The 144,179-nt window shown below is 44.0% G+C and overlaps 2 protein-coding genes and 2 pseudogenes across 7 annotated transcripts; 3 read left to right on the top strand and 1 right to left on the bottom strand.

Moving 5' to 3' along the window:
- Positions 1-38,182: 38,182 nt before the first annotated feature.
- On the top strand, positions 38,183-38,299 carry LOC120925372 (annotated as a pseudogene).
- A 982-nt stretch (positions 38,300-39,281) lies between these two features.
- Positions 39,282-39,364, top strand: LOC120925261 (annotated as a pseudogene).
- Positions 39,365-60,262: 20,898 nt separating this feature from the next.
- On the bottom strand, positions 60,263-99,523 carry SUGP2 (SURP and G-patch domain containing 2). Of its 2 annotated transcripts, none has more exons than XM_040320823.1 (11): positions 99,424-99,523; positions 93,734-93,864; positions 89,177-90,430; positions 82,333-82,432; positions 79,828-80,789; positions 78,532-78,643; positions 78,149-78,441; positions 76,307-76,368; positions 74,262-74,398; positions 66,992-67,122; positions 60,263-63,496 (listed from the first exon to the last, which is right to left on the bottom strand). In XM_040320823.1, exons 2-10 carry the CDS (start codon positions 93,852-93,854, stop codon positions 66,996-66,998), a joined length of 3,168 nt encoding a protein of 1,055 aa, XP_040176757.1. In that variant the 5' UTR covers positions 93,855-93,864; positions 99,424-99,523; the 3' UTR covers positions 60,263-63,496; positions 66,992-66,995. The 2 variants fall into 2 exon arrangements, with proteins under 2 accessions (XP_040176757.1, XP_040176747.1); XM_040320813.1 differs by having other exon boundaries at positions 99,342-99,506.
- Positions 98,840-131,492, top strand: ARMC6 (armadillo repeat containing 6). 5 transcript variants are annotated; one of them, XM_040320869.1, is made up of 8 exons: positions 98,840-98,921; positions 107,905-108,052; positions 116,295-116,377; positions 120,723-121,293; positions 124,521-124,666; positions 126,167-126,298; positions 130,191-130,328; positions 131,021-131,492. In XM_040320869.1, the coding sequence occupies exons 2-8, from the start codon at positions 107,932-107,934 to the stop codon at positions 131,231-131,233; spliced, it is 1,404 nt and encodes a 467-aa protein (XP_040176803.1). In that variant the 5' UTR covers positions 98,840-98,921; positions 107,905-107,931; the 3' UTR covers positions 131,234-131,492. The 5 variants fall into 5 exon arrangements, with proteins under 5 accessions (XP_040176803.1, XP_040176794.1, XP_040176776.1 ...); XM_040320860.1 differs by lacking the exon at positions 98,840-98,921 and adding an exon at positions 99,101-99,175; XM_040320842.1 differs by lacking the exon at positions 98,840-98,921 and adding an exon at positions 99,587-99,728.
- The last annotated feature ends 12,687 nt before the right edge of the window (positions 131,493-144,179 follow it).

The raw sequence follows: 144,179 nt of genomic DNA, 5'->3' as shown, positions 1-144,179 counted from the left end.
TTAGTAAATGGCCAAACGGCTGCTACTCCTGCTTTTACTCCATGAGTCATGGAGTAAAGGCTTGGTAAATCAGCCCCTATATCTCTACACATGGCTTACACTGCAACTATGTGTTGTATATAAGTCCGGCACATCGCATCGTTAGGCCACACCCTCAAATGATTTTATTGATAACGAAATGCGACAGGATTGAGCCAAGCGACTGCCAATAGTGACGTCAGTACGCAGATGGGACAGGCACTCGCAAGTGCAGTACAGAGCGAGGTAGGAGACGCCGCCTGGTAGCTCATCTCATCTGGACGTATATGGATGTCAATGTGATACATTGCCTATTGTGAATCTTAATATTCTAAGTGCATTTCTTAAATGGGGGCTTGGTTTCTTTGGAATTAAAGTTTTTTTAAATGGAATTACGCTATGCATATGATAACTTTTTGCCTTGGTATGAGAGTATCAGTGTGAGATCCAACCCCTGTGCTGCAGAGTGAGAGTGATGAGACATCCATCCACAAAGTTTTCACGAGTGGAGGTGTTGGTGGTAGATCGCCATGGAGAATGTATTAAATGGGATCTATAACCAGATGGGACTTTTTCACTCAATATTTATTGCGAGACTAATCACCTGTTTTGTCTAATACTACTGCTATTTGCACATGTTTTTTTCTATTTGATAGATTGATATATGTTTATTTTCACGTAGCGCTGCCTTTTTGGATTTGTTTTTATATGGATTTTATACCTGTTATTTAATAGGTTGAACGGTAGGAGCTTCAGCCTTAATTGGCATTCGTTTGATCAACTAGAGGTAGGTGTATTTTAGATCTCCTCTTTTTTTATTCTTTTTTCACTTTTTCCACAAGCGCTTGGATTTAGGAAGGGCCTGGGTTCCTTATTGCTTGTACAACACAACTATGTTTGTGTGCCCGGCACAGCAAAGATATTCCTCTATGAGGACTATGTGGGAGGGAAGTGCTGTTCCATTAGGCATTCTCTCCTCCCATCTGTATCCAGGATGATATCAGTGGTTGTCCTATGGATATGCTGCCGTGCCAGTGGGACATGTACGCGGCACATCACTCCGTGGCGCATGCGCGTGACGTCACAACGCATGCACCGTGTGTCTGGCAAGGCGTGTGCGTGGGACGTTGTCCGCACCTGCGCCGTGTGGAGGCTGATCCCATCTGGACGTATATGGATGTCAATGTGATATATTGCCTATTGTGAATTTTAATATTCTAAGTGCATTTCTTAAAGGGGGGGCTTGGTTTCTTTGGAATTAAAGTATTTTAAATGGAATTACGCTATGGATATGATAACAGTTTTCACGAGGTGTTGGTGGTAGATCGCCGTGGAGAATGTATTAAATGGGATGTATAACCAGATGGGACTTTTTCACTCAATATTTATTGCGAGACTAATCACCTGTTTTGTCTAATACTACTGCTATTTGCACACGTTTTTTTCTATTTGATAGATTGGTATATGTTTATTTTCACGTAGCGCTGTCTTTTTGGATTTGTTTTTATATGGATTTTATACCTGTTATTTAATAAGTTATAGAATGTACGTATGTATGGGATATATTTATGGAATTTTTATTTATTTTTACTAGTAATGGCGGCGATCAGTGACTATTGCAGTGGACAAATTGGACACTAAACGACACTAAACGACACTTTTTGGGAACCAGTGACACTAATACAGAAATCAGTGTTGAAAATATGCACTCTCACTGTACTGACACTGGCAGGGAAGGGGTCGATCAAAGGGTTAACTGTGTGCCTAATCAGCGCTCGTGTACTGTGTGGGAGATGCTTTTACTAGGGGAAGGCATTGATCCTGTGTTCCTGCTTTGTGGGAACACAGGATCAATGCCTTCCCTACTGACAGATCGGCAGGTGCCGGCAGACATTGAGTCAGCAGCACCCGCAGATCATCTCCTGCTGATTCCTTTTACAGCGGGAGCTGGTCGTCAGCGGGGTGCATGCATGCCCCAGACCCGGCAGGGCAGTATCACATACTAGGTTCGTGACCCTGCACAGCAGAGCTGCCTTGCTGCCGTATATGTATGTAATATGGTCAGCAAGCAGTTAATGAGACACAAATAAAATTGTTAGGGATGCACCGATACTGATATTGGTGGCAATACTAAGCATTTGCGTGAGTATCGGTACTTGCCCAAACACTACTGATACCAAAACCGGAGTGAATGAATGGGCGCAAAACGCACTGCAAAGAACTGTATGCGATTTTAACAGGAATGTGGTGCGAATCGCATGCAATTTCCCCCACCACTTCTCTGTGTGTGTGTGTGTGTGTGTATAAAAAGGCAAAAGCGCCATCTAGTGGGCAGTTTATTTTTTTTTTTAGAAATCACACTACATATCTTGCCACATGCAAATAATCTACATACAGTGACTTGAAAAAGTATTCATACCCCTTGAAATTTTCCACATTTTGTCATGTTACAACCAAAACCGTAAATGTATTTTATTGGGATTTTATGTGATAGACCAGGGGTGCCCAACCTTTTGAAGCATAAGGGCCACTTAAGCGACTTGCTAACCGGTCGCGGGCCACAATGAGCGGAGCAGGAAGGTGGCAGGTCTGCATCGGCTCTGCATATGCAGAGCGGACATGGACACAGCCCACTAAACCGGATTGCGGATTGGATTGGAGGTAGGACACAAGTCGGTTTACATGAGGTGAATGGAGGGTCCAATTGACAGTGTGAAAGGGGCCCAAGGCTTCTTTCACACTGATGCACTGTGGTTTACCCACGCCGCGGGTGCAACACAGTGTACATTTGGCTTTCCTGCACTTTACAATAGACTTCCATTATATTCTGTAGGTTTGGTGCACTTTCAGAAAGCTCACCAAACTTGCAGGTAATAACAGAAATCTATGGCTCAATGCAGGTACCATGCAGGTGCACTGCATCTGCAAATCAGTTTGAAAGCAGCCCACTGTGATTTCAGTAATAAACTGACCTTTAATAACAATATTCTATTCCATCCCAGAGCAGGAGGTCGCAGGCCACATCAGAGGGCTCCGCGGGCCACATGTGGCCCCCGGGCCACTGGTTGGGAACCCCTGTGATAGACCAACACAAAGTGGTACATAATTGTGAATTGGAAGGAAAATGATAAATGATTTTCAAAACGTTTTACAAATAAATATGTGAAAAGTGTGGCGCGCATTTGTATTCAGCCCCCCTGAGTCAATACTTTGTAGAACCACCTTTCGCTGCAATTACAGCTGCAAGTCTTTTTGAGGATGTCTCTACCAGCTTTGCAAATCTAGAGAGTGACATTTTTACCTATTTTTAATTCCAAAATAGTAATAATATTTTTTTATTATCATTATTAATTTGTTACGTTCCATTAGCTTAGATGCGGCATTCGTTATTTTGGACAATTCGTAACTTTGGATAAATTCGTATTCGTTACCTCCACTAACAGCCAAATTTGAAAGGAAATCCCAATACCTTTAATTTATTAGTTAGTTAATTATTATTTCTGATTTTAGAATTTTCTGATTTTTGTTCTTATTTTCGGATTTTTGTTGTTTAGAAATTTTAGAATTTTCGCTCTTATTTTTGGATTTTTATAAAAAAAATGTGTTTACATTTTTTATTTATAACAAGAAGCGGGTCCACAACAACAATACAATAAAATTAGCAGTAAATACAGGCATAAATAAGTACATGAGGGCAAACAACGTGATATAAGATATTGAGAGGAGTAGTATCTTCTGGTCCTGTGTGGGCATGAGTTGGGAAATAGAATAGGTGGTTTGAGATCTTGGCGAGGCCTGACGTTAAGTATGAACCTATAGGTTCCTAATGCGGGTTCTTGTTTCCAAAAGTTTGTTTTACATGCCTGTATGTGGTAAGCTAGGTTACCATGATCCTGCGCGCCCAGTCCTCTTTTTGTTTTTTTTAAAAAACTAAAGAAAGCATAAGGAGAAGAGAAAAAAGTTGGAGTTTGGGCAGTGCCCTAAAGTTTAGAGAAAGAAAAAGAGATCCAGAGAGAGAGAGAGAGAGAGAGAGGAGGGGGGGTGGGGGGTTTGTACGGGAGGGGAGGGGGGGGGAGCTCACGAATATGAATCCATGCATCCACATAGTGGATACAGTTTTTTTTTTTACATAGTATCTTGCAGCCATCACCTGATGTAGGGGAACTGTATGAATATGTTTCAGGGTGTCAGGTCGCTGTATCTCTTCCTCTGAGGGCTTGCAACTCCTCTGAGTCAGTAAAAATATTCCACAACTGCCAAGTTTTGGAATAAGTGTCCTGGCTTGTGAGGATGAGGTCTTCCATTTTGTTAATGTCATCTATTTTTTGGAGCCATAAGGCAATGGTCGGCGGGTGTTGTGATTTCCAGTGGAGTGGTATACAGGCTTTGGCTGAATCTAGTAGATGATGGATGACTGACTTTATGTAGATGCGTGCGGGGGTGTCATTTGCATGTAAGAGGAAGTATGCTGGGTCATCTGGGACTGTGCAGTCTGTAAATCTTTGTGTTATCCTCTGGGAAGAGTTTGTTTAGTAGAGCTGGGGTCCTATACCAACGTGTAAGGATTTTGTAGTTGGTCTCTTGGATTTTGGTGCATATGGAAGTTTTGTGTTTGAATGTAAGGATATGTTTTTTTTTCTTTGGTGGCAAAATGGCAGTTCAGGTCTCGTTCCCACTTGGCGAGGTTTGGAAGTTGATAATCCTCTACCGGTGTGATCAGCATGTTATATGTAAGGGATAGGGTATGTGGTAGTGTACCTGAGTTTGTACATAACTCTTCCAAAGTCGTGAGGGGCTAATTCGTAGCAGCGGGAGGTGGTATGGTACTAAGAAAGTGGCAGAGCTGGTGAGCTCTCAGGAAATCTAGATGGTAGCAGCCTGCAGGACAGAGAATTCCGTAATAGTTTTCCAACGTCCCGCGTCACTAAAATGGGAGGCTTGGTAAAGCCCCGATTCTCTCAGAGCACGGAACTTCGATTTTTATAAATTTAGATCATGACGAATGACCCGAAAAACAGAACGAATGAAACGAAAACAAACACATTTTTTGGCTATGCACATGTCTAAACTTAACTAGCTCTCCCAAGATAGTGGTTGAAAGGCGGTTAGAGTTCCCCCATAGATATCAATGATTGATAGGCTATAGTTCCCCTATATTAATAATGCATTATAAGGCTTGTTATCCTAAAATGTATTTAAGGCCGGGTACTCACGAGCAAACATGTACGGTGAAACCGGTCCGTCGGACCGTTTTCACCGTACATGCCTGCCAGAGGGCTTCTGTACGATGGTTGTACTAACCATCGTACAGAAGTCCGCGCGTAAACACTACGCGGGGCGTGTCCGCGTCGTCGCCTCGACGATGACGCGGCGACGTGGGCGGGCCTGCCATTTAAAGGCTTCCACGCATGCGTCGAAGTCATTCGACGCATGCGAGGGACGGCGGGCGCTCGGACATGTACGGTAGGTCTGTATTGACGACCGTACATGTCCGAGCAGGCAGGATTCCAGCGGACGGTTTTAAAACACGTCCAGGAATATTTGCCTGCTGGGAAAAGGCCCGGCGGGCAAATGTTTGCTGGAATTCGGCCCGCTCGCGCCTACACACGACCGAACATGTATGCTGAAACTGGCCCGCGGACCAGTTTCAGCATACATGTTTGGTCGTGTGTACGGGGCCTAAGATGTATCCTTGAGCTTCTAGGAAGCCAGGGACCTTGGCTATGTTATTACGTTATTATGCCAAAAGCACATCAACAATAGATAAGCTGAGCTTCTAGGAAGCCAGGGACCTTGGCTATGTTATTATGTTATTATGCCAAAAGAACATCAACAATAGATAAGCTGTAGGGCACACATTAGATTGTTATATGTATGACGCACATAACTTGTATAACCTAATAACTTAGATATGATTGGCTGGGACTAGGGCGTCCCTTTTTGTATGATTTGCTTATGTACAAGTACGCAGGAGAAATAAACTCTAGTCTTGGACATACCATAAGTGCGTGTGGATGTTTTCCTGACTAACCAATGCATTGGGGACTTTCCATACATTCAAATTGTCCTTAAGACCCTAGTTGAACCAGCAACCTTACAGATGGCGACGAGGGTGGGATAGTCGTCTCGCAGGTAGGTGAAGATCTTTAGATAGTAAGGTGCATAAACCAGACAACGGGGAACCTCAATGCACTTCCGGCGCCGGGGATCTAATATCAACTGATCCCAAGTGAAGAAAAAGATGTATCAACAAGTGAAGTGGATTCTATCAATAGTGGTAAAATTGATAAAAGGCCAAGAGCAGCTATTTAAAATGGGTAAAACCATTGACAGTATAAAAACAAAGTATCAAATAAAAAGAACTATGGTTCAAAATGATAAAAACAGCGCTGTGTAAAAGAGTGGTAAATAACCCCAAAAGAGAGGTTTCTATTGAAGATACAGGTGTGAAGTGCTGGGTGATCAAAAAAATAGGTGGAAGTGCACCCTAAACCCTATTTGAGATTCACCCGTATGATGTGAGAGTGCCCACTTCTGAAATATAGGCTTGACGCAGCCTGTAAAGGGGACGTTTTAAACTCACAAGCACTCCTTCAAATGATCTTCAAATTTCTCTGTGACGGTCAAACTTGGTGATGTTACATGTAAACAATAAGAACACTAAGATAGTGAAGTACTGCTAACATTAAACCATACACTCTTAAGGAAAAAAGTAATCCCCTATGTAAAATGCCCGTACAGGAAAATAAACAAGAATGAACAAAAAGCAAGCCTGTGTTCTCTGCTGATGTCTGCTGTAGTCTCCGTCCTATGGACACCAGGGGCCGCACGAGTGCTTCTGACGCTGGCAAACAGGTGGATGTTTTGTAGACTGCAGGGAGGCTTCCGTGTTGCGCTGTTGTAGCCACGCCCTAGAAGGTGAAGATCTTTGTAAAGATTTTATTTGCAAAGAATATTCACTCACTCTGCCAGCGATTGATCGCACTCATATTTTAATTTAAAAATGTTTTATTTTATGCTAGGTTGGCCTTCCCTGTGGTAGATGTAAGGGTTGTGTGGAATAAAGGTAAGAGATATTTTTCCCGCTTGGATGGCCGGAATAAAGGTGACAGATATTAAGACTTAGTTCAAGAGATACTGTATTTATTGGTGTATAATACTCATTTTTGTGTGCCTGTGTGTTATACGCAGGGGGCTGTGGAATGTTTTTTTTTTTTCTGAAACTTCCCTCTTAAAGTTAGGGGGCCAGATTCACAAAGGACTTACAACGGCGTATCTACTGATGCGCCGTTGTATGTCCGAATGAGCGCCGTCGTATCTATGCGCCTGATTCTTAGAATCACTTACGCCTGAATTCGGCCAAGATACGACTGACGTAAGTCTCCTACGCCGTCGTATCTTGGGTGCATATTTACGCTGGCCGCTAGGGGCGCTTCTGTATATTTCCGCGTTGAATATGCAAATGAGCTAGATACGCCGATTCACGAACGTACTTGCGCCCGGCGTATTAATATACGCTGTTTACGTAAGGCATACGACCGGCGTAACTTTACCCCTCATAAAGCAGGTGTAAGTCATGTTAACGTATGGACGTCGGAAACGTCGGAACAGCGTCGTATTTTACGTTGTTTGCGTAAGTCGTATGTGAATGGGGATGGGCGTAGGTTACGTTTACGTCGACAAAGCATTGAGCCGACGTATTAAGATACGAACGGCGCATGCGCGCGCGTGCATGCGCCGTTCGTTCGGCCCCTAATTTGCATGGGGTCACGGCTCATTGTAATACAACACGCCCACTGCCTTGATAATTTGAATTAGGCGGGCTTACGCCGGCCCATTTACGCTACGCCGCCGTAACTTAGGGCGCAAGTTCTTTCTGAATACGGTACTCGCCTCTCTAAGTTACGGCGGCGTAGCCTATATGAGATGCGCTACGCCCGCCTAAACTTGAATCTGGCCCAGGGTGTGTTTTATACCCCTGTGCATGTTCTACGCCAATAAATACAGTATATTGTCCCGCCTGGGGGGCCGGACTAGAGTAGGGAGTGAGAGCGCTATTGTTCTCCCACAAAAGGACAGATGTATGGAAACTCTAAGGCCCCATACACACGACCAAACATGTCTGCTGAAACTGGTCCGCGGGCCTGTTTCAGCAGACATGTTCGGTCGTGTGTTGGCCCGAGCGTGCAGGATTCCAGCAAACATTTGCCCGCCGGGCCTTTTCCCCAGCCAAATATTCCTGGACTTGTTTTAAAACAGTCCGCTGGAATCCTGCCCGCTCGGACATGTTCGGTCATCTGTACAGACCTACCGTACATGTCCGAGCGCCCGCCATCCCTCGCATTGGGTCGAATGACTTCGACGCATGCGTGGAAGCATTTAACTGGCAGGCCCGCCCACGTCGCCGCAGACACGCCCCGTGTATTGTTTACGCGCGGATTTCTGTACGATGGTTAGTACAGCCATCGTACAGAAAGCCCCGGGCAGACATGTACGGTGAAAACGGTCCGGCGGACCGGTTTCATCGTACATGTTTGCCCGTGTGTACACGGCCTAAGGGGTTATATAATCGCGATTTCTTTCTTGATTGCCCATTTTTATATGTTTTTAAATGTTATATGATTGAAAGTATATACATGTATATATGACATCTAAATGTGATTACTGCTTAACTGGTTTATTGTTTATAGGTTTGTATATCCCTCTAGGAGTCTAGGTCATAGGTGGCTATTAAGGGAAACTTAAATTTAAAGGTGTATACACAAAATACTCAGTTTGCTTTTGCTTATTTTTCTATCGCATAGAGGGATAAGTTAAGTATAATCTTGTATAGAGGTATAAGAATATTGTTGGTGCCTGGTAAGTGCTCAGAGTGTGAGTGGACTGTTTTGTTATTTCAGTAATCAGACATATTTTAGAAAGAATACGTTTTGTGGACAAGTATCAGTAGTCACAGGCACCTCACCCCAATGATAAGAAAAAATGAGAAGGGGGGGAAAAAAAGGGGGTAACCAAAAGGACCCCGGGGCTTTTGAACGGTGCAAATAGATAATCAGACAAAATTTGATTATAAAATTAGAAAATATAATTTATTACACAAATAATTAATATGCCATAAATACGATAAATTTGAAATACATCTCGATTAAATACGTGATATCAAGACGAAGCATTGTTTAAGTCAGCTCTACATGTTTCACTCCGACGAGTTTCTTCAGGAGCTTTCAGACATACAATGCTAAATATCAAAAGAAAAAACAAGACATATAATTAAATGACTGTTGAAAACAATCATTTATATATCAATACATTTTGGTAAATAATGTCAAAAAAGGGGGAAAAGAAAAATATTGATCATGAATGCATCAGTTATTGTAGATAATGCATGCTCAAGGATCTCAACTACATATAAACAGGGGCCAAAAGTAAAAACAATAATATTTACTTACCAAAAAGGTAAAACAGCAAAAGACAGCAGACCATACAGGAAGGAACCAGAGTCCTCAGGGAAAACAGAATAGTTCAGGAGAACCACAGCAGGATTTTAAGCCATTAATAGAATTAATCTGAAAAATCAGGAAAGCACATGTGGAAACACATATGCAAACTACTCTCAGTTGTATTATGCAACAGTGGGTAAAGAGAATATACACTCCAAAAACTTGTTATAATGAACAATATATGTAATATATATACCTGTCAATAGTAAGCAAAAATGCCTATTGTCAGTAGAAACAGTCTAATGTTTGCCATAGATATGGATTGAAAGAGGATAAAGGGGAAGGAAGACACTCTCACAGCCCCTCAAATAACCTGATCAAAAAGCGGCATCCGCTCTGTTAAGAAAAAAGGGGAGAAATAAAAAAGTATATTATAAGTAAATAGGGATAGTTCAGTGCCAAAAAATGCACAGAACAAACAAATCCCTAATGCTCACAGTGTGTAAGCACAAAGCCAAAAAGCTTGTAAGGTAAATACCTGATTAGGACAAAGTCCAAAGATGAAAAGGCAGAGCCACCTAGATAGCTGTGCATACAGCAGCCTTTCCTTGCATTAATTAGGTCTGGTCTCAGCTGGAGCACCTAACACAGCGCTTAGGCTTTAAATCTGCCACCACGGCGATGATTGACCAATCAGAGCGCCGCAGTGCAGACACATGACCTGGGCGTCAGCAGAAGGAAAATAATCCACCCAGCTGACAAGCTCAGCTGATCCCAATGTAGCCAAAAGTAATGACAGCACACATGAGACCAAGGAAAAGGTCTCTGTGGGCGGTCCAAAAATGATCGGCGCCATTTTGGAGGCTGGAAAGGTTTCCAGTACAAGATAGCTGGAAGGCAAATGGAATAGACAGCGCAGCAGCGCTGAAAAAACACACAAAACTCAAGCTGGGAATGGATGTGCTGGCGTAAATGGTCTAAAAGAAAGGGACCTGAGGGGAAACAATAATGAAAGGGGAGTGATAAACCCTCTTAACCCCTGCAGCTCCCTACGTGTCCGTATGGCTCTCCTGAATCCATCCTGCGCCCAGAGGCATAAGGGAAAAACATTCCTTGGTGTGCCGTCATTATGAATAGAAGTAATACAATGAAAATAAAAATAAATATAAATAATAAAACAGTATGATATAGTGTTACTACTTGAAAGTAGAAAAAGCAAGGTGTTTTGACATATAGTGTTCTTAATTAATATTTGTAAATAGCAATCTGTTTTATGAGATCCATGAGCAAGCAGATCCAACAATCATTAAACACAAAGTTTTATTTGGAGAGACAATCCATACATAATTGCATAAGAAGTTACAGTATGATAAACATACAGTGATTATTGCATCTGGAAATATCCTAAGTGATTTTTGGATTTCAATAAAAAGAAAAAGAAAAAGAAAAAGAAAAACAGAAAACAAAAAACAAAATAAATAAAATGAAAATAAAATAAAATAAAATAAAAATGAAAATAAAAATAAAAATAAAATAAAGAAAAAGGAATTAATTGTAATTAATAAGTAGATGAAAAATAAAAAGAAAAAGAAAATGAAATTTTATAGAAGATACATATGAGTATCAATATACAATGATGTTGATAAATATTGCTATGAAATCAGAAACATATATATATATGTGATATATGAATTATGAATTTTAACAATAATGATATAATAGAAGTGAAAATGAAAGACAGCCCTATAAGAAAGGCTTGAAGCTCAAAGCTTCATTTAACCCTGGAGCAATCAAAGCGGACAAGGAGTAAATCCACTTTACCTCCCTTTGGAGCAGTATTTTATCATAGTCGCCCCCTCTCTCACCGGGGGTGATGTATTCCAAGGCAGAGAATTTCATTTTATGACTGTTAAATTGGTGGTGAATGCCTGAGTGGCGGCTTATCGGGGTTTCCATCTTTTTCTTAGCAATCAAGGTAACATGGTCCCTGATCCTATGAAAAAATGGACGCTTGGTTTTTCCCACGTAAAAAGCCCCACATTCGCATTGCATCAAATATACTATGCCAATAGATTGGCATGTTACGGAGAAAGTTGGTTTCAATATTTGTCCATTTGGAAGATTCACGGTGGTGGAAGCGTGAATGTAGCAACAAAATGGGCATTTGTGGCATGGTCTAGAGCCCCTGGGTCCACACAGGCGTGTGTTACCTAAGGAAAAATGGCTGCGGACCAGCCGGTCCCGCAGCGATCTAGATTTCCTAAAGGTAATCTGTGGATAGTCCTGTAAATGTCTAGACACAGCTTCATCGCTGAGTAAAAGACACCAATATTTCTGAAGGATGGAACGCACCTTCTGGTGGTGGCCAGAAAAGCGTGTGATCAATCGTATGCCCGGATCGGGTTTGGAAGTTTTTTGGTCATGGAGCAAGGAACTTCTTTTGTTTTGCTTTGCCCTGAGGTATGCCTTTTTAAGGCCCTTTTTGCTATATCCTCTCTCTTGGAATCTGGTTTGCAATAACTTTGCCTCATGCTCAAAGTTAGATTCAGTACTACAATTGCGACGTAGTCGCAAATATTGTCCATAAGGAATATTAGAGATAAGAGATCTCGGATGTGAGCTAGAGGCATGCAAAAGTGCATTGCCTGCCGATGGTTTACGGAATAAGGATGTCTCAATCATTCCTACATTGTCTATTGAAATCTGAATGTCTAAAAACGTTATAGACAATTGGCTCATCTCAGAGGTAAACTTAAGATTATATTCATTGCTCTCCAAACTTTTCAAGAAGGATAAAAGATCAACCTTGGGGCCCGTCCAAATGAAAAAAACATCGTCTATAAAACGACGCCACAGGGGGATGTGCTCAAAAAATGAATGCACATCATCCGTGCGTAGCAAATTCTGCTCCCACCCCCCCAAGTACAAGTTTGCGTAGGAAGGGGCGCACTTAGTCCCCATAGCTACGCCTTGTACTTGGAGGTAGTGGGAGCCATCAAAAAGAAAAATATTATTGGATAAGATAAAGTCCAACAAATCCAAAATGAATTTATTGTATGCCGGGGAGGCTTCAGAATTTTCCAAGATGAAGCCCTCTACAACCCTCAACCCCAATGAATGGGGGATGGAGTTGTAGAGGGCCTCCACGTCCAAGGCTACCAGCCACGAATCCTTGGGGATATTAATCCCATCCAATGTTTTCAGAAGATCGGTAGTATCCTGTAAATGCGAAGCCAGATTTTCAACCCAAGGACGAAGATACTCGTCGATGAGTTGACTGGCTTTTTCAGTTAGGGATCCGTTACCCGAAACAATCGGTCTGCCCGGTGGATTAGTCGAATTTTTGTGAATTTTGGGCAACGCATACAGCGTCGGTGTCCTAGGATGCATCACATTCAAAAATTCCCATGTAGATTTCACAATGAGGCCCTGATGATAAGCTGAATTGATTAGGTTTTGGTATCGCAATATGGTATTTCTAAGATGTGTCTCACTTACTTTTTTATACCATTCTTTGTTGTTTAAGATTTTATATACCATCAATTTATAGCTTGATTTATCTTGAATGACAATATTGCCGCCTTTGTCAGAAGGCTTTATGACAATTGTGTCATTGGTCTGTAAGGAGCTGAGAGCAGATTTTTGTGTCTCCGATAAATTCGAGTGGGGCATATGGGACCAGTTTGTTCTACTGATTTCCTTTGTTACCTGATTTGTGAAAGCCCATATACTGGGGTTTCCTTGCAATGTAGGGAACATTTTGGACTTTGGTTTGTAGTCCCTAGGTTTGGAAGTTGGGACATGTGTTGTTACCAAGGCATCGGATAGAGAAGCAGGGAGGGTGGATGCATCAAGGAGAACCGCCTCCATTAGGCCGGTCTCATCGATGCCTCCCTCCTCCCAAAGTTCTGTAAGCTCCTCAAGAGCTTTGATATCTTTTAGAGTCATTTCTTCCCAGATGGGGTTTTCAAAATTGGTTGATGCAACTGACGGTTTGGGTTTGTCAAAGAGTACTTTTAACATTAATCTACGAGAAAATAAATGTATATCCTTAATTAAATCAAAGGTATCCGTATTCTGTACAGGAAGCCCCGGGGTCCTTTTGGTTACCCCCTTTTTTTCCCCCCCTTCTCATTTTTTCTTATCATTGGGGTGAGGTGCCTGTGACTACTGATACTTGTCCACAAAACGTATTCTTTCTGATTCTTGGGTGTTTATTCACCTATCACCATTGGTGGACATTTATCAAAGTCTCTATATATATAATCAAAGTATTTTTTTCTTTTGATATTGATTGGACGACGTCCATGCATGTGCTAAGTATACATTTAATGATTTATGTATGGTTTCAAAAATCTTTTTGTTTTTTTTCACTTTCTCATTCTTTCTTTTTTTTATTTTCTGTTTTGTAATTATGGCTAATTATTGTGGGGAAGCTTTTAGTGGGTTAATGACTGATATTCATAGGTCACAAAACAAAATCAGTGGGGGGTTATCGATGGACCATTTTTTTGTCAGATTACAAAGGATGCTGGAGAGAAAATCCAGACTCTTTTGGAATAAGTGGTACTTTATGAAATATATGGATGACAAAATTACCCCATGGGGTTTAAGGATTCAAATTTTTCCAACAATCTCCAATGTAGACCAAGAGTTTAAAACTGAATGGGAGACAAATCTTCAAATTTGTTCCTTTAAAATGATGACACTTCTATGTCAGAGATACACTTTGGATTTGGACTCCCTGGATAGGGAAATAGAGAAACTGCATATTGAGAACAAAAGCATCACAGATGATGAGATTTTCTCTCAAGCATACAACTGGGGCTCAGCCTCCAAGTACCGTAAACGGAAGGGGGATAAACCCAAATCCAAACGTCCTGATATTCCGAGTGATATTACTGGCTCTGACTCCTCTTTATCCTCCACTATTTCTATTTCGACAACAGATCAAATACCGAATGTGAAAACTCACGGCTTTTTCCAACCAAAATCAAACAGAGGAAACATGAGAGGTAACTCCTCGAGATCATCAACAAGGACCACGGTCAACACGCGAGCACAAGCTGCGAAAGCATCTTCAGCAAACGCATTGACTTTATCGGAACCAGCGAGTGGTATGGTCAATAATATGTTCAGTGCATTAAAAACTCCTACGGTAGGCACCTCTCAAAGCAACTCCACAGAGTTGGATTTTCGTCCTGCACGGGCTCTCACCCAGCCAGTGACGGACGACAAAAAATGACTTCTAAATCATCAGATATTGTTCAAACCACCTTGGGGGGTTTCCAAATAGTAAATTTATCCTCAACCCATCTATCCACTGAACAAATTGATGTTTTAAACCTAGGTCTGACATTTTGTCCTGTACAGAATACGGATACCTTTGATTTAATTAAGGATATACATTTATTTTCTCGTAGATTAATGTTAAAAGTACTCTTTGACAAACCCAAACCGTCAGTTGCATCAACCAATTTTGAAAACCCCATCTGGGAAGAAATGACTCTAAAAGATATCAAAGCTCTTGAGGAGCTTACAGAACTTTGGGAGGAGGGAGGCATCGATGAGACCGACCTAATGGAGGCGGTTCTCCTTGATGCATCCACCCTCCCTGCTTCTCTATCCGATGCCTTGGTAACAACACATGTCCCAACTTCCAAACCTAGGGACTACAAACCAAAGTCCAAAATGTTCCCTACATTGCAAGGAAACCCCAGTATATGGGCTTTCACAAATCAGGTAACAAAGGAAATCAGTAGAACAAACTGGTCCCATATGCCCCACTCGAATTTATCGGAGACACAAAAATCTGCTCTCAGCTCCTTACAGACCAATGACACAATTGTCATAAAGCCTTCTGACAAAGGCGGCAATATTGTCATTCAAGATAAATCAAGCTATAAATTGATGGTATATAAAATCTTAAACAACAAAGAATGGTATAAAAAAGTAAGTGAGACACATCTTAGAAATACCATATTGCGATACCAAAACCTAATCAATTCAGCTTATCATCAGGGCCTCATTGTGAAATCTACATGGGAATTTTTGAATGTGATGCATCCTAGGACACCGACGCTGTATGCGTTGCCCAAAATTCACAAAAATTCGACTAATCCACCGGGCAGACCGATTGTTTCGGGTAACGGATCCCTAACTGAAAAAGCCAGTCAACTCATCGACGAGTATCTTCGTCCTTGGGTTGAAAATCTGGCTTCGCATTTACAGGATACTACCGATCTTCTGAAAACATTGGATGGGATTAATATCCCCAAGGATTCGTGGCTGGTAGCCTTGGACGTGGAGGCCCTCTACAACTCCATCCCCCATTCATTGGGGTTGAGGGTTGTAGAGGGCTTCATCTTGGAAAATTCTGAAGCCTCCCCGGCATACAATAAATTCATTTTGGATTTGTTGGACTTTATCTTATCCAATAATATTTTTCTTTTTGATGGCTCCCACTACCTCCAAGTACAAGGCGTAGCTATGGGGACTAAGTGCGCCCCTTCCTACGCAAACTTGTACTTGGGGGGGTGGGAGCAGAATTTGCTACGCACGGATGATGTGCATTCATTTTTTGAGCACATCCCCCTGTGGCGTCGTTTTATAGACGATGTTTTTTTCATTTGGACGGGCCCCAAGGTTGATCTTTTATCCTTCTTGAAAAGTTTGGAGAGCAATGAATATAATCTTAAGTTTACCTCTGAGATGAGCCAATTGTCTATAACGTTTTTAGACATTCAGATTTCAATAGACAATGTAGGAATGATTGAGACATCCTTATTCCGTAAACCATCGGCAGGCAATGCACTTTTGCATGCCTCTAGCTCACATCCGAGATCTCTTATCTCTAATATTCCTTATGGACAATATTTGCGACTACGTCGCAATTGTAGTACTGAATCTAACTTTGAGCATGAGGCAAAGTTATTGCAAACCAGATTCCAAGAGAGAGGATATAGCAAAAAGGGCCTTAAAAAGGCATACCTCAGGGCAAAGCAAAACAAAAGAAGTTCCTTGCTCCATGACCAAAAAACTTCCAAACCCGATCCGGGCATACGATTGATCACACGCTTTTCTGGCCACCACCAGAAGGTGCGTTCCATCCTTCAGAAATATTGGTGTCTTTTACTCAGCGATGAAGCTGTGTCTAGACATTTACAGGACTATCCACAGATTACCTTTAGGAAATCTAGATCGCTGCGGGACCGGCTGGTCCGCAGCCATTTTTCCTTAGGTAACACACGCCTGTGTGGACCCAGGGGCTCTAGACCATGCCACAAATGCCCATTTTGTTGCTACATTCACGCTTCCACCACCGTGAATCTTCCGTAACATGCCAATCTATTGGCATAGTATATTTGATGCAATGCGAATGTGGGGCTTTTTACGTGGGAAAAACCAAGCGTCCATTTTTTCATAGGATCAGGGACCATGTTACCTTGATTGCTAAGAAAAAGATGGAAACCCCGATAAGCCGCCACTCAGGCATTCACCACCAATTTAACAGTCATAAAATGAAATTCTCTGCCTTGGAATACATCACCCCCGGTGAGAGAGGGGGCGACTATGATAAAATACTGCTCCAAAGGGAGGTAAAGTGGATTTACTCCTTGTCCGCTTTGATTGCTCCAGGGTTAAATGAAGCTTTGAGCTTCAAGCCTTTCTTATAGGGCTGTCTTTCATTTTCACTTCTATTATATCATTATTGTTAAAATTCATAATTCATATATCACATATATATATATGTTTCTGATTTCATAGCAATATTTATCAACATCATTGTATATTGATACTCATATGTATCTTCTATAAAATTTCATTTTCTTTTTATTTTTATTTTTCATCTACTTATTAATTACAATTAATTCCTTTTTCTTTATTTTATTTTTATTTTTATTTTCATTTTTATTTTCATTTTTATTTTATTTTATTTTATTTTCATTTTATTTATTTTGTTTTTTGTTTTCTGTTTTTCTTTTTCTTTTTCTTTTTCTTTTTATTGAAATCCAAAAATCACTTAGGATATTTCCAGATGCAATAATCACTGTATGTTTATCATACTGTAACTTCTTATGCAATTATGTATGGATTGTCTCTCCAAATAAAACTTTGTGTTTAATGATTGTTGGATCTGCTTGCTCATGGATCTCATAAAACAGATTGCTATTTACAAATATTAATTAAGAACACTATATGTCAAAACACCTTGCTTTTTCTACTTTCAAGTAGTAACACTATATCATACTGTTTTATTATTTATATTTATTTTTATTTTCATTGTATTACTTCTATTCATAATGACGGCACACCAAGGAATGTTTTTCCCTTATGCCTCTGGGCGCAGGATGGATTCAGGAGAGCCATACGGACACGTAGGGAGCTGCAGGGGTTAAGAGGGTTTATCACTCCCCTTTCATTATTGTTTCCCCTCAGGTCCCTTTCTTTTAGACCATTTACGCCAGCACATCCATTCCCAGCTTGAGTTTTGTGTGTTTTTTCAGCGCTGCTGCGCTGTCTATTCCATTTGCCTTCCAGCTATCTTGTACTGGAAACCTTTCCAGCCTCCAAAATGGCGCCGATCGTTTTTGGACCGCCCACAGAGACCTTTTCCTTGGTCTCATGTGTGCTGTCATTACTTTTGGCTACATTGGGATCAGCTGAGCTTGTCAGCTGGGTGGATTATTTTCCTTCTGCTGACGCCCAGGTCATGTGTCTGCACTGCGGCGCTCTGATTGGTCAATCATCGCCGTGGTGGCAGATTTAAAGCCTAAGCGCTGTGTTAGGTGCTCCAGCTGAGACCAGACCTAATTAATGCAAGGAAAGGCTGCTGTATGCACAGCTATCTAGGTGGCTCTGCCTTTTCATCTTTGGACTTTGTCCTAATCAGGTATTTACCTTACAAGCTTTTTGGCTTTGTGCTTACACACTGTGAGCATTAGGGATTTGTTTGTTCTGTGCATTTTTTGGCACTGAACTATCCCTATTTACTTATAATATACTTTTTTATTTCTCCCCTTTTTTCTTAACAGAGCGGATGCCGCTTTTTGATCAGGTTATTTGAGGGGCTGTGAGAGTGTCTTCCTTCCCCTTTATCCTCTTTCAATCCATATCTATGGCAAACATTAGACTGTTTCTACTGACAATAGGCATTTTTGCTTACTATTGACAGGTATATATATTACATATATTGTTCATTATAACAAGTTTTTGGAGTGTATATTCTCTTTACCCACTGTTGCATAATACAACTGAGAGTAGTTTGCATATGTGTTTCCACATGTGCTTTCCTGATTTTTCAGATTAATTCTATTAATGGCTTAAAATCCTGCTGTGGTTCTCCTGAACTATTCTGTTTTCCCTGAGGACTCTGGTTCCTTCCTGTATGGTCTGCTGTCTTTTGCTGTTTTACCTTTTTGGTAAGTAAATATTATTGTTTTTACTTTTGGCCCCTGTTTATATGTAGTTGAGATCCTTGAGCATGCATTATCTACAATAACTGATGCATTCATGATCAATATTTTTCTTTTCCCCCTTTTTTGACATTATTTACCAAAATGTATTGATATATAAATGATTGTTTTCAACAGTCATTTAATTATATGTCTTGTTTTTTCTTTTGATATTTAGCATTGTATGTCTGAAAGCTCCTGAAGAAACTCGTCGGAGTGAAACATGTAGAGCTGACTTAAACAATGCTTCGTCTTGATATCACGTATTTAATCGAGATGTATTTCAAATTTATCGTATTTATGGCATATTAATTATTTGTGTAATAAATTATATTTTCTAATTTTATAATCAAATTTTGTCTGATTATCTATTTGCACCGTTCAAAAGCCCCGGGGTCCTTTTGGTTACCCCCTTTTTTTCCCCCCCTTCTCATTTAGACATATTTTAGAGTATAAGAACATTATTAATGTCTCATAGATATTCTGAATGTGTTCTGAATGTGTTGTGGGTGTACTGTTTTGTTATTACAGAAGTCACACATATTTAATATTAAGTGTGCAGGGTGGGTATCATTCAAGGCTCAGTAAGGGTCCCTTATTTCGGGTCCAGGTATTGTGTTTTAAACGTTTTAAAATCATTTTAATTAAGTAATTAAAGATATTATAAGTAGAAATATAGGATTGGTAGAGGTTGTTTATTTAAGGAAGTAAGAACCTTCCTCCTCGCAGCCATAGCCTGCAGATAGAAAACTGGGCACGGTTCAAAAATGTATGAATACATGAAGCGGGTCTAAGACCGATCCGTTTTATGTAGGATCTGTCATTTTTGTTAGACCTCAACAGTTTAAGTAGTGGGAAGAACTATGGTTGAGAAAAAAAATAAAAAGGGTGATATTGAATTGAAGTGAATAAAGTGAGTGTTTGTGATTATGTGAGGGTACATGAAAGTCTTGTACCTCTATGAGCCAAGGTGTTCTATGAGTAAATGTGAAAAATTAGGAATGCTGATAGTTAGGGTCAATGTTAACCCCAGACCAAAAAGATGTGAACCCCGCTTTTAACAGAAGAAGTGGCCACAGTGGTAAATGGTTATTGTCATTCCATTTTGTTATCAGTGGTTAATAATTTATCGGTGTCTGGGGTCCATCGGCTAATACAAAAACAAAGCATTTGAAAAATGTTAAGTGTGAGTGAAGTTCCCCAGAAGTTCCTCAGGGTTCTCTGTGAGGAAATCACCCCTCCTTCCATACTTGTGAAGGAAAAAAGGAGTTTGGAACGAATTAAAAATATTCTGTGAGACCGGGTTGGTTGAGCAGGCTGGAATATTAAAAGGAACTTGTGCATTTTTTATTTGTATTGTTTATATTGTTCATATTGTATATGTATGTAGAGTTCTGGGTTTTTGTGAAAAGAGATAGGTTGAAAAGTGGCAGAGCACTGATTTGAACATGGGTTCAGGGTCAGAGCAGAACCTAAGAAGGATGCCAAGTTTCTGGCAAAATTTCCCTAGTACTCAGGTGCAAGCCACAACCCATATAGAATTTTTAACAATTCAACTTTAAGGACCCCAGAACGAGAAGAACAAGTGGTCCGCAGGGGGCATCTTCGGAATCAATGTGATCTTTTATGTCTGTCAGCCACTCGGGCCCCTCCGCAGCACCCCTGACGCCCCCCCCACTAGGATTCTGACCCCTCCACAGCCCTGCAGCCTGACACATGGAACGTGTCTTCAGTCACAAGCAGTTATGGCTGCCCTGGTGAATGAACATAGTCTAAGAGACAAAGTTCACCACAGTTGGTATTATAATATACCACTTCTTGTCTTACCTGCTACCAAAGGTGTTACCAAAGGCTGAACCTCCCTTCCAGAAATATGAGAGATATATCCGGGTGCCCAAGTGAAGGTATCTGAATAGTGCTGTGGTTGTAGCACCCAGATTTGGCCTCCTCGTTATGTTTGTATGCAGGGGACAATTGTAGGACTATGGCAGGTGTCCTCAACAAAAAGAACATGGTGGAGAGCTTTGCCCTGTGGGGTCTTTTTTCCAAGAGTGGTTCAGGTTCAGGGTATACCTCCTGAGCGATGGTGGTAGGGGATGTCAACATCATTTACCCTGGGCGGACCAACTATAATGTTACCTAAAATATTCACACCCATGTCTGCTCAAAGTTTGGGCGGATATGGAGTTATTCCAAAGGCTAGGATTTTAAATGCCTTTTTGGGATTAAATAGGAGAACAGGGTAAGGTAGTGTCACAGCATGACTGTATACACATTGCTCAACGGGACATTTGTCCCAGGTCATTTATGACTTCCACTGATTTTCCTGATATACACAAGGGTTTTGTAGATTCTGCTGTTTTTAGAGTACATTGCAGTGCAGAATCAGCTACTAAAGCAGCCAGCACATAGCCAAATGCCAGTACTAAACACCTAAAATAGCACTGCTAGATTATTCATTATTAGATCTCCGGACACATGAAAGATTTAAAGGTTTGGGCGGGGACTGGCTCTGAAAAGACATGAATGGACTTTTCTTCGAAGAGGGGAAGACAGGACATGATGCACCCCCGCAACTAGTGCATCTTTGTTTATGGCCCAATACCATGGGGTAGGTCATAGAGGTTGGCAGAACACATTTTTCTGAAGGATGCTTTGTTAAAAGCATATGTGTCGCGGTGCATCACATGTATCATCACATCACATCACATGCAAACATACCACACAAGGTGAAACCCCGAGCCAAGCGGCGACCGCCGGGAACGATCTGTTCCCGAGCGCCGCCGAACCAAGTCCTGTCGAGTACAGCCGAGTGCCATAGCAGCAGGTCCCGCCTTCTGGAACCTGTGATGGACGTCCCACTGCTCCAATACCGCGCCGCAGGACGTGTGACGTCCATCATAGGCGCCGCAGGCGCTCGGGCGGGCGGCTCTCCTCTCCTCTCCTCAGGCTCCTCAGCTCTCCTACCCCCTACCCTCCAGGCTCCAGTCCTCATTTCTTCTACCCGCTCCTCCACTGATTCCGGAATGACCCATTCGGGGGTCCAGCCAGTAGCCCGGGCCTCCCGACGCCCCTGCTCAATGTATAGAAGAAATCTATAAAATCACAGGTAGATTGTGCAGTTCTACTTCTTGTCTGATACTGTGCACAACATGAAAAAAGGGAACAAAGGCCAAATGCATTATCAACAGCACTTTACTAAGAATAAGAGAGTACATTTTCATAAAAGCAATGTATGTCCTCTCTTCAGACCTCTATAAAGCTGCAGTAGCTTCCTATTTTTCTAGTGAGCTTCCTTATAGGAACAAGTGGGAAACTGACTGTGATGCACAGTTTACTCCAGAAGATTGGGATATACTGTAATGCTAAGTAATGAGTTGTGAGCATTCATATGTTTACATACACAAAATGCGATAAGAGAAGCTGCAAATGTCCAGAGTCCCTTGTTTTCTTTTGATCAGCACATCCACATGTTTCCTTAGACAGCCAGTTGTGAACAATAAAATCCTCATGCTTGGAAGTAAAATTATGTTTGTTATAGCTGGAAGCAAGTGCATCTTCTGGAAGGAGCATAAAAGAATGCAAATCTTTTTAATTTTTCGATTCACATTAAAGTGGTCCTTCAGCTTCTTCACCAATATATATATATATATATATATATATATATATATATATATATATATAAATAAAATGTGTATGTATATAGGTCAGTGTATATAGGTCTGGTCACTACCGTCAGTGTATGTCAGGTAGGTCAGTGTATATAGATCAGGTCACTACCGTCAGTGTAGGTAGGTTAGTGTATGTGAGGTAGGTCAGTGTATATAGGTCAGGTCACTACCATGAGTGTAGGTAGGTCAGTGTATATAGGTCAGGTCACTACCGTCAGTGTATGCAGGTCAGTGTAGTCAGGTCAGGTCAGTGTAGTCAGGTCAGTGTATGCAGTTCAGGTCAGTGTAGTCAGGTCAGTGTATGCAGGACAGGTCAGTGTAGTCAGGTCAGTGAGGTCAGTGTAGTCAGGTCAGTGAGGTCAGTGTAGTCAGGTCAGTGAGGTCAATGTAGTCAGGTCAGTGAGGTCAGTGTAGTCAGGTCAAGTCAGTGTAGTCAGGTCAGTGTATGCAGGTCAGTGTATGCAGGACAGGTCAGTGTAGTCAGGTCAGTGAGGTCAGGTCAGGTCAGTGTAGTCTGGTCAGTGTAGTCGGGTCAGGTCAGTCAGGTCAGGTCAGGGTAGTCAGGTCATGTCAGTGTGATCAGGTCAGTCTAGTCAGGTCATGTCAGTGTGATCAAGTCAGTCTAGTCAGGTCAGTGTATGCAGGTTAGGTCAGTGTATGCAGGTCAGGTCAGGGTAGTCATGTCAGTGTGATCAGGTCAGGGTAGTCAGGTCATGTCAGTGTGATCAAGTCAGTCTAGTCAGGTCAGTGAGGACAGGTCAGTGTATGCAGGACAGGTCAGTGTATGCAGGACAGGTCAGTGTACTCAGGTCAGTGTAGTCAGGTCAGTGTATGCAGGTCAGGTCAGTGTAGTCAGGTCAGGTCAGTGTATGCAGGTCAGTGAGGTCAGGTCAGTGTAGTCAGGTCATCAGTGTAGTCAGGTCATGTCACTGTTAGTGTATGCAGGTTATGTCAGTTTGTGTACTAACACACACACTCATGTAAGTCAGGTCAGGTCAGGGTAGTCAGGTCATGTCAGTTTGATCAGGTCAGTCTAGTCAGGTTATGTCAGTGTGATCAAGTCAGTCTAGTCAGGTGAGTGTATGCAGGTCAGGTCAGTGTATGCAGGTCAGGTCAGTCAGGTCAGGGTAGTCATGTCAGTGTGATCAGGTCAGGGTAGTCAGGTCATGTCAGTGTGATCAGGTCAGTCTAGTCAGGTCAGTGAGGACAGGTCAGTGTATGCAGGACAGGTCAGTGTATGCAGGACAGGTCAGTGTAGTCAGGTCAGTGTAGTCAGGTCAGTGTATGCAGGTCAGGTCAGTGTAGTCAGGTCAGGCCAGTGTATGCAGGTCAGTGAGGTCAGGTCAGTGTAGTCAGGTCATCAGTGTAGTCAGGTCATGTCACTGTTAGTGTATGCAGGTTATGTCAGTTTGTGTACTAACACACACACTCATGTAGGTCAGGGTATGTGCATCAGGTAGGTCACCCTGCGCCACTCCACCGAACGCGCCCACACCTCCCCCCCGGTGCCGTCTTGGCGTCGGGCTGAAGCCCCTGGCCTTTTTGGCACCTAGCAACGCCCCTGGATTTCACCCACATGCCAAAGAAAGGGACAGAGCAAGAATACCTTTTGGTCATCGTGGATGCAGGGAATCATTCCTAGGTGGGATGTCCATTGCAAATAGGAAAGCCACGCAAGGAACTTTAAAAGACTGGTTAGTACACTTACCCTCGATACTATACCAAATCAGAAACACCCCTAGTTCAAGAAATGAACTTTAATGAGAAAGCCCATTCAGAAGAAGAAATGGTACAGAGAGGATAGGAACCCTAGGCAGGATCCTAACTTATATTCTTTACAGGAAAAGTACGTGAAAGATCTGGTAAGTACACTTAGTGAAAATTATGAAGCAGTGGCTGTCACCTTTCCTCCTCTTTCCACAGATCCGACCCACCGGGTCATACCGGGAGACAAAGTCCTAAAAGAACAACTCGCAGTGAGAAGACATATAGGACCCGTTTACACCAGCCCACACGAAGTAGAAAAAGGTCTCCAGAACGGCTGTACTTACTTCCCAGGGACCACAATGGATCCGTGCATCCCTGATAAAGACGACCCCCCTTTTTCCCCTTCCAACTTCAGAGGCACCAACAGAAGAGCAGAAAAGGAGGGACCAACAAGCCGCACAACTGGAGGACTTAATCCAAGGATTGGAACAGGTCACAGTGCAACTACCTTGAACATTCTCAAAGACTGGCCCCCAATTTGCTCCCCCGTTTCGTTCCCAGACCACGTCCAACTGCACATTGGCCCAAGTTGCAGAATATTTTTCTTTGTCACCGATTGTTACATGTTGTGTTCTCCCTATTGCAACCCCAGGAAAATGATATTGATTTGCGCTTTTGTTATATATCTGATTGCTATAATAACCCTTTGCGCTATTGGAAAATTGACTAAAACCCCGTGTGAAAAGGGGTGAGAGTGTCAGCATGGCGATGTTGACCATAGAGCAGAAATGGTATAATGAGTGATTGCGTAGGCTAGAGTACTTCTGATGTCTGCAATCAGCAGAATTCACTGTAAAAATGCCAGCCTACAGCAGAAATAAATCTGTTATACTGTGAAATGTTTCTATGACACATTCAAATATTATCTATGTCAAGGCAAAATCTAAAAAAAGATTGAATCCATCTCTGTAATACATGCATATTTCCCCATGTTATATCCCTTTGCACGCATTGCAGGTACAGAAAATGAACTGTTGATATGCTAGAAATAAAGTTACATAGTCAATCTGGTTAAAAAAGTCCATCCAGTTCAACCAACAAAAAAAAACAAAAAAACAACACACTTAAATATAAAATGATTGTTGACAGAAAGACTTTGATTAAAATGTTCCTGTAAAGACTGTGGGCCAGATCCAAAAACGAGTTACTCTGGCGTATCTATTGATACGCCTTGTAACTTCTAATTTGCTCCGGCGTATCTTTGTTTTGTATCCACAAAACAAGATACGCCTGAAGCTGTGCTAGATCGGACTGGCGTACATCTTAGTACGCCGTCGGATCCAAGGTGCATATTTACGCTGGCCGCTAGGTGGCGTTTCCGTAGATTTCCGCGTCGAGTATGCAAATTAGCTAGATACGGCGATCCACGAACGTACGTCCGGCCGGTGCATTTTTTTACGTCGTTTCCGTAAGGCTATTTTCGGCGTATAGTTACCCCTGCTATATGAGGCGTACTCAATGTTAAGTATGAAGTTGAAAAATAAAATACTACAGCGCTACTACAATCTAAATCACACCACACAATTAATAACCAAATGTAAGAAGCTGCAATATGTGAAATGGTGACCCAACCAAAATAAACATTGAAAAAGTAATAAAAATTGCGCTAAAAACAACTAATGATGTGATACCAATACAAATAATCAGGTGCAATCAATAATAATCAATTAATGATAATGATGTATCCACAGGGATAGATACAATTGGGCTATGACAGTGACATAGCATCAACAAAAAATGTGTGTCAAACAAAGAGTGTGTGTATCACCAACGTATAAGTGAAAACAATAATTCATTAAATTATACTTGAGTCCACATAAGAGCAATATCACAGAGAAACGCTCTCCACATTAGTATCCATGAGCATACTTGATACCACCAATGGGTTAATAGTCAATTGATCGTAGAAAAACAGCCTTAGATTGTATGAGATCAAAAAACCAACAGCCTTAGATTATGTGCGATACATCAGCTCCACCTCCGCTCCACACAGATCACGATGAGATGTGAAAAAAGGGGGAGAGAGAGAGACACACCATAGCATAATATTGTACCAACCAGGTGAATCAACAATGCTCTATCTAACGGCTGACACACTCACGGATTCCCCTCTTTAATAAAGCCGCTCAGTAACAGCGCATGAGATCCTCACTCGGGAACTCCCATGGTCTCGTCACGGCAGGCTCCTCCCCTACACGTTGCGTCACTTGCCACGTGACTTAGTCCATCGGTCTGTTTTCATCAGACAAACCGATCGTGTGTGCACGGCTTTAGTCTGCAGAGTTCAATATTGAGTTGGCCCACCCTTTGCAGCTATAACAGCTTCAACTCTTCTGGGATGGCTGTCCACAAAGTTTAGGAGTGTGTCTATGGGAATGTTTGACCATTTTTCCAGAAGCACATTTGTGAGGTCAGGCATTAATGTTGGACGAGAAGGCCTGGCTCGCAGTCTCTGCTCTTTTTCATCCCAAATGTTGGAATAGGAAGGGGACATCCCAAAATTGTTCCCACAAAGTTGGGAGCATGAAATTGTCCAAAATATATTGGTCTGCTGATGCCTTAAGAGTTTCCTTTACTGGAACAAAGGGGCCAAGTCCAACACCTGAAAAACAACCCCACACCATAATCCCCCCTCCACCAAATGATTTGAACCAGTGCACAAAACAAGGTCCATAAAAACATGGATGAGCGAGTTTGGGCTGGAGGAACTTGACTGGCCTACACAGAGTCCTAACCTCAACCCAATAAAACATCTTTTGGATGAATAACAACAATCGGGTTGAGGTCCAGACTCTGTGCAGGCCAGTTCCTTCACCCCAAACTCGCTTATACATTTTTTTATGAACCTTACTGTGTGCACTGGTTCAAACCATTTGGTGGAGGGGGAAAGGGGGAGCATAATGTTTACACTTCCGTGCTTGACTGTAGGGATAGTGTTCTTAGGTTGCATTCACACTTCAGCGTTTTGAATCACGGGCAGATTTTTCGTGGATCTGCCCGCGATTTGAAAGCGTTGATGTGTGAATGGAAAATCGCGGGTCTTGCATTTGACATACCATTCATTTGAATGACACATCAAATCATGGTGTGGATCTGCTACAATTGTCGCGTGATAAATCGCACTGCCATCGCTGCAACATGCATCGCAGGAAGCATTTCGCCCCAAAAAAGTTCAGGAACTACTTTCTGGCGACATGCGTGTTGCTGCGATTGCAGCGTGATTTATCGTAGCAGACCCGCGCCACGATTTGAGGTGAAATTCAAATGAATGGCATGTCAAATGCGAGTCCCGCGATTTGCCAATCACACATCAGCACTTTAAAATTGCGAGCAGATTTAAGGCAAATCTGCACGCGATTCAAATCGCTGGAGTGTGAATGCAGCCTTTTGTCTCGTACACACGACCATTTTTTTCGGCAGGAAAAAAACAATGTTTTTCCCGACGTGATTCCTCTCCAGCCTGACTTGCATACACACGTTCATGCAAAAAACTGTCCGACCAAAGCGCAGTGACGTACAACACATATGACGGGACTATAAAGGGGAAGTTCCTTTCAAATGGGGCCACCCTTTGGGCTGCTTTTGGGCTGCATACTTGATTCTGAGCATGCAAGTTTTTTTTCCCCTCAGAAAAAGCAAACACAAGACCGCTTTTCGTGACGAGAAAAAAAAACTGACGGGAAACACAACGAGAAAAAAGAGAGCTGGTTTCATTTTTTTTGCAGGCAGTTTTTTTGTCAAGAAAACTGCTAGGGAGCATACACACAACAGGTTTTCACGACCAATATAAAAAATGGCAGTTTTCTCGTCGTGAAAAACGGTCGTGTGTACAAGGCATGAGGGTTATAGTCAGCTCCAGACCTAGAGTGATTGATAGTTATTTTGTATTTCGTCCATGTGCAAATAATCACTCCAACAGTTGTCTCCTTCTCAACAAGCTTCTTGCTGATGGTCTTGTAGCCCATTCCAGCCTTGTGGAGGTCTACGATCTTGTCCCTGATGTCCTTTGACAGCTCTTTGGTCTTGCCCATGTTGGTGAGGTTCGAATGAAAGAAAGATTCTGAGGAAAGGTGTCTTTTATACACATAACAAGTTGTCGTTAGAAGCATCTTCTTAAATTGACAGGACTAATTTGTGTACCACATAAGCACATACTATAGCTAGTCTGTGGGAGCCAAAATGATTGTTGGTTGGTAGGGGATAAAATACTTATTTTACTCACTGAACAGAACTCAATTTATAACATTTATTTAATGTGGGGTTTTTTTTTTTCTGGATTTTTGGGTGATATTCTGTCTCTATCATTTAAAATACACCTATGATAACAATTATAGACTCTTCATTTCTTTTTAAGTGGGCAAACTTACAAAATCTGCAGGGGATCAGATAATTATTTTCCCCACTGTACATCTGAAAATCAATACTGATGTACTGATGGCCTATCTCATTTCATGAGGCCGAAAAATGCCAGGATAGTAGAATATTCTCCAAACCCTTTTTTTGGACAGTAGACAGTCCGAGATATTTAGTAAGAAGCATGGCGAGTTTTATGAAGTTGTCATTTTTTGTCAAATCTTTGGAAATAGAAGAAATTCCAAAAAAAAATCTAATTTTTTTATCATCCTTCATAAGTACAGTAAAGCGTCCTCATTTAACTGGTGTGGCAGTGTTCAGGGAAAGTGACTGGTGACAGTATCTTTTTTACTACATATTCTTTTCTTTTTTTTTCCATACAGTGATCAGAGCAATACAGTGTTAGTAACACTGTACTGCTCTGGGGAAATTATCAGGATTTTTTTTTTTTACATACTAGGATAGCTTATAACTGTGAATTTTATAGGTATAAGCAACAATTGTTCTGAATTAAAACTATTCATTCATTTTTTACCACTGCGATTAGCTGTGATTGGTCACAACTAATCACATGGTACAGATGGGCTGTGATTGACCCTGCTTGTACCATGTGATCACTGTGACCAGTCACAGAGCTCATCACAATACAGTAGTACACAATGAATGGCATGAATTTGTGTACAAGTCATTGTGTATAAGTGTGATCTGCTGGGATTAACCACAGCGATCACATGGTACCAGCAGCGGGCCGGTACAATGATTTGTCTGTGTTCAGTGGACACAGATCACTCCAAAGCATGTCCTCCCAGGAAAACAGGGCTCCCGCTCGGCCATCATATTACAATAGGCCAGGCGGGAAGGGGTTAATAACATTAATTTACAATATGGTTTGTGTAGCAATTGTATATACTAGATTTATTATTTGCTATATTTTTCCATGAAAGTAGAGTTACCCTTAAATATGTACATTGGACCTGATTTTTTCAGCTCATGGATGTATATTCATTGTGAATACAAAAAAAAAAAGGCATATGCCACCTGCCCTTGATCATATAACATTTCCTTGACAGCATACTGGATATACCCCAGCAGCAGGATCAGTACACAGAGTTAAAATGCTGAGCTTATTGCGTCCTTAAATCCAAATAGACATAAGGCGATCACCAAGAAAAACAGTGGACCCTTTTGCTTTACATACAAAGTATGAAACAGAAAGCATGAAACTGGTTTTGTAAAACCCAATTACATACAGATTTATCATTGTCCCATTAAGACCCTGTCTCCAGTATATCTGCCCTACCAGATTTGACTTAATGAATGTGGCAAAGACATTCAAAAGTCAAAATGCAAGGGGGCAGATCCACAAAGTGAGTACGCCGGCGTATCTACTGATACGCCGGCGTACTTTCAAATTTCCCGCGTCGTATCTTTGTTTTGAATCCTCAAAACAAGATACGACGGCATCTGGGTTAGATCGTACGCCTTCGGATCTAAGATGCAATTCTTTGGCGTCCGCTGGGTGGCGTTCCCATCGTTTTCCGCGTCGAGTATGCAAATTAGCTATTTCCGACGATCCGACGATCCACGAACGTACGAGAGGCCGTCGCATTCTTTTACGTCGTCTCTATTTTTTTCGGCGTATAGTTAAAGCTGCTGTTTGGTGGCGTACTCAATGTTAAGTATGGTCGTCGTTCCCACGTATCATTTAAAAAAAAAAATTTGTTTGCGTAAGTCGTCCGTGAATCGGGCTGGACGTAATTTCCGTCCACGTCAAAACAATGACGTCCTTGCGACGTCATTTAGCGCAATGCACAGCGGGAAATTTAGGGACGGCGCATGCGCAGTTCGTTCGGCACGGGGACGCGCTGTAATTTACTTTGCATTTCTTTGAATCCTCAACGAATTTGCGCCGTAAGTTACGGCGGCGTAGCGTATCTCTCGCGGCGTAAGGGCGCGGAATACAAATTCGGCGGGTAGGGGGCGTGTTTCATTTAAATGAAGCGCGTTCCCGTGCCGAACGAACTGCGCATGCGCCGTCCGTAAAAACTCCCAGGGTGCATTGCTCCAAATGACGTTGCAAGAACGTCATTGTTTTCGACGTGAACGTAAATGGCGTCCAGCCCCATTCACGGACGACTTACGCAAACGACGTAAAATTTTAAAAATTATATGTGAGAACGACGGCCATACTTAACATTGAGTACGCCACCATATAGCAGCTTTAACTATACGCCGGAAAAAGCTCAAAAAAAATGCGACGGCCGGTCGTACGTTCGTGGATCGTCGAAAATAGCTAATTTGCATACTCAACGCGGATTACGACGGGAACGCCACCTAGCGGACGCCGAAAAAAATTGCATCTTAGATCCGACGGCGTACAAATACGCCTGTCGCCTCTAGCCGAGATGCCGTCGTATCTTGTTTTGAGGATTCAAAACAAAGATACGACGCGGGGATTTTGAAATTACGCAGGCGTATCAGTAGATACGCCGGCGTAATTTCTTTGTGGATCTATCCCTGAGTCTTTACTGGTTGATCTAAAAAGAGAACATAACTCAAGGCTCAAGATGTTCCTTAATTGTTCATAATATTTATTTGAGATACCATTAGCCCCTGGGGCTTTATTTGGTTGAGTGATTTTATAGCTTTATTTATTGCATCCCAAGTGAAAGGGACATTAAGTTGGTCTAATTGTGTCTTGTATCAGTTTAGGCATTTGGATGTCCTCCAAGATTTGGTGACTGTCCTTCAATAACCGTTGTAATATATTCAAGTAATTTTTTTAGATTACACAGACTTATATTAGGCACTAAATACATCCACAATGTGCTGAGCGCTAGTGATTTTATTATTCTTATTTTCAGGACTGAGAAGTTATTGAGGAGGTTAGTTAGTCTAAAGTTTTTATTTTATCTTATTTTATTTAGAATTTTTTTGTGACAAGTAAAAAAGAAAAACACAAAAATCAAAATAAATCCATTTAACAAATAAAACATTAACATCAAGAGTACATAGTTAGTCAGGTTGAAAAAAGACACAAGTCCATCCAGTTCAACCACAAAAAATAAAAAAACAAAATAAAAAACACAGTAAAATCCTATACACCCAACTCCATACCCACAGTTGATCCAGAGGAAGGCAAAAAACCCCAGCAGAGCATGATCCAATTTGCTACAGCAGGGGAAAAAATTCCTTCCTGATCCCCCGAGAGGCAATCGGATTTACCCTGGATCAACTTTACCTACAAATCTTAGTAGTCAGTTATATTCTGTACATTTAGGAAAGAATCCAGGCCTTTCTTAAAGCAATCTACTGAGCTGGCCAGAACCACCTCTGGAGGGAGTCTGTTCCACATTTTCACAGCTCTTACTGTGAAAAAACCTTTCCGTATTTGGAGGTGAAATCTCTTTTCCTCTAGACGTAAAGAGTGCCCCCTTGTCCTCAGTACGTTCAGTTTGTTATTGTCAAGCCTTTCAAAAGATATCCCCTGATGAAGTCACGTGATGTGACGATACGCGTCGGGATTGGAGCACTGGACATTGCACATTCTGACGGTCGGCAGACAAGCCCGATGCTCGTGGATGTTTGGCACCAGTTCAGCTGTTTAAATATGAGTTGTTTACATTGTTTTTATTAATAAATCTGTTTGCAACGGGATTATGCGATGTGTCTCCTCTCTCCTCTCTACCTTACTACCACTCTTTGAGCCACCGTTTGCCGCAAGTGTGAGCCCATGAGATAAGGTGGAATAACATAAGACAAGCAGGATCTGTTACGAGCTCGGCGCTCGTGGAGATAGGCTCTGCATCCAGGGCCGTCTTTCTGAGCGGGCACCCCTGGGCACAGCCTGGGGGCCCCACGTTCATCTGGGGCCCCATCAGAGCTGGACAAGCTTTAGCCAGGGAAGTGTCGGTTGATGTGCGCTGAATGAAGTCGGCCGCTCTATAGGAGGAAAGAAGTGAGGGAGGGTGCATTTATTCCTTGCCATTCCCGGGTGTGCTGTGGATGTTCCACGAGCGGAGGAAGGTGTTTCTGGTGCTGCTGTGGAGAGCCAGTTAGCTGGTATCTTTGGCGGTGTACAGCTCCACATCACCGCCAAAGATACCAGCTAACCAAGGCTCTCCACAGCACCAGAAAGTTCAGAAGCACCTTCCGTCGCTCGCGGAACATCCGCAGCACACCCGGGAATGGCCAGGAAACCTGTAGTTCAATCCAGCTTCTCCTCTCCTCCCCTCCTTTCATGGCTGCTGAGCCGCTCCATCCTCACTGCTCAGTGTGCAGTGACAAGCGGCTCAGGAGGTGTGGTCGTCCTGGAAGGGATCTCCACGCTGCTCCGTCCTGTACCCTCCAGCATGACACACAAACATCCCTTCTCCCGTCCCTCTCTCCCTGCATGTGTGCCGCTACTTCTGTGAAGGGGATGAGGGGGCAGGAAGATTAAGCAGCCAAAGACTACAATGAGAGAAGTCACTGACTGAGAGCCCCCAGGGGCCATTCAAGTAAGTGAGCACTGTGACCAGACCCCCTACCCCCCCTCCTTCTCTCCCCCCTCCTTCTCTCCCCTCTTCCTTCTCTCTCCCCTCCTTCTCTCCCCCCTTCCTTCTCCCCCCCCCTTCTCTCCCCTCTTCCTTCCCCCCCTCCTTCTCTCCCCTCTTCCTTCTTTCCCCTCTTCCTTCTCCCCCCTTCTTTCTCTCCCCTCCTTCCCCCTGCCTTCTTCCCCCCCACCTTCTCCCCCTCTTCCTTCTCTCCCCTCTTCCTTCTCCCCCCCCTTCTTTCTCTCCCCTCCTTCTCTTCCTTCTCTCCCCCCACCTTCCTTCTCCCCCTCTTCCTTCTCTCCCCTCTTCCTTCTCTCCCCTCTCTCTCTCCCCCCACCTTCCTTCTCTTTCTCCCCCCACCTTCCTTCTCTCGCCTCTTCCTTCTCTCCCCCCTCCTTCTCTCCCCTCTTCTTTCTTTCCCCTCCTTCTCTTCCCTCTTCCTTCTCTCCCCCCACCTTCCTTCTCTCTCCCCCCCTTCTCTCCACCGCCTTCTCCCCCTCTTCCTTCTCTCCCCTCTTCCTTCTCTCTCTCCTCTCTTCCTTCTCTCTCTCTCCCCTCTTCCTTCTCTCTCTCCCCTCTTTCTGTCATTGTCATTGTATTCCTATCTAAGTCACAAGAAGGGTCACAGAATTACGCTATATACCTCCCTGTTATTTTTCTACATGTGTCTACCTGGAACTAGGTCCTCCAAGTGTACCTTCAGAAAGATTGTGCCACCTGGTGTAACTGAGGATTACTAGGCTGTTAGTACAACAGCAGTGAGGTGAGCAGATAAGAGCCACAAGAGGTGTTTCTGCACTTTGAAGTGTTTTTCATCCTTCAACACTCGGCTTTGGGATCACGATTTAGAGACTCTTATTCAAAAAAATTTCACTTATCCACTCTATTATATGCACTCCTTGTAAATGTGTATGTTTTTGGCATACTATACTACATCCTATTGTGTATAGGTATATGTACAGCAGGGCTCAAAATTTCAAGTCCTGAGCTACTAGCCAGGCCTCAAGAGTTACTCGCCACCAGTTGCCCCACCTAATTCATACACTGCCCTGCGCCTAATTGCACCCGTAAACACGCCCTGGTAGATTATCTCATGGAATGACAATGTTTTATGCAGAATCAAGTTACAAAATTAAATATTACCAACAACAACTTTAACAAAATGGGACAGGGCACAGGGGGCAGACCAGAGGGACAGGGCACTGGGGGCAGACCAGAGGGACAGGGCACTGGGGGCAGACCAGAGGGACAGGGCACTAGAACTGGGTCTCTTCCCCATTCTCTTGCTGTCTCCTCTGCAACTCCCATCCATCTTCTCTCTCTCCCATTCATCTCATCATCAGGAGCCTGTGTGTGCGGCTCCACGCTTGCATGTCCCCACTTCCCCCTTTTATTCAGGCTGGCAGAGAGGAGAGGAGCTGCAGCACAGCGGGAGGGAGTACAATCCAGCGCTGAGATCCACACAACTGCACAGCCATTGACACCATAGCACAGCGCACACTGACAGTGCACAGCACACATTGAGACCAGTCTGTTCACAGTGCTCAGGCTAAACTGTTGGAGAAGGAAACTGCACAATCTAGAAGGCTGCTGCTCTCATGTCAGGGCAACTGTCAGTGAGCGCTGCACCGGAGTGGTAATATTTGCAATCCTCCACCTCACTCATTACTTTCTGCTCTCCAGCTACATTGGTCGGGGCCCAGGGGAGGGGGGCAGGCTCAGAGAGGTCATACTGTTAGGTCCCATGGCTTAATGAGAATTGTAAGGAGAGCACCTGTGTACTGCTCTGCCTGTGCGCGGCTCAACAGACTACTTTTCCCGAGCATGCACCTTTCCTCTTCGGCCGCCAATCTCATCGGGACTCTAAGTGTAGGCACAGATTGGAGGGAGATTGGTCATGCAGCCCTGTCATCACTCGCCCCCAGCTTAAATCCACTCGCCAAATGCTAGTAGGCGAGTGGAAATGTTGAGGGCTGTGTACAGTATCCATCCACATGTTATACTGTGTTGTATGATTTATATTATTATTGATTCTGTTTCACTTATTCACTATCATTTGGATTATTGTTATTCGCTGCCATTTGGATTATTCAACGGCTATTTGAGGCAATTTTTACGTTCACATATTCAGTGTATCACCCTTTTTCCCCTTTCTTTTCATGTTTTCCATCCCTTTACCACACAGCGCAGACACTATCACCTTTTTCATTTGTTATTGTCAAGCCTTCCAAAACATATCCCGGAGAGGGAGAGATCACACCCAGGTTGCTGGCCTGATATGCAGCCGCTGGACTCTGGAGACTGGACAGCGACCAAGCAGGGACAGCTGAGTAATCAAACAAGTATGGAAGAGCTGGAGCATGCCTCACACACCCCTGATCACATCAGAGCTAAAGTGATTGTAAGCTCTTATCCAAACCCCCCCCACCCCCACCCCCACCCCCAAAAATGACATCCCAAATGTGGCCAGGGGGTCACCTTTACTTAAAGCGGAAGTTCCATTTTTGGGTGGAACTCCGCTTTAAAGGGGTTGTAAAGGTTCATTTTTTATTTTCTAAATACAGTAGGTTCTTTTAAGCTAGTGCATTGTTGGTTTACTTACCTTTTCCTTCAATTTTCCCTTCTAAATGTTTTTTTTTTTTTTGTCTGAATTTCTCACTTCCTGTTCCTCCTCAGTAAGCTGTTCTGGCTGACTAAACACCGCTCGGATGATGGTGTGAAGTTTACTGAGGAGAAACAGGAAGTGAGAAATTCAGACAAAGAAAATAAACATTTAGAAGGCAAATCGAAGGAAAAGGTAAGTGAACCAACAATGCACTAGCTCAGGGATATGCAATTAGTGGACCTCCAGCTGTTGCCAAACTACAAGTCCCATGAGGCATAGCGAGACTCTGACAGCATCAAGCATGACACCCAGAGGCAGAGGCATGATGGGACTTGTAGTTTGGCAACAGCTGGAGGTCCGTTAATTGCATATCCCTGCACTAGCTTAAAGGAACCTATTTAGAAAATAAAAAACTAACCTTTACAACCCCTTTAAGCACTTAGGTGTTAATTTCCTTGGCCAGAATGATAATTTATTTTTAGCTATTGAAATTAATTAATGCTTAAGCGCACCTAGCATTAACATGGATTTAGAAGCACTTTTTATACCTAAACTCTGCTGGTCCTGGATGCATCTGCGGTGTGGTTTTTGCTGCCTCTGAACACTGTTAAAAGTGGTGGTAAACCCACAATAATAAAAAGTTATTTCCGGGTGTCGCGGGCTCCGGTGCTGTGATTGTCCGAAGCCACAATGATATTGCTCCCGCGTATGCGCACGGGAGCAGTCGGTAACGGCACACAAGTTGAAGCAACGGCACGAACGCGCCATTGCTTTAGTGCGCATGTGCCCATGACGTCGGCACATGCTGATACAGGGGATATTTCCTAGACCATTTAGGACACATCCGGGGCAGCTACAGTTAAGCCTTATTATAGGATTACCTGTAGCAAAAAGTGGTCTGTAAGGGCTCTTTCACACAGGCGGCCCGTTGAGGTCCGCCTGCCAGTGTTTTAGGCGGACCTGAACGGGCGCTCCGTGCTCCTCTATGGAGCCGCGGATGTCAGCGATGACATGCCTGCTGACATCTGAACCGCTCCGATCCGCCAAAGTGTGACGGAGGAAAAACCTACTTTTCCATCCGTCTGGCGGATCGGGTGAACACGGACAGTTGGTCCGTGTTCATCCGATCTCCCCATAGGGGAGAGCGGAGAAAAGACAGGGCGGTCCCTGCACAGTGTGCGGGGACCGCCCTGTCATCCGCCGGCTCAGCGGGGATCAACGGAGCAAGCAGAGGTTCACGGGGCGGATCATTACTGATCCGCCCCATGTAAAAGGGGCCTAAGGGTTTTCAATCACTTTAAAGCCTATGGACACATATGCAAACATACAGAAAAGTTTAGAGGTAGGAAAGGGAGGGGAAAAACGCCTGATGCCCCTAGAACAGGGATATGCAATTAGCGGACCTCCAGCTGTTGGAAACTACAAGTCTCATCATGCCCCCTTGTGGCTGTCAGTCTCACTATGTCTCGTGGGACTTGTAGTTCTGCAACAGCTGGAGGTCTGCTAATTGCATATCCCTGCCCCAGAAGCAGCTGCAAAACATTCAGTGAAGTGACTGGCCTTTTGGCGATACAGAAATTAAACAAAACCTCCTACATAAGTTGTACCTGTTTTTTCCAAGTCATCTTCCAGGACGGCTTACAGAGACATAGGCTCCTCCCACCTATCACAGGAAACACATAATCCAGATCATAAAAAGCACTGCACCTGCTGCATTAGCTTCTCAGTATTTGTGTTTCCTCCGGCCAGACAGGAACTTATTTTTCTGGCCTTCGTGCTAGAGGGCAGGGACCTCCCGACGTCCATACCCAGTTCAACAGAGTTAGTTCTCCTGGGGTATAAGTCAGTTTGGGCCACCCAGAGACCTGAAGGAAGTGATCTGGGGTGAAAATAAGGGACCCCGTCTCCCGATTTATGGCTGTATCCTCAGTGAGGTTACCTGTGAGGAGTGGAGGAGGTGATCCAGTGGGTCCATCCGGAATGGCACAGCAGGGGGTTCTCCTAGTGGAGCCGTAGGCTGCCGCATGGTCAGAGTGCCTTTTTTTCTGCCGTTTCAAGAGATCCCCCATGTTACAGGGCTTCTCTATCCCCATGTGGACTGTGTTGGGGGCGCAGAGTGATGAGGTAGCTTCTAGCTCCAAGTCAGACGGCGGCTATTTTGGTACACCCAGACGCCAGGAAGTGAAGCCCTAGCAAGCGTATCCGAAGGATAAACAGGCGTGCTGTGCCAGAGGGCGGCGTTGAATCCAAAGCGCCGCCCCGGATTCTCCACACCTCCTTAAATATGGGCCTGAATAAGAGATGGCGCCGAATGCTTCCAAGCACATGGAGATACAGGGTGCTTGCTTCGGCAGCACATATACTAAAATTGGAACCATACAGAGTTTGCATGACCCCTGCGCAAGGATGACACGCAAATTCGTGAAGTGAAGTTCGTGAAGTGTTTCACATTTTTTATCCATAGAAGCAGGTCTGGAGGCGCCATCGGTTGATGCAGGCCCTAAGTTAAGAAAATAGGGGGCTCCTTCCCTTTTCTTATTTCCCTGTGGTGGGGTCACATGGGTCATTATGTTTTTTCCAGAGCCAGTTTATTGTGTATGCTTAGGGTGGACAGGTGTCACGCATACTAGCATAGGCTCCGGTGGTGGGTACTTTTAAAAAATTCTTAGATTAGAATGTTGTTATTCACAGGGTGTTTTTGTTAATGGCTGTTTACTTCAGTGGAAGTAATGTGCTGGCGCTTGGCATTTAACTCATTACCGGACAAAGCCCACGAGCTCAGAGATAACAAAACAGAGACACCCAGAAAAAGGTGCCCGATGTGCACCAAGAAAATGCCTTACGGTGGAAGAAAAGTGCATGTCACACTGCTTGACCTTTCAGGGCTACAGAGAGATGGTGGAAGCCATTTTTTTCCAGCACTGGTAAGTCACCGGGAAGGAGTATGTAAGCAGGAAAGCAGGTCTGGGACACCTGCAGACTCTGGCCCTAAGGTAAGAAAGAAGCAATGGGGGTTTCCTCTTTTCTTGCTCCCTGGTGAAGGGGGCACAGAGGGTTTTGAGATTATTCTCTGTACTATCCACAGACCGACAGGCTGGTCTGGGGAGTCTGGCTGTGTGTGTATCCCCAATTTTTTCCCTACTAGTGGGGGGCTTCATTTGGGTCTCCCTATGTGGATCGGTGCTGGTCAGAGGGTGATCATCTACACCAGGGATATGCAATTAGCGGACCTCCAGATGTTGCAAAACTACAAATCCCATCATGCCTCTGCCTCTGGGTGTCATGCTCGTGGCTGTCAGAGCCTTGCTATGCCTCATGGGATTTGTAGTTCTGCAACAGCTGGATGTCCGCTAATTGCATATCTCCGATCTACACCTTATCTCTCTTGGTAAAAGGCTCATTCCGCCTTGTGCCCTCTCCCTCTAGGACAGAGGATGGGAGCTTCTCTGCCTTTTGGCTAAGATCAAGTGTAGTATCTGTTTTTATCAATTGCCAGTAGGTGGTGCTATGCTAACCGTCCTGAGTACACAGCGAGGTGGAAAGGGATGGCGGTTGGCAGATGCTAAACCTGCTGGCGTGGAGGTGGAAGCCTTCTGATTTAGACGGAGAAACATGAGGTCGAAGCTTTGGCCTGGATTTGGTGGTGCCTGCCCCGGTCAGTTGTTCGGGAGAGCTCCTTCCCCTTGGGGGGAGCGTATAGTATTTCCCGAACGTGATTAGGAGGGAGGGATGGGAGTTGTGGGAGTAGCCTGCTGGGGTGGGCTCTCCCCAATCTCTCGGAACTCTTAACTTCCTGGCTGGGAAGGGTGCTGCTGGTCCGGGCCGGGGGTCAGGGTCCGTTGAAAAGCCTGTGGAGATAGTGCCCCTGGAGTGGCAGTCCTGGGGTGCCATACATTGCACGAGTGTTTGAGAGGGCACTTACTCGTATGGCACCATGGCCACGATCTCCACAAACACCCATTTCACACCTGCCTCTAGGGCCGGGCCTTTTGGCTGGGACCAGAGGAATTTTTGCTTCCTGGCCAGAGGGCTGGCCATCGTATTGCACGTTTGTACACCTTGTGTGTGATGATTAGGGTGCCGGTCCTCGGGCCAGCCCTGAAAGTTTGGGAGTGGGTGGACATGGCCTTCTGGCTTAGTTCGCCTGCTCTCATGGGGTCTCCCTTCGGGGGAGCCCCACCGAGGAGGGTTCTGTTTCGGCAGACCCTCCAAGGAAGTTGGGTCCGGGTTGGCTTCGGCTGCTCGGACCACTGTTTACCTTAGTCCCCGTCTGGAGCCTAATGCCCCAGAGGATCAGGGTTGGGTCCTTCTTGGAGGACCACTTGACGCAGCACCCGTCGCACTTTTTTGTGTATCACTCTTTATGTGTGTGCGCATTTTTTCTGCACCAGGTGAAGTTTTTGGGTTGTGTTATGCACGCCACAGGCTTTTCAATAGAAAAGAGGATGGGAGCAAAAGGGGAGTCACCTAAGGGACAGATGCACAGCCTGCAAGTACAAGTTATCTACTACCTGGATACCAGCTCCAGTGCTGCAATGCTCTTTGGAGGGATTCCTAAAGAGCATTGGGGGGGGGGGAATTACAAACCTTTTTTTCTTGATTTGTCACAAAGGTTCCTTCTCCGCCGGTGGAGAAGCAGCTATCCTCGTGAGTGCTGAGGCTCAAGGGGAGCCCTCCCTTATTCACGTTTGGTCAAACACCATATCCTCTGTTACTGGCTGAAATCCTGTACCTCCTACAAACATAGGATACATGTGCTTTGTATTCCTGTCCACCATTAATGTGGTCATTTGGAGGCAGAGGCCCTAAACAGTTAAGTGCCTGGGCGTAACCTCCAAGCAAGACTTGCATGGACAAACACATGTTTAATGATTAATCTTAATACCTGCAGGTGTTGGCCTTCTAATTGCTCCTATGGCACACTTCAGGGCTTGTCCAAAGGTGTCAGAAACGTTCATTTATCACTAGATTTGGACAGGTCTGTCTCCAACCTAAGTGTGGGCTATATAAAGCAAAGATAAGTGTACAGCGATCTCTGTTAACATACATTGTTTAAGGAGACTCAGAATAAGTATTTGGTTATGTCTAGGAGCTAAAGCTGCACCTATTATGGGGTATTAATTGCGTATGAATTGTAAGTGTGTGTGTGGGGTATTAGAAGAATACTCTATGGCACGGATTCACAGACAGCGGGGCACATTTATGCCGCCGTAGCGTATCTCCTGTATGCTACGCCGACGCAGCGCAGAGAGGCAAGCACTGAATTCACAAAGCCAGTGCTCCCAAAACTGCGCTGGGTTTCCTAGGCGTAAGCCGGCCTAGGTGGAACTGGGCGTGAGCCATGCAAATGAGGCGTGACCCCATGCAAATGATGGGCTGAGCGATAGCCAGATACGTATAACGAACAGGGCATGCGCCGTCCCGTGGACGCATCCCAGTGCGCATGCTCAGAATCACGTCGGAACTACTCCCTAAGATACGTCGGATCACTGCCTACGGCATGAACCTACACTCAGCCATATTCACGTCCAACGTAAACTACGCCGGCTTGTGTTCCCGGGTGCAGCCCTTTGCATGGATGGAGCTGAGTTACACCTTCTTTATGGGGCATAACTTTACGCCGGACGTATAACTTTACGTGCACTGCGTCGGGCGCACGTACGTTTGTGAATTGCCGTATCTCCCTCATTTGCATATTTGAATAGAAAATCAATGGGAGCGCCAAATGCGTCCAGCGTAAATATGCCCCCACTCTACGCTGGCGTAGGCAAGTTACGTCAGTGGGGTGAAGCCTGTTTTTAGGCGTATCTTAGTTTGTGGGCCCGGCGCATAGATACAACGGCACATATTTGCACTTACGCGGCGTATCTGGAGATACGTCGGCGCAAGTGCTTTGTGAATCCAGGCCTATGTCTCTGACCTCACACTTCTCCAAGTATGTTATAAATCTATGTATTTAAATACACAACATTGGAGCTTTTGTTTGTGTTATATTCTTTTGGTACCTTTTGTAGTTCATGCCTCATATGTAATATTATTAATATTATCAAAAAAGAAAAATTCGCCCTTGGGACTTTGAGTGAGGTGAGCACTGTAGAGCCAATAAAATAACAAGAGTTAATACCGTTATATATTTAATTCAAGTAAAAAGCAGTACATACATTAATGTCATGAACATGAGCCAATTCATACAGAATGCAGAAAATGGGTAAAATAATATTGCAAGTAACTGTCCATATTAAAACACACACAAGCATCAAGTGTATACCCGACGTGTTTCGCGAGGTTTAGCTTGCTCTTCAGGGGTAGATCTGCTTGTGGTATACCTAAAATGAAAGGATAAAGTATGTAGTATGATATGAAGGGCACAGGGTAAGGGGGGGCCTTGATATGGAAAACCCCATACTCACCGATGGACATAGCCAAAGACCAGCGCATGTGAGGCTACCAATGCGGCAGTGGCGAGTGTCCTGCCAGGGAGCAGAGGAGACGGGGCCAAACGAAGTCCCAACCGGGGCCAAACGGAAGGAGGGCACAGCATGGATGAAATTTGTGTATCCCCAAGAGTCTCAATGGGTCCATAAGGAGTATTGACTCTAAACATAAATATGTATAATGGATAGTTAGTAATAAGGTAGGTAAGCGTACAAAAACGCATATGTATCTATGTGTAGATGAAGGACCTGAGCCAAGAGTGGTGAGAGCATAGAGACTGAGGGGGAATGTAGTGAAAGATGCCAATAACTGGCTGGTGTGAAAAAAAAAATATATATATATATATACACATTTTTTTGGATAAGAAAGCAGAAAGAAAAGGAGAGTGAGAGTGGAATAGAGTGCAGGTGTGTGGTGAAGATAGTAATTACTATCTTCACCACACACCTGCACTCTATTCCACTCTCACTCTCCTTTTCTTTCTGCTTTCTTATCCAAAAAAATGTATATATTTTTTTTTTCACACCAGCCAGTTCTTGGCATCTTTTACTACACTCCCCCCATTTTCTGTATTCTGTATGAATTGGCTCATGTTCATGACATTAATGCATGTACTGCTTTTTACTTGAATTAAATATATACTGTAATTACTCTTGTTATTTTATTGGCTCTACAGTGCTCACCTCACTCAAAGTCCCAAGGGCGAATTTTTATTTTTTGATGCTAAACGCAGGGATGGAGGTGTGTCCCTGGTGACACCAGACCTTTCATTTATTTTTCTCATATGTGATCTAAGGTATGGACTCTCAGAGGCTATGTTTCCGATGTGGTGACTTTGGAGTGCAGCTTTGATCCAACTCTGGATCGGGGGTCGCATCAGAGGTTGCATCGGGGTAGTGCTGGGACCGTTTTTTAGGTCATTGTAACTTTGAGTCGCATAGATTGAAACAGGTGCCATTGAAATCAATGGGCCTTGACTCGTCATGCGACTTTGTGTCTAGGGTTGCAGGGCATGTCGCACTAGTGGAAACTGAACCTAAAAGTTCTTATGCTTGAAGTTTAGCCCTTATTTGCATATGTGGCTGTATGAATTGGGAGGCTTTTACCTGACCTTTACCTTGTGCGAGACAATCTACAATAGGTTGTCTTAATGCATTTAATGTTCATAGACAGCAGGTGTGTAAATGTCTTAGGCCCCATACACATGATAGAATCCATCCGCTGAAAAATCCCAGCGAATGGGTTTCAGCGGATAGATCCTATGGTGTGTACACTCCAGCGGATCTGTTTCCGCGGATATTTATCCCCTGGGATGGATTTCCAGCGGATAAATATTTGATGACATGCTATCAAATCTATCCGCTGGAATCCATCCCAACGGATGGATCTGCTGGTCTGTACAGACTCACCGGATCCATCCGTCCAAAGGGATCCCCCGCATGCGTCGTAATGATTTGACGCATGCGTGGAATTCCTTATATGACAGCGTCGCGCACGTCGCCGCGTCATAATCGCGGCGACGGCGCGACACGTCATCGCCAGAGGATTTCGGCGCGGATTCCGATTCGATGGTGAGTACACTCCATCGCATTGAAATCCGCGCAAATCCTCGAGAGGATTTATCCACGGATACGGTCCGCTGGACCGTATCCGCGGATAAATCCTCTCGTGTGTATGGGGCCTTAGAGAAAAAATCTCTGGTCGCTAAAACCTTACCAAGGTTTTTTTGTCTTTTGCATATATACAGCGAAGGCTCCTGTCTTGTTTGCTACTAAGCCTTCTTTCAGCAGTGGATCAAATCCCTTAAGTTCAGCATGCAATGTTTGCTGCTGATTAATATGAGGTGAAGCAGTCATAGCCTACAGGTTAAAGTGGAGGTTCACCCAAAAACTAAATTTTTAACATTAGATTGAGGCTCGTTTTGTGAAGGGGAATCAGGTGTTTTTTTTTTAAATCGAAGCAGTACTTACCGTTTGAGGCCCCGTACACACGTCCGAGAAACTTGACGGGCAAAACACATCGTTTTGCTCGTCGAGTTCCTTGTGAAGCCACCTAGGATCGCGGCGAGCCAAATTTTCCCATTGCCCAACGAGGAAATAGAGAACATGTTCTCTTTTTGGCCCGATGAGATCCTCGTCGGTTTCCTTGGCGAAAAGTGTACACACGACCGGTTTTCTCGGCAGAATACGTCTCCCATCGAGTTTCTTGCTGAATTCTGCCGAGAAAACCGGTTGTGTGTACAGGGCCTTAAAGATAGATCTTCTCCGCCGCTTCCGGGTATGGGCTGCGGGACTGGGCATTCCTATTTGATTGACAGGCTTCCGACGGTCGCACACAGCGCGTCAAGATTTTCCGAAAGTAGCCGAACGTCGTGCGCAGGCGCCGTATAGAGCCGCACCGACGTTCGGCTTCTTTCGGCTACTCGTGACGCGATGTATGCGACCGTCGGAAGCCTGTCAATCAAATAGGAACGCCCAGTCCCGAAGACCATACCCAGAAGCGGCGGAGAAGATCTATCTCTAAAACGGTAAGTACTGCTTCGATTTAAAAAAAAACACCCGATTCCCCTTCACAAAACGAGCCTCAATCTAATGTTAAAAATTGTTTTTCGGGTGAACTCCCGCTTTAAGTACTGTGAAGGTCAATCCCAGCGTGACCTTGGACAAATCACTTTAAAAGATGGATCATGAAAGCATACCGGGGCAGCAAGCATGCCGTGCGGACGTGCGTGAGATGTGTGTGTGAGGGCTCCCCCCCCCCCCCCCGAGTTCCCCCGGGCAGGGAATAGCATGCAGCGGCGTGCTACGTGAGTGGATGGTCGGATGATAGGAGCCCTGTATGCCTCCACAAACCCAGCACGGTAGCTCTATTGAGCAGAAGAAGGAGAAAAGACTAACAGCACTCGCTTCCCCAGCACTTTCCGGTGGAGCCGTTTGTTTGTTAATTTAGAGGTGGTGGGCGGAAGAAAGGAAGGGGGTCAAAGCGAGAAGTGCCGGACGGAGAGACTGGATTACCGGAGCTAAGCCACAACCACAATCGCAGCTTCAGCCTGACGCGTCTCTTTTGCGGGTTGTGGGAGGTAAGCGGCGGAGATAGCTGCAGAGCCAGTGGATGGGACAATTATATGGTAATTACTGAGCTAGAGGAGATCTTGATAAACTGTTAAAACACTATTAAATTAGCAGATTCCAGCAGAAGGAGGAGGTGTATTGTTTATCTTAAAGATACCAGCTCTCAACTGGTTCAAGGCTTATAAGACTCCATAATATTGCATCTGTGGACTGTATGTTTCCCTTGCTGTGATTACTTATGTAGAACTCTGAGAATATATCTACTAATATATCTATCAGCATGAACAACAAACCAAGAGGCACAAATTAAAATAGAAGGTGGATGAGGAGGTGTTTGGGATCTGAAGTTCCAACTAAAGCTCTCCAACCCTCTCCTCCCCCCTCCCCACGGTTAAGAGAGGATCTGTAGCAGCTACTGAGCAGATAGAGTGCACAGCAGAGGAATGTCGACATGCCGCCAGGCTGCGTAAAAGCTGGCAGGAGGGATATGCTCTTACCTCTCCCCTCGTGTTGCTGGGCTTGTGGAGGTTGATGGGGGAGGGGATGGGATGGACTCCGGGGCAAATCTGACTGTGGGTGGGCATGATTCCCTTGAACTGGATCCTAAACAGGACTGTGGACCAGGGACACTGGGCCACGGTACACAGGTGAAGGAGCGGGGGTCCCCGGCCCTGGGAAGGGGAAGGAAACTACCCGGAAGCAGTAAGGAAACGTACAGTCCAGGGCATAACTAAAGCAGTAAAAGGCAGCAGGGAAGCCGACCAACACTGAGTCAGGACAATATTGACAATGATAGGACCTTGCTGACAGCAGAGCAGAGTGGGGGACCAGCAGTGGAGGTGGAGGAACAGAGAGACCCTCAGGTAAAGAACCAAGATACCTATTCTTTAACAGCGGATGGGGATAAATTGCTGACCTGGGATGAAGAGACATTCATGGAGAGTGGTGACCCCCGGGGGGCAGAGGCCAAAAGTACGGAGGTGGAAGAGGCATGGACAGAGACTGGATCAGGTTCCCATGGAATAGGAGTATTAGAGATGTCCCCAACAGAACACCCTAGTAAAGGGCAAAGCGGGGGTAGTAGCCCCCTAAAATCAAATGGTTTAGAAAAGGACATTAGGGAACTTGGAAAACTTCTAAAAGCCCTACCTACCAAAAAAGATATTCAGCAACTTATCTACGCTGTGGAGCAGTCTTGTCAGCAAGCAGTGGAGGGTCTAAGAGGGGAAGTTGGCGCGTTGGGACACAGAATTGAGGAATTCGAGAAAGGTCAGGAGGGAATGATATAAACAGTGATCAACTTTCAAGACACTGTGAAATATCAGGAGGAGACCTTAAATTCATATCAAGATCAATTGGACGATCATGAAAATAGGGATCGAAGACAAAATATTCAGATAAAAGGTGTATTGGAGGCAGTCCAAACATCTGAACTGCTTCCAACAATCCAGCAATTGTTTCAACAGATAATGGGGGAATCCGCACCAAAGAAAATAGAGATTGACAGGGTCCATCGTGTTCCTTCTTATCCCATTTTAAATACAGAAAGACCAAGAGATATCGTGTGCAAAATGCATAAGTTTACAGTGAAAGCGCTAATTATGAAAATGGCAAATGATAAACCTGAAATGGAATTTGAGGGAATGAAGGTATCCCTGTACCCGGATTTGTCACGTAGGACTTTGATGCAGAGAAGAGCGGTCCGACCAGTGTTGGAGGCCCTACGTGCAGTAGAGACCAAGTATCGATGGGGGTTCCCCTTTAACCTGACGGCTTCACGAAATGGAAAGACGGCCACGCTTCGTACCAGAGACGATATACGTCTGTTTGCAGAGACATTAGACTTATCCCTAGTAGATTTTTTAGATTGGAGAAAGATTAACCCAGGAAACCCCCTAAAACCCCCGGAGAAGTGGCAACAAGTGTTGAGAAGACGAAGGAACTATTCAAATAGACAAAAGGAGATTTGAGAGATTTTGTAAAAAAAAAAAAAAAATTTCTTCCTACCCCCTTTTTTCTTTTACTAGAAGAGAGGACACGCTTGATAAGTTGGACGTAAATGTTGCAAAAACCTAGGAGGGGCCATATACACTTGTGTATTTAGGACATTAATAGGGGATTTTTTTTTGGGGGGGGGTTTTTCGTCCACATCCGTGCCTGACCTCACAAATGCGCTTCTGGAAGAATCGTCAAACATTCCCACAGACACACTCCTAAACCTTGTGGACAGCCTTTCCAGAAGAGCTGTTATAGCTACAAATGTTGGGCCAACTCAGTATTAAATCCAATTGGCCAAGACTGGCATGCCATTAAAGTTCATGTGCATTTAAAGGCAGGCGTCCAAATACTTTGGGAAATATAATGTATCTGCCTGGATTTCAACTTTAACAACTTGCCGATCAGCCCCCGTCATACTGCGGCAGTCAGCTCATTCCCGCAAACCGCCTGTAGCTTTACGTCGGTCCCTTTAACAGCTATAGCGGGCACGTGCCAGCTGCACGGTGAGGGAGCCAATGCGCGTGGCTGGCCACCTGCGATCGCTCCACAGAGAGGCAGAACGGGGATCTGTCAGTGTAAACAAACAGATCCCCATTCTGTCAGGTAATAGAGAGTGATAGTCTGTCCCTAGTGATTAGGAACAGCGATCTCTCTCTTCTCCTAATCCAGCCACTTGCCCCACCATTAGAAACCCCTCCCAGGGAAAACATTTAACCCCTTGATCGCCCCCTAATGTTAACCCCTTCCCTGACAGTGTCATTTATACAGTAATCATTGCATTTGTATAGCACTGATCACTGTATAAATGTCAGTAGTCCCAAAAAAGTGTCCACTGCAATCTTGCAAAAAAAAAAAAATCATATTATCGCGGATCACCGCCATTACTAGTAAAAAAAAAAAAAAAAAAAAAAAAAAAAGGAAAAAATAATTAAAATAATAAATAAAAATACAATGAATCTATCTCCCATTTTGTAGACGCTATAAAACTTTTGCGCAAACCAATCAATATACGCTTATTGCGATTTTTTTATTATAGCAAAAAGTAAAAGATATCGTTTTTTTTTTTTTTTGTTTATAGCACAAGAAAAAAAAAAACTGCAAGAGGTGATCAAATACCACAAAAAGAAAGTTCCATTTGTGGAAAAAAAAATTACCACGTAAATTTTGTTTGGGTACAATGTTGCACGACCGCGCAATTGTCAGTTAACCACTTATGGACCGCCCACTGCAGAAATACATCGGCTGTTTGAAGAGGAATACCGTTGTTATGGTATCCTCTTCTTCAGCGGGAGGTCCACTACAGGATAAAAGTGGTCTCTGCAGCAGGTACACCGTGAGATCACTTTTATCGGCAGCGGGAGAGGGGCCCCCACCTCCTGCTGCTCTCCTATGCCCTCCGCCGCTTACTGGAGCCTTCGGTAGTGGAGGCGATCAGGTCTTCTCCCTTGCTGTGTGTGGAGACGAGTGAAGGGAAGATGGCCCCCAACCGTCTCCATATCACTGCAGGGCGGAAGCCACATCAAAACGTCACTTCCACCCATAGCTCTTACCGGTTAAGACCCTGACTATTATGCAGGTTAAGGACCTGGCCCCTTTTTGCGATTCAGCACTGCGTCGCTTTAACTGACAATTGCGCGGTCATGCAACGTGGCTTCCAAACAAAATTGGCATCCTTTTCCCACAAATAGAGCTTTCTTTTGGTGGTATTTGATCACCTCTGCAGTTTTTATTGGACAATAAAAAAAAAATAATATATATATATATATATATATATATATATATTATATTTTTAACTTTTTGCTATAATAAATATCCCCCCAAAAAAAGAAATTTCCTCAGTTTAGGCCGATACTAAATATAGTTTACAAAATAGGGGATAGTTTTATGGCATTTTTATTAATAATTTTTTTTTTTTTTTACTAGTAATGGCGGCGATCAGCGATTTTTTTCGTGACTGCGACATTATGGCGGACACATCGGACAATTTTGACACATTTTTGGGACCATTGTAATTTTCACAGCGAAAAGTGCTATAAAAATGCACTGTTACTGTGAAAATGACAATGGCAGTGATGGGGTTAACCACTACTAGGGGGGCGCTGTAGGGGTTAAGTGGGACCTCATGTGTGTTTCTAACAGTGGGGGGGCTGTACGTGTGACATCACTGATCGTCGTTCCCTATGACAGGGAACAGACGATTACTGACACTGCCACAGAGAACAGGGAAGGTGTGTTTACACTCACCTCTCCCCGTTCTTCAGCTCCTGTGACCCGATTGTGGGACACCGGCGGCAATCGGGTCCGCGGGTGCTATCACGGAGCTTCGGACTGGGCTTTTTAAAGGGGACGTACATGTTCGCCCTTGTGCCCAGCCGTACCATTCTGTCAACGTATATTGTCGTGCGGCGGTTAAAAAGGGAAATTTTTTCTTTATTGCATTTTAGTCCAAATATGAGTTCTGAGGTCTTTTTGACCCCAGATCTCATATTTAAGAGGACATGTCATGCTTCTTTTTTTTTTCTATTACAAGGGATGTTTACATTGCCCATGCCCTGGACAGGATTTGGCGAGCTAGCTCCATCAGGGTTTTGCTCCTTGTGCCTCCCTGCTTCATCAGATGTGTGACCACTGTCTGACAACACTTGTACATGCTGTTTTCTTAGGGAACGCTGGAAGAACAGAAGACTTAGGTGGATGGCCTTTAGCTCTCTCCAATTGGAGGACCTTCTGGACTTTCTCCGAGGTGGGCCCCCCACCCCCACACACTTGCATCCGTTGTTAGTTGTTGGGAATGCCCAAGGCAGTCCTTCTGGGAAGTTTCTCTGATCCCTCCACCACTAAAGTGACCTTCTTGCTCTTGTTCCTATTTTGAGCTTTTTCTCCAGGGTTTCCTGATGCGACCATTTCAGGAGTATGTCTCATTGTAAACAATGAGCATGTAGCCTGGCCCACTGCACTGCCGGAATTGCTGCTGTCAACAGGCCTAGCACAGACATGGCCTTCCTCACTAAAACTTCCAGGGTGGACTGAACCACCCCTCAGGGTTAACAATCTTTTCTACCTATTTTTTCCGGGAGAAAGATTCTTCGTAGTGTCGAACTCATCTCGTACCCTAGGAACCTCATTCGCTAAACAGGGATAAGATTCAACTTCTGAAGATTTAGGAGCCAGCCTAAACTGTTTAGGTGCCTCTGAGTTACTTGAAGGTTGACTGTTACCTGATCTTTTGAGTCTGCAAAAAGTAGTAGACCATCCAGATAGGGCACTATGGCAATCCCCTTCAGTCTCAGGGACTTCAAGGCCTCTGCCATCACTTTTGTGAATACTCTGGGAGAGGAAGAAAGGCCCAAGGGCAGCACCCTGAACTGGAGATGCCCCATCAGCCCTCCAGGTTGACTGCTAGTTGCAGAAACCTTTGCGATAAGGCTGCGATGGGGATGAGGAGGTGCAGGTACGTTTTTTTTTAGATCGATTGACACCATGAAGCAATTGGGGCAAGTAAATTCTTCACTGAAAAAATATTGTCCCGTTCAGGATTTTCAAATTTAGGATTACATTTTTTTTTTGTTGAAGGAGCACATCATTCCCAGCATCTCTACCAGTGCTTTCCTCACTGAAGAAAAGAGCTTCTCATACTCCTGCGTGGATTCTTCCCTCACGAATCCTGCAATTGAGGAACCGCAGAGTAGTTTAGACCAGGAATGGGTTTTATGCAGGAGGGAAAAGCGAGGGGAGAAAAAAAAAAAAAAGCGTACAGTTGGGGCGTGAGGAAATAAAGGTCAGTTGTTTTTATAAGAGGGGCATAACAGAAACAGCTTGAGAAGCACAAGGATTAGGGTACAGTGTAGGTCTGCTCTAAGCCCTTAATGGGCCATAATGCAAGTGAAAAGTACAGTAAAACTCAAGATTTCAGTTTGCAATTCCCAGACCAATAAAATGCTTAGGATTATACAATAAAGGCTGCATTTGATCTGCTACTCATTACACTGCTTTTCTTTTAGATGCAGCATGCACTATTGAGATGCTTTTGAACTGCAGGCAATACAGGACAAATAAAAGCTTTTCCTGGTGCCTCCATGGCAGTATACCTGTAATAGAGCTCCGCCTCGACTCCTCCTTCAGGACTAGTGAATAGCATAAATTAAAGGCGTAGTCCTGCCCCAACATTCTCCTTTTTTTCCTCATACCTTCTCGTGCTGGTGAAGAGTAGCAGTATGCCCATACCTCTGCAGTCGGCAGCGTCCGCCGGGTTTAGCCTTTGCCATGCGCAGTCCCTGTTCTTGGGCCGCTCACAGCGGTAATAAGTCTGGGAACCCCTCTGTGGATCTGTTGGGGTCTTCTTGCAGAGTTTCCTCACAGGAATGCAATCTGCCAAAGCATGTAATGATGAATGTCAGCGAGTCACAGAAGGATCAGCTGCTGTCACCCCCAGGCTAGTAGTTCTTTTTTTTTTTTCCATTATTGCTCACATGAATGTATAATCTCTACCTCTCCCCCCTTGTTATGTTTCCCCCCCCCTTCTTGGCAGTTCCCATACACTATGTACACTTTAGCCTGGTTTTATCTTGTCAGGGATGTTTTGTTTTCCCTGACATACTCGGCACCCCTTTCATGGCCTTTTTTTTTTCAGAGTCAGGACTCAGCGAAGGCACAGCAGGGGGGGGCCATGGGCTCGCCATTTACTTTCCCTCACCTGTTCCCCTGGATGGCGGAGGGCGAACGGTGCAGGACGGCATCCCCGCCGTCGTACTGAGCAGTCACGGTCCGGGGGCGGGATCCGGCAATCTGTTGCAGGCTTGCCTGTGTCATGGGCACCGCGTGTCTGCGTGGTTGTCCGGCGATCCGGCGGCCATTTTAGTTCCTGGAAAAAAGGGTCCGTTTGCCCTTTCTTTGCAGTTTGAGCCCAGGTGTGGGCATTTTTGCATTAATCCTCCCACCTGGTCCACCTATATAAGCCATATGAGCAGGGTTATGGCTGTCAGAGCCATTTCAGCTGCGCCCTGCTAAGTGCCCCAGCCCAAGCCCAAGCCCTGTGGTAGGTGCAAAAAAAAATGGCAGTGTGTTTTTTTTCAATTTTTTTCTCGGTCCCATAGCCTTTCCCATCTTATTTTTCGCAGCTGATCCTCCTGCCCAACTTCGCAATGAGTCATTCATCCCGTAGCAAAGATCCTAAAACTTCCGTTGGGTATGTAACCAACTATACGCGAGTATAAAAAAAAAAAGTGCGCTCACTAGTTTTAACGTGAGTTCCTTACATCGTAGCCCTGCCCACTCCAAGAGGTCCAAAAAATCCTCAAGACACCGTGATAGCGACAGTCCGGACCGCAGATCTCATTCTTTACGCCACCGGTCCCGCTCATCAGGCCGCAGGTCCCAGTCCTCGCGTCATAGGTCAGGGAGGTCAAGATCCAGAGAACACGTGTGGTCCCGCTCTACCAGGACCTATAGGAAGAAGAGATGCTGGACATGTGGGGCTACACCACAACCAGACAGAGTGGTTTGTAAGGACTGTTTCAGGGACTATGCATCCAGCCGCGAGCTAGAAAATCAGCGGGCTGTAGATCTGCTAAAGCGAACAATGAAGTACGCCTTCTCTGAGCTTTTGGCTTCGGTTTCTGCTCAGCCAGCTCCGCAGATATCCCAGGCTCAGGATACATATCCCAAACTCCCTGGTCCCTCAGCAGTCAGTGCACCTAGATATTCACCATCCGTAGACTCTTCAGAGGAGTCAGAACCTTCTGGCTTTAGCCTCTCCTTAGTAAAGCCGTTCATCCAGGCGGTCAAGGCTGCGATCGCCTGGAAGGATGTAGAAAATCCTCCCCAAGAGTCTACAAGCTACTTTCCATTCCTCACAAGGAAGCAGGTTCTCTTCCCGTTGATGGGCGAGATTAGTCAAGTCATTCAGACTGAATGGTCAAAGACTGATAAAAAAAAAAAAATAACTTTCATTGGGTCTATTCAATAAACTAGATCCCTTACCAGAGTCGGGAACGCAGTCATTAAATTCCATGCCCTTGGTAGACGCTTTGGTGGTGCGACTCGCAAAAAATATAACTTTGCCAATGGAGGATTCCGCTTCCTTCAAAGACCCTCTAGACAGGCGAATCAATCTAGAACTGAAGAGGAGCTATCGCCCTCATGTCGGTTTCAAATGCCATAAGGTCGTGGACAGATAACATTGAGACGGCTTTGCGTCAGGATGTCCCCAAGGAAGATATAATTAAAGCCTTGGAAGAGCTTAGATTGTCGGCAGACTTTGTCGGGGTAGTAGCCATTAACACAATCAGGTGCTCGGCAGGATCCATGTTATACTCAGTAATGGCGAAAAGGGACTTGTGGCTGAAACCCTGGACGGCTGACCTTTCCTCCAAACAAAACTGGTGCAAAATACCATTTGATGGAAAGGCACTATTCGGAGACAAAATGGATAAGGCTATCTTCAGGATGTCAGGAGGGAAGTCTGGTATGCTTCCACAGGACAGAAGCATGCGAAGGTTCAGAGGCTGTTCCGCTAGATTCCGCCATTCGAAGCCAAGGGATTTTAGGCAATCAGGGCAACTCACACAACAAAAGGCCTTGGAAAGGCCCTTCCGGCTCCTCAGGAGCAGAAGCAGTCTTTTTGACGCCAAAGTAACCCATGCACCCCCGGTGGGAGCCAGGCTAAAGTTCTTTGTCCCAGTCTGGGCCACCCACTCCCAGGACCCCTGGGTTCTGTCAACAATTCAATGGGGGCACTTTTGGAATTTCTCTCACCCCCCACCTCGGAACCCTTTCAAAGGAGCAGAGATTCCATCCTCTCTACTGAAGGCTCAAGCTTTGAAAGACTTCCTAACGTCACTCCAACTTCAGGGGGCGGCTGTTCCGGTTCCCGTGGCAGAGCGCTTTACAGGCTTCTACTCCACCCTATTCCTAGTCCCAAAGAGGACGGGTGGATGGAGGCCTGTGATAGACCTAAAAAGGCTCAATCGGTATATCAACACCAAAAGCTTCAAGATGGAATCCCTGCAGATGATAGTTCAGGCAGTCCAGCCATCAGATTGGATGATTTCAGTCAATCTGCAGGATGCGTACCTACACGTTCCAATTCTGCCTGCATTTCAGAAATATCCAAGATTCGCGGTGGGACAGATCCACCTACAGTTTCAAGCCCTACCTTTCGGGTTGTGCACCTCTTCCAGAGTGTTTACCAAGATATTAATATCCGCTCTGGCTCCCCTGCGGGAGAGGGGCTTAAGAATATATCACTACTTGGACGACATCTTACTCCTAGCAAGCAATCCGAGTCAGTTGGTATGTCACCGGGAAATTCTTCTACAGATGCCAAGAGAGATAGGGTGTCTGATAAACTCCAACAAGATTCAACTAGCACCAACGCAGCAAATGATCTACCTTGGTGCCATGTTCGACACTCGGGGGGGGGGGAACAGTGTCACTACCAACACCGAAGGCAGAGATTGTCATCCAGAGAATGATCAAGGCCATCCGGAACCCATTTCTGACGGCCTCACAATGCCTGAGCCTCATTGGCACATAGTCCTCCTGCATACTCATGGTCCCTTGGGCCCATTGGCACTTGAGGCATTTCCAGATCGGTTTCTTGGAGCAGTGGAAGAAACAGCGACTATCTCAGACGATTCTGTTGATGGGAGTAATGCGCAGAAGTCTTCACTGGTGGACAGTTCCAGTGAATCTCTCCAAGCCTCGTCACCTGGGCTCCCTTCCTTGGATCACAATTACATCTGATGCCAGAGGGCGGGGCTGGGGAGCCCATTGCGGGGAAACCAGAATACAGGGGAGATGGTCATGTTCCACCCAAGGAGTGGTATCCAACATCTTAGAGATGAGAATACTAGAAAAAACAGCAATCAGCGCACAAATGTTACAAATAAAACTAAATTGATTGCAAGCTGAACACCAACAGTGGCAATCACAAAAAACTCAAAAAATATAAATGACAAATAATAATAAAAGTGCAGCGCAAATAAAGTCCTTGACTGAAGAATTAAGATGACACCCAGTGAAATAGCAAAAATCTTCGGCAAAGGTGAGGATATCCTCCACCAGTATAAGAAATGCCTACTTACCAGATGAGATGGACCATATGTTTTCACAAGTGGTCAAAGACAGCTTGTTCTCACCATAAGGGAGATGGTGCAGTGGAGTCCATTGCAGCAGTGAATAGTAGGTCCAATGCGAAAAAAAAAAAAAAAACACGTTCTAAGTGTAGACTGTATTTATTCCAGGGAAAGGTAAAAAAAACAGCACTTCACCATACTACAATCAATCTGGTATGTCAGTAGACAACCCATTTCACTGGGTGTCATCTTAATTCTTCAGTCAATGACTTTATTTGCGCTGCACTTTTATTATTATTTGTCATCTTGGAGATGAGGGCAGCCTTTCTGACTGCCTTGGCACCCCAAACCAGAGTTCCAGAGAATACTTCTACGCCTGGACAACAGGGCAGCTGTTGCTTATCTGCAGAGACAGGGAGGCACTCGCAGCAGGTCACTCCTCAAGGAGGTAGAGCTGATCATGCTCTGGGCAGAAGAGAACCTCCTGGATCTCCGAGCGACGTATCGGCCGGGCAGGTTGAACATGGAAGCAGACACATTGTCCAGAAACTTCCTGGACAATGAGTGGGTTCTCCACCCCCGCGTATTCCATCAGATTGCCAGCATTTGGATACCCCTCAGGTAGACCTGTTCGCCTCCCCGAAAAATGCCAAGCTGGACAGATTCTTCTCTCGGCTACCGCATTCACATGCCCTGTCATGCCCCTGGAGGTTCACCACAGCATATGCCTCCCCCCCCCCCCCCCCCCGGTCATTAATATTCAAGTTCCTCCTGAGGCTCCTCAGGTAGTCAGTCCAGGTGGTGGCAGTACTTCCGTATTGGCCCAAGAGACCCTGGTTCCCGCTAGCCATGCGTCTCAGTGTGGGCCCCTCAATCAAGATCACTCCTTTCCCTCAACTTCTGTCACAGGGCAGTCTAGTTCATCCAAACCCTCAGAAGTTGAATCTTCAAATCTAGAAGTTGAGAGGCGAAGGTTCAGGTCCCTAGGGTATTCCCCGGGAGTTATAACAACCCTTCTAAAAGGCCAGGAAGCCGGCAACTAATGCCATATATTCAAGAATCTGGGACAGATTTCTGTCATTTGCTTCCGGAAACAGATTTGATCCAATCCTTCCCGCTACAAGCCATGCTTTAGGATTCCTTCAGACAGGACTTGATCTGGGTCTTGGTCTAAGCTCCCTCAAGGTGCAGGTAGCAGCATTCTCTGCCGCAACAAATAAGAGATGGGCAGAGGATCCTTTAGTAGTCACTTTCCTCAGAGGAATATTGAAGATTCGCCCACCCAAACGATCCTTTCCTAAGTGGGATCTGTCCCTGGTCCTCGAAGTTCTATCTGTCCATCCCTTTGCTCTAGTGCAGGGATCCTCAAACTACGGCCCTCCAGCTGTTGCGGAACTACACATCCCATGAAGCATTGTAAAACTCTGACATTCACAGACATGACTAGGCATGATGGGAATTGTAGTTCCTGAACAACTGGAGGGCCGTAGTTTGAAGACCCATGCTCTAGTGCAGGGGTCTCAAACTGGCGGCCCTCCAGCTGTTGCGAAACTACAAGTCCCATCATGCCTCTGCCTGTGGGAGACATGCTAGTAACTGTCAGCCTTGCAATGCATCATGGGACTTTCGCAACATCTGGAGGGCCGCCAGTTTGAGACCCCTGCTCTAGTGGAACAAGTAACAATATGGAACCTAACATTAAAGACGGCTTTCCTGCTAGCCATTACATCTGGCAGAAGGATCTCTGAACTCCACTCTTTAGGAATAGATGACGACCACATCTCCTTCTTCCCTGATAGAGTGGAACTTCGTCCCCTTCAGGGGTATACACCGAAGGTCGCTACTCCAAGCCACCTGTCGGAACCCTGGGCTCTACCAGTATTTACAGGACACAGATTCAGAGTCTTGTCATGAGCTGGACGTATCTAGAGCGCTCAGTGCCTACTTCGAAGCCACCGGTCCCTTCAGGAACTCTGAGACTTTTCATCGTACCGGTAAATACAGGGACAAAGAAGCTTCCATCAGAACTCTGGCATCTTGGATTATAAAGTTAATACAGAAGACCTACAGGATGAAGAATATGGAGCCCCCATCCCAAGTGCATGCTCATTCTACGAGGGCAGTCTCAGCTTCCTGGGCAAATGTTTCGCTGGAGACGGTGTGCAGGGCCGCCACCTGGTCGTCGCATCACACGTTCATTAGACACTACCATATTGACCCAGGAGCTCTCGACGGTTGAGTTTGGAAGAAGGGCAGTTCAGGCTGCCATGTCCTCTTCTAATTAAACACTTATTGTTAAGCATTATCCCACCCGTGTCAGCTAGTTATTTATCACAGGTATGCTGCCATGGAGGCACCAGGAAAACAGAAAATTGTATCACTTGACAGTAATTTTCATTTCCTGGTGCCTATCCATGATACAATTTTCATTTTTTTTTACCAACCGCTTGCGTTTCTGTTCGCATAGTAGAAGTAGCATTTACCAAGAACACCAAACCACGTGAGCTTTTTTTAAGTGGTACTTTCTGGGAAGGCATTTCTAAGAACACTAGGGTCCTTTCACAAGGGGCAGACACCACCTATGACCCACTTGCTCAGCAATCGATCGGTCCGCTGAGCAGGCGGATGGCAGCTGTGTCTGCTGCACTTGGACCAAGCAGACACAGCCTGTTCTGCTCTATGGGTGGCAGTGTAAATGGACTGCCATCCAATTCTCTAGACACAAGGGGACTAGATCCCCATGTCTGTTTTCATCAGACTGGATTGGAGGTAGGCAGGTGTAAAACGGACATGTCCGTTTACACCCGCTGATCCATAGAGGAGTCAATTGTATCCACCTGAAGAAAAAAAAAAGCAGACCCGATCAGAACATTCGTAGGCAAGGGGCCTTTAACCATATGTATTTTGAGAGACAATGCAAAATAGCAGCAACATAAAAGCCAATTTTGTTACACCACACAGCATTGATATATAGTATCCTCCTACTGCCAGAATGTAATTTTGCTTTTCAAGCCTCTACATTGAACTTTTCATATGCAACATCTGGATCCATATTGCACGGTATCTGCAGAAATTTATACCTTAATTTCTGCATCTTTAATGTGGGCCTTATTTAACCACTTTAGCTCCGAAAGGTTTTTTTACCCCCTTTCTGACCAAGCCATTTTTTGCAATACAGCACTGCGTCGTATATTTACTTTCTGCTATAAAAAAAAAATTCCCCCCCCCAAAAAAATATTTTTAAAGTAGGCCAATATGTATTCTGCCACATATTTTTTGGGGAAAAAATAAATCCCAATACATATATACTGATTGTAGAGGCTATACATTTTGTGCAAACCAAACTATGGGATAGATTTAGGGATTTTTTTTATTTATTTTTTACCAATAATGACAATCAATTTTTTTTTTTTTTTTTTGGGGACAGCAACATTGTGCCAGACAAATTTAACACTTGTCAAAACTGACACTGGCAGGGAAGGGGGTTAACACCAGGGGAAATCAAGGGGTTAAGTGTGGTCCTAGGGAATGCTTTAACTGTGGGGGAGTGAATGCACTTGAGGAAAAGATCCATTTTACTCACCGCCAAAACAGCAGTCTGCCTTGTTTACATAGGCAGACCACCGTTCTGCCTTTCAGCCAAACCCGCTGATTGACACAGGAGGAGCAGCATGCTCCCTAGATCGCATGCACAAAATCACGTACAGGTATGTGATTTTGCGCAGCCTGCCCTGTCGCAATATATATGTGGGTGATCCAGAAGCAGCAATAAAAAAAAAAACATCGAGTGGGTTTTCCACCACGTACGTGCTGCGGTCTTGCATTGCAATACCCATATTTTCTTAACCTGGCACGTCTGTCAAACCTCATGAAAAAAATAAAAATAAGAGGCCGCTATTGCTGAGCACCCCTTCTAAAATTGCTAGCTGGCTGAAATATTTCAAGTCACTGACTAGAAACAAAATATGCAGATAAGGAATTCTCACTTTACTTAGCCTTTCCTGAACTGCATACTTGTTCTGGGTCAATGATTGAAAGTATTAAAGCTAGTAGATCAGAATAGCGTCCAGACTAATATAATGCATAGAAGGATGGCTGCAATAGCAGACCCTGCATTGCTTACATTAACTTGTCAGTCACCTCTTGGATCATCCACTTTCTACTGGATGCAGATTCACTAAAGGATATTGGGGTTCACAAAGAACTCTGAAAGTAGGTCTGCTCAACAGTAGCGGTAAGCAAAGTATTCCAAGATCATTCTACATTGCAGGGATTTTGACAAACTGTTGCATGACTTTTGTCATTCTGAAGAAATAGTAATTTGTCTGTGTCCATGTGTAAAATGAATCGGTATGGGAGTGATCATCAGTTGCTGCACTTGCAGGGCTCCAATGAGGAAAGGGGCATGGTCTGCATCCCTTTAGATTTCCATTTGAGAGCTTTTCACCAAAATTGAGATTTGTGTTGCATGGGGATGATCAAGTAAACTTGTATCTTGGTGCAGACTTCTGGGAAACTCAATTACTCAAGCAGGAAATTACAGTTGTGTGGGTGCGCGTGGTGGGCAGGTGGCATTCTGTACACCATCTGTGTACAGAACGCCTGCAGGTTGCCATACTGCATTGCATTTTACAGAAAAAAACAGCACTGCTGATGAAACTAAAGATAATTTTTCATCACATTCAATTACAATATGACTTGTGTGGCAACTTGCTATTTGGTCATTTTCTCCCCCCCCATGAAAATAGAGTTGCCCTATAACTTGTTTTATTCCAAGAATCAGAGGAATATCATAGAACAAGACTAAATATACCGTTCTGAACAAATAAAAAACACTACTCATGTTACTACCAACATGCTTTATTGATTTATGACTAGGTTACAGATTAAACAAAAAACAACATGGGTAGCATCCTCTTGGTCATACAAGAAGCATGCGGGTACACCAGGCGGGGACTGACAGTTGCCCTCACATTCTATGAAATGCTAGCCATCACACCCATTCTAAAGCTTTAAAGCAATAAGTATAAAAAGGACTTAAACTTTGTGACCTAGTTTCCTGTTCCAACTTCACCGGTTGCATTTTGTTTTCCCAGATAATGACTTGAAGAAATTCTCATCGGAACAAGGTCACCAATAGTAGAAACTGAAGCAAAAAACTGTGGCAACTGTTTCACCAGACAGGGAGAAAGATAATCTGTATCATGGAACAAAGAGAGCTGACATTTCCCCAACCTAAAAAAAAAAAAAAATCCCCCCCCAAGCGAACCAAAAAAAAAATTAACACTTTTCTCCGAGTACATTACAGGACTTCATATTCATTTACTACTATGCTGCCACTTTCGGTGAATGGACATAAACCAATAAGGGCGGGAACCCCACCCAGACATAACCCCTCTCAGCTCAGCCAAGCCTCAGTTTTGTAGCAAGCAAACATACAAGAGGGGAGGGATCGGTGTGTCATTTTATGTACCCAAAGTAAAGGATTTTTACAAGAAAACCAAAAATTTGAAATTTCTTAAACTCACATCACAGGATACAGAAGACATTCTTGACTACTTGGGCATGTCCCAAAGCACTTAACATGAGGGGTGGGCAACAGACAACGCCAACATGTCCAAAAGCCAAAAGAAAAAGGGGGAACCCCACTACAAGGTCACTTGCAAGCCCTTCCACACAACTGGCAGAGGCCTCTCTGGAGTCTAACTGGGCATAAGAGACAGCATCCATACATCTCTTCCTACAAGTAAGGGTGCAATTACAAGGACCTGGGATACTTTTGAGGCCACCAGGACCTAAAAATCAGTAACTTTAAAGGGACGAGAATTCCAGCATTAACAACGTTTTTGCACATCTGCCAGGAAGCCCACCATGGTCTTGTGAGTCTGCAACAGCTCTGGGCCCTGAGACTCCTCCTGGATGGGCTCATCTACAAAGGATTACCAATCCTCAACAGCTTCCTCTTCCTCCTCTTTTCCTCCGATACCTCAGCCTCCCACAAAAGATGCTTGTGCCCCAGGCTTTCCAAAACAAAAACACCAGAGTGCAGCTTGCACAAATGGCTGCAGAACATTCCTCCCCTTACTTCAACACATGTGGACAAAAAAAAACAAAAAAAAAACAAACCACTACACTTTGGGAGCCATTGCAGGACAAACTGCGCAAGGGGTCCTTCCTACTTGATTGAGGAATTTGGGATCCCACCCTATCGTCCTTCCCCACATCTCTCTGCCTGTGTGAAGTGATGGCTTGCAGAAGGTTAACAGACCTGTAAAACCCAGTAAATGTAGCAGCTACCCAGCTGAGAGGAGTGTTTGCCTAAGCTAGAACACCTTTGTGGGCAGTTACACTAAGATAGAACAAGTGCCCCAACGAATGCTTGCCATGCCCGGTATTTAATGGTGAGGCTGTTGCAGAGGTGCAGGACTGTAGTAGTGTGCTGCCGAATCGCTGAACTAGTTCTGCATAGTGGTGAACCAAGACCCTGTGAATGCATGTGTTTGAGTACTAGAGTCAGCAAACTGATGCCCAAGCGTAAAATGAGGACTCCAGTGTGATCACTGCCCTGGACCTATAAAAGCAACGTGCCAGCGAGATAAATGGATACATTGTAACCCTAAAGATCGTTGTCCACAGAATCCTGGTTTCAACTGCCAACATTACAGGTCTTCCTGCATTCACGCATGTGCAGTCCGGGTACAGCGACTGTTGGCTGTAGCGACCAATCCCGATGACGCCCTCTTCTACTCCAATAGGGGTGTTAGGAATAGGCCACTAAATCAAACTACACCTCTGAAAGAAAATCTTCAGGAGGAACATCTGTAGACACATCGATCTCCCAGGGAAACTAGCCAATAACTCAGGTTTAGCAGAGATGGGAGGGGTTATTTCTGGGTGGGTTCCTGCTTTTTTTTTTTTACACACTGTCCATTTGCTTGAACGTGGCAGCCCTATGTAGTCATGAGTTCTGTGATGTACGATTAAGAAAAGCATTAACTTTTGTCTCTGTTGATGCTAGGGACAAACCTGACAGGGGTTCTAATCCTTAACCACCTCATCCAAAATTAAAAAATAAAACTGGCTATAAACTAGAATAGCATTTTCTGGTCTTGACTGGCCCTTTAACAAGTATGCTTTGAATAGTTTTCCCTCTATACGAGTTATATCTGCTTTTCAAATATATCTGAGGGGAACCTAATAGGACATAGTATTGAAAAATAGTAAAGACAGTCCCCCTTGGCAGTCTGTTCAGTTAGACTCCATTACAGTAGTGTGAGCCGCCTTAATTTCACTTATTCTCCCCCCCCCCCCCCCCACACAGTTTACCTGTAGTGGAGAAATAAGGTAAACTGCATGTGACCACAAAAGGTGGCAAAACGCCTAATATTCTTTAGTAATGCGACAAAGGTCTGCATCGGACAATCATAAATACAAGCTGTGTTGTCTAGAAGAGCACCAGTGTCAGATTTGGGTGCTGGACAGGTGTGGAATTCTTAAACACATTTTTGTATAGCCAGCAAATATATTCTCAACGTCAATTCATAACTTAATATTCATTTACTTACATTTCTTAAGAAACATTTCGACGTTGAAAAAAAGGTTACCTCCGTATAGCCCAGACCAGAGCCCCTTCCACTCTCTGGCACTATTAGAACACAATTTTTCCTGTGAAAGGAAACCCACTACCCTAGCTAGTACTGTTGATAACATTATGCTTTTCATGTAGCATTACATTTAAAAAGGGCCCACAAAGTAAGCGCAGCCTAGTATTAGGCAGAAGTGTGAAGCAGAGGACCCCTTTCAAATAAAATAGTGGAAATCACTGTGAAATATGTATTATAAACAGCAAATGAAAAGGCTACTGACATTTTTATTTCCAAGCAAACCATTGTACATTTTAAAAACAATTTTCTTAAGATAAAAAACATAAAATGGGATACCCCTTTTCTGCAGAATCAAAAAAGAAAAAGGAATAAAACAAACAAAAAAACATACCACTATTTTGTACACAAGGGGGAAAAAAAAAAAAAAAAAAGTTACAAGCAGACACTGATTTCTGAAGTCCTGGCGAGCCTGCAAAATTGAAAGGAAAAGAAAAAATGTGAATACTTCAATGCAGAAAACAAACCCAACAAACACAAAATGACCACACCAAGCCTCCAAGGGATTTTTTGCCATTAAAAGGCAAAGTAAGACTGAATGATGCAAGGCTTAGTGTTCATTATGTTCTGAAATATTGTCCAATGAAAAATTCTGGCACCAATCATTATCACACCTGCAAAGTGCTGTGCGATACGGGCCACATATCTCCGAATAAAGCAAAAAACTGATGTAAAAATGACCACCATCCTGGTTAAAAAAAAAAAACACTTTATGCAATAGTGACAATGCTTACTTCATTTTTAAGTCTAAAAAGACAAAAATTACCAGGTACTTTGGACGGGATAAAAAAAAGAAAAAAAAAAAACTCTTAAACCGGTAAAGATTTAATAAAATTGAAATGTCTGAAAACTTTGTATACTTCCACAGAAATGAGCGACCTGCTTAATTTAAGACAACAGAAAATAGCACTGGAGACATAGCATGTAAATTTTAAAGGCCACGTTAACTCAAATGTTTTTGCATAGGGCATGAGGAACACATGCATTGGATACTAGTTTATTTTTCCCCTTGCATAAAGTTTATGTATGCATATGGGATTGTGACAGTCTCCATTTACTATACATTCCTATTGATTTTTACCATTGGTGGAGCCTAGACTCTTAGTCTATCCCCAAAGTAACATATGCTCCATTAAACATCAGATACTAGTCTATGTCCTCGCACTGCTGTATTGTGGAGATCTGCACATCTCAGGCAGATACAGCGCATGAAAGAAAGAACAAAAACAAAGAAAAAAAAAAAAGGGTAGATAAATCTTTATAATGCCTGAAAACATCTGCAAACATTTCATGAAAGAATTTAGCAGAGTTGCAGGCAAAATACAAAATATTTTCTACAGCCTCAAATGAGAACAGAAGAATAAAAGCCTAAACAAGAGGAAAACACTGTGCAATTTGAACTCCATTGAAAGCAACACATTTAGCTTAATGGAGATAAAAGTGGTCCCAATCACTGAAAAAAAGTTCTAGGCCAAAACATTTTTTTTTATAGGCGCGGGTGTACATCTAGTGTTTAAAGCAAACATACATTTAAATACTTTGTTTTTCAAGCGCCATATTTACCACAAGACCTCAATGGTGCAGCACAAAACTGCAAATAAAGTGCAGGTTCTGAGCAAATCGCAGCACTCTAAGACAATGGTTCCCAAATCGGTTTCAAATTCTGTTGGGCATTCCATTATATCCCCACTGTGGGCTTGAAAAGCTTCAGTGTGAGGGGAAAAAAATAAAAAATAAAAAGTGCAGCGAGTGCCATTAGGTCACCTTACCTTCAAACAGGTTGTGCAAAACACAAGTGACCTAAAAGATTCCTTAGAAAATTAGCCCTAATTGATTCAAACCATCTTGTCAATGTCCACGGAATATTTTGTATTATATATTATTTATGGAGTTGCCAAAGAGCATACAAAATTACTCAATAAGCAGATTTATAAAAGAACAGCAATCAAGAAGAAAACATGCATGCATTTTACATGGAAATGAGCCAAGCTTTTCAATGATAAAGTAAACCTGTGCCAAGACTATGCATACTGCAGTATTTAAATATACTAAACAAAGTACTAAAAGCACTTTAACCACTTTAAATCCAGGCCATTATGACATTTTGCTATATTTATATGCTGATTTTTGATGGGTAACCAGAGTGAATAGTATATGACATTAATGCTGCATCTCAAAAATTAGAATGGATACAGAAAATTGGTGCCATTTTTGCAATCAGTGGGTCAAATACACCCAGGAACAGATCGAACATTTGAGGCACCAACATGTGCCTGTGAGCTTTTGTCATAAAATTTAGACTAGAGTGTATGCTGAGTTTTTTGAAGATGTACTTTTTTGCCATAATTCTTTGGGAAATTATGAAAGTAAATATTTATTTTCCTGCAAAGAATGGCACGGCTGGGCACGTGCCTGTACGTTGCCTTTAAGAGCCCAGCTGTGGGACACGCGCGGCCCGAAGCTCTGACCGCGGGACCCGATCGCTGCCGGTGTCCCGCGATCGGTCACAGGAGCTGAAGAACGAGGAAAGTTTGTGTGTAAACACACCTTCCCCGTTCTTCACTGTGGCAGTGACACCGATCGTCTGTTCCCTGATATAGGGAATGACGATCAGTGATGTCACGCCTACAGTCACACCCCCCTACAGTAAGAATCACTTAGGGCACACAACCCCTTAGCGCCACCTAGTGGTTAGCCACTTCACTGCCATTGTAATTTTCACAGTAATCAGTGCATTTTTATAGCACTTTTCGCTGTGAAAAATGACAATGGTCTCAAAAATGTGTCAAAAGTGTCCGCCATAATGTCGCAGTCACGAGCAAAAAAAAAAAAAAAATAAAAAAAAAAAGCCGCCATTAGTAGTAAATTTTATTTAATATATATATATATATATATATATATATATATATATATATATATATATATATATATATATATATATATATATATATATATATATATATATATATATATATATATAAAAATGCCATAAAACTATCCCCTATTTTGTAAACGCTATACATTTTGCACAAACCAATCGATAAACGCTTATTGCCATTTTTTTCTAATACCATAAATAGGTAGAATACGTATCGGCCTAAACTGAGGAAAAAAAGTTTTTTATATCTTATTATAGCAATAAAAAAATTTTCTTTAACATTTTCGCTCTATTTTTGTTTATAGCGCAAAAAACAAAAACCGCAGAGGTGATCAAATACCACCAAAAGAAAGCTATTTGTGGGGAAAAAAGGACACCAATTTTGTTTGGGAGCCACATTGCACGATTGTCAGTTAAAGTGACGCAGTGCCGAATCGCAAAAAGGGGCAAGGTCCTTAACCTGCATAATGGTCCGGGTCTTAAGTGGTTAATGAGAAACAAATAAAATTAGCCCATTTTTGTGTATAATGTGAAAGATTATGTTACGCTGAGAGAACTTTATTCCAAGCAAAAAAAAAAAAAAGGGATTCTTATTTTAGCCAGAAATGCGCAGCTCTACTAGAGGGATAAGGAATACTTTGTTTAAAAGCTTTTACTGCTTAATATGTAGACACTTTAATGTCCATAGTTTAGGCACAGGTGCACTTTAACTTTATGCTCCACGGTATCAAGAAATTTCAAGTTGTAGAAACCTTAAGATACTTATTGGTATTCATGTTCCATGTCTTTCCTGCGTGCAAGAAATATATGCTGTTTGACCAACCAAATTAAAAAAGGGTCTGTAATGTATAAAAAGTGTTTTTCTGACCCAGAGCCCCTCAGATTTTCCTTATGGTCTAGCCTGTTCAACATTAAGGGAATCTTAATGGTTGTTATACGACACACAGACTCCAATTCACTAGACTTTTCTGTGTACGAGACTCAACCTGTAGCAATAATAAAACAATTTTTACAATAAAATTAACTTACCAACTTATTTTGAAATTTTTTGCTTGTACATAGTCATCATTCTTTGACGAAAAGCATCAAAGTTGTCATCTTTGGACTGACCGGGTTCTTTTGATTCAGTACCCAGACCCTCCCCAGCAGAGACTGTACCCCTGAGAAAGGTAAAACAGTTATTGATGTTAAATCATTAGTTTTGATGTATAACTTAGCTAGCCAATGTTTCTTCAGCTAATACAGGCCCATATGCCGCAAAGTGAAAACAAAAGATGTTCAGAAAAGTTCATGATCAGATTCTTGCATAGGAATTATTCCACTGAGTGGAGGAAATGAAATGTCCACAAGGACTGGCCTTCTACATAGCTGTGGCACTGTTTTTATTAGTTAGCTGGGAATAGAATATTTGCACTCACCATAAAATCCTTTTTCTTGGGAGTCCACTAGAGGGACACAGGAAGTAATTTACTGTTTTGTTAGATAGCCACCTACAGAATGATCGGACAAAGGGGGGGGAATAAAAAAAAAAAAAAAAATATATAAAAAAAAAAAAAAAAAAAAAAAAAAAAAAGGAAGAAGTAGGCCAACCCAGGATAGGCATGCCTCAGTTTTGTGGCAAAGCAGCATTAAGAGCATGATCGGATACGGAGGGGTGGGATTTGTATCCCTCAAACTCCAAGAAAATTAAAATATAGGAAGTACAAAAATGTTCTCTTGGCCATCGAGGAACATAGGAAGTCTTCTACTGCAGGGATATCCAAGAGCAGTCCAGCTGAGGGGTGAGCAAACATAACTGGCCCATAAAAACAGAACTGTCTACAGCACCAAGAGCTGCCTGAAGGACCTTACGCCAGAAGCTGGAATGACACGAAGCCTTAAAAACTGATAACACTTGAAGAAAGTGCTAGACCAGGTGGCAGGCTTGCAAACCAGAGAAACAGTCGCCTGAAGCCAAACAGCCCAAGGAGACACTTACAGATCTCGTAGAGTGTGCCCTGATTGAAATGGTGGCACTTCATCCGTAAAGACTGAGTAACTACTTCTGTTAAGAGAGAGAAAAAAAAAAAAAAAAAACAAACACACACACACACACACCATGATCAATGTACAAGGATTTTAAAAACGTTGTTGCAGATTCCCATCTGTTTCTGCTCTAAAAAACATAATTTTTTTTGATCATATCTTGTGCATGGGAGTGACCAAGTCATTATAGTCAGTGGATGCACTTGGGGTTCAGGTGAGAAATAGTTGGTGTCTTCATCCCTTTAGAAGTGATGAACACTTGGGCACCATCTCACCAAAAATGACATTTTTATTGCAGAGGTTGTCATATACCAGATTTCAGCCTTCGTGCAGAGTTATTTCACTCAAGTAGACTACATTTTAAGGCTCCATTCACACCTAGGCGTTTTTACGCCTGTAGCGCGACGCGCACAAACGCCAGAGGGACGAAAAGTAATGAAAGGCAATGGGGATGGTTCACATCTGAACGCCTGTAGCTCAAAAAAGTTCCGGACCCTTTTTTGTCGCTCCTAGCGCGCGATATGCGCGTATTTGAGCGTTTTTTTTTACATTGAAGTCAATGTAAAACGCCTGATACGCGCGTATTGCGCTTGTACAAGCGTTTTGACGCCTGTGTTGCTGAAATCCCAGGAAGAGGAATAACAAATTCCTAGGAGAGCAACAAGTGATGTCAGGGATGATCATTTTTCTTATTGGCTAATATGGAAAAAGACAAAGTACAAAAACGTCGAACGCCACTGTGCGCATACGCGCGACAAAAACGTCGGTAAAAACGCCTGTACGCCCTACGCCTAGGTGTGAATGGAGCCTTAGAGCTGTGCTGTACACCAACTGTATAAAAACGCCTCTATGTTGTGTGGAGAGGTGACCCAGTTTGTGTGCGCATTAGCACCTTCAGCCTGTTTTTGCAAAGACAGGCATGGTAATTGCACACCTGTGGGCTGGGTTCATATGCATCTCAGGAAGAGAACTCAGGGCTCGCACTTAGGAGACAGCTCAACCCTACAGGCAGGTGGCCTGGTTTAGGAGTCGGGAGGGCTTCATGTGGAGACTGCTCCACGAAAGATAGGTGGTCTCTAGGAGTCCAAGGCTGCAGGTGGCAGTCTGAGTGCATGTGTGCAGGAGGCAGATGTGGCACGAAACCAAGCAGCATGAAACTGAGCAAGTAAGCTCCAGGAGGGAGTTCAAGTAAGAGTGAGCCAGGAGGCCAAAGTTTGTTAAACAGTGATGGTGGAAACACCTGCGAGGGAAGCTTGTTTTTTCTGTGAACTTTGTTTCCTTTAAATAAAATTGGGCTGTCATGCCCTTAAAAATACAGTCTGAACTGACTGGTGTCCCTGAAAACACATACACCACTTGTGCATAATCATCCCAACATTATACAGTTGCCATTGGATTTTATGCAAAAAATATAAAAAAACAATTACCGATTGAAAAGGAAAGGTAATATTTAAATATCCTTAAATTACAAATATGGTTTGCATATCATTTGAACATACCTCATTTCTTTTTTTGGCTATATTTTCCTCTATGAAAGTGGAGCTACCCTTTAAAACAACTGGCTTGAAGGTCTGTCTGAGCCAACAAGAAATGGTGGAATGAGATGCTGATTCACCCTTATGGGGAACGTCAGGAATGACAAAGAATCAGTCTTTTTAAAGAAAGTTGTGGCTGTGAGATACATTTTTGATGCCTGGAGTGCATCCAAGCAATGTAGGAAGATCTAAAATAACTGATCCATCCAATGAACTGCAGACAGAGGGAAGAAAGAAAGAATTTCCTGACTGAGGTGAAAAGCCAAAACTACCTTAGGTAGAAAAGTGCTGGGCGTCACCACCACTACCACAACATTGTCCAAGAAAATTTTTTTTTTTTCCCCATAGGATAAGGTTTGCAGCCCAGACTCTAACCTTTGCATAGGCAATGGCAGCAAGGAGCAAACCTAGTGAGTGTAGAAAAGGGAAGATCCCAAAAAGACAGTTTGTGAAGGGCAGAGAGAACAAAGTTCTGATCCCACAGAGTTACAGGGGACTGAACAGGTACAGCCACATGGAAGACACTAGTCTCTGAATCAATATTACACGAGTGGAAACCTAACCCTTGATGGTGATGAAGATCAAAAGCTGGTCCAAGCCCATCTGTAAAAATGGCAAAAATTAGTTGCACCAAGAATTTCCTGGGGCGAACAACCTCTCATATCAGGCAAAGCATGCATTCCACGCACAGCAATAGGACTTGCAAGAATTCGTTTTTTCTAGCTTTCAGCATTGTGTGAATAATCAATTCAGAAATTACTGTTCTCAGAACCTGGGAATCATACAAACAACCATGCTAATAAAGACAGCACCCATGAAGCAGGGTAGTAAATCAGTCCTTGAAACAGAAGATCAGGACTAACTTCTGGCAAGTCTTAGCACATCAAAGTACCACACCTGCTTGGGCCAGACCCAAGCTGTGGTGAATAACTGCAATGCCCTCCATGTTCTGAGGAGCAAAAGAGCAAGGGGAGAACAGATAAGGGGGTACTGATTCCACCAAGTCTTTAGAGCATCCACCGCTACTGCGAGGATCCCTGTACCTGGTATCCTGTCTAGTTTGTTGATAAACACAGAGGCCAGGAGGTCTGCACACCTGTGACAGGTCCTGGAACAGGGGCATAGAGACCACTCCCCTGGGTCCAGGCACTGCCAGTTGGGAAAATCTGCATGCCAATAGACCACACATGGAATGTAAATGGCGAAGAAGGCTGGAACATTAAGTTTTGTTCAGGGCAGGATCCACACTGCTTCTCGTGCTACAAAGATTTATGGCTGCTCCCTGGTGGGTGCTGTATGCCACTGCCAAGTACAACTGCATCTGAATCAGATGACCCTCCAACCAGGTGGTCCAGTGTTGCAGGCACAACTAAATTGCCTAAAGTTAATTGGGGAACACCACTTCAATGCCCAAGTCCCCTGAACCAACAAGTTGCCCAGGAACCTCTCCAGCTCAACAGGCTGGCATTCAACATATAATAATCCGGTCTTCAGTGCCATACGAACTGGTCTGTCCATGGACTGGAATAACATGTCCCACAATAACAGAATGTTGCCTTATTGGGATCTGGATAGAACTGGGTTACCATTTGCCCCAGGACACTCATGCAGAGGTGAAACAACAGGCAACTTCTGGAAGAGAATGTAGCATTTACATTTTTCATCCTGGGGGAAAAAAAACACCCAAGCTGCATCTTGCACTAGACAGATATTTCAAGCAATGGGCAGTTCCAGTACCATGTTTTTTTAGGTTCCAACTGAACCTCTGCAGGGTCTGGACAGTCAGGGCTACATTGTTTGCCGGAACCTGTGCCAATGTTCCCTGAGCAAGAGGTCATCTAGATATCCCGCAATGGGAATGCCCTGCGTGCAGTAAACCCAATACAGGAGACAGTATGGTGGTGCAGAAGACAGGCCAGGCGGCAAAAAACAAACAAACAAACAAACAAACACACACACACACACACACACACACACACACAATAACCAGACATGAAGGTACACAGAATCAAAGTTTCTCCAACGAAGGGAGTCTATGACAGGGCTGGTGAATTACATGTGGAGTTTCTGGGCTCAAATTAAGACATTTAGGTCCTTGAGATCCCACAATATGGCCAATGTTCCCATTTGGTTTGGAGACTAAACCGGTTGGAGCAGAACCCCTTAAAAACTGTTCTGCCATAGGGACAATCCCTACTCCAGTCGACTAGTGAGGGCTACAAGGTTTGTTGATCTAAGCAGTGGCACAGACAGGTGTGGAAGCGATGAACCAGGGTGGGAAATTAAATCGAAATGCTAGCTTGTAGCCCCTGGAAACCACCTCCCACATCCAAGATGTAGGCAGTCCAAAGGCCAACAGACATCTCCCTACTTTGGACAGTGGGGGCACAGCCTAACCCTGAAAGAAAATAAAAAAATGGTTTAAGGGACTTGGAAGACTAAGGTTTGCAGGTGGACTGGGTGCCAGACTTGGCCCTGGACGGGTTGTGAAGTAACAAAAAGAAATTTTCTTGGCCTCTGTCAAAGGATGAGTCTTCCCAGACTGAGCCACGGGATCAATAAATAGTATTTTGGCCCCTGGTGGCAACTTTTATAAGGGCAGACCCAAAGGGGAGTTGTCCCTTGAAGGTCATATGGAGCAGTGCTTTGGCAATAGACCAACATCCCATCCATGTTGTAGCTTAAGAAGAAGAAGTATGGACTTTTTTTATTGCAAAATCATAGTTGGATGCAGCATCTGTCCCCCACCGGCTCCAACACTGAGAATCAAGTGATCAAACACTGCCAAATTGCTCAATTCTCAGGGCACCCTGAGCAGAGAGCTGGTGACTGTCAGCCACCGCTGCCTGCTCTGCCCCCTCCTCACTCACTGGAGTTCTGTGGAGGGGACGGGACCAGTGGGCTTCGGCTCTCATCGGCTCGGCTGTACTTATCCCTCAAGGATGCAGGCATGAGATCCAAGGGAACATTTGCATAATGATCAGATCCCCAATAGCTTTAGACAAGTCCGAGTTTGCAAGATCAAAGTCATGGTTAAGACAGGTTACAGTGCAGTACCTGCCAGACAGACTTGTTCATCCTGCACTAGAGGCACTGGAAGCCAATTCAAATACCGCTGTCGCTCCCAGCTGGTAAAGAGGCAGGATGTGTGAGCAGCACAGTGCTGCTGTGAGCGTGCGCCTGTGCCGTTCAGGGTAAAACTGGCAGACCCCCCTTTGTATTCACAGTGATGCCACTTGTGTCAGGAAAGCACACAGATGACACGAACATTGTCAATCATACTTCGATCCATAAGAATAATTGTAGTAAGAAAAAAATCAGTGGGCTGAGCTTGGGGTGTGCCGTCCGCTACTGGATCGCAGCTTCTACAGGGAAAAAAAAAAAAAAAAAAAAAAAAAAAAAAAAAGAACAAAGTGCTATACGCACTGTGGACAGTTAGAAAGCATCAGTAGCTTATGAAATGCTGCATGACTGCAGTGAAATCCTCCTTGGACAAAGCAGAGGAGGTGGCCATGGTGAGGGAGCTAGGGAGGTCTCCAAAAGATGGCAGACTCCTAGAAGAGGGCAAAACTCCAGGCATCAGATACATCAGTGGTCACACTGTAGGCATTGGAGCAATTAGTGGAGTGTGAGAGCTGGAGGCACCCAATAGAGCAGAATCTGCACCCTTTGTCAAGAATCAGGCATGTTGCACCGCAAAGAGGAAAGCAACATAGCTCAAAGGAGTCAAAGACTCAGGTACTCACAAACCTGATAGCTTAGAAGCAGGCTATAGACAATTATTGCCTTCAACCAGAGGGTTGAATAAAAAAAAAAAAAAAAAAAAAAAAAAAAAAAAAAGGATTTGATTACCCCATCAACACAGCGGGTGATGACGGGGGAATCCTTCCCACCAAGTTACTGTATACTGATTGTATTCTGATAGCAGGGAGAGTTCCCTACAATCAATCAGTGTTACTGGCTATAGTTGGTGGCACTGAAAAAACACAAAATAAAAACACAGGCTGGTTTTACAGAAGTTGCTCAAGGGGAAGAGTTGAAACAGACCCAGTCCCAACGATGTAGCTTCCATGGGTGATCCAAACAGCCTACTCACAAGGTAAGTATTCAGAGACAGGGCAAGCGCTAAGACAATGCCATAAATCTGGACTTCAAAAATGCTCAGCAGTTAACTTTTACCAGTACTCGAAGTCTGGAAAGCCCTACAAGCAGAACCCAGGGCCCTGAAGGTCAGATTTTAGACTAGTCCCCAAATGTCCAGTCCAGCTAATACCTGCAACTAGAGACTAGCTCAAACAGCAGAAATCTTGATTAAAGAGGAAAAAAACAAAAAAAGGGAGGTTAGACTTTTCAGCAGAGTTGAGGACGCTAGCAAACAACTAAGGCATGCTGGAGCAGGAGAAATTACGCTGGGCTGGCCTACAAATTTTGTTTGCCAGTGTCCAGTCCTCCTGAAGATGGAAGTAGAACCCTGAAACAGTACACTTTTTGTCCCTAAATAGATGAGAAATCAAATGTTTTCTTTTGATAAAACAGAGGGCACGTTTCAGCCAAGTAATCGCTCACCTTTTAGGTTGAAGGTAGGAACAAGGCTAATATCAAACACATTCTGGCTAGGTCATCAATTGCAAAACAGATCAATACCTAGACTAAATTTTGCAGCAGTACAGAAAATCAAGGCACCTTGAAGGAAATGCTCACAAATACCCCATCACATTAAAACTTTTCTCCCAACATACACTTTTATAGGGTTTTTGATTCCTGCTCCACCGGATCCAAGTCCTTGACCTTCTCGCCATCCCATCTTACTCAACATCTGAAAACCCACATTGTGCTGGGTCAACTTCTTGTTCGCAAACTCTAGATCAGATGGTTTCTAGAAAGACAAAAAGGATAGTGTCATAACATGTAAAATGAGATGCAGATAAACACAACCTTTTACCAAGCCAATACTGCCCACAGTAGATTTGTCATTATCACATCAACTAATTTGCAAGCCTAGAAAAAAAACAAAACCAGAGAACACAGGTTTATAACGAAATTCAGACGAAATTGAAAGGTCCTTGAGGTAGTCAGCTGCTATAAAAAGTAGCTGCCGACTTGACTCACCTGTCCCACAGTCCAACGATGTAGCTGCCCAAAGCCTCGCTCCTCTCCCCCTTCTCTGTCTTTGCAAGTGTGTGCACTCAGCTGCGACAGCTTGTAGCTTCACAGACGGGTGCACACTGCGCTACCCTAGTGGCCAGGCAATCTTCCGGGACCTGTGACTGGTCCCAAAAGATTGCAGAGAGGGAGGGGCCGCCTAGGCAGCCAAGCGATGGGAGTCGGAAGTGGGACAGGAAGTACCTGTCAAAACTAGGTACCCACTTTTGGGTGGAACGCCGCTTTAAAACAACAAAAAAAAAAAAAGTAGTATGTACAAAACAATGCTAACTATAACAACAATGATCAATACATAAAGTAGATATACAGCCCGTTAATATTTCCATATGACCAACTCTTTGCCTTGCTATCCACACAACAGCGAGGGAGGGCATGCTCAAAAGCTGCAAGGACAAAAAAAAAAAAAAAAAACACACACAAAACACACACGATATGCTGATGTAGTAATTTTAACTCGAGACCAAGGCATTGGCCCACTGAAGAGTGACATGGGGTGGATATGAGGCATGTCACTTCCTCACTGCCCGTTTTAACCACTAAAAGCCAGCACTACACCGTGCTACAACTGCTGGCAGCCCCATTCACTTGAATAGGTCCTGTTCAATCAGTGCTGTAATAGAAAACACATGAATGATAAAAAGGTGTTGGCGCCAACAATCATTAAATAAAAAGTGAATCAAATTTTTAAGCATACAAAATTTTAAAACCTAAAATAAAGTGCTTCTTAATGGATGGGTCTTCAAAAACACTCCACGAGTGCCCAGGGAGTTTTAGGGTGGAGACGCGCAAACCCAGGAATCCATCAGATTTTCAAAAGAGGTCAAACACCTTTGGCGAGTTGTCATCTACCTCATGAGCACTTGTGGTGAAGCGTTTTTTAAGACACTTCCGCTCATCGGATCCCCCCCCCCCATCCTTTCCCATTCCTGGGAGTCTCGGCCGTGTCCCATGACGTCGGCACGTAGCCCCCCCCTCCTTCCCCCGGGCCAGTAGGAGATAGGAGCGGGCCTTGTAGGGTTCCTGACGTGAAGCCGAAAGGCTACACTGCCGGGTACCCCCACCCGCAATGGCAGCGCTCGACAGCTGATGGAAACATCAGCTGCGGGTGCCGACATCGCTGGACTCCAGGACAGGCAAGTGTCCATTTATTTTAAAAGCCAGCAGCTGCAGTATGTGTAGATGCTGGTTTTAAAAAACTTTTGGGGGGGGGGGGGCAGAACACCGCTTTAATTAGTGCTGTAATAAAGCCCACCAAGAGGCGGCTAAAATCAAAGCTGAAAAAACATGTGGGAACAGGTTTTTTTAAACCAATAAAGATTTTCTTTTTTTTTGTATTTGATCACCAGAGTTTATTTTTTACTATATAAAAAATATAGGAAGCAGATTCTTATGGGGAAAAGGAAAAGAGGTGGAGTACTTGAGAGCGCCGATGGGGACCCCACAGAAGAAGGCAAGGGGCTGCTTTGTGTAATACCCTTGCACAGAGCAGGTAAAGTTTAAAAAACTCCCCCGCCCCCCCCCCTTTACAAAATAAACACTTTACAACCGGTCTCAAATCTGCTCTTTCCTCCTACCAGTGTAATAAAGGACTTCAAACAAACAGTGAGATTTTTCTCATTACCTTTCTCCTGTTTCCACCACGGCCTTTGGGACGTTCATAGTCAATACGAACTGGATCATGAACTAAAACACAGAAATAAAAAAAACGTAAGAATAGTAAAACTTTTCCCTAATAAGACATGTCTGAAACAATATAAAAAGGAACGTTTATATTTAAGATTTCTTCATTTGACATTATACAATTTAGAAATTGCTGAAGTCACATTATAATTTTATATATTTTAAAAACATTTGTGTTTTTTCACGTTTTAACCCACTTCCCAATGGCTGCTGGAGAACAAATAGAACAAAAAGGGGGAGAAAAAAAAAAAGATTCCCTGCTGTGATTGACTAACAGTCATGTGGTCAGGAGCTCATCCAAATGGGTACAGATCAGAAGTCATGATTGAGAACTGTAAGAAACAGCTTGGTCAGTGTATTGGGAGAACACAGTGACCACATACAGGGCTGGTAATCAGGCTAGTCAGCCCTCTTGTACTGGGCCCCATCAGTTCAGGGGGGGGGGGGGGGCTGAGGGGCTCCCGTTAAGGTCAGGTAGGAGGTCCTGCTGTACTGTCTTATTGCACAGATTCTCTTTGGCCTCCCCCAGCTTCTCCTTTCTGCCTACAGCTGCACTGCAGGGCAATTGGTTCTAGCACATGCACCCATTACATCTGCTGTCCAGGCCCGCCTGTGTACCCCTTTCCCCTGCCAGATTCCCTCTCCTCCCACTAACAGCAGCTGCAGGCACACAGGGGGATGTTTCAAGATGGAGAAGGCAAACAATTTACTGGCCCCCTTTCCTGAATGAACACTGAGTGATCATTACCAACCCACTCCTGTGTCCATCAGTGAAGCATAGTAAACTGTGTACTATACTTTTGTGAATGAGCAGGAAGCATCAGAGCACTTCCTTGCACTTGTATTCACCTGTGCAGCTGAGGTTACAGAGAAAGGGACCAATAAATCTATGTCCTCAATCACTTTCGGACAGGGTAAGGCGGCCCTCGTTAGGTAGGTTGCAAGGGCCTGTAATGTCCAACAGCAGCCTTGGGCGTATACAGTATGTGTAGCAGCTGGGCATTAAGAGCTTAAGCTAAAGAGAAAGACAGGTGCTTTCTGATTGGAGTTCCTACTTGACTAAAATTCAGTGGATTTCTGATGACTCACCTATTTGTGCATGCAAGGCTCAGTTCACACTAACTGGCTGCGGATCACACAGGAATGCTGTGCATCCCCATTCTTTGGTTCAGAGATGAATCCGGGCCGAATCTTTTCCCGAATTTGGCCCTGAAACAAAACTAAAAAGACGCACAGTGTTTCTGTGCAGTGAGCTCCGCAGCCGCCCCAGAGATACGTGAACCAGCTCCATGAGACGGTCTTTCTGCTATGCAAATTGGATGCAGGGAATTCGCAAAGGGGTGAACCCAGCCTAAGGGTTTATTCACATCGATAATACTACCAATGCCCTTTATGTGTTGACTGTTGCGTTAGGTAGCCCATTCACAGTGAATAAGCCATCAACACATGTGAAAGAAATAATGCATGGTGGTACGCTAAAGGTTCTGTATGTGTCCAATTAATAATTGTGATGCATATAATACAGTGTATTGCTATTTGCACTAGCATTCATTACCCAATGGACTTTGAAATGGCCCTAAATTTCAGCTCTATAATTTTTAGTCACAAAAGGCAGTAAAATATGAAAGAACATAGAAACACGCAATCTGGCTCCAAAGGAATGCAATATATAATGATTTTTCAAATGTACATTTTTTAGGTCAATAAAGAAAGGAAAATGCAAGAAAGAGAAAGGCTGTTGGGAGCATTTTGGCGATAGGAAATAACAGTTTTATAGTCTTACCTTGTGGCTCATCAACAAGGCACACCCTTTTGGCTGGAAGCATGCCAACCTTGAGTTTTGCTACTCTCTTACGAAGAATGGGAGGCCTAGATGGAGTAGGCATTTGGCTAAATGCAGCTACTGAAGCGCTGTCTGTGGCAGCAGCCTCGGCACCCATTTCCACATCTTCATCACCTGTCTTAACGCTCCCCTGTTCATCTACATCAGATGAGACTTCCTGTTGCTCTTGCTTGAACTCTTCCAACTTACTTTTGTAATATTTATATGCTGGGCTATCTTTTTCACGTAAAAACCTTTATGTGAAAACAAAAATTTTAGGTCCCACTGATATTTTGCATTCATACAACACCCTTAAATTATTCAGAATTTTTTTACCGTCTTACCAAAATTCAGGGTTATTTACGCTGTTTTGCATGCTGAATTCCTCAATCTCAGGACCCATCTGAACAACAAATTGAGCCAACTTTATTGCAGTATCCTTAGTCTTCTCATCAACTGTAAATAAAATGTATAAACTCATATCCTTCCAGACACTGCACAAAATGTAAAATAAATACTTGCCTAATTATGTTATGCACTAGAGGAGGATTTCTCAACTTTTTTTAGTCAATGCATCCTTGAAAAATTATGGACAATCTCAAGGCACCCCATTCCAAAATATAAAAGCTATTCTAATAGTTTTACATAATGCAGCAACAGCCACAAGTCCAAATAGGACACCCAACATTAGAGGCGATTTATTCTTCCAAAGCAAATATACATTTGCAAACTGGTACGACTAGTATTTCTCGTCTCCCTCAGGTTTTTCTCCATCACGCAGCCATTGTGTCCCCAACGCCGACAGAGAGGCAGGGGTGGGTCGCTATGCAGGCGACTGACATCTTCCTTTTCAACTGATACCATTGGTCGTTAGGATGCAGGCAGCTAGAAGGTTGTAATGGTGCACAATGAAAATATGTGATTTAGGGCAACTAAAGGTAGCCTTCATCCACACGCTGGCTGGTAAACAATATGTGGGCATTTTGCCAAGGCATCCTTGAAGAAACCTCAAGATACCGTGGTTGCAAAAAGGCTGTACTAGAGAACTGCACTGGGTCAGGCAACTGTGGTAACATTTAATATGCAAAGCTAGTAAGCAATATTTCAACTAAACTTGTCCTGAGAGGTATAGAGACTGTAAATGAAGACCCTTTCTTCTGGTCCAAAGACTCCAGTACTTTCTGAATTACTGACCTTGAATGCAGACTAGAAGCTCTGACTTTCCTGATCTGCATGCCAATGCTTTGTTGGCGTTTCAGACAGTAAAGATAAGGGAGCCTGGCAACATGCATTTTCTAAAAGGTCAGCAGTGGCAGCTTAAATATTTATTTATCGCATTACAAGCCACATTATCAAACCACATTACCAAACATTATCAAACACCTCTACAGTCTTGTTTGGTAACCAATGAACTTTATTACAGCACTGGTATATAAATGAACTAATAGTTTCAAATATAAATGCACCAGCACTGCCTGTATTTCAAAAATGCAATACCTAGATTATAAAGACTGGTTAAAATGGTCATGAACGACTAGACATTAAATCTTAAACCATTTACTTTATGGCAATTCCTTATGTGGTGTCAGCTATATATTTAATCAACGGGGACCATGGTCAAAGCATGAACAGCTACTTACCATCTGAAACCTCTGGGTCTTTAGAATCATCAACTTCTACATCTGATGTCTGATCCTTCTTCAGTTTACTGGTGGCGCCTGTAGAACTTTTGCACGGTACCTCTTGTCCCTGAGGTTCTACTTTGCTAGAAGGCTTTGTTGAAGCATCCTGTACTGGTTTGACAGCAGTCTGTTTTTTTACTGCTGGGGTCACATTTGCTTTCTTTGCTGCCGAGGTGGCGGCTGCTTCCTTCTTAACTGCCGGAGCGGCCACTGCCCCCTTCTTAACTGCCGGAGCGGCCACTGCCCCCTTCTTAACCGCCGGAGCGGCCTTCTTAACCGCCGGAGCGGCCGCTGCCCCCTTCTTAACCGCCGGAGCGGCCGCTGCCCCCTTCTTAACCGCCGGAGCGGCCGCTGCCCCCTCCTTAACCGCCGGAGCGGCCGCTGCCCCCTCCTTAACCGCCGGAGCGGCCGCTGCCCCCTCCTTAACCGCCGCCTCCTCCTTGTCCGCCGCCTCCTCCTTGTCCGCCGGGGCAAGCACCGCCTCCTCCTTGACCTCTGCCTCCTTGTCTGCCAGGGTTGTCGATGCCTCCTCGTCTGCCTCCTCCTTGTCTGCCGCCTCCATCTTGCCCACCAGGGTTACATCATCTATTTTGACCTCCTGTGTTACAAACTCTTTTTTGATGTCCTGAGTTACACTCTTTCCCATCTTCTGGCTCACTTTTATTTTGCGGGCCTTTATAGTTTTGGACAGCCGGTGCAGAGGTTTCATTTCTTTCCGCTTTCTTGAAAAAGCCAAACTACCAAAAAGCTTCCGCTTCACCTGCAATGCCTTTCTTGCATAGAGCATTGCTCTCACTGCCTCGACACTCGGCTCTTCAGATTTCTTTGCTTTTGTGGTTCGGGTAGTCGGGGATTTGTAGAACTGTTCTAGCTTTTGGTGATAATATTTATACTCATTGCTGCTTTTATCAAATAGGAACCTTAAATGGAGAGAGACAGTATTAGCTGTAAATGTGTTAATCTACCAAACTCCCTACCCAAAATTATTATAAGTCATGTCACATTTGACTTTTTTTTCTATATTAAGTTGGGAACATTTTACAGTTTACAACATTAATTTTCCCATGGAAGATGTAGTTAAAATGTCTGAATTTGGCCAAAATCATGCTCCGACAATAACCCCTAAAATGTTTCATATTAACTGAAGCATTATGGATGAATCCAAAGTTTTACTTAGCATCAGTTTATTCAATACCAACTTCTTAGCTACATTGCATACCTAGTATTCGCACTTTGGACAAACATTTACGCAAAATACACTTATAGCAGTTTTGTATAACACCACTGCACATCTAAAATTGTTTTATTTTCTATCAAAATTACAGGGAGCCCAACAACATGCAGTTTAATACTGGTATAAACAAGGCTATCCTTCAGGCACCATTCGGCTTATTTTTCTTATTATAGAGAGTTTTGGCTACTCAACAGTTTGGGGCACATTTTTAAAGCGATAAATATGAAATTAAACATTCACTGCAGGTGAATGTTGCAGGTGCATTTTTTAAACGTTGTGAATGATTCACCAATAGTGAAGGTTTGGTGAAAGTCCCATTTACTTAAATATGTTCTTCTGCTTTTAAAGGGGTTGTAAAGGAACAATTTTTTTTTTTCCCCCCTAAATAGCTTCCTTTACCTTAGTGCAGTCCTCCTTCACTTACCTCATCCTTCCATTTTGCTTTTAAATGTCCTTATTTCTTCTGAGAAATCCTCACTTCCTGTTCTTCTGTCTAACTCCACACAGTAATGCGAGGCTTTCTCCCTGGTGTGAAGTGTTGTGCTCGCCCCCTCCCTTGGACTACAAGAGAGTCAGGACGCTCTACATTGCAGATAGAGAAAGGAGCTGTGTTCGTGGACGTCCCGACTATCCTGTAGTCCAAGGGAGAGGGCGAGCACAACACTCCACACCAGGGAGAAAGCCTCAAATTACTGTGTGGAGTTACAAACAGAAGAACAGGAAGTGAGGATTTCTGAGAAGAAATAAGGACATTTAAAAGCAAAATCGAAGGATGAGGCAAGTGAAGGAGGACTGCACTAAGGTAAAGGAAGCTATTTAGGAAAAAAAAAATTGTTCCTTTACAACCCCTTTAAAAGCAGAACACACACACACACACACTAATTTAGGGCCATTGGGCGGAAGTGACGTTTGACGTCGCTGCCATCATCCAATGGCATAGAGTCAAGTGGGTGGGGGCATTATTCCCTCACTCGACTTAGTGCCAAGCATTTATATATGCATTTTTTCTTCTTTTATTTTCACCTGGTGATCTAGCCAGTAACGCACACTGTGGAGGTGGAGACACCTATGGACAGGAATCTGGTCATAGTGGAGAGAAAGTAGTGTTCGATGCACTAGCAGATTTAGATGAACTTGACTAAAAATGAAAACTTAGGCAGTGCTTAAATCGGACTAGACAAAGAATCCTCTTTTCCTACCAGCAAACAAGACCGCACACAAATGCTTACCAAAATGCAGGCTTTTCTTCTTCTCCTTTATCTTCTTTTTTTGCATATTCCAGAAGCTGGTCTATTGTAGCAACAACATTAGGGTCGGCAGATATTCTTACTGCAAGATGAAGAAAAAAAAGTCAAGTTTCTAAAAAGAAACCGCTGATCATGCATCTTACAGAGCCACCGTGGATGGAACAGACATTGAAATCAATCTTTTTTTTTTTTTTTTTTAAATCAAAACAACGTTTATTGAGCATGGATGAAACATATAAAAACACATATCAAGTGCAACATGCACTACATCTGCGGCTGTAAACTGCCGATGTGCATACAGGCATGACAAGAAAAAAACAGTACAGGTGCATAACTATCACGATTCAGGGGAGTGATAAAGCGACGCCGCGCCCAGGGGAGGGACCGCAGGGCCACATCAGGGGAGAGCGGCTAGACCCCCGCATCACAGGTGTAGGCAGTTCCCAACCATCTGTCCCATACTTTGTAGTATTTGTCTGCGCATCATCCCCTGTGGACATAAAGTCGTTTTTTTAAAGGGCAAGGTAGTGTTGACGGCTCTAATCTACTGCTGTAGCGTGGGGGGGGGGGAAAGAGGTCCCCTCATCCATGTCTTGGCTATCTGAAGCCTAGCGAGGAACAGTGTTTCTTGCAAAAATATGTTTAGATACTTTTCGGCCTCAGACAGGGAAAGGAGTCCAAGAATACACTGGCCGGAGCAGAGGGACAAAAAGGGAGCCCATGCGGTCATGGAGGAAGCAGACCACCTGGGACCAGAACCCCTGTGTACAGGGGCATGACCAGAGGAGGTGGAAAAAGGTGGCATTGGGGTAGTCGCAGACAGGACAATAGGGGTTATGACCAGCTCTGTATCTAGAGATGCTGTAGGGCGTTAGGTATGATCTATGGAGAATGTATAGGTGGGTGAGGCGATCAGAGTTTGGGAGAGACGGCACTGCAGTTGGCAAGGGCCTCCTCCCAGTCCTCAGCCGACAAGTCGCCCAAGTCAGGTTCCCATCGGGATTTCAGCTGACGGATGACGGTGACAGCCGAGGGGGCTAGAAGGTAGGCGTAGAACTGGGAAATCAACTTCTTGGGGTCTCTGCCAAGAACAATGTCCACTGGCAGCGGGATCTCAAGGGCAGGGATGGCAACCCCGAACATGTGGTTGGGCAGGTCGAACTTGTCCTTGAGGGATTGGAAGGATCTAACCGCCCCGCGAGCCACAATCTGTGACAAGTATACGACGCCTTTGCTAATCCATAGGCCGTGGTCGGGAACAGTAGCCAGCTCGGGCAGCTGCAGGTTGTCCCAGAGGGGCGTGTGCGACTGTGGCGAAGGTGCCTTACCATGATACATAGCGAGCTGCCAAACCTTGCAGTGATGGAAGAGCATATGCTTCCTGTCGCCCGTAAGGGAAGAGCCGCACGGTCCACGCAACAGGATCTGGAAGGGGTGTGACACCAGGCCGGGGACCGGGGAGCAGACTCTGTCCGACAGATTAAAATAAAAGAAATGAGAAAGCTGGGACGCTAGGTAGTAGAGGAAAAGATCAGGGACCAAGGCGCCACCTCGGTTAGTCGGGCACTTCAGGGCCCTCCACGACAGTTTGTGTCGCGAGGGGCCCCAAATAAATGAGTTAAGGATGGACTCCATGGCTTTAAATATGCGTAGAGGGATGTACAAGGGGGCCTGCCAAAAGACGTAGAGTAGAAGAATCATCTTAACCAGATTGATTCGGCCCATAACCCCCAGGGGGAGACGGGACCATATCTGTCTTGGTTTTAAGGGTGTGGAAGAGGGGTTCAATATTGAGGGCAATGTAATTAAGGGGGATCTGGAAACCGGGACACCCAGGTATTTAACCACTTCCCGCCCGGCCTATGGCCGATTTACGTCCGGGAAGTGGTTATGAAATCCTGACAGGACGTTCCAGAACGTCCTGCAGGATTTCATGCCGCGCGCGCCCGTGGGGGCGCGCATCGCGGCGATCGGTGATGCGGGGTGTCAGTCTGACACCCTGCATCTCCGATCTCGGTAAAGAGCCTCCGGCGGAGACTCTTTACCACGTGATCAGCCGTGTCCAACCACGGCTGATCACGATGTAAACAGGAAGAGCCGCCGATGGCTCTTCCTCCTCGCGTCTGACAGACGCGAGTAGAGGATAGCCGATCGGCGGCTCTCCTGACAGGGGGGGTTCGCGCTGATTGGTTATCAGCGCAGCCCCCCCTCGGATCGCCACCCTGGACCACCAGGGATGCCCACCCTGGACCACCAGGGTGGGCAAAAAAAAACAGAAAAAAAAAAAAGTTTAAAAAAAAAAAAAAAGCATAAAGAAAAAAGATGCCAGTCAGTGCCCACAAATGGGCACTGACTGGCAACAATCAGTGCTGCCACCCCAGTGTCCATCAGCGCCACCCCAGTGTCCATCAGCGCCACCCCAGTGTCCATCAGCGCCACCCCACAGTGCCCATCCATGCCCAGTGCCCACCTAGCAGTGCCCATCTGTGCCACCCATAAGTATACATCAGTGCCGCCCATGAGTGCCCATCTGTGCCGCCTATGTGTGCCCATCAGTGCCGCCTATGTGTGCCCATCAGTGCCGCCTATGTGTGCCCATCAGTGCCGCCTATGTGTGCCCATCAGTGCCGCCTATGTGTGCCCATCAGTGTCGCATACCAGCGCCGCCAATCAGTGCCACCTCATCTGTGCCCGTCAGTACTACCTCATCGATGTCCATCAGTGCCATCTCATCGGTGCCCATTAGTGCCGCCATATCAGTGCCCGTAATTGAAAGAGAAAACTTATTTACAAAAAAATTAACAGAAAAAAATAAAAACGTATTTTTTTTTCCAAATTTTCAGCCTTTTTTTAGTTGTTGCGCAAAAAAAAAAAAAAAAATCGCAGAGGTGATCAAATACCACCAAAAGAAAGCTCTATTTGTGGGAAAAAAAGGACGCCAATTTTGTTTGGGTACAGTGTAGCATGACCGCGCAATTGCCATTCAAAGTGCGACAGTGCTGAAAGCTGAAAATTGGCTTGGGCGGGAAGCTGCATAAGTACCTGGTATGGAAGTGGTTAATGGTGTTCGCTCTGACAAGGGCGGCTTGATCGCTGGTGGGGGCGCCTAGGTCTAGGGGGAGTATGTGATTTAGCCCAGTTTATCTGTAACCCCGAGAATACCCCGAAGGTTGTTATAGTTTGGAGCGCTGCCTGGAGCGAGGGGCCGGCGTCTGCGAGGTAAAGGAGCATATCATCTGCGTAAAGGCCGACTACCTTGGTCGTCTGACCGCAGCGGAGACCCGACTCCCGTGTGGTTTCTAAGGGCTATAGCAAGGGGCTCTATGGCCAGGGCGTACAATAGGGGCGATATGGGGCAGCCCTGGCGAGTGTCGCGGGAAAGGGGGCGAGATCCTGCCGTTAACCTGGATACGCGCCGTGGGGGCCTGATATTAGAGCTGGAGCCACTTTACAAAGTTTGGACCGAAGCCAAATTTGTGGAGGCATTCCAGAGGTAGCGCCACTTCACGGAGTCGAACGCCTTGGCGGCGTCGAGGCTAACCACCACCCTAGAGCCCATGTCTGAGTGTCGGGCCCTTAAGATCCATGTGCAGTCTGAGATCGAAAGCTGTATTTTTATCGGGCATGAATCCAGTCTGGTCGGGGTGCACAAGTGTGAGGATTACTTTGTTGAGGCGCAATGCTAGGATCTTAGCTAATATTTTCACGTCGAGTTGGAGTAGGGAGATAGGACGGTAAAACACGGGGAACAGTGGGTCCTGGCCCGGTTTGGGTATCAAAACGATAAGGGCTTCGCTCAAAGACGTCGGGAGGGAGTTTGTGACGAAGATATGATTATATAGCTGGCATAGCTTAGGGATGAGGGTCTCGCCAAACTGTTTGTAAAACTCGAGGGGGAGCCCGTCTGAGCCCGGTGCCTTGGACGTGGGGAGCTGCACATTGAAATCAATCTTAACAAAAAGGTCTTAACGAAAAATGGACAAGGGCTGGATTATATAGCTGCCAGGCAAGTTTCCAGGTAACATCAAAAGCATAAAAGTTAGAAATAAAAGCCTCTGAAATAGAAGGGCAGGCATCTGGACATATGGATGAAGACATGTTAAATAATTGCCTGTCCTGCTATTGTGGAGGCTTTCATCCAAATTTGACCATACAATGACTTTCCCATGTAGATGCTTTAAGTGGTTCTCAACCTCAGTCCAAGTATCCCCAACAGGCCATGTTTTCTTTTACTTTGCACAGCTGCTTTAAATCAAAATCAGACATGGTATAAGAGCTATTTTATCTAAGGCTGGGTTCACACTACTACACTACTTTGATCCTACTTTGCTCTGCTACATTGGTCCTACATTGGTCCTACATCCATCCTACTTTCATGAACAGGATACTACTTTGATCCGACTTTGCGATAGTCTGACTTGTTCTTTGACCAATCAAAACAATCCCAGAGTGAGATAAATTCCTTTTACTGCTGCTGTAATCAAAAGTCGGATGGTTAGGACAAGGCTCCTACTTTGATCCTACTTTAATGATATTCAATGGGCTGAAGTAGGATCAAAGTAGGACCAAAGTAGTACAGGGAGTAGTTTCAAAGTCGGACCGACTTGTGTCGGACCAGTTAAGACAGCTCTCATAGGGAAACATTGATTTTCACACGTCATGCTACATGAGCTCCCAATGTAGGACAAGTGTGAATTCAGCCTAAGGGAAGTTCACAAAACATGGACCGTTGGGGGTTCTTGAGGACTGTGGTTGAGAACCACGGTTTTAAGTAACTTGCTTTGGTGGAGCTCAACACAATCTGGCTTTATAAAAAGGTGTGATATTTTATCAACACCAAGATTTGGTGAAGTTGCCACACAGACTGCTTTTATGTTATGATCCACCTCATTGGACATCTTACTAATATATCAACAAAGTATTACTAGGTCAGGGTTTGACAAATTTGCTTGGAATCTAGGAGCCAGCTAAAAGTTAGGAGCCAGAAAACGCGCCCCGTTCCGACGAGTTCCCGCGCAGAAGCGAACACATACGTGAGTAGCGCCCGCATATGTAAACGGTATTTAAACCACATGTGAGGTATCGCTGCGATCGTTAGAGCAATAATTCTAGCTCTTGACCTCCCCTGTAACTCAAAACATGCAACCTGTAGAATTTTTTAAACTTCGCCTATGGAGATTTTAAGGGTAAAAGTTTGTCGGCATTCCACGAGCGGACGCAATTTTGAAGCGTGGCATGTTGAGTATCAATTTACTCGGCATAACATTATCTTTCACAATATATTAAAAAAAAAAAAAAATTAATTGGGATAACTTTACTGGTGTCTTATTTTTTAATTAAAAAAACGTGTATTTTTAAAAAAAAAATGCGCTTGCAAGACCGCTGCGCAAATACGGCGTGACAAAGTATTGCAACGATCGCCATTTTATTCTCTAGTGTGTTTATATTTTATATAAAATATAATATATATATATATAACACTTTTAGAATTGCTGTTTAACTTGTAATGCCAATTTCCACCACCAGATGGCGCCAGGACACAGGATCACACAGAGACACAGGATCCTGCGCCCCCACCTCCCCCGCCGGTAATTGAGGCCGCGGCCTCAATTACCGGCCTCCAGGTCACAATTTCTTGTTGCAATTGCAACCTGGCGCCTGGGGATTGTCGACCCCTGTACTAGGTACATTTGTGCGCATTCAGGGGGCTATCATTGCTTACTCCCATTTCTGCTTACTTCTATTTCACCGAAATATGTCTTATGGCCATCTCGCTTGCTAAACATCACCTATCATAGTCTTAGTTAATGATGGTATACAACACAGTAGTTTATGCCAATTAGGAGCTGTAATAGTTTCATGCCAGTTATGCAAATATTTAATCTACTGGAAGATATTTTTGCCTACAACTAGGTGAAAGCAGCTTTTAGCAACATGATTTATACCTATGGGCTTTCATATACCATCGATATAAACTGCAGTTATTAACCCTAGCAGTTCTATGTATGGTATTCAGTATCCTTCTCAACCATATTGTTTTGGACTTAAAAGTGAACCAAGTCCCGATGCTGCCTTTTTTTAAATAAATAGCGTTATATACAAGGTAAAATGACAAAAGAAAAATTAAAATTACAAATGGCGTTGGAGACCCTTCAAAGATATTTTTTTCTGCTGATCAACATAACATTTGGGGGTGCTGGATTAGACCACTAAATAAATTTATGAGGCTGCATAAATATATTTTGCACGAGTGTAGAGCAACAATATTTTGTATTAAAATAATTATGTTAATTTTATCTTCATTAATCAGTCCTTAAAAAGGCAGCTGTACCTTAGGTTTAAGCTGTCTTTTAATGAATGAAGCAAACCCCGGGTGCAGCCCAACTGGTCTTCTACTCACCCTGGTCCTAGGTCTTTACAGGGTGGCCACTGTACATTTTTTTTTTTTTTTTTTTTTTTTTTTTAACACCCTTGCTAGGTCCTCTTCAGCTTGCGCATGATCAGGTTTATATTTATTGCTATGGTGAGCCATACTCCAGCGATCCTGCAGAGTATGGCTCCCCACATAGAAACGAATAGGGCTGTTGCACAGATGCAAAGTCTCAAGAGGACCCAGAGAGGATGTTTTGTTAAGCAAGGCTGTGCCTTTCCTGACAGGAGAGGCACTGCCAGAAAAAGAACTGTGATCTCTATGGGAATCAACAAACACCTGTTAATTGACATTCTAACATTATTTCACATTAGCACCATGCTAAAGCTCAAGTTTCTATTTTCACAAAGCTTTAGTGAAAAATGATAAGCACTCAAGTATAAGAAGAAAACCTACCTTCACTCTCTGTTACAGTGCTTGTTTCTTCTTTACCAACTGTGGTTTCCTTGGGTACTGTGGTTCTGGATTTCAGCGTCAACTTGCGTCCACTTCTTTTCAGCCAATCTTTCAGTTTTGTAATGAATTCCCTCCCAAACAGAAAAGAATCCCTAAAATTGGGATACTTTGAGGGTTTCAACGCTGATTCACTGATCCCCAGGACCTCCATTACATTGTTCTGTCTGAGAGAACTGGCCAATGCAAATGTCTGTCCCAAAAGCACCATGGATTTCCTGGCCAAAAACATGGTGCTGTCCAAAGCACTAATCAGTTGTTTTGGATCCGTGAGAATAGGATACTTTAGTTCAAATGTATTACAGGCCATCAGCAACGGAGTTGCACATTTCAGCAATCGCTGCTGTAAAATCATCATTTCCTTGTCAAATGGCTTGATTACATCAAAGAAATCATTCTTGGCGGACACGGTTTTTGTTGCCACTAACAAATCCAAAAGATCATTATCTATCTTTGGACTATACAAGGCTGGATGAGTTATAGGTTTTAGACTTGAAAAACAAAGCTCTGTGTGATGGACAGATAGGCGACCTTTGAAACAGTTTACAACCATGTCACAAGCTTCAGTCTTCACCTTGAAAAGGGCTTTGTGTTGTCTCAAAATGTCAGGATCACCTTTAACCTTGTGGAACCTGGCCCATGTTATAATCTGCTCACTCAAATCACCGTCTCCGATTGGTACATCTCTTTTTTTAGGGCTATATTTTTTACCGGAGGCTTCCCCAGCTTTAGATGCAAGTCCACCACCACTGAGACGCTGCCCTCCTTTAGCTGCCAAAAGCTGCATTACTTCACGTGCTGCCTTACCTGATCCATGACCAAGCTCTAAACCTTGGGAGTGCTGGAATTCTCTATATACATCTGACCTGGCCATGCCGAGATCCGAGCTAGATAAAGCACTACGTTCAAGTTGCCAATTCCTGCGAGTACGATCCAAATCACGGGCTAATTCTTCTCTGTATAACCTCTCCTTTAAAAGCGGATCAACAGAACCCCATCTGTCCAACAATGGATCTGAACGTAATCCACCCGAAGTTTCCCTCTCTAATTCACGTAAATATAAAGGATTTGAAACACGGTCTCTTCTGCTGTCGGCATCCCACTTCCTGCTCATATTATCACGTGGAAGATCACGGAAGGAAAGTCTTTCTTGGTCTCTAAAACGTGTATCATAGCTGTCCATTTTTGATGTCCCTGCTGAAATAAAACCCCAATGTACAGTTAACAGCAAAATTATACAGGGATGTCAGCCAACTTTTTTCACATCTGCATAAGATACATTAAAAGGCTGAGAGTTCTTGGCCGGTTTTGTCAGAATTTAAAGTTTAACATTTGCATAGGAATTTTTGCAGGTGCCCGAGTCTTAAAGTGGTTGTATACCCTCTGATACTATTTGCACCTACAGGTAAGCCTACATTAAGGCCTACCTGTAGGTGCTTGCAATATCTCTTTAACCTACATGGTTATGGAGTTATTTGCAGAAAATCGGGCACCGATGTCTACAGCGCATACGCGCCGTAGACAACGGCGCAGGTGCACTGAGCCTTGAATGGGAAAGTGCCGGTTTCCGCACGCTGCAGGGGCTTCGATCCAAGGCAAGTAATTCATAATGAGCTAGTATGGGTTTAACAACCGATAGGAAAAAAATTGCATTTTTAATGCGATTTTTTTTCTTAATTTTTTTAGGTGCTCCCAGTGAGGTCTGTCGAGGCCAAAAATGCTTGACATGTGTAGGTTGAAACAGTGCATAAGCTGCAAGGGTCAAGCGACACTGTGCTCAGATGTGAAAAGGCACAACGTAAAACCATAAGTCTTTGGACGATGACCGTTTTGTAAATTCAAGCTACAAATTGCTCATGTGCCAGTGGACAGATGCATCGGACCCCTTTACTTCTCTTAAGGCTGGGTTTCACATATATGCAATTTGGATGCAAGTGTGACCAGCTCTCAATGGAGCTGGTTCACACAGGTCTGGGATGGCCACGAAGCGGATTGCAATAAGGTCATGGGCGCGTTTGGGTCTGGTCAAAAAATAAATAAAAAATTAGAACCTGAATTACACCTGAACCAGTGAACAGACACGAACCTGCAGCCGCACATTTCATACTTGGGGTGTAACATGTTACTGTAGCAACGGCAACCGCACACCCCTCCCCAATCCACAGTTGTGACAGGGATCTTCTCTCCCTGCCACAATTTTTATTTCAAAAACGTGGCCTGTGCGGGGTTCCGCCCACCTGGCCGCATTCATTCACAGAGTTATCTGAATGTAAAAACAATTACCAACAGCCTTTGCGGCTGTCAGCTTGTGGTTTTCAATGTATATGGGCAGACAGCTTACACTGACAGTCTATAGCAGTGCTGCATTGCACCCACGATCTGCTATTTTGCAGATTCAATGCTTTTCAGACTCCTGCATAAAAATAAATAGTAAATGCACTATTTAACTGCTTGCCGACCAGCCGCCGCAGTTATAAGGAGGCAGGTCGGCTCTGCTGGCCGAGAGTACGTAGCTATACGTCACCTCGCCCAGCAGCCAATAGCCGACTCCCGTTTCAGGCGTGATCGCCGCCGGGCACACGCGGTCGCTCAATACAGAGCGAGGCCCGGGAACTGTGTGTGTAAACACACAGCTCCCGGTCCTGTCAGGGAGAGAAATGCTGATCTTCTGTTAATTTCCCCCCATGTCAGTTAGAACACACCCAGGCAACATACATAACCCCTTATCTGCCAGTGGCATTTTTACAGTAATCAATGCATTTTTATAGCACTGATCGCTATAAAAATGCCAATGGTCCCAAAAATGTCAAAAGTGTCCGCCATAATGTCGCAGTACCGAAAAAGATAAAAAATAAACGCGGATCGCCGCCATTACTAGTAAAAAAAAAAATAAATGCCATAAAAATACCCCCCATCTTGTAAATGCTATAACTTTTGAGCAAACCAATCAATAAACGCTTATTGCGATTTTTATTTACAAAAAATATGTAGAAGAATACATATCGGCCTAAACCGAGGAAAAAAAAAATGTCTTTATATATTTTTGGGGATATTCTAGCAAAAAGTAAAAAAAAAAAAACTCTTTATTTTCAAAATTATCGCTCTATTTTTGTTTATAGCGCAAATACTAAAAACCGCAGAGGTGATCAAATACCACCAAAAGAAAGCTATTTGTGGGGGAAAAAAAGGACGCCATTTTTGTTTGGGAGCCACATCGCGCAATTGTCAGTTAAAGCGACGCAGTGCCGAATCGCAAAAAGTGCTCTGGTCTTTGACCAGCAATATGGTCTGGGGGTTAAGTGGTTAAAGTTTTTTTTTTAGTCAGCAGCTACAAATACTGCCAATTTTTAAAATAAGGATACTTACCTGTCCAGAGTGCCTGCGATATCAGCACCCGAAGCCGGTCTATCGCTCGGCTCTCATGTGCTGCTGCCGCCGCCATCTTCGGTAAGGCCTTGCGGCTTCACTTCCTGGTTCCCTACCGCATATGTACGACTCCCGCTGCGCGATTTTACTGGTCCCTGCTGTCTTCTGGGACCTGTGTGTCTCCCAGAAGACAGTGAGGGGGGGGGCGGAGGGCGAAGGAAGTGGCGTAGACACCCGCAGTTGGCTCGGGTATCTACGTCCGGAAGTAGGAGCAAATACATTTATTACACATGTATCTACGGGCTGATTGTACCCAAGTTGATCAACTTAGGTACAATTAGCCTACCCGTACATGGTTCAAATCTCAGCTGGTCCCTGCTCAACCGGCTGATATTAAAACAGTCTATGGCCGGCTTTATGTCTGAAGGTCTAGGCACTTGGTCATGTGATCTCTGCTCAATGAGATAAGCAGTCAATCTAAACTCTGATCCTACCTTCAGTAGAGATCACAAGTGCCCAGGCCTTTAGTTATATGGGCAGCACTGATTGAGCCTAGACAGCATAGGTATGTATTTTTGCCATTCTACAAGTTATCTATACTACCAAAACTTCAGCTAGTTGACCAGCTGTTATACTTGCCCACTAGCAACAATAATTTACAAAGCACGAACACTGAACAAGTGGGTAAAACAGGAATGTCACAGAAGTTAGAAGCCTGAGGCTGGGTTCACACTATTGCGAATTGTATACGGGATCTCCGCATCCAATTCGCAATTGCAGGAGAATGGAAATGGCTCTCTATGGAGCAGGTTCACATCTTCGATGCGGCTCTTGTGCCAATTTGCACAGGAGTATTGTGCGTCTTTTGGTCCGTTTCAGCCCAAAATTCAGACTGAAACGGTGAACCAGGATGCACAGACCCCTGCCGGCATCCAGTGTGAACTGAGCCTCCATGTTTCTCATTGAATATTTTTTTCCCCACCTGAACATGTCCAAATTGATTTCGTCTAATCCTTTACTACAAGCGTTACATCTTTGTGTATACTCCATTAATATTTCTAGTACTGGTGTTGCTGTATATCTTTAGTAACAAATATTTGTATTTTTTAAACAAGGCTTTCACATTGTACTCACCTTCCAACTGAAACTCTCGTACAGTGTTAGCAATTGCTTGGTCCATGCCTATTCTATATCTCTTCATCTTCTCCTGTACTACAGCATCAAAGGCATCCCGCGTAATTCTTTGGCCCGACATGTTTCAAGCACTGCAAGTCAAAAATATTTAAATTGGTTACAAAACTTTGGCACAAAATCTTTACAGTTATAAAATATTATTCCCTTGCAGGCCCAAGGGTTTGAGCTAATTACACAAACTACAAGACACTTTAAAGAGACAAAGGGAAACGAGCAATATACCAATAATTATTTTATTAAAAAAATGCTGAATAATTGTGCAAGAACTTTTTTATCTCAGCATTGCTGACTGCCAGCTCCTCCCCTGCCAGAAGTCTCATTTGTGGGCGTTTCCATCATGGCGCTCAAGCAAAGCTTGTTGCTACCGCCCCTGTTCTAGCAGCGTGCATGCCAGGTCAGTGCTGCAGACAGTCTTGTGTTAAGGTTCCACAGAGCAGGAGACTCGTGTTGACACACCCTGTCCCAATGCATTGTATTGACTGCACATTGCTTTTTTGGAGCTCAGGCAGAGCTCATTTGCTGCCTCCATCTCTCCTGCGAATGCTCCTAAACTCAGTATGTTTTTTTTTTTTTAAAGGCATGTTCTCTGAACACACCTCTCACCTATTACAGGACTGGCGAGTACCGTCACTTGTCCAAGACCAGTTGCTTGAAATCAGTGCTGTAATTGGTTATACCTCCCATACAGAGCAGTAGGTTTAGTATATCCATAATGTGTTGCAAAGCGTGCATTTTCTGTGCACTCAGAAATGCGTGATGTGAATGCAGCCTCGCTGTTTTTTTTTTTTTAAACACACCAATTTCACATTCGGCCCCATTCACATCTAGTGCACTTTTTTGGCTTATTTTTCCCGTGACACATAATGCAGCCCATTGATTTTAATGGGCTGCCTTAGCTCATGGGACATTTTGGCCTGTTGCCGTTTGCGCGTTTTTCCTCAGGTTTTTTTTTCTTCATGTGGGAAAATGTGTGCAGCTCCCCCTGCTGCCTCTTTGCGCAGTGAAGAGAGCCGCTACTCTTGGGTACAGCAAGGGGTCCAGATTGAGCTCAGACAAGTATGGGGGGGGTACTTGCACAGAGGTTTTTTACCTTTATTCATAAAATGCATTAAAGTGGAACTTTAGTCAGAAAACCAAGTCTTGTTAGATCACTTCAGGCTGGCCCCAGGTACAGCTATGCAAAACATTAAAAATAAGTGTCTATACCAGGGGTCTCCATACTTTTCAAGCAAAGGGCCAGTTTACGATCTTTCAGACTTCAGGGGGGGCGAATCGGGTATAAAAATGCTCCAGGGCCGAGCATCAGTGAGAATAAACATGGCCCCAGTGTTGGGGGGCAGTAGGGAGGAGGAATAGTGCTCCATCATCCATCAAAAAAAAAAAAGTGTGTCCAATGTTAGAGGTCGACTGAGAAATGCGTTTTTCTCTGGCCGATGCCAATGCTTAGAAAACGGGGTGGCCGATTGCCAATATATGATACCGATTATTTAGGCTGCAACCGGGAATGCGTTGGAGAGGGGTGGGTGGTGCTGGGTATGCGCTGTGAAGAGGGGTGGATGGTGCTGGGTGGGGATGAAGAAGATGACTGTGTGAGGAGGAGAGTTACTTTGTGAAGAGGATCTCCACAATGTAACAATATCCACCCAGAATCATCCTCATCCATTTTCTCAATGCCAGCTTGTCAGCCTCAGCCAGGTTTCCCTTTTGAAAAGAGATTTAATAAAGTCTGCAGGGGGGCACAGTAGCACTTTGTGACTTACCCTCTATCCATGCTGGTATCTATCTGCATGCATCTGATAGGACTAGGAGGTGCATGCAGATAGACGCTGATCAGCCAATCACATAAGTAAAATAGAAGCAGCCAGCAGGCTCCTCCTTAGCATGGAAGAAAGTGCTAGCTAATGCTGGCCAAGATCACCTGCTGAGTTACTAGTCGGCTTGTGACATGCTAAAGTATTATTATTCCTCTGCTACAGCCTGCCGGGGCCCTGGTCAGTATTGCTGGCGGCCCTGCTGGCCGGGTAAAGCGGCGAATCGGCCTGGTTTATCCAATGTCCATGTTTTGAAGCAAGAGCCAAAGGGCTTGTTAATACTTGCTTTAAAACATGGCTTCGGACACGCTTTTTGAAAGCTCTCGACGCCAATCAAAGCCGGTCGGTCACTAAATAAAATGGTTAGCTTACAGTCCTGTTTACACTTTGTGTTTGCTTTGCTTCAAAAAAATGATACCCCATGTCGTGTGGTGCTTTATAGCCTCCATGGAAGTCTGTGACAAAGCACCTGCAGCTTTTGAGAGACTAATTCAGCTTTAGCGGTATTACAGGTATGAGATATCAACACAAACCCAGGGCTTCTGCCAAGCTTAAGCACTTCCCAATTCTGGCACTTCACTCCTACATGTGCAAATCAGAATTTTTCTCTAGAATTTTTTTTAGCAGAGACCCTAGGGCAGGGGTCTCAAAACTATGGCCCTCCAGTTGTTCAGGAACTACAATTCCCATCATGCTGAATGTCAGAGTTTTACAATGCCTCATGGGACTTGTAGTTCTGCAACAGCTGGAGGGCTGTAGTTTGATGATCCCTGCCCTAGGGAATAAAATGGCAGTCATTGCAACTTTTTAGGTCACAGTATTTACGCAGCGATTTTTTCAAGAATAAAAAAATAAAAAATAAAGTAAATTTAGCCCAATTTTTTGGTGACAGATGTTACGGTGAATAAATTGACACCTAACACATCATTTGAATGGCACCAAACTCTGGTACTTAAAAATCCCCATGCACGCAGGGACGAAGATGTTTTAAAAAAAATAAATGTTTTTACACTTTTCCCTTAAAAAAATAAAATAAAAAATGTGATCACTTTTATTCCCTTTACATGGAATGTAAACATTGCTCGGAATTGTGCGCGACAGGTCCTTTTTATGGAGAGAGGTGGGGCCTATAGGACCCCCACATCTCTCCTCCAGGCTGGAAAGTCTGAGATCAAAATAAATAAAAAGATCTTAGGCTTTCCTGCCAAATCCCCAGCATTGTTTACTTCCGCCGACACAGACGCCTTAACATGAGTCTCCGAGAGTCAGATTGACGGGGACCACCTGGCCCTTAGTTTTCTCCATGGCTAACTTCTGGCGCTGGTAGAAGCACCGGAAGGTGGGGAGTCCTCTCCCACCGTCTGCAAGAACGATCAACCGCCTGAACTGCTGCTTTGATTGTTCTTACGGCGCACAGAATCGCCGGCTAAACAAATGGATATCTGGATGATGCCCGATATTCAGATATCCCCATTAAAAGTCTGGGACTTCATATGATGTACCTTGGGCAGGAAGTGGTTAATTAAAACATGTATTTTTTTTTTTTTTTTCCCCAGAACCATACTCATCTAGGTGTCCTCCATTTTAACATTGAGAACCAAGCGATCACACACCACTGATCGCTGAGCTCTCAGGGCTCCGTGAGCAGAGAGATGGCGATTGTCAGTCAATGCTCTGAGGGTTGGGAATGGCAGGCTCGCTGAGAGGCTGAGCTGGTCCAGGCATGTGGATGGATCTCGACCATATGGTCGCAATCTTTTCCGGGCCTGGACCGGTTCTGTGATGTCAGCAAGCTCCAGCCTGTCAGCCGAAAAAGGGGTCACCAAAACGCAGAACGAACTACACTTCTGTGATCCATAGGAGAACAACCAAACAAGCTTTAGCTGCACTTCTCCTTTAAGGCTCGAGTCACACAGCAGCGATGCGGGAACCCTACAAATCCACTGTGGGTTCCCACATGGCTCATCTCCCGGCGGCAGTTCACACTGCCCTATGTGAACTGCTGGGAATGTCAATTAAAAGTCAATAACTCCCCCAAATCAGTTCGCATATCGCAATGCGAACTGCAAATTTGGACAGGAATTGGATAGCATGGGTGTACATACCTATGCGATCTGATTCTGCTGTGGACCAAATGCGAATTAAAGGGGTTGTAAAGGTAAATGTTTTTTCACCTTAATGCATCCTATGCATTAAGGTGAAAAAACATCCGATGATAGTGCGCCCCCCCCCCTGTTTTACTTACCCGACCCTTCGAAAGTCCCGGGCGCTTCCATGTGATTTTCGGCTCCCAGCCTGGCCGTTGATTGGCTAGGCTGGGCGGATTGATAGCAGCGCAGCCATTGGCTGTCGCTGCTGTCAATCACAGCGGATGACGTGGCACGCCGGGGCCGAGTGATACAGTCGGCGGCTATGCCCGCCGCTGTATCACGGGAGCACGCTCGCAAAAGCTTCCCACCATGCGCGCTCGCATGAAGGTAGAAAGCTTTTGCGCGGAGGAGCCGAGACAGCCGCCGAGGGACCCCAGAAGACTGGATTAGGGGACACTGTGCAAAACGAGCTGCACAGTGAAGGCAAGTATAACATGTTTGTTATTTTAAAAAAATTCTGCCTTTAGTGACCCTTTAACCCATGCTATCTGTATGGCTGAAATCGCATGCGATTTGCGGTGCAGTGCAAATCACCTCCGATGTCGGACATCACACCAGTGGAAACCGGCAGTAAAGTAAAAAAAAAAATGCACCTCAATGGGAAGGGGCGCTTTAGGAGTGGTGTATTCACTTCTCCTGAAGCGCTGCAAAGAAGCTGCTTGCAGGACTTTTTCTGACGCCCTGCTGGCAGAGCCTCAGTGTGAAAGCACTCAGGCTTTCACATCAGGATTGCAGATGCCGCTTCTTTCAAATGCGCTTTTTTAAACGCTAAAGCACCTGAAAAACACCCCAGTGTGAAAGGAGTCAAGGTTCTTTTTAAAAAACACCATGACATACTTACCTCCACTGTGCAGTTTGTTTCACAGAGTGGCCCCGATTCTGGTTTTCTGGGGTCCCTCAGCAGCTGTCTCGGCTCCTCCCTGCAAGAGCGAACCGCCCCTCATAGGAAGCGCGCTCCCAAGGGGGCTAGCTTGCAGGTGCGCTCCCGTGATACAGTCAGCGGCTATGGTCATTGGCTGTATCACTCAGCCCCGCCCCCCACATCATTGATTAGATTGACAGCAGTAGGAGCCAACAGCTGCGCTTCTATCAATCTCCAACGAAGAGCCAAGACGACTGGGGCTCAGTAGCCAGCGCGGTCACAGCGCAGGACTTTCGAGGGCTCGGGTAAGTAAACCGGGGGGGACTTGTAAGCATCGAATGTTTTTTCACCAAAATACAAAGGATGCATTAGGGTGAAAAAAAAACACAAAGGCTTTAAATTACAACCCCTTTAATGTGTGTTGAAGTCAAAGCAAGTGTAATGGAGTTCTCATTGTTTTTCCATCATTATCCTTTCTTTGCCGCCTCCCCCGGCCTCGTTTTGTGACGTCATTTCCACCCATAGCCAGGAGCTCGGAGGCCGCATGCCCAGCTAGAAGGTGATGTATTGCGGCTGTTGGTTGGTAAATGTTTTGGTACAAGGATGCAGTGTGAGGAGAGTAAGACGCACACTGATCCCTAGAATGACGACACCCCACTATTAATATCACACATAGGTTCAGCCAGCCCTCTTTCTCCAAAACCTACAGCAGGCAGTCACATTACCTGTACACAAGCCTCCTATCAGTAGCCGTCGGCTGTTAGACGAATGAAATACAGACAAATATCGGCATTCAGTCCTCCTCACCGGATCTTGTGGCCTTCCTCTCCGCGTACTAAGCGCCTTCCTTCCGATAGTCAGGCCTCGTTCTGAGAGCGCAAGCGCAATGACCTATCAAGATTCAAGCCTCATTCGGGGACCTCCCACGTGATTGGCGCATAGGTCCTCCAGTGTGGGCGGGCTCTTGGAAGGTCATGTGATCTGCGGAGAGGTACCGAAACGAGGCTTGGCTCACAGAAGGAAGGGAGGGGCGGACACAAGATCCAGTGAGGGGGATTGAATAGTGATATCCATAATAAATTCGCCTAACAGCCGACCGCTAGTGAGAAGAGGTGTGTGTACAGGTAGTGTGATCTAATGCTGCAGGTTTAGGTGGAAGAGGACTAGTTAACGTTGTGTGTTTTATTATCAATAGTTCTAGGGAACAATGAGCTCATGTGCTGCCCATGGCAACCAGCCAACTACAGACGTCGGTTTTATCAGGTACTGTTCTTATCAACGGTTATAGAAGGATCTGGAACTGCCTAAGCTGCCCATACGCTATACAATCTGATTGTGCAACCATGTAATATAAGGACGTACACCTGCATTTAGTACATAGCGCACCCTGCACTTAGTACGTAGCGCACCCCGCAGCCCTGCACTCAGTACGTAGCACACCCCCCCCCCCCGCAACCCTGCACTTAGTACATAGCGCGCCCCGCAACCCTGGACCCAGTATGTAGCGCGTCCCGCAACCCTGCACTCAGTACCTAGCGCGCCCCGCAACCCTGCACTCAGTACGTAGCGCACCCTGCACTCAGTACGTAGCACGCCCCGCAACCCTGCACTTAGTACGTAGCGCACCCCGCAGCCCTGCACTCAGTACGTAGCGCGCCCCGCAACCCTGCACTCAGTAAGTAGCGCGCCCGCAACCCTGCACTCAGTACGAGTGCGCCCCCGCAACCCTGCACTCAGTACGTAGCGCGCCCCGCAACCCTGCACTCAGTACGTAGCGCGCCCCGCAACCCTGCACTCAGTACGTAGCGCACCCCGCAACCCTGCACTCAGTACGTAGCGCAAGCCTGCACTCAGTACGTATTGCACCCCACAATCCCTGCACTCAGTACGCAATGCCCACCCCGCAACACCTGCACTCAGTACGTAGCGCAACCCTGCACTCAGTACGTAGCGCGCCCCACAACCCTGCACTCAGTACGTAGCGCACCCCGCAACCCTGCACTCAGTACATAGCGCACCCCTGCACTCAGTACATAGCGCACCCCGCAACCCTGCACTCAGTACGTAGCGCACCCCGCAACCCTGCACTCAGTACGTAGCGCACCCCGCAACCCTGCACTCAGTACGTAGCACACCCCGCAACCCTGCACTCAGTACGTAGCGCAACCCTGCACTCAGTACGTATTGCACCCCACAACCCCTGCACTCAGTACGCAATGCCCACCCCGCAACGCCTGCACTCAGTACATAGCGCACCCCGCAACCCTGCACTCAGTACGTAGCGCAACCCTGCACTCAGTACGTAGCGCACCCCGCAGCCCCTGCACTCAGTACATAGCGCACCCCGCAACCCTGAACTCAGTAAGTAGCGCACCCCCCAACCCCTTCACTCCATACTAAGCGCAACTTGCAACCCTGCATTCAGTAAGTAGCGCACCACGCAACCCCTGCAATCTGTGCATTACATGCTCCTAACCCCTGGCACCATATACATGGGCAGGGCAAAGGGGGTGGGGTTAGGGACGGAACCAAGGAGGTATAAAAAATTTGGTTTCGCCTAGAGTGTCAAAAATCCTTGCACCAGCCTTGGATCTAAGAAACTGTATAATCCTAGATTGGAAGCTCTAACAAGCACGGCCTTCTTATTCCTCCTGTACTGGATTGAATTATAACTGTAATGTCTGCCCTTATGTTTTAAAGCGCTGTGCAAACTGTTGGCGCTATATAAAGAGCCTTGAAAAAGTATTCATACCCCTTGAAATTGTCCACATTTTGTCATGTTACATCCAAAAACGTAAATGTATTTTATTGGGATTTTATGTGATGGACCAACACAAAGTGACACATAATTGTGAGATGGAAGGAAAATGATAAATGGTTTTAAATTTTTTTTTTTTTACAAATATGTGGAAAGTGTGGGGTGCATTTGTATTCAGCCCCCCTGAGTCAATACTTCGTAGAACCACCTTTCTCTGCAATTACAGCTGCAAGTCTTTTTGGGTATGTCTCTACCAGCTTTGCACATCTAAAGAGTGATATTTTGGCCCATTCTTCTTTGCAAAATAGCTCAAGCTCTGTCAGATTGGATGGAGAGTGTCTGTGAACAGCAATTTTCACGTCTTGCCACAGATTCTCTATTGGATTTAGGTCTGGACTTTGACTGGGCCATTCTAAGATGTGAATATGCTTTCATCTAAACCATTCCATTGTAGCTCTGGCTGTACTTTGGGGTCGTTGTCCTGCTGGAAAATGAACCTCCGCCTCAGTCTCAAGTCTTTTGCAGACTCTAACATGTTTTCTTTTAAGATTGCCCTGTATTTGGCTCCATCCATCTTCCCATCAACTCTGACCAGTTTCCCTGTCCCTGCTGAAGAAAAGCATCCCCACAACATGATGCTGCCACCACCATGTTTCACAGTGGGATGGTGTGTTCAGGGTGATGTGCAGTGTAAGTTTTCCGCCACACAAAGCGTTTTGGTTTTAGGCCAAAAAGTTATATTTTGGTCTCATCTGACCAAAGCACCTTCTTTCACATGTTCGCTGTGTCCCCCGCATGGCTTCTTGCAAACTGCAAACAGGACTTCTTATGGTTTTCTTTCAACAATGGCTTTCTTCTTAACACTCTTCCATAAAGACCAGATTTGTGGAGTGCACTACTAAGCCTGGGTTCACACTTGTCCGACAAACACTCCGACATTGGGAGGTCATGTCGCATAACGTGTGAAAATCAATGTTTTCCTATGAGAGACGTCTTAACTGGTCCTACACAAGTCGGTCCGACTTTGAAAATGCTCCCTGTACTATTTTGGTCCGACATTGATCCTACTTCAGCCCATTGAATATCAATGAAGTCGGATCAAAGTAGGACCCTTGTCCTAACCATCCTACTTTTGACATCTGACATGTGATTACAGCAGCAGTAAAAGGAATTTATCTCACTCTGGGATTGTTTTGATTGGTCAAAGAACAAGTCAGACTATCACAACGTCGGATCAAAGTAGTATCCTGTTCATGAAAGTCGGACCGATGTAGGACCAATGTAGAACCGATCGTAGGATTAAAGTCGTACTGCTGTCGTGTAGTATAGTGTGAACCCAGCCTTATAGTTGTCCTGTGGACAGATTCTCACACCTGTGGATCTCTGCAGCTCCTCCAGAGTTAACATGGGCCTCCTGGCTGCTTCTCTGATTAATGCTCTTCTTGCCCGGCTGGTCAGTTTAGGTGGACAACCATGTCTTGGTAGGTTTGCAGTTGGACCATACGCTTTCCATTTTTGGATGATGGATTAAATAATGCTTAGTGAGATGTTCTAAAGCTTGGGATATTTTTTTTTTTATAATCTAACCCTGCTTTAGGCTGGGTTCACACTTAGCGCTCACAGCAGGGGTTCGATGTGTCCCTGTTCTCTGGTTCAGGGACAAATCCGGCCTGAATGTTTGCCTGAATTCGGACCTGAAACACCCACCACAGAGATGTGTGAACCGGCTCCATTGAGAGCAGGGTGGATTTAATTTAAATCGCTAGTAAAAAGGCTTGGTTTAAAGTGGTTGTAAACTCTTCAACCTACAGGTTCCTTCAGTGAACTGTGAGTGAGTGAGTGAAAAATTTATATAGCGCTACACATGCGAACTGAATCGCCTCTGTAGCTACCAAGTGCCGGTGTTCTATTGAAAAGTGCCCGCTATCGAGAAGTGTCTGGGTCAAGTTGCAAATGCGCAGTACAGATAGTACAACAGCTGATTTTTACAAGACGGCGCTGCGCACGATAGCGGGCACTTTTCGATAGAACACCGCGTGCTACCGAGGCACGTTCATGTCGGTGAGGGGCGGATTTTTACATGATGGGGGAGGATTATTAAATGATGGGCAGTGCTGCTAAAATGGGGGTGGATTTTTTAATAATGCCCTAAAAAACATTTTTCTGATGCAAATACCCTTCAGTTTACTAAATACGCTACGCAATCGTTCAGGAAGAATTTCAGAAAATGCCCACCGTTTAATAATATGCCCCCATTATTTACTAATCCGCCCCTCACCGTCATGAACACGTTTCGGCAGCGTGGGGCACAATCTGAAAGAAAAAAATATTCCGTCTGCTATTGTGCGCAGGTGCCGTCACAACAGCTGATCGTAAACTCAGCTGTTGTGCTGCGCATACACCCTTCGTCCTGGGCACTCTTCGATAGCGGGCACTTCTCGTCAGAACAACGACAGCACTCATGCAGCCCCAGACCATGACACTCCCACCACCATGCTTGACTGCAGGTAAGACACACTTGTCTTTGTATTCCTCAACCGGTTGCCGCCACACACGCTAGACACTATCTGAACCAAATAAGTTTATCTTGGTCTCACCAGACCACAGGACATGGTTCCAGTAATCAATTTTTTTTGTCTGCTTGTAACCAGCAAATTGTTTGTGGGCTTTCTAGTGCATCATCTTTAGAAGAGGCTTCCTTCTGGGAAAACAGCTATGCAGACCAATTTGATGCAGCGTGCAGCGTATGGTCTGAGCACTGACAGGCTGATCCCCTTACCCTTTCAACCTCTGCAGCAATGCTGGCAGCACTCTATTTCCCAAAGACAACCTCTGGATATGACGGTTAGCACATGCTCTCAATCTCTTTGGTCAACCATAGCGAGGCCTGTTCTGAGTGGAACATGTCCTGTTAAACCGCTGTATGTTGTTGGTCACTGTGCTGCAGCTCAGTTTCAGGGTCTTGGAAATCTTATTATAGCCTAGGCCATCTTAACCACTTCAGCCCCGGAAGGATTTGCCCCCTTCTTGACCAGAGCATTTTTTGCAATTCTGTACTGCGTCATTTTAGCTAACAATTGCTAGGCCATGTGACCTTGTACCCAAACAGAATTTACATCCGTTTTTCCCCACAAATAGAGCTTTCTTTTGGTGGTATTTGATCACCTGTGTAGGTTTTTTTTTTTTTTTTGCGCTATAAACAAAAAAAGAGTGACAATTTTGAAAAAAAAGCTATATTATTTTACTTTTTGCTATAATAAATATAGGCCGATATGTATTCTTCATATTTTTGGTATACAAAAATCGCAATAAGTGTATATTGATTGGTTTGCGCAAAATTTATCGCATCTACAAAATAGGGGATAGATTTATGGCATTATTATTATTATTATTTTTTTTTACTAATAATGGCGGCAATCTGCATTTTTTTGTTGTTTTTAGGACTATGACATTATGGCAGACACTTTTGACACACTTTTATCATTTATACAGTGGTCAGAGCTACAAATAGCCACTGATTACTGTATAAAAGACACTGGCAGTGAAGGGGTTAAACACTAGGGGGCGATCAAGGGGTTAAATGTGTCCTAGGGATTTGTTCTAACTGTAGGGGGGATGGTCTCGCTACAACATGACTGAGATCACTACTTTTGTTTTCATGACAGGGTGCAGTAGATGCCTGTCATGTTGCTAGGCAGAACAGGGAAATGCCCTGTTTACATCTGTGTCACGATCGCGCACGCACCCGCTAGGCAGCAAATTTTAATGGACGTACAGATACGTCCATTTGCCTGCCCTTGCCATTCTGCCGACATAAATCGGCGTGCGGCGGTCAGCAAGTGGTTAATGTAGAGCAGCCATTTTTTTTTTAAGATCCTCAGAGAGTTCTTTGCCACGAGGTGCCATGTTTAACTTCCAGTGACCAGTATGAGTGAGAGCGATAACACCAAATTTAACACACCTGCTCCCCATTCACAACTGAGACCTTGTAACACTAACGAGTCACGTGACACTGGGGAGGGAAAATGGCTAATTGGGTCTCCAATTTGGACATTTTCACTTAGGCCCCGTACACACGAGAGGATTTATCCGCAGATACGGTCCAGCGGACCGTTTCCACGGATAAATCCTCTCAAAGATTTCCGCTGATTTCGATGGGATGGAGTGTACACACCATCGCATTGAAATCCGCGCGGAAATCCTCTGCCGATGACGTGTCGCGCCGTCGCCGCGATTATGACGCGGCGACGGGCGCGACGCTGTCATATAAGGAATTCCACGCATGCGTCAAATCATTACGACGCGTGCGGGGAATCCCTTTGGACGAATGGATCCGGTAAGTCTGTACAGACGAGCGGATCCATCCGTTGGAATGGATTCCAGCAGATGGATTTGTTGTGCATGTCAGCAAATATCCGATCTGCTGGAATCCATCCCAGAGGAGATTTCTCCACGGAAACAGATCCGCTGGCGTGTACACACCATAGGATCTATCCGCAGAAACCCATTTGCTGGGATTTATCTGCGGATGGATTCTATCGTGTGTACGGGGCCCTAGGGGTGTACTCAGTTTTGTTGCCAGCAGTTTAGACATTAATGTCTGTGTGTTGAGTTATTTTGAGGGGACAGCAAATTTACACTGTTATACAAGCTGTACACTCACAGCTTTACATTGTAGAAAAGTGTAATTTCTTCAGTGTTGTCACATGAAAAGATATAATAAAATATTTAGAAACATGTGAGGGGTGTACTTACTTTTGTGAGATACTGTACATTTTTCTTGCTGTTCCAGCAGTGGGACGGCAGTCTGGGCATACACTGAGTGAGAGCTGATTGAAGGAGTGGCGTGCACCCCCCCCCCCCCCTCCACATAGGCAGAGGAGCAAAGAAACTTGCAGAGCTGTAATCTGAATAGACAAGCTCTCTGCTAATCTATTTATAGCAGCCTGCCCGACACAAATTTTCAACTGCTTTTATCTCCTGTGTTGGAGAACTTGTCAGTCTTTATCATGCAAATAACAGAATGGAGGGACTTTTAGCACTTTGGAGAGCGATAAGTAAACACTACAGATAAATGTTCCCAGGTCCAGATTTCATGAATGGGGTTTACATCCACTTTAACCACTTAAGACCCGCACCTTTAGGCAGCTAAAGGACCCGGCCAGGTTTTGCGATTCGGCACTGCGTCGCTTTAACAGACAATTGCGCGGTCGTGCGACGTGGCTCCCAAACAAAATTGGCGTCCTTTTTTCCCCCACAAATAGAGCTTTCTTTTGGTGGTATTTGATCATCTCTGTGGTTTTTCTTTTTTGCGCTATAAACAAAAATTGAGCGACAATTTTGAAAAAAATTCAATATTTTTTACTTTTTGCTATAATAAATATCCCCCAAAAATATATATACATTAAAAAAATTTTTTTTTCCTCAGTTTAGGCCGATACGTATTCTTCTTCCTATTTTTGGTAAAAAAAAAACACAATTAGCGTTTATTGGTTGGTTTGCGCAAAATTTATAGCGTTTACAAAATAGGGGATAGTTTTATTGCATTTTTATTAATTCTTTTTTTGTTTACTACTAATGGCGGCGATCAGCGATTTTTTTCGTGACTGCGACATTATGGCGGACACATCGGACACTTTTGACACATTTTTGGGACCATTGTCATTTTCACAGCAAAAAATGCATTTAAAATGCATTAATTACTGTGAAAATGACAATTGCAGTTTGGGAGTTAACCTACAGTTCTTCAGCTCCGGGGACCGATCGCGGGACTCCAGCGGCGATCGGGTCCGCAGGTCCCGTAGCTTCGGACTGGGTTGGCGGGCGCGCGCCCGCGGCTGGACAATAGCACAGCACGTACCTGTACGTGCATGTGCCCAGCCGTGCCATTCTGCCTACGTAAATGTGCAGGAGGCGGTCCTTAAGTGGTTAATGCAGGGAATGCATTAAAGTGGTTGTAAACGTCAGACATGAAATATGAACAAAGCATATCCCTCTATAGTGTGTACTTGCTGATTAAGTAACGCATAAGGACATTTACAGTCCCCTTGCTTGCATATAACAGCTGGATTAGGTTTTGCTTTGGCATGGTGGGCTCTCCAGCGGAGGCTAAGGGTCCTTTCACACAGTATGTCCGTTTATATGGACTCCACTAGATCAGCAGGAATCGCTCTGTTGATCCCTGCTGAGCTAGCGGATGACAGGTCCATATCTGCTTATTGTGCAGGGATGGACCTGTCGGAGCCTCGCTCTCCTCTATGGGGGTCCGCCACATGGATGGAAAATAGGGTTTCCATCTGTCTGGATTTAGCAGATCAGATGTCAGCGGACATGTCACCGCTGACATCTGTCGTTCCATAGAGATGCATGGAGCATCCGTTGAGGTCTGCCTGAAAAACTGACAGACTTACCTGAACGGCCTGCGTATGTGAAAGGACCCTTAATCAAAAAAATGTTTGTTAAACCTGGTTAAGGAAATATTGTAGCATCTGTATTCTCTTACATTGTACCATTCTAACATCTTTTTCTAGATAACACTTAACACAGAATATTTGAAAATGGCATGCAAATGGATAACACAGGAGACGTTTGATGCTGTTGTGCAAGAAAATATGGTAGAATTTGATATGGAAGCAGAAGAAGCTTTGAATGAAGCTATTCAACAGTTTGCATCGCAAGGTACCAGACAGCTGACATATAATGATTTGGTCTGAATTGTAAATGGTGCTCTCAGTATTTCCTCCTTGCAGCTGATTTATTATGTCTGTACTTACAAATGTTGATTGGTTGAAGTGATGGTAAAGGTTGTGGATTATGCACAGAGCGGCCCCAGTTGTTCTCTTCTGGGGTCTTTGTGCTACCAAAGGAAGCCACTTCACATTTATTGCAGCTCTTTGAAGTAGAACTTTTTTTCATTTTTGGACAGAGTAAGGTGGGTTATAACTAGGGTTGTCCCGATACCACTTTTTTAAGACCGAGTACAAGTACCAATACTTTTTTTCAAGTACTCGCCGATACCGATTAACAAGTGGCACATGTATAACCCCTGAAAGCCGAGGCCGCATATATGCGTACACTCGGCAGGAAGGAGTTAAGGATGTGCACACTTATGCAACCATATTATTTTATTTTTACTTCCCTCCACTTAAAAGATTTCAGTTTGTTCAACTGAGTTGTACAGCATGGAGGTGAGAACCTCCTAGCCAGAACACTGAAGATGGGTCATGGATGGGTCTTTCAGCATGACAATGACCCAAAAACATACCACCAAGGCAACAAAGGAGTGGCTCAAGAAGAAGCACATAAGGTCATGGAGTGGCCTAGTCAGTCTACAGACCTTAATTCTATAGAAAATTTGTAAGGGAGCTGAAACTTCGATTTGCCTAGAGACAGCCAAAAAACCCTTAAAGGAGTTGTAAAGGTAGAAGTTTTTTTTTTATCTTAATGCATTCTGTGCATTAAGATAAAAAACCTGTATGTAGCAGCCTCCCCAGCACCTAATTACTTACCTGAGCCCCATATCTCTCCAGCGATGTCCACATGTGCCTTAGCCGTCCGGGACTCACCTCCTGATTCGCTGAGACACAGCAGTGGCGTCATTGTCAAACAAAATGAGTTAGCCGATCAGAAGAGAGGGGGGATGGGGCCGGGCACCGTGTCTGAATAGATACACAGAGCTGTGACTTGCCTCGGGTACCCTCATAGCAAACTGCTTGCTGTGGGGGCACTCGACAGGATGTAGGGGTCACCAGTGGTGATTGGACACTGGCACAACCAATTGAAGACCGTTCCCCTCCATATATAACCCCTCCCATCAGAGAAGCACCTCAGTTTTTTTCGCCAGTGTCTAAAGATGTTGGACACGATAGGATGCTAAAAGGAAAGCTCTGGGAAAAAAGACCCTCTGGGGGGAAAAAAGTAGGTCAGAACTGGATGGGATCCAGGCCTCATGCACGAGGCGTCGCCTGTAATGTCTCTCTTTGGAGGACTGGGCTCTGAGGTCCAGCACCTTCGCTACTTTGCTAAAAGTCCTGGTCCGAGTTTTTTACAAGGCCCAGGGGAGAGGTATCCTTTAAATAGGAACCCATATCCCTGAAGGTTGGCACACAATGCCCGCTGTGAGGGGCGAAGATTGGTACTGTCTGATCTCAGCAGAAGCCTGCGGCGTGGATGAGGTAAGAGGTCGGAGTCCTAAAAAATATTTTTTAAGGACCTTTTCTATATTTTAAGTGAAGTGTCTTCTCTAAATTCCGCCACTGGGGGGGAGAAAAGAGTTATAAACTCACCACTTGTGTTATGTCAGCTAAGCTCCATTTCCCTGCTGCAAAGCCTGGCTTCAGCGTGTCTCCCTCCCCTCCCCCTCTCAGAACACTACAGGTGGCACAGAGGTTAGTAATGGGGAATAAACTACACAGGTTTAAACCATTACTATGCTAAGCTAAGGGCTTCTACCTAACGGCTATAAGGGACAGGAGAGAGAAAAACGTACCTATACAATCTCTGCCATTGCTGAGTCGATCGGTGTGGGGGCGCTTGCACGAAAATGGCGCCAATTTAAACGCCATGAAGGAACTACAGATGCCAGCAGGCTTTCTCCTTGAATGGATACAGCAGCACTACAGGGGACACGTGAGACTCCATGTGGTTGGGCTGGTACACACCAGGAGAGACACTCACTTGAGCATTGAAACTGTGTGTTTTGAAGTTGCATACTTTATGTAGATTACTAAACTAAGCACAGAAGTATATGCTCTGAGGTACCTCGGCTTTGCTTAAATAGTACCTTCCTCACCGGTTTTAGCTGACACACCTGTACAGGATGAGCCTTTGCCGCTATCAGGAATAGCGGCCTTCCCGGTGAGGTCTGGGCCTACATATGTCACTGAAGACACTTTGGCAGTAGCCCTAGGCGATTTAGAAAGTAGAATCGCACATTAATCGCTAAATCCACAAAAGAGGACAGATCTCCTTCTGTGGTATATGCTTTACCTGCATAGGATGAGGAGTCGGATGGCTCAGGGAGATCAGAGTAGCCTTTTTCTGCATCCCAGATTCTGAAATCGCAGGTGAAATGTGATGCTGAAACAGTGCGTTCATTAAAATCCCAGCAGGGTGCATGCGCTTTCCCGGTTCACCCATTACTAGAAGAGCTAATGCACACAGACAAGCATTTCTCACCTCCCTAAGAAGTTTAATATTCTTTATCCTATGGAGGAGAAGTTTTCCAAGAAATGGAGCCTGCCTTCGGTAGATGCAGCTATGTCTTGTAGAAATAAAAACCTAACCTGCCCGGTGGATAATGCACAAGCGTCTTAAGATCCATTGAAAAAGAAATTGGAATCTTTAAAAAAAAAAAAAAATTCCTCATTTCTTTTGGCAGGTTCAGTTACCCAACCTTCTGTAGCCGCAGTCGGTATGTGCCAGGTTCTCAAGCAACCGGTAAAACAGGAGCTAAAGGACTTACCTAAGCCAAATTTGGGAGAATTTACCTAAGGCTTTGTTTTACCATAGGTGCCATGAGAGATTATGCTCGACAAGCATTGCGCCAGCTGGTGCATATGCGCAGAGTTCTTATATTAATGCATTGGCCAGCAGAAGCTCCATGCAAAAAACTTCTGGCCAGTTTCCCCCTCCATGGCGAATGCCTCTTTGGGGACGACCTGGAAAAGTATCCAGAAGATATCAAGTGGCAAGACCACTCTTTTACCTGAGAAAAAGAAAAACAAGCAACCTTGTTTTAAAGGTTCTCTTTCCCCTGTTCCTGGAAAACATGTCTCCAGCCAGTGGCGACGCCCTTTTCAGCCAGCCACAAAGGCCAAAGGAAATCGGGCTCAAGAAGCCGTGGGGTTCAAGAGCTAACAAGCAAAGACCCCAAAGCCCCTCTGTGAAGGGGCGCCCCCGCTTGGCCGAGTGGGGGGACAACCTTGTCAGTTTTCAGAGGCATGGCAGACAGAAATCCAGGACAAGTGGGTTGTATCCACAGTATCCTCAGGGTACAAACTGGAATTTCGAGAGATCCCATCTTCCTAGTTCCGAAGTTCAGGACTCTCCAAAGTTACAGAAGTACCCCCAAAAAAGAGCAAGGTTTAGGTTTTTATTCAAACCTTTTTGTGATCCCAAAACCAAATGGAGACGTCAGACCCATCTCGGATCTAAGATCTACAAAACGATTTCTGAACATTCGCCATTTCCGAATGGAAACGAGACGCATATTTACATGTATCCATCCATCCTGCGCACCAAAGATTCCTAAGGTTTGCGGTGGAACAACGCCACTTTCAAATTGTGGCCCTACCCTTTGGGGTAGCTACCGCGCCTAGAGTATTTACAAAGGTGCTAGCTCCTCTGTTGGAAAATCTGAGGACATAAGGCATAGCTGTAACAGCCTATCTGGACGATCTACTTGTGAAAGATCAATCAGTGGCAGGATTGGATCACGCTGTGCTACGGTACGCTACTACGGTAAAATACCTGGAGCATTTAGGATGGATTGTAAACCTACAAAAATCCTCTCTACAAACCAAAGAAGGGTAGAGTATCTGGGCATGATCATAGACACAGCCCAAAGTAGGATTTTCCTGCCAGAGCCAAAGATACAGTCTCTGAAAGACCTGATCCACAAGGTCAGGGCAAAGAGGGGGCCGTCTATTCGCCTTTGCATGAGGCTATTAGGAAAGATGATAGCCTCGTTCGTGGCTGTCCCTTATGCCCAGTTGCATTAGAGACTACTTCAAAGCAGTATCCTTACTGCCTGGAACAAAGAGATCCAAGCTCTGGATTTACCCATGCATCTGTTTCCACAAGTACGCCAAAGCTTCAACTAGTGGCTAAAGACCGAAAACTTGCGGAAAGGAAGATCCTTTCTCCCAATCACCTGGAAGGTGGTGTCTATGGATGCCAGCCTATTGACCTGGGGAGCAGTATTTGAAGAAGCCTCAGCCCAGGGAACCTGGACCAAGACGAAGAGTCCTCCCATCAACAGACTGAAGATCCGGGCAATATATCTAGCCCTCAGAACCTGGACACACAGGTTACAGGGCTATCCGGTTTGGATTCAATCCGACAATGCTACTGCAGTAGCTTGCATCAATCACCAAGGAGGCACCCGCAGTCAGGGTTCTCAGAAGGAGGTTGTAACGGTCACCACCGTTTACGATATTCCCATTCCATCACCCCAACAATGGCATTCGTGCGTCATACTGTGGCCAGTACCTTACATGGATGGAGGGGAGAACCTTCCCCTGGTGTTGCTGCTCAAGAGCTAGCGCTTCCTTCCAGAGTTGGCAACGAATCACCTCCGACCATCCCAGCAGGGCCTCCTCTGATACTGGTCCTTTGTGCTGTATCCGCATGTCTTGTAACCTCCTTCTGAATTCCTCTTCCATGGAGACTGGTATATGCACCTCTCCTCTCTCTTAAGTTGGTGCTGCTGTGACTTCTGCTGCTGTAGCACCTCTTTGATGTAGCAAAGTGTCATCCACAGCTGCTATAACCAGGTCTACGATCTCCGGTAGAGGATTAGGACCATACTGTGCCAGTCCACGTTTAACAGCCCGATCAAAACTTTCTTCTTTGGGTGTCCTGTCTGTTACGCCGGGCCTTTCAGCTCTATCCATTTTGACAAGTTCTGCAATAATGTCCCTTTTCTTACGGTTGCTGGCCGGTCTGCCCCGGCTCTCCAGTAAGTCCATGAGGGAAGAGAGCTTCAGCCGTTCATACTTTTTGACTCCGAACACAGAGCGTATGTCTCGCCTCTCTGAGGGAATTCTTATGGATCGTGTCTGCTGGATTGTGGAGTGTCAGATGAGCTGTCGTGGTTGATGGAATAGGAATATCGTAAACGGTGGTGATCGTTACAGAGGTGATTTGAAATTTGGCATGGGCAGAAGATCATGTTCCTTGCCTTTCTGCAATCTTCATCCCAGGGATAGAAAACTGGCAAGCGGACTATATGAGTCGCCAGCATCTATCACCAGGAGAGTGGTCTCTCCACCCCGATGTCTTTCTGGCCAGATGCCAGAAATGGGGGACCCCGGGTGTAGACCTGTTAACTTCCAAGTTTAACAAGAAGTTAAACAACATTGTATCCAGGACGCAAGATCCTCTAGCCTACGGAACGGATGCTCTAATAATTCCCTGGAATCAGTTCTCACTGATCTATGCATTCCCTTTGATCCCTCTTTTACAAAGACTACTGCGCAGGATCAAAAAGGAGGGAATACCAGTAATCCTGTTGGCCCCAAATTGGCCCAGAAGGCCTTGGTACGCCGAAATCGTAAATTTGGCGGTAGGAAGGCCTTGGAAGCTTCTGCTTTGACACGACCTGCTGTCGCAAGGTTCAGTGTTCAATCCTTCCTTACAAAAGCTAAATTTGACGGTCTTTCTGCTAAGACCCACATTTTGAAAAAACAAGGGGTATTTGGTCCAGCTCTTTCTACGCTCATTAATGCATTCTACGCTCATTTCCTGGTGTGAATCCAGAGGATGGAATCCTCAAGAAGAGGATATAAGCAGAATTCTTGCTTTCTGCCAGTTAGGAGTGGATAGGAAATTAACCCTTAGTACCATCAAGGGTCAAATATCAGCTCTATCAGTCTTCTTTCAAAGACCACTGGCATCTCATTCCCTAGTGCAGGCTTTCATTCGGGGGGTACTGCGGATCAATCCGCCAGTCAATCCATCCACTCTCTGGATCTAGTGAGAGCAGTAAAGGTGTATCTGCAAGCAACGTCAGATACGTAAAACAAATGTTTTGTTTGTTTTGCCAGATGGACCCTGGAAGGGCCAAACGGCATCGAGATCCACCATTTCCAAGTGGATTTGACAAGTAAGTAATTCAAGCTTATGGTTTAAAGAACAGGACTCCTCATTTTTCTGTTAAGACGCACTATACCAGGGCGATAAGTGCTTCATGGGCAGTGCCATCACCAGGCTTCGATGACTCAGGTTTGTAAAGCTACAACTTGGTCTTCAGTCCACACATTTTCCAGATTCTATCAAATATATGTGAAAGGACATGAGGATACCGCATTCGGCGAAGTGTGCTGCAGGCAGCAGTATAGGGCTTCTTGTCGGCAAGTGGCCTGCTTGATCTGTGTCTCCCACCCTTCATATTGAGCATAGCTCTTGGACGTCCCGTTATGTAATGAATGGCTCTGTGTCCCATAGTGTACGATAAAGAAAAAGGGATTTTTATAACAGCTCACCTGTAAAATATTTTTCTTGGAGTACACCACGGGACACAGACGTCCCCCCCCCTTCTTATGGGAACCTTATTGCTTGCTACAAAACTGAGGTGCTTCCCTGATGGGAGAGGGTTATATGGAGGGGAACTGTCTTCAATTGGTTGTGCCAGTGTCCAATCACCGCTGGTGACCTTTAACCCATTATGTAATGAAAGGCTCTGTGTCCCGTGGTGTACTCCAAGAAAAGGATTTTTACAGGTAAGCTGTTATAAAAATCCATATATATATATATATATATATATATATATATATATATATATATATCTCTGTAAAGAAGAGTGGACCAAAATCCCTCCCGAGATGTGTGCAAACCTTGGGCCGGATTCAGATACCTGAGCGTATCTATCCAGCCGGCATAACGTATCCTAGATACGTTACGCCGCTGTAACTTTGGGAGCAAGTTCCGTATTCAGAAAGAACTTGCGCCCTAAGTTGCGGCGTAACGTATGTGGGCCAGCGTAAGCCTGCCTAATTCAAATGGGGATGTTGGGGGCGTGTTTTATTTCAATTTGCTTTGACCCCGCGTATTTTACGTTTTTTTTGTTAACGGTGCATGCGCCGTTTGTGAAAAAATCCCAGTGCGCATGCTCGAAAATCCGCAGCAAAACGTCATTGCTTTCGACGTGAACGTAAATTACGTCCAGCCCTATTCGCGAACGACTTACGCAAACGACGTTAAATTTCAAAACTCGGCGCGGGAACGACGGCCATATTTAACATTAGCTACGCCTCATATAAAAAAAATGCGCCGGCGGGACGTACGTTTCTGAATCGCTGTATCTACCTAATTAGCATATTCCTCACGTAAACATACAGAAGCGCCACTTAGCGGCCGGCCTGAAATTGCAGCCTAAGATACGACGGTGTAAGACACTTACACCTGTCGGATCTTAGGGATATCTATGCGTAACTGATTCTCTGAATCAGGCGCATAGATACGAGCGACCCCACTCAGAGATACGATGGCGTATCAGGAGATACGCCGTCGTATCTCTTTTCTGAATCCGGGCCCTTGTCTCCAACTACAAGAAATATCTTACCTCTGTGCTTGTCAACAAGGGTTGCTCCACCAAGTACTAAGTCATGTTTTGCTTGGGATCAAATACTTATTTTACTAACTGAACTGCAACTTCATTTATTGCATTTGTTGTATGTGTTTTTTTTGGGGGGGGATTTTTGGTTGATATTCTGTCTCTAATTTTAAATGCACCTAATGATATAAATTATATAATTATTTTACCCACTGTAGTTGAAGGTAAATCTTAAGGACATTGAATAAGAAAATTGTAAAATGTATGGGTTGTAAAGCTTCCCGTTGTTTTTTTCACCTTAATGCATCCTATGCAGTCGGTTTATGTGCTTATTTGCTGCTTCTCCTTTTCCTATCCAGTCACAGTCTGAGGTAGGTCCAGGATGACCTGGGCTCAGATAAAGTAGGCAGGCCATCAGTGAGGGCTTCTAGTGACAGAAAAAGGATACTTCAGAGTAAATCTCTGGATTGAAGAATAATGTCACAAAAGTTGTTTTTTTACCTTTTTTTTAATGTTGGGTTATTCTTCTTCTTTTTTTATCTTCTTTTTGGATGAAGCTTTACTTTTAAAACTCATTTTATTTTTCAAAATATATCCACTGATTTTTAAAATAGTATTTTTTTTTTTCTCTCTCTGGTTAATTAGGTGTTGACTTGACAAACATAATTAAGGAAGTTCGAAAACAAAGTGATGAGGGTGAGGCTGCTTCAGGCCATGAAATTCTGCAGGTAAGTTTGCTTCTCTTTTGAGAAAATCTTTGTAATGTCTGTTTTTAATGGGTTGAGGAAGGGCTGGATGCCAGGTTGATGTTGCTGTTGAGGAGGTTTCCCTTTACCTTTACTTTCCCTTTTCCCAGTGATGGGGAAAATAAATCTCTTCTTTTGCTTTAACACTTAAAGCGGGGGTTCACCCTATTAAAAAAAATAATATATTTTTTTTTATTCTAGCATTACATTCGGCATCGTAGCGCGAGCTACAGTATGCCGGTCTTACATTTTTTATCCCCGTACTCACTGTGCTATTGTACATTGAAGATTCCGGGGAATGGGCGTTCCTATGGTGAGAGAAGGTGATTGACGGCCGGCCCTGGCACGTCACGCTTCTCCGGAAATAGCCGAAATAGGCTTGGCTCTTCACGGCGCCTGTGCGCAGGCGCCGTGAAGAGCCGAGACCTACTTAGGCTGTCTTCGGGGAGCGTGACGTGCCAGAGCCGGCCGTCAATCATCCTCCCTCTCCAAAGGCACGCCCATTCCCCGCGGGAGTCGGAATCTTCAATGTGCAATAGCACAGTGAGTACGGGGATAAAAAATGTAAGACCGGCATACTGTAGCTCGCGCTACGATGCCGAATGTAATGCTAGAATGATGTTAAGGAGGGTGAACCACCGCTTTAAGGACCGCCTAACGCATATATACGTCGGCAGAATGGCACAGCTGAGCACAATCACGTACCTGTACGTCCTCTTTAAGTGCCCAGCCATGGGTCGCGCGCCCACAACCCGGTCCGAAGCTCCGTGACCGCTGCCACGGGACTCGCGGACCCGATCGCCGCCGGTGGCCCGCGATCAGTCACAGGAGCTGAAGAACAGGGAGAGGTGTGTGTAAACACACCTTCCCCGTTCTTCACAGTGGCAGTGTCACTGATCGTCTGTTCCCTGATATAGGGAAAGACGATCAGTGACATCACAAGTCCAGCCCCGCCCCCCTACAGTTAGAAACACACATGAGGTCACACTTAACCCCTACAGCGCCCCCTAGTGGTTAACTCCTAAACTGCAATTGTCATTTTCACAGTAATCAATGCATTTTTGTAGCACTTTTTGCTGTAAAATTGACAATGGTCCCAAAAATGTGTCAAAATTGTCCGATGAGTCCGCCATAATGTCGCATTCACGAAAAAAAAATCGCTGATCACCGCCATTAGTAGTAAAAAAATAAAATTATTAATAAAAATGCCATTAAACTAATTTCCCCTATTTTGTAAACGCTATACATTTTGCGCAAACCAATCGTTAAACGCTTATTGCGATTTTTTATTTTATATTTTTTACCAAAAATAGGTAGAAGAATACGTATCGGCCTAAACTGAGGGGAAAAAAAGTTTTTTTGTATATCTTTTTTGGGGATATTTATTATAGCAAAAAGTAAAAAATATTGCATTTTTGTTTTTTTCAAAAATGTCGCTCTATTTTTTTTTATAGCGCAAAAAATAGAAACCGCAGAGGTGATCAAATACCACAAAAAGAAAGCTCTATTTGTGGGAAAAAAAGGATACCAATTTTATTTGGGAGCCACGAGCGCGCAATTGTCAGTAAAAGCGACGCAGTGCCGAATCGACAAACAAAATGGGGAGTATTGCCTCAAGTGTATGGATTAAAAATAGTACCTTTTCATCCCAATTATAAATAAAAAAGGGGGGCGAGTGGGGGGCGAGGGACCAGTAGCTGAAGTTGGACCCCGCGCCACCCATTCAATGGTTTGGGAGGGACTATCTCGGTACTGATGAAATTACATAAAACATAATAATGTAAAAAAGTTTATTAATGTATAAAAATTGCAGAACAAATAAAAACACTTCAATGATTGGTCAAACGTCTATTGCCGAATAGACGTTGCCGAATCGCAAAAAGGGGCTTGGCCCTTTACCTGCATATTGGTCCAGGTCTTAAGTGGTTAAAGCAGAACTCCAGGAAAAAACTTTTTTCCATGTCCTAGTTGCTGATCGCCATCACCAACTATGCCATGCATCTTCTTTTGAAATCTGTAGTTTCTCTGCAATAACCTGCTGATCTTGCTGAAAAAACTTTATTGTCAAGTGATATCCTGTTTGTAAGCCCGCTGGCTGCTATTCCGCCTGTATCTTCAACCAGCGGTCGGGTCACTTCCCACCTGTAGTTCTCTAAAAGTGAGCAGGGACTTGTATTTCCGCCCTGCTCACTGTAGAGGGCGGAGGGGGTCTCGCAGCCCCCCACTCTGTGCTGCCCATGGAGGTGGTGTCCTTTTCCCTCCTCCCTGTCAGCTCCGCCCCTGTCCGCCCGCATGCCTTTTCTCGGAGGGAAAGCAGGGATCCATAACAGAAATCATCCGCATGACAGAGTGGAGATCTCAGGCTGTGACAGGGGTCGTATGTGAAAACACTGATCGCTGTAACTACCTGCTTCCCGTACCAGCATTGGAACAGTGCGCTCTGCGCTGTCTATTGCAATGTAGGTCCGGGAGGTGGGAAGTTACAGCGATCAGTGTTTTCACATACAACACCTGTCGACCCAAGATCTCACCTTTGTCATGCAGATGATTTCTGTCATTGATCCCTACTCTGCACTGATAAGCTGCACTGGTGAGACCGCACTGAAAAGCTCTACTGGTGAGACTGCACTGATGGGCACTGATGAGCTCCACTGGTGGGCACAGATGAGACTGCATTTATGAGCACTGATAAACTGCACTAATGGGCACTAAGGCTGCACTGATGAGGCAGCACTGATAGGCTGCACTGATGGGCACTGACGAGGCTACACTTTTCGGCACTGAAAGGCTGCATAGATGAGCAGTGGACACTGTCCAATGCTTTACTGACACCATCCACTGCCAAATATCTGTAGGAGGGGTTTCCACCATCCCTGCAAAGTTTGCAGTAATTTTTTATGTCTTCTTTTCAGTGTGAAGTTACATATCACAGAGGCCGGTTTTGTGGTAGTATTGAAGATCATTGAGATTTCCATACGTTCCACCGTTATTGTGTTATTAGTAAGGCTTAGTTCACTCTGGCATTGAGGGCAGGCGTTTGAGAGGTGTTAAAAACGCCCCTCAAACGCCTATGCACGAGATATAATAGACAGCACATTGTGCTGTTCACACTAAGCGTTAGCGTCGCTTTAAAATTGAAGCCTCATGTCGTTTGAAGCCATACCTAGTCACACCACTTCCTGTGTTGCGGCTAGTTCTCATATAAACCATACCAGCACTGATTGCTGTTAGAATGATCTCAAAGCTGCATGAGGAGGAATATTTATAATACTGAATTACAGCAGAGTACAGTATGGGTTTAATATATAGTTATGCTTTAAAGTGGTTGTAAAGGTACAATTTTTTTTCCCCTAAATAGCTTCCTTTACCTTAGTGCAGTCCTCCTTCACTTACCTCATCCTTTACTTTTGCTTTTAAATGTCCTTATTTCTTCTGAGAAATCCTCACTTCCTGTTCTTCTGTCTGTAACTCCACACAGTAATGCAAGGCTTTCTCCCTGGTGTGGAGTGTCGTGCTCGCCCCATCCCTTGGACTACAGGAGAGTCAGGACGCTCACTAACACACAGCTCCTTTATCTGCAACGTAGAGAGCGTCCTGACTCTCCTTTAGTCCAAGGGAGGGGGCGAGCACGACACTCCACACCAGAGAGAAAGCCTTGCATTACTGTGTGGAGTTACAGACAGAAGAACAGGAAGTGAGGATTTCTCAGAAGAAATAAGGACATTTAAAAGCAAAATGGAAGGATGAGGTAAGTGAAGGAGGACTGCACTAAGGTAAAGGAAGCTATTTAGGGAAAAAATAATTGTACCTTTTACAACCCCCTTTAAAGCGGTTGTAAACCGCATAAACTTTTTTTTTTTTTTTCAAACCTGCAAGGCATAGACATAATATTATGAAATACTTACCTCGGAACGAGGTGAACACCACTTACCTGGTCCACGCCGAGCAGGATGTCATCTTGCTCCGGCGTGTCTTCCGGGTATCGCCGCTCCAGCGCTGTGATTGGCTGGAGCGTGCGCGCGGGAGATTTAAAATCGGCAGGGTCCGGCGGATGCCGGTCCTTTCGCCGTGGATTCCCCCCTGCGCATGCGCCGCCCGCATTGCGAGGGGAATATCTCCTAAACCGTACAGGTTTAGGAGATATTATTTATACCTACAGGTAAGCCTTGTTATAGGCTTACCTGTAGGAAAAAGTGGGTTTACAACCACTTTAAGAATATTCTAAATGCATTTGCAATCAAATCAATTAAAGTTTGTTTAATAAATATCAATTATGCCTTCTTTTTATTTAATGTTTTTGTATTTAATTTTTTAATTTTTATTGCAGACATTGGACTCCTTGAGAAAGGCTGTGGATTCTGGGTCTGCAGGCAGTTTCTCTGAAATTCTTATTCAGTTTGGAGATCAGTGTAAAAAGGGGATGGGACATCGGTACCTAGCAGGACAGAAGTTTGCCTATCCAGTGGTTCTTGAAGCCTGGAAACTTTCTGAGAATGACAGAGAAGCACTACTGAATGCTCTTTATGCATTGTCATCTCTCACTGATGGGCAGCCTGATTTGCTGGAAGGTGTTGGACAGGACCTGCTAATTCGTAATTTAGAGAATTATACACAAGACGCTGAGGTGACCTTGATGGCAATCCGTCTCACTCGGCACGTATGCCTGAAGCACGAGCAGAATCGGCAAAACCTTGTTAAAGCAGGTATTTTGCGACACCTTACAGGGGCCATATCAAACCATGGAGCAGATCCAGATGTGGTGCGTGAAGCTTGCTCTGCTTTGAGGATTATGACCTTTGATGATGACATTAGGGTTCCCTTTGGACAATCACATGATCATGCAAAGATGATTGTTATGGAGAATGGAGGCCTGAAACTGTTGATAGAAGCTGCAAAAGGTATACATTATATATTGTTCTGCTTGTGTTTCAGGAAAAAAAGGCAAAGAGCTTTATTAAAGAATATCTAAACCCAAGATCATGAATTTAAATATAGTTAAATTTACCAGTCCCAAGGTGTATTAGCTGTATTTATTTTCAGGCCTTTTCCCTTTAATTTCACCTGGTGATCCTGCAAGTACCACATTCCTGCCTTAGGGTGGCAACGCATACTCACCGCCATGCTGTATCTATAGAGGAACAGCATTGACACCCCAGGATAGAAAGTGTTCTAGAACTACAGAACACATTCCACTTTTCTTGTCTTGAAGAGCAATTGGGGGGGGGAGTGTTTTGTACAAGGGTTCTTTAAAAACGTTTTTTTTTTTTTTTTTTTTTTTTTTTAATAAGTTTCGCAGCCATCTTTACCACAGTATGACAACTCTTATACAAAAACTGCAAGGTCAGCGTAAAATAATTTTCCCTGTAGTTCATGGACTGACACAGCACCCACCCCTCCTTTTTTCTATGTTTGTACTGCTTTTTGACGAACTGAGGCTGCTGTGTGCAGGGAGAGGGGTTGTACCCAGAGGGACCGCTCCCTGGGTGGTACTGTACAGTTTAAGGTTGTATTAACACTTCAACATGTTTCTGCCTAGTCCTCTCCTGATAGAAGGGAAATACCCTATTGTCAAGTGATTCTGCTGTGTCCGTCCATGAACTACAGAGAAAAGGATTTTACAGTGAGTACAAAAATCCTATTTTTATTTTTTCACATCCCAAGAGATTAGAAACCAAATTGCAAGTGACAGTCGCAACTGAGATGGTTGCTTGTTATTACCATACCTTCTATGGCCACCCAAAGGGCCCATCCACACCACCTTGATCTGGCGTGCAGTTTTAACAAACACCATTTATTTGCACCAGAATGCACTTAAAAGGAGATATGCTCAATTTCGCAGTGTTGGGTTGTGTTTGGTAGCATCTATTGCTGTGCATTGCAGCGCAGGTGCATTGGGCAATCATTTATTAAGAATGGCACCAACGCGTGTGTTATCGCATCGCCTTGCATCAATGTGAATTGGCCCTAGTCTTATTTATTTTAATCTCTGGGTAACCATTGTTTCCTACATGAATATTATTCAAGGGTATGCATAAAGATGACCAGCAAGTATATACTAACAGTGCTGTGTAAAGTGAGGCTCAAATTTAGCCCAGTTCCTGCTGAATCATCTGGAAGTCAGGATGTAGGTGGCCCTGTTGGCAAAACCCCTAATCAGCAAAATTAAAGGAGCCTATCAGGTGCAGTTACTGTTCAGGTATTCCAGCAGCCATGGGTGCTTTTGGCTGCTTTAATATAATATCTGCAGTGTAGATTCCTACTTTTTGCTATTGAACAGAACCTTGCATAGGTAAATGACCGGTAAGCCTGAAAATAATGAATGTAACAAAGCTACCCATGTCATTGTTTACAAATGTCTGTATTGAAATATTTGGATATATTTGGTATTTGTTCATCATGTATTAATCATAAGGTAAAAGCAAGCATTAGGGTTGCACCGATACCACTTTTTTTAAGACCGAGTGCAAGTACCAGCACAACCGATTTACCTATGCTACACTTTTTTTTTTTTTTTTCGTGTGACAGTTTTTTCAAAGCACAATACAGACTAATATTTTTTCCGCATTGATAGGCGGCACTCATATGCAGCACTGATGGCTGCCACTGATAGGCGACACTGACTGATGGGCACTGATATGCAGCACTGATAGCTGGCACTGACTGATAGCTGGCACTGATATACAGCACTGATGGGTGGCACTTATGGCCACTGATGGGCAGGAATGGCAATGACATGCAGAACTGATTGCATTGGTAATTGCTGGCAGCCTGGCATGATAAATGATTGATGAGAGACAACCAATAACAGTTCAAAATTTCTCCAGTATACAAGTGCTGCAACGTCCATCTTGGTATACCCTGCACTCGGCCTCCAGTAAGCAGCAGTCAAAAGGCAGCAGCGGACATCTTGTTACATCCAGCCCATATAGTTGGTGAACTATATGGGCTGGGTGTAACAAGATGTCCGCTGCCGCCTTGTGACTGCTGCTTACTGAGCCCTAGTGCAGGGTGTACCAAGGTGGGCATCGCGCTGTTCAATTTCCGGAGACCGGGGCCATCAATTCTGTTAACGAATGTGACGGCCCGGGTTACCGATGCTGCGATCCACTTCCCTGTCCCCAGCCAGCATACCTTTCGCTGCTGCCAGCCTGCCAGAACTCTCTCCACTCCTCCCTCTCTGCCCACTGATCTCCAGGAGCCGCCTTTTCATGCAAAGGTATAGGGTCAGGCATCAGGAGCATTTTCCAGAGTACAAGTACTCAAGCAAATACTCGGTATGGGCACCAATACCGATACTAGTATCGGTGCAACCCTAGCAAGCATCAATTATGGTTACCAGGCCTTTTCCAATGTTGAGGAGGGACGATATGTGGCAGCTCAGATAGTTCTGATTATTACACAGGGAAGTCATCCAATTTACGAAAAAATCTCCCCACATGTGGGCAGATTGTTCTCTGTTCTATGGAGGAGAATGAAGGATTCATAGTACTGAGGATATGCTGCTGTCAACAAGGATTGGGGCAGGCCAGAGCATTCCACAGACCCCTCTGTGAAGGAGCAGATCATTTCCTGCACATTGTTCTCTGAGAGATCATCTGCAAAGGTGAGCTGTATGCAGCAGCGTTCATGTAGGCAGAAAACTCGGTTACTACTGTACTAAACATGTATGGACATTACGGTTTTCTTTGGGTTTCAAAGATACATTGTGACTGTATCTATCATTTATTTATTATTTTTATATATATATATATATATATATCTGTGTGTGTGTGTGTGTGTGTGTGTGTGTGTGTGTGTGTGGTATGTATGTGTGTATATTATATATATATATATATATATATATATATATATATATATATATATTCTAAAAACTACACAGTGTGTTGTAGCTCATATTACGAAACATAAATGTTGTGTTAGACTGGATAATATCAGATCTTGCCTATCCACAATTTAAAGTAAACTAGCAGTGTGCTTTGAGAAAGCAGAAGCAGGTGGTCACAGTGCGATATGCCAGCCTAATAATTAGACATGTCAACACATCACCAATACCTGTAATCTCTCTGAGGGATTAATTTGCAATAAACCGATCTTCTGCTGGATTGATTTTTGTCTTGTTTTCTAGTTTTTACAGATAACACTGGAGTACTAAGTGAACTATGTGCTACAGTTTCCCGCCTTTGTGTACGTAATGAGTTCTGTCAAGATGTTGTTGACCTAGGTGGTCTAAATTTCATGGTGGCTCTCCTAGCTGACTGCATAGATCATCAGGTAAAAAGACAGACATTATCCCTTGCAATACAGGCAAGCAGCGTCTACTGAAAAACTTACCGTACATTCTCCAAACTCAAACTTGGGGCCAGTTCACACCAGACGCAGTTCCGTACAGTTTCATGTGCTTTTTTTTTTTTCTGCACTAAAAATGCAGGCACAGTGTTTTCCAAGTATTCCAATGGCTCTAGTTCACACCATGCAGTCAGTTTCCAGTGCAGAAACCGAGCGAAAACTGACTGCATGGTGTGAACTAGAGCCAACTAGAGCCATTGGAATACATGGAAAACACTGTGCATGCATTTTGTGCAGAAAAAAGCACATGGAACTGCGTCTGGTGTGAACTGGCCCTTAAAGTGTATGTCTGGGTAGTCACCCCTTTTGCCGGCTTTGTATGCTGTTCTTATTCGGGGAGGCTTTTTTTCTTACATTTCAGTTTATTGTTGATTCGTGGCAGCTGTTGTCCCTTCCATAGCAAACTGTGAGCTTATTTTGTAACATTTTGAAGTTCAGGGTACTTGCATACAGCCTATTGATAGAAATTGGTTGAAGAGAAAAAATTTGGACTTTTTTTTCACGGGGTTGTATTTTTGGGTTGTCATATTTTTTGGGGGGGTATATTGTTTATTTAATGTGGATAGGACTTTTTTTGTTTTACATGTGGGGTACTCGGAGTACCTTTTTAAAGAAAGGATCACAGTTCACTGGCTATCTATGATCCTTCAGCAAGGTGTACAGGAAAGCATGTCAATTCCCCAGCAATTGGTAGGATTCAATGTCAGATTGGCAGATGGCTGTAAAAATGTGTTAATTAGTTTAAATGGAATTGCACAGAGTGGCTGCGAACCTCTTCCCAAGTCCACCGCTGGCACTCCTTGCTCCGCCCCAATGGGAAGCCGCTTCCTATGGGGCACTTGTGCATCCTCACACCCGAGCCCCACTGATTGACAGCACTTGGAGCCAATGGCTCCCGGTGACCTAGAAAAGCCATGGAAAAGAGTACCACTCCAAGCCCTGCGACCTATGCTGTGCTCCCGCCCTGTAGTACTGACAGGTGCAGACTCTGCGCTGATCCGTGGAAAAAAAAAATGTTCCTGGACTGCCGCACTCTGATAGGCGATTTATTGAAAATCCAAAGCTGTATAACATCCAAAAATTCATGCAACACTGCAATCAATGATAGAAAGTGGACATAGGGGGGAAAAAAAGCTAACATGTTTCACATCATGGATAGACGCTTAGTCATGGCTAGAAAAGCCAGCAAGAATTGAGGGGAGAGAAGAGTTGCAGACATGCAAAGCACTGGATCGAATGCGGGCTCAGGTAAGTAAAACAGGGGGTTGAGGGCGGATGCTGACACCTAAACATTTTTTACCTATAATGCAAGGAATGCATTAAGGTGAAAAATGTTTCGACTTTACAACCACTTTAAATCTAAATGTGAATATATGTTTAAATGACAAGTGTTGTAAAATCTCCTTTTCTTATTTTTTTTCTCAGGAGCTTGTAAAGCAGGTATTGAGTGCCTTCAGGGCAATTGCTGGCAATGATGATGTCAAAGATGCCATAGTCAGTTCTGGAGGGACAGACCTGATTGTTCTTGCGATGTCCAGACACCTCTCTAATGCTCAGGTAAAAATAAATAGACATATAGGGAGATTTACTAAAACTAGAGCACTCAGGGGTTAATCCTCCGCACTGTGTTAAAAGTCTGCTTGATCTTGTATGCACATATCCTCCCCTCCCTGCACTGTCCCTCTGGACAAGTCTGGATAAAACTGAGCCTTTGGAGTCATTCTGCACATGCTCAATTTAGTGTGTATTGGTAGTTGTCTGGATGCAAGAAGGAAGGTAACCAGCGTGGAACACAAAATGGCGCCTGGCCAGGCTTGATGTTACATGTAGGAGGTTCTGACGTGAAGTGGGTGACATCATGTGCACGCAAGGCTTCCGCAGCAATAGGACAGTCTGGAGAACCCCTGAGATGGAAGCTTTTATAAACAATATGCTTGTATATTTCAATCATCTCGTGAGTTGCCATTTGTTATTTTTTATTAAACCATTGATTTTATTAGCTGCACTTAGACTGGCGCCCCTCTGTTTCTGCTCAGAACTACATGGGAGAATCTTGTCCATGATCTCAAGGCAGCTGGGACCATAGTCCCCCAAGAAAACAATTGGTAACACTCTAGGCAGTGAAGGACTGAAATCCTGAAGTGCCCACAAGGTCCCCCTGCTCAAGACAGCACATGTACAGGCCCATCTAAAGTCTACTAATGAACATCCAAATGATTCAGAGGAGAACAGGGTGAAAGTGTTGTAGTCAGATGAGACCAAAATCAAGCTCTTTGGTATCAACTCAACTCACCATGTTTGGAGGAGGAGGAATGCTGCCTTATGACCCCAGGAACACCATCCTCACCATCAAACATGGAGGTGGAAACATTATGCTTTGGGGTTGTTTTTTTTTTTTGCTAAGGGGACAGGACAACTTCACTCCATCAAAGGGACGATGGACGGGGCCATGTACTGTTAAATCTTGGATGAGAACCTTCTTCCCTCAGCCAGGGCTTTTGAAAATAGGTGGTGGATGGGTATTCCAGCATGAAAATTACTCAAAACACATGGCAACAAAGGAGTGGCTCAAGAAGAAGCACATTAAGGTCCTGGAGTTGCCTAGCCAGTCCCCAGACCTTAATAACATAGAAAATATGTGGAGGGAGCCGAAGGTTCGAGTTGCCAAATGTCACCCTCGAATCCTTAATGACTTGGAGCAGTAATGGGGTGCCAAATGAACCTTGGCACCCCAGATGTTTTGGAACTACAGTTCCCATGATGCCCATGCACTGTGCGGTGTACTAGAGCATCATGGGAAATGTAGTTCCAAAACATCTGGGGTACCAAGGTTCGCCATCACTGACTTAGAGGATCTGCAAAGAGGAGTGGGACAAAATCCCTCCTGAGATGTAAACAAACCATGGTGGCCAACTACAAGAAAGTGTTGCCAACAAGGGTTTTGTCACCAAATACGAAGTCATGTTTTGCAAAAGGGTCAAGTACTTATTTCACTCATTAAAATGCAAATCAATTTATAACTTTTTTGAAAAGTGTTTTTCTGGATATTTTTGTTGTTATTCTGTCTCTCACTGTTAAAACAAACCTACCATTAAAATTATAGACTGATCATTTCTTTGTCAGTGGGTAAAACATACAAAATCGTGAGGGGATCAAATATTTTTTCCCTCACTGTAACTACAGTAAGAAAGTCACGCACCACCAATCAATCTATCAAACATCTGAGTTGCCAGGCAGGGCTGTGCAAATCTTTAATAGTATTTAATTTGTGTATTTAGTAGGGTTGTCCCGATACCACTTTTTTAGGACCGAGTAAAAGTACTGAAACTTTTTTTCATGTACTCGCCGATACCGAGTACCGATACTTTTTTTTAATGTCATGTGACAGTTTTTAAACCACAAAAATACAGACTAATGATATAAAGAATGCTCCTTACATTGGTGGTCAGTGTATTAATCTATTGGGCAACTAGTACATGACAGTTCCCATCTGCCTGGCAGACTGAATAGGTACGTATGACATACGAATTGGTATTTTAATAAAATAAATACAAATCTTTACAATCATAAGATGCTGTATATCAGGATATGTGATTACATATAGAGAGAGAGCACTGTGTAAAATTAATATGGTGCATATATATATATACACATATGATACATTCAAAGCTACAAGCACTGCTATGATGGAAGTGGAGTGACCCTTTAACCACACTAATCATAGAGCAATGATTGCTAATAAGCCAATCCCGTCCCAGCATTCCAGAGAAGGAAGAAGCACAAGGAGCAAGCTGCTGATCGGCTCACCCACAATGTTGTGCGGCAGGTAACGGCTCTGGTGACGGTGAAGCGATCTGCTCCCCCCGGCTGAGATGGCGGACAGTGTCTGGCGGATCGGGTGATATGGACTCATTCCTTCACCTCCCAGAAGGTGAGCGCAGTGCCGCATGTTAAACACCTGGACAGCTCAGTGCCGGCCATCCTCCTCCGCCTATCACAGTCCGGAGTCAGTACCCGCCCATCCTCCTCCGCCTATCACAGTCCTGAAATCAGTACCCGCCCATCCTCGCTTGCCTATCACAGTCCGGAGTCAGTACCCGCCCATCCTCCTCTGCCTATCACAGTCCTGAAATCAGTACCCGCCCATTCTCGTCCGTCTATCACAGTCCGGTCTCAGTAACTGGCATCGGGAGCATTTGCGCGAGTACTCGCGCAAATGCTCGGTATCGGTACCGATACTAGTATCGGTATCGGGACAACCCTAGTATTTAGCTGTTTGCCTGGAGTTCAGCTATAACCTCTTGCCAACTGCGTAATGCATATATGCGGTGGCAAGAAAAGTGGGCTTTGACACCCAGCTGCCGTACAAATGCGTCCATGACAGCCTGAGATTGCGCGCTGAGAGTGCCGCTCCCAGCACACTGTCTGAACTGTCACCGACATCTCTTGGCTTCTGATCAGGAGCCAGTGGGACGGGTTGCGATCATGTGACCCCTGTGAGTGCCAATCGCAGCAGTCACATGATACAGGAGCCACGTTTTAAGGGGTTAAACTTACATTTTTTTGTTTAATAAATAATATTGTGTAATTCCTAAAGTAGTGATCTGGTAGTTTACCATGAGATTAAAAAAAAATGAGGAGTCGCTGGGGAGTAAAAAACACTGTGGAGCATCTTTTAAAACGGTGAATGTGACTTTCGCCAAACATTCACTAGTGGTGAATCAATCACTGCAGTTGTTGGAGCTGAGACCAGAAGGTGTATAGCAGTAGTTGTGCTTCTTGTGCACAGTAAAAATGTCAATTGTGAATTTGAAGTGGCATGCACCATGTTAGACAAAACAATAATCAAGATTTTTTTCCAAATTGGCTGAATTCCTGGAGTTCAGCCTTAAAGGATAAGTTGACCTGTGACATGTTATACCCATAGTTAGTGTGTAATGTGTAACATGCTCCAGGTCTACCTATCCCCACACTCGCTGTCACGTTAAAAAAAAAAAACGTGCGCCTGTGCGGGACCCCACCCACACATCTGCGTCATTCACAGCAATCTGAATGAACTACAAACTTGTAGTTCTCAGTAAACTGTGAGGGCACTGATGAGTGCCCTCGTAGTTTGGCGCTTCCCTCAGCTTTGTAACTGTCTGCCCTTCTGAAGGTAGCTAGAGGCAGTGTGTGCTGGAGCCTTATATTGCACCCACAATCTACTGGTCATGGGTGAAATGCTGTGCAGGCTCATCAGAAAAAAAAATGCACTTTTTTTTTCTGCAAACACCTACATTTATCTCCTTCCTTTTTTTTTTGGTGAACTTAGCCTTTAAGTGATGCATGCATTGGTGAGTTTTAATAATTTTTTTTCTCCAATGTGTGTGTACTGTAAATGACGAAAAGGTATATGGGTCATTTGAAATGAGGAAATTGAATTGATGATATATATGCTTCCTCCCGGCAGGTCTGTGATCAGGGCTGTGCAGCTCTTGCTATGTTAGCCCTACGTAAGCCTGAGAACTGTAAAGTTATTATGGAAGGAGGCGGAGCATTAACTGCTCTCCAAGCAATGAAGATACATCCTAAAGATGCCAATGTACAGGTAACTAATTCCACAATACCCTCACTGACGCAACCAAACAAAGAATTTATGTTGTAGAAGTTGAAATTTTTTTTTTTTTTTTAATGTACAGTCTCAGCATAATAAGATACAAATTATTTAAGTCAGCTATGTGATTAGTTCTGTGAGAGTTCTTTTAACCTGGGAGGTATAAAACAGTAATTATATATCATGTATAGTGTTGTTGTCTTTCTAATAAATAAGATACTATGAAAATATACATATTCCAGAAGGTTTCAATCTATCTGACTGTTTACATTTTCCATAATATACTGCACCAAATTATTTTTAGTTTGCCGTACTAACGCATTCAATATTGGTGCGGCGGTCTTTCTGCTGAGCTATTTTTCTGCCCCCCTTTCCTCATGAGATATTCTTTAGGGAATGGAGCCCTGTGTCACGAGACAAGGCAGCAGCATTATTTCACTGGGAAAGAAATTGATGTATGCGTGTGAAGTGGGACAGGAAGGGATAGCAGGTATGCAAAGTTCTGTAGGCAAGCCTAAACTAGAAGTAAGGACTTTTGGAAGATGAACAGGGTTTTTTACTTGAGTTATTAAAAAAAAAAAAAAAAAAAAGTGATTAGGAAATGTTATTAGGAAGTGTTGCAAAGTAGTACTGTACTGAATGTTTCCGTTTTTAATTTTGCTCACTCTTTCTCATCTCTCCCTCAGAAACAGGCCTGTATGGTTATCCGGAACTTGGTTTCACGTAGCCAGGATTTCTCACAACCCATCTTGGAAATGGGAGCCGAATCCCTTATTTTAAAGGCTCGCAACACTCACAAGGACTGTGATGATATAGCGAAGGCAGCGCTACGAGATCTTGGCTGTAAAGTAGAACTCCGAGAACTGTGGACTGGTCAGAAAGGCAACATAGTGCACTAACCTTAGTACTTCTCTACTCGGAAACAAGCGCTGGCAGCTTTTAGGGACAGTTATGGCAAACTTTCCAGTCCTCATTTAACTTGTGCTTAAAAGCTTTTATTTATGTGTGTTTTTGCTGTTTTCCAACATGCTGCATCTTCTGATACTCTTGATGTTATCCTCCCGATTTTGAGTGTGAAGTATATTTAACAAACACATTATCTGAATTTACCTGTTACAGATCAATTAACAGAGGTAGCATTAAACCTGCTTATAAACATTTGCCTTTTTAAGGTAAAAATGTTGTATTTGAACTGAGCAGAGGCATTATCTACAGCAGGAGTCTCAAACTGGCGGCCCTCCAGCTGCTGCAAAACTACAAGTCCCATGATATTGCAAGGCTGACAGTTACAAGCATGACTCCCACAGGCAGAGGCATGATGGGACTTGTAGTTTCGCAACAACTGGAGGGCCAGTTTGAGACCCCCTGATCTACAGCTTGTTGGTATTTCTGAAACTAGAGTATGATTACTTCCATTTAATTGTAGAACACCATTATAAATGTTTAACAAATACAATTCATTTTGTAAATCTGGAATTCACCATTACAGTAATCGATTTATTTTTTTCCTATAAATTCTGTGTTTTTATTTATACTGTCAGTAAACCAAGCCAGGTAATGTTCTGCAGCACAGTTAAAAGTAACAAGCATAAAGTGTGAAGGAGGAATGCTTCAGTTCTCAGTGCAGTACAGTCATCATGTTAAACAATTTTTCAGTGCAGCTGGGCACTTAAATTCCAAAAGACTAGATTTTTTTTATTTTATTGGAACACTGCACCAGAATGCATTGTTGTTGGCTTGCTCTACTGAAAACAGATGTTCTCTTGTGCATGCAGTTTGCTGAATTTGCAAATGTAAAAACCTCTTAGGATGTTGGCACATGAAATGTTGAGAACTACATGAGGGTCAATGAATAAATATTCAGCTATTTGTAATGTATTTTGTGACATGAATACAAAAAGTGCTGAAACAGCTTAAAAAAAACACATAGGACTTAAAGGGGTTGTAAAGGTACAATTTGTTTTTCCTAAATAGCTTCCTTTACCTTAGTGCAGTCCTCCTTCACTTACCTCATCCTTCGGTTTTGCTTTTAAATGTCCTTATTTCTTCTGAGAAATCCTCACTTCCTGTTCTTCTGTCTGTAACTACACACAGTAATGCCAGACTTTCTCCCTGGTGTGGAGTGTCGTGCTCACCCCCTCCCTTTTTCTGAGCCTGCAGAGCATTGCACACTCAATCAGCAAATCATGGGTGCAATGTCAGGCTCCTGCACAGTCTTCCTCGAATTTTGTGCCGTATGCCCGTATGGGCTCTCTGTTACAAAGCTAGTGGAAGAATTGATGATGAACTACAAACGTGCTGAGCAGCGCGTCCACAGCCCATTCACACTTCAGGTACATCTATCGCAATGGCAGATCTCTGTGAATTGTAGTGATATAAATGTCCAATAGAGAAACATAAGAACCAAATGTAGTGATCTCAAGGTATAGTGTAGTCTGATTAGATAATTGATATTTAGATGTTAGTATGATGACTATAAATGTGTTGTTCTGCAGTAACACACCAGGCTCTCCAGAGAATGCATTTTATTTAACTTCCAATAACAAACAAAGTCCACAGACAATCCAAAATCCAACAGAGCATATAATTCAAAGTCTCATCTTTTTCTAGACCTGTGCCATACCCAGAGGATATACTCTGAGTGACAAGACTCACCGCCAGGATTATATTCCCTATCCACTGAATAGCTGAGCAATTTGATTGGCCGTCTTTGATCTACATCCTGTCTTTCAGAGTGACAGGTAATAAGACGGCTTCAATCATCACCTATTCCTAATTTTGCATCCTTGCATTCTAATATGCTCCCTCTAATATGTAATTAGATTACATGTGGCCTGAGTAATGGTTTGATTGGTTTGATGTGTAAAATAGGCTCATCCTGTCTCTTTGCCTATTGACAAGTGTCTTTCGATGTGTAACATGTAATTACAGGTTTGATGTGTAAAATCCTGGACTGAAATCTGGCCTGGTCAATTTTGGACTTATAATATAATAATGCAACATGCACATATATATAATATCCCACACAAATCGGCCAACATATTACAACACCCCTTTCTTAATTATATTAGATTGTATATGGAGATTGAAATGCAGCCTAGCCTTTAATATGACCCGGAAGTGGTCTCTCATTGGACGAACATCCGGGGGCTCTTCCCTCCATTAGGGGTCATATTTTATATTTAAACGAGAAGGGCAGCAGTGGAGGTATACCCCAGACGATGCAACATATTGCGAAACGCGTCAGCTGACTCCATTGCTGCCGTGCACATTTGATCAAGCGCTATTTATCTACATCTATGTAAGTGTTTCCATCTTTATTAAAACACTCATTGCCTTCAGTTTTACACTATGAGCCTCTTCCTTTCCAATATATTTTTCAACATCATCTGGTTTACTGTCTGACCGTCTGTGGGTCACCACCTCCAAGCACGATTATCGGCTTACATTGATCAGTGTGTTTGAAGTCATTTGTTTATTGCTGTTGAAGATCTGGTCTCACATGGGATAGATCCAGGGATTTTATCAAGCTTTGTTGACCCTCTGAGCGTATGCTCCTCAGTGTTCAACATTTCTGGTAAGCCTCAGTTTATTTGGTGACGGTCCTTTCACGGTGTATGGGAACATAATTTGGCTTCCTTGTCTATATAGGACCATTCACTCATCGGACTTTCACGTTTTACAACCTATATGCCCATATAGGACTACTTTATTGGACATTCACCCACACATGTATAATATAATTTTTATTATGTATTTTGATAGCACACCATTCACATGGTGACTTCCACATACCCATTCCAATGTTTAATTGTATGTTATTTATAGTTATTCACTATTTGGGTTATCACTTAGCGCTACAATTTATATGTTTGGACTTTAAAGGTACCAAAAGTTTATACAAAAGTTTTTTAGTATAAAATATAACGTTTATTTTAAATAACGGACAGAGTTTCTTTAAAATGACAATTGAATGTTCAGACAAAAGCATATCATTTAGATACCACGTGCAACCACATCTTACTCTACATGTTTCGCTCAAAGCGCTTCCGAAAGTGTTGCATGAAGTTTTTTTGTACTACAAAAGAAATAACAATCATAAAAAATTGTGCCAACAAGATAATCAATGTTATTTACTTAAAGTGTCACTAAACCTACATCATAAAACGATCTAATGTTGTATTACACACTGTTCATACTCACTCAGTCACTATGAGATTTTGTTTTCTGTATTCTGCAAAAAAAATGGTTGATCTTTTTCAGCTGTGGTGGCAACTCTGCAAATGCTCAGTTTTCAGTGAGTTTCTACGCTGTACATTTTCTCCTTATCACATATGAGCAGCCCATGTGACTATTTACCACTGTGGCATATACACAGTGGTAAATGGCTGCCCACTCCCTCCTCCTCCATGCCCACTAACCAACTGAACACAATGGGGGCAGGGTTATTGCATGTAGCTTAATGGAGGCTTCACCTCTATTTTATTCTAGAAAGCTGGGCTGGATGGGTGGGACACAGCCTGTGGCTGCCAGAAATCCACCCACACCATGTTATTTCCACAAAATAATAGCGATTTCATTTCAAATATGCAGTATATTTGTATGCCAATTTAAAAAGGTTTATTGATATTATTTATTTATTTTTTACGCTGTATTCTAAAGGCAGAAGACTAGAAGCTCCTCCTGCTTATGTTTCCCTGGGCCCAGGTTGGTAAAGAGCTGAGCCATGTGACAGCTATATATCTATTAGGAAAAAGTTTTTTTTTTTTTTATATTATTATTATTAAAATAATTAGTTCCATCATCCACATACAGAAATAGAAGGGACAATGTAAATTATACTGTGTGTTTTACATAGTAGGTGAGGTTGACTAAAGACACAAGTCGATCAAGTCCAACCTATCTGTGTGATTATATGTCAGTATTACATTGTATATCCCTGTATGTTGTGGTCGTTCAGGTGCTTATCTAATAGTTTCTTAAAACTATTGATGCCCCCTGCTGAAACCACCGCCTGTGAAAGAGAATTCAACATCCTTGCCGCTCTTACAGTGAGGAACTTTCTACCCAGTTAAAGGTTAAACCTCATTTCTTCTCATTTTAATTAGTGGCCACGTGTCTCATTAGGCTCCCTTCCGCAGAAAAGTTTTATCCCTATTGTGGGGTCACCAGTATGGTATTTGTAAACTAAAATCATATCCCCTCTCAAGCATCTCTTCTACAGAGAGAATAAGTTCAGTGCTGCAACCTTTCTTCATAACTAATATCCTCCAGTCCTTTAGCTTTGTTGCCCTTCTCTGTATTCGCTTCATTTCCAGTACATCCTTCCTGAAGACAGGTGCCCAGAACTGGAGAGTATACTCCAGGTGAGGGTGGACCAAAGTCTTGTAGAGTGGGAGTATTATCGTTTTATCTCTTGAGTTAATCCACTTTTTAATGCATGCCAATATCCTGTTTGCTTTGTTAGCAGCAGCTTGGCATTGCATGTCATTGCTTATCTACTAGGACCCCCAGGTCCTTTTCCATCCTTGATTCCTCCTAGAGGTTCTTCCCCCAGTGAGTAGATTGCATTCCTATTTTTGCCACCCAAATGCATCATTTAAAATGTTTCCAGATTAAACATCATTTGCTGTGTAGTTGCCCACCCTATTATTTGTTCAGATCTTCTTGCAAGGTTTCCACCTCCTGCGGAGAGGTTATTGCTCTGCTTAGCTTAGTATTGTTTGAAAATACAGAGATTGAACGGTTTACCCCATCCTGCAGGTCGTTTATGAACAAATTAAATAGGATTGGTCCCAGCACAGAACCCTGGGGGACCCCACTTACTTTCCACCCCTGACCATTCCAAGTACTCCCCATTTATCACCACCATCTAAACTCGCCCTTGTAGCCATTTTTCAATCCATGTACTCACCGTTTGGTCCATGCCAATGGACCTTACTTTGTACAGTAAACGTTTATGGGGAACTGTCAAATGCTTTTGCTAAATGCAGATATACCACTTCTACGGACCTTCCTTTATCTAGATGGCAATTCAACTCCTCATAGAATGTTAATAAATTGGTTTTGCAAAAACGATTCTTCATGAATCCATGCTGATTACTGCTAATAATACAATTTGTATTACTAAAATCTTGTATATAGTCCCTTATCATCCCCTCCAAGAGCTTGCATACTATTGATGTTAGGCTAACTGGTCTGTAATTTCCAGGGATGAATTTTGATTATTTTTTAAATATTGGTGCTACATTGGCTTTTCTCCAATCACCTGGTACCAGCCAGTCAGTAGACTGTCAGTAAAAATTAGGAACAATGGTCTGGCAATTACTTGACTGAGTTCCCTAAGGACCCTCGGGTACAAGCCATCTTGTTCCAGTGACTTATTAATGTTAAGTTTTCCAAGTCTATTTCTAATTCTGTCCTCTGTTAGCCATGAGGGTGCTTCCTGTGATTTGTCATGAGGATAAACACTGCAGTTTTGGTTAATGAAGCCCCCAATTCCCTTGTGAAGACTGAGGAGAAGAATAAATTCAATACCTTCGCCATCTTCCCATCCTTTGTAACCAAATTTCCTTACTCATTCTTTATGGGGCCAATATGGTCTATCCTCCCTTTTTACTGTTTTTATACTTGAAGAACTTCTTGGGATTTTTTTGCTCTCCTCTGCTATGTGTCTTTTGTGTTCTATCTTAGCCACCCTAATTGCAACCTTACATTTTTTGTTGCATTCTTTGTAAAGTCTGAATGCTGATGATGATACCTCAGCCTTGTATTTTTTGAAGGCCTTCGCCTTTGCTTTTATATGCATTTTTACATTGGAGTTAAGCTATCCAGGACTTTTATTCGCTCTTTTAAATGTATTTCCCAATGGGATGCACTCCATGTTCTTTGTTCCTAAGATTTTATCCCAATTTATATCTTCAAGCAAGGTTCCTAGTTTAGGAAAGTTGACTCTTTTGAAATTCAGTGTCTTTGTATTCCCCTTATGTTTCCTATTTGTGTGATTTATACTGAAGCTAATTGACCTGTGATCGCTGTTTCCTAAATTGCCCCTTATTTCCACATCCGTGATCAGGTCTGTATTGTTGGTAATCAGTAGGTCTAGTAACGCTTTGTCTCTAGTTGGTGCATCTACCATCTGACCCATGAAATTGTCCTGCAAGACATTTTGGAAACTGGCGAGCCTTAGACAAATGCGCGGTTCCTTTCCCCCAGTCTATGCCTGGATAATTAAAATCCCCCATTATGATAGCACTTCTCATCCTTGCTGCTAATCCAAATTGTGATAGGAAGTCTGTCTCCCCCTCCTCCCTCAGGTTTGGGGGCCTATAGCATACTCCCAGTATTACTTTCCCCTTAGTTTCATCCCTTCGGAGCTCTACCTCCCCCCTAGCTTCCTTAGTGATGTCATCGCTCACATTCACTTGTACATTATTCTTGATATACAGGCATACCCCTCCCTCTCTTTCACTCTCTCTATCCCTGCGATAAAGGAAATACTCTTGAATGAGAGCTGTTGAACCAAGTCTCTGAAATTCCCACAAAGTCTAAATCCTCCTCCTACAACAGTATCTGTAGTTCTCCCATCTTGTCCGCCAGGCTCCTCGCATTGGTGAACATGCCACATAGTTTAGATCGGTCACATACTGTCCTCCTATTTGGTGTTTAGTATCACTTTAACCAGTCGGTGGTCATAATGTAATGACTGATCGGGGACAAGATTTCGATATTTCATTCCTGAGATCTGCCTGCAGCCTCTGGTGACATAGGCTTCCTAGGAAACTATGGAAAGACCAGCTATAGAGGAAGCTTATCAAAGTTTGTGCCTACAAATAAATGCTGCAGTTTTAACTACTATATGGTGGATTAGGGTGACAGACAGAAAATGTGTTCTATTTAGGGGGAGGTCCATTTTAATGTATTACAGAAATGAAAAGGACTAAATGTCTTTTGTAACTTTTTAATATTCAGAAACAGGAGAAAAGTTATGCAAAAAAAAAAAAAGACTGCTTAGACATTTTTTTACACCATCTAACCAAGATATCACTAAACACAGGTAGCTGTTCCCTCCATTGCCAAGTGGAGTAACCCACTAATATTATTAGGATGATGGAGAAGAGGGTTTCTTAAAGAGACAGTGTCTGTGCACATTGTCCCTCCCACTAAAATTTATATTTTCCCAGTTGCTTACCCTTACCACCTCCATTATGCTGCATTCCTACCAGTCTCGACTCCAGAGATGACTGGTTTTGGAAATCATGGCACGCCTACACATGACAGTGCTTAGTCCCAGTGATTGGCCTTTCAGGCCTGAGCACTGCTATATTAGCCTCTTGAACTCCGGAAGATTTACCCCCCTTTCATAACTATGCCATTTTTGCGATGCGGCACTGCGTTACTTTTGCACGGTTATGCAACGCTGTACATAAATACAATTTATATCCTCTTTTTCCCACAAATAGAGCTTTCTTTTGGTGGTATTTGATCACCTCTGCGTTTTAAGTTTTTGTGATACAAACCAAAATATATATTTAAGCTGAAGCTCTAAAACTTTGGCCACCTAATGCGAAGAGAGGACTCATTGGAAAAGACCCTGGTGCTGGGAAACTTGGAAGGAAAAAGGAGAAGAGGACGACCAAAAACAAGATGAATAGATAGCATTATCGAAACAATGAACATGAAGTTAGGGAAGCTCAGGGAGACAGTGGAGGACAGAAAAGCCTGGCGCGATGGTCCGTGGGATCACAAAGAGTCGAACACGACTAAACGAGCGAACAATAACATAAAACATATCCAATAAAAACATGGAAAAAATTTAATTTCTTCATAAATTTAGGCCAATATGTATTCTGCTACATATTTTAAATATATACTGGAATTATTATTATTTTTATACTAGTAATAGCGGCAATCGGCAACATATAGCGAGATTGTGATGTTGTGGTGGACAATCTGACACTAATACAGTAATGAATGCTAAAAACATACACTGTACCAATAACACTGGCTAGCATTCAGACACAGAGCTCTGACCTGGCCCCGCCCCCTCTCTCCCCTAATTGACTAGCTGACATTGATTGACAGCAGCGGGAGCCAATGGCGCTGCTGCTGTTGTGTCTCAGCCATTCAGGAGGGAGAGTACTGGGTAGTTGAGACACTCGTGGGCATCCCTGGACAGAGAGGGACCTCCGGTAAGTGTTAAGGGGGCTGCTGCTAAATGCATTAAGATAGAAAAACCTTCTGCTTTTACAATCCCTTTAAGGAAATTCCCCTTCACTTCCTGTCCCATAGCCAAAGCAGGAAATGAGCAGAAAGTAAGGAAATCTCTTGGGGACTCCAAGGTCACTAGAACTTGTGTCCCCATTGGAAGATTTCCCCCTCTATTACTTTTCTGATGTAAAAATGTGGGATTTTCTTTTGCTTTCACTTTCAATGATAATGGTAAACAGGACAAATGGAGAGGGTGAATCTCTAATGGGGGCACAGACGGCAATAAAAACCTGACAGGTGTTCTAATCCCTCTCTACTCCATCCAAAACAAAGAAATAATAAAAAAAATGTAAAAAAAGTTTTGCCTTTAGTTCTACTATAATGCTTGCTACACACTGTGTGATGTGGCACACTTCTGTTGGCAAGGTGTGTTGGCATCCAGTTCAGAATTAATATGTGCAGTGCCGTGCATTGTGATAACGTGCACTGGAACGTACACATTGCTGCAATGCAAAAACGTGAGCAGGGGCCTCAGACATTAAAGTTGATTTATTGAAAGGGTAGAATCTGTCAATATAGTGAATGTTCACCAAATAGGTAAATAAGGTTAAACTGTGGTCCCTTCTATTATCCAATTATGTGCAGGAAAAATCCTGTTTTTTTTTTTGTTTGTTTTTTTAAGATCAGTGAGCATTCACTTTCTAAGCGTTTCCAGGGCCGTCTTTAACGCGGGGGAAATGGGTCAGCTGCCCTGGGCCCAATCTTCGTTAGGGACCCAAAGAAGCTGCCGCTTGACCCGCGCTGCCCACAAATTGGGGTTCTGATGATGGTATTGCAGAGCGCATGCCACACGGAGGACATGGGTGGCAGCGCTTTATTCCAAAGCCAACCAGCAGAGAGGGGGGCGGGCCGGGAGCTCCACTGGCACTCTGACCCCACCCCATGCAGCCTGTATGATCGGGAGGGAGCAGATGCAGAGATCGGAGTGGGAGCGCCGCCCCCTGGACCTTTAAGCCTAGGTTCACACTTTTACAGCGCCAGTTCCTGCATCGCATCTCTCCCGCAGGCAGTTCACACTGCCCTCTGCGAAACGCTGCAGGTGTCAATACATTGTTAATGACACCCCTAGATCGGTTCACTGATCGCAGTGCGAACTGTGAACTCGCACAGGAATCGGATCGCATAGCTGAGAACACCCGTGCGATCCAATTTCAGTGCAGAGGGAAAAAAGTCCCTTTTTTTTCTGCAAATCTAATGCAAGCTCAGCTGGCCAGGTATGTTCTTACCCCCTCATAGAATGCCTGACTGCTCTCCTGAAACTCTGAGCTGTGTTATTCAATTGTAAAACTGTGCATTGCTGAAAGTTCTCTGACCATCTCCTGTACTACAGTATGTCTGCAGTCTCTGACCATCTCCTGTACTGTATGGCTGAACTTGCACTGCACAGACATCGCATGTGATCAGCACCTGCGGTGCGGGTGCGATTTGCATGCAATGTCTGAGATCGCACATATGTGAACCCAGGCTAAGTGTACCCATTGATATAATTAGCTGCTAGTGCAAAAAATATGAATCGGGAACTTTCAGGGAACTTTAGTGTATTGTATAAAACTACAGTATTTATTGCCTCTGAGTAATGAATGCTGACATATGGGTATGGAAAGTTGTAATTTTATTTAAAAAATAAATTAACCTTTAAGTAATGGTGAAATCTTCAGGCTTCCATATCTCCATATCTGTGTTTCAATTTTAGTTGCTTTCTCACAGATTTGTTTGTAGTGATCTACAATTCCATAGGGGAGATTTCCTAAAACTGGTGCACACAGAATTTGGTGCACCTGTGCATAGTAACCAATCGGCTTGTATGTTTTATTGGCAAAGTTAATAGAACAAGCTGAAGATTGAAGCTGATAGGTTACTACAGGGGGTCCTGTAGTAACCAATCCGAACATCCGAGTTGCGAACGACTCCTAATTATGAATGGGGTGTTAGTGAGGAGCTCCAAGAATCCTGCACTGCCTGCCCACAGGTCTGGTACGGTCCAGTGGCCTGCCGAGCCGCTAAAACCGCCCGTCGCGGCCACGGCCTAGTGAAGCATGTAGATCACCGCTCTTTCCTGTGCCGCTGTTCTGACTTACAAATAAATTCAACTTAAGAACAAACCTACAGTCCCTATCTTGATCGTAACCCGGGGACCCCCTGTACTTTATTAGGTTTGTCCCGATACCACTTTTTTAAGAAAGAGTAAAAGTACTGATACTTTTTTCGAGTACTCGCTGATACCGATTCCTGATACATTTTTTTTTAATTTCATGTGTCAGTGACAAGAATATGCAGCATTGATGAGGCCTAGACTGTTTTTGTTTACAATTGTATTTTTTACAATATTTTTTTTTTTAATGATTTTTCATTTTTTATATATTTCTAACAATGCTTTCATTTTTTGGGTCAGTGTTTTTTTAATTACATTTTTTATTTTTACAATTTTACTTAAAATATTTATTTATTACAACGTTTCTTTCTTTTTTTTTTTATTCAACCCTTTTAGGGGGGCTTTGGTGAGATGTCAGGGGTCTAAACCAGCCCCATAGGTTATTTAACCATCGGTTAAAAAAAAGCCAACTTGCTTTAAATTTAACCGATGACTTGACCTATCGGTTAGGAATCCAACGCATGCTTGGAAGCATTGATCTTAATTTTTTTCAGCACGTCGTTGTGTTTTACGTCACCGCGTTCTGACACGATCGGTTATTTAACCGATGGTGTGTGGGCGCGACGGACCATCAGTCAGCTTCATCGGATAACTGATGAAAACGGTCCATCGGTTCTCATCGGATGAACTGATTGTGTGTACGAGGCTTTAGAGTAAGCCCCCACAGGACTTTTTTTTTTTTTTGTCCTCAACACCTTTTGCCTGCACACAGGTGTATGCTTGTCCCTTACTTACCAACTGGTTTGATGTCCGAATGGATTCAGCCTCTCCAGGCACAGTCCTATACCTTAGGTTGCCAAAAACACCAATAAGGTGGAGAGCCCCCTTCTGATTGTTTTATGAGGTTGTTTCTAACAAGAAACAAACTCTTTGTGGCTGGATACTTGAAGTGGCATTCCCATGGAGATTCGTTTGAATAGTAGGCTGTACCTTCTATGTTTCTTGCGCATCCTTTTTTGTTTTGTTTTACTGTTTGGCAGCTTTGGCTCTATCCTTTTTTTTTTTTTTTTCCCAGACTTGCCCTTCATTTTTGGCAGCCCCGGACTCCATCTATTCACTTTTTGGTTAAGGATCGTTTCCTGCCTAGAGCAACTGGCTTATGAGGAGATGCCTGAACTGTTAAGCCTTGTACACATGATCTGATTTTTCAGCTCTTTAACGCCACCCTTTGGGCACCTTCTGCTAATGTCGTGTTTGGTGAGAATTGATTCTGAGCATGCGTGTTTGTATTTTGGACTTTTGTCCGACGGACTTGTGTACACACGCTCGGAAAATCCGACAACAGACCATTGTACATGGAAAATTTTAAAGCCTGCCATCCAACATTTGTCTGCAGATAAATCCGACAACAATTGTCCGATGGAGCGTACAAACGGTTGGATTTTCCACCAACAGCCTGTCATCACACAATTCCCATCAGAAAATCAGATTGTGTGTACAAAGCTTAAGGCTGGGTTCACACTGACAACTAATGCAGCTGACAGCAGAGGGTCCGGTGTGTCCCTTTTCTCCTGTGATGGAGTTAATAAAATGATTATTTTGTGTTTATGTTACTTTTCTCCTAAACCACTCAAATATTGGTTTCCTTTCGTATATTGTTTTATTTCTTTTATTTCTTGATAGATAGATAGATATATATATATATATATATATATATATATATATAGATAGATGTGTGTGGTGTATACAATAGTGTTATCTTCCTTGAATAAAGTTATGACAGAGTTACAGTAAATCTCAGACAGAGTGAAGACAAGAGACAGATGGTTTAATCCTAAACAGCTGTTACTCGTCTCCTTCTCACTCCTTCCATCCCCCTCCAACGAAGAAGCAAATATGGCGCCTGAGTGAAAGACCTTGTGGCAACAGGGACGTGTAATAAGAGACTATATGTTGATGAACCAATCAGATGTGCTCATATGAATGATGTCATTCTGTCTATAAAGCTGTAATAAAAAAGGTTCCGCCTCTTTACGGCTGGACACAAAAAGAAGCTCTCTTTCTGCATGCTTTCAGAATTTGAATCAGAGGCAGAATGGTTATGCCCTGGAGTTGTACCAGGGGTTATCAATCCTTAGCACTCCGTTTCAGGGACGAATCAAGCCTGAATCCGGACCTGAAACTGAGCCAAAGACGCACAGGAGATGTGTGAACCGGCTGTATTGAGAGACGGCCACGATCTCCTGTCATGCGAATTGGATGTGGTAAAACACGCTCTTTTGACAAAAATCAGAAGCTTGGTCGTCCAACGATCGTACCATGTACGGTGCGAATGTTGGCCAACCGAGCGTCTAAATTTTTGTCAAAAGGGCTTGTGCCAGAATCTTGTCATACTAATTTGTCTTGCATACTAATGGATCCAGTTCGACCATAAAAATAAAAAATATCATACAATCCCATATACTCAATTCTATACCCACAGT

Source organism: Rana temporaria, chromosome 1 (assembly GCF_905171775.1).
Source record: "Rana temporaria chromosome 1, aRanTem1.1, whole genome shotgun sequence".
Lineage (NCBI taxonomy): Eukaryota > Metazoa > Chordata > Amphibia > Anura > Ranidae > Rana > Rana temporaria.
Note: the sequence above shows the minus strand (reverse complement) of the source record. Positions and strands in the feature narration are given on the sequence as shown.

Coding starts and splice junctions, on each gene's coding strand:
- SUGP2 (XM_040320823.1), bottom strand. CDS start 93,854: ATGTCGGGCCAAAGAATTACGCGGGATGCCTTTGATGCTGTAGTACAG. Junction 78,442..78,531: donor GTAAATAACCCTGAATTTTG/GTAAGACGGTAA, acceptor TTTCACATAAAG/GTTTTTACGTGAAAAAGATA. Junction 74,399..76,306: donor GTGGTGGAAACAGGAGAAAG/GTAATGAGAAAA, acceptor TTGTCTTTCTAG/AAACCATCTGATCTAGAGTT.
- ARMC6 (XM_040320835.1), top strand. CDS start 99,832: ATGTGCTGCCCATGGCAACCAGCCAACTACAGACGTCGGTTTTATCAG. Junction 108,053..116,294: donor TCAACAGTTTGCATCGCAAG/GTACCAGACAGC, acceptor CTGGTTAATTAG/GTGTTGACTTGACAAACATA. Junction 130,329..131,020: donor CTAAAGATGCCAATGTACAG/GTAACTAATTCC, acceptor TCTCTCCCTCAG/AAACAGGCCTGTATGGTTAT.